Raw genomic sequence first — 104,756 nt, 5'->3', positions numbered from 1 at the left:
TATGTATCTGCACCTGTATGTGCTGTTCTGTAGTGAACCTTAAGAATGGTTTTTCATATCAGAAGGTGGGTATGTGTACATGCACACACATGCTTATCTATACAGGTAAGCCCCTACCTGCCTTTTCTTTTTTGAATGATTGTGTGCACAAATAAGCCTTGTAAGGGGCTGGGAATTTTGCACAGGATTTTAGTGAGGCCACCAGGAAGATTGATGTTAAGCTGTCTTTGTGTGAGCTAATGCCTATCTATCCATTTAAAGCTGTTTGGCTGTGAAGCTAGTGCATAGATTTCTTCCAGACTATCCTCAGTGTCTGGGAAGGCAGTAAGTCAGCTTGGCATAATCAAAAACATTGCTACTATTTTAGGGGAACAGTATCATGTCCATGCTACCGGTTATTGAAACTCTGAAATGTCACATTTGTAAAAAATAGTGCTTATTTCGTGATCAGGTGAAAATAATAGTGACATTAATTGAACTAGTTTGCCATTTCTTTCTCCAGATTTAGAATCATTATAAACTCCATTCTTGTCATAGGAACACACTTCAGCTCTCAGTGTGATAGATTCTTTCTGTATGGTTTGTGTTTTTGAGGACTTAGTGAATACCTTTCAGTTTGATGATTACTGAGCACAGGCATGTGGTAGGCTCAGAAAGTACAGCACTGAGGATTTTTAGCTTGCTTTTTAGCTTTTTGAAGGCTGGAGAGAACTGGAAAGCAAGCCAAATCTGTTAGCAAGCGCTGGCTGGGTTTCTGATCTACGTCATTTTTAAATACTAGTATTTTAAATGCAAACGTCAAACACAAGCACTTGTATCTCAGCTGCTCAGTAACTGAGCCTTTTTTTTTTTAACATGCTATTCTTTTTTTGTGGTACCTACTCCCTGTATTGTTGGATCAAGAGATAAACCAACATGTTTTGCAAAAATACAAGATTTTGAAGTCTCTAAATACTTAAAAGCAAAGTGAGCTCAAAGCAAGCTGCTCTGTACTGTGATAACTGAGCAGAGCCAGCCATGGCTGTGCTTGTGCTTTGAGTCAAAGCCCAGGTTTTGCACAAGTGTTTTTAGTGGTGTATTTAAACCCAATTTAGAGATTTTTCTAATTTCCACTTACTGTGCAGATTTGCAATGGAATGTGACAGAGATGCTTTGGGTGTTTTGTTGTTACTGGGCTTTCTTTATTTAATATAGACATAATTGTCATTATTTTCTCCAAACTCCAAGTTAGGTGGTGATTGCAGTAGCACTTAGACCAGTCTTCCCTTGTCTGTATTTAGTCTTTATCTGCATTTTTTTCAGGCTGTAGGCTACTGTAGATAAGGAATACCTTTCATTACTCCCAGAGCTTTAGCCAGCATGGAAGAAAATGCTCAGCATACTGCCATGTGCATTTAGCCTTGTCTTACGTTTGTTGGCCACTAGAGAGGTTAAGTGGAATAAGATCTTCCAAACTTCCATACTGTTGGGTTTCATCCTTATGCCACTCACATCTTTATTCATATACTGACTGTTTTAAAAAAGGAAAAGCTCGAGTTTTTTCTTAGTGGTGTTCCCTGGTGCAGTTGCTCAGGCTGCCTTAAGTCTCTAGAATATGTGATCACAGCAAGATGTCGGTAGTTAGCAATGATCTTCATTAAACTTTGTAACAAAAGCTGCTTATGTTGATTCTAATGTATTTCCACTCTAGAGCTGTAGTATCCTACACTTAGGTGTAGTGTACTTAGTTCCCATGCTCACTGAAATAATATTTTCTCCCTCAGAAATTTTGTCTCCAGCTTATCCATGACTATACATTATTCAAAGATATATTCTAAAACTCGTAAGTCAGCTGCTTGCAATCATTTGGCAGAGGAATGTGCAGTTACCAGGTATCACAATTCCTAGGTGTGACTTTTCTTCCAAAATACAGCGTGGTTTCCTTGACAATGCTGGGCAGCAGAGGTGTTCCCTAGCAGGCACAATTAGCTTTCTGAAAGCAATCAGATTGGAAATGAGAGAAGAGAGTGGAATGGGGTTAGACTGCAAACCATACAGGTAAATTGTTTTAAGTGTAACTTGCATATACTTTATGTGGGGAAGAGAGGGAACAGAATGCAAAATATTGCACTTGCTGGAACTTAAGGAGTGAGTCAGTTTTAACCAGTGTAAGAGCTGGTAATGCAAGAACATGCACTAAAACACAGGAGGAGTGGAGACAAAGCTGTTGAGAGTTGATTGCAGCCCCTTTTGGCCTGTCATTCTCAGAGAACTTAGCAGTTGCTCAAGCAGAGGAGAGATTTCACAAGCACGCTTGGTATTATCAAAATGCATCAAGATACAACTACTGCTGTTTAAATTCCCCTTCCATTCCATGTATCACTTCTCCCAAGAAAGAGATGGAAAACTTCCAAAATGAGAAAAATATGCTGTTCATGCATTCTAGACATCTTATACAGAGGAAATATGCACTTTACTCACTTTGCTGTGGGATCATGAGAGTTCAGAAAAATGCGATGATAATCATGAGAAAGGCTGGCCAGAGAAATAGCTGCAACCTCCTTGGGGCTGCATATATTGCACTTAGCAAGTGAGAAGTAGTCAGAAGTGTTGGTTACCTCTTCATCAGTTTGTCATTTTTCTCAGGGCTAAGATAAACACTATTAGGTCTGACTAAGTAACAAAGTAAGCAAATCTCCTCAAAAAGTTCTTCCTGAAATTCCAAGGGAATTATCTTCCTTCTCTCTTGCAATTGCAGCTTCAGAGCTGGAAGTGGGAGCCCTAGGTAGTAGCAAGGTAGCCATAACTTTGGCTGTTAGGGTTTTTATGTGATCTTAAAACTAAATAATGCTGCCAGCAGCTGTGCCCTGGTATTACCAAAGGTTGAGATTAAATTAAAGCAATTGAGCAAGAACACTCCAGAGACACTCCTGACTCCAGATGTGTTTTTATTCATCTAAAATAGGTCCTGACCCACAAGTGGGCTGAAAATCTTTCTGGTTGCTTCCATCTGAGAACTTGTGTTGTACACAAGCTCTCCCCTAGCACAAAGTCAGCAACACTGGTTTTTTCATTGCTACTGTAATCAATCCTAAATTGAAGGTAGGGGACTTGGGAGCACAAGAAGCACTTGTGTGAAATGATTGTGTTTAGGTAGAACCTGTCATGTCAGCGTGTGGGCTGAGCCAGGGGAGCATTCACAGAGCATAAGCAAGTGTTGGGAGGTTTGAACACCTCCGTTCATCTAATGTTGGGACAGTAATTAGGTCCAGACTGGATGGACAGACAGCTTGTAGGAAACAGAGTGCAAAGACATGATACAGGAAAATTTGAGAAGCACAGTTCCAGGTACCTTGTGTTAATTACTGAATTGGACTAGACTGATGTAAAACTCATTATGTTTATAATGTCTGGGAACTCTGTACCAGGTAATCAGGCCTTTGACGAGTCTCCCTTGAATGCATCACTAAAAATGACAATGTGGTTTATTGTCACAGAAGTTACATCGTGAATAAGCAGGGAACCTGAACTATTCGAGGCAGCCTACTTGAGTCAGGATGAAAGCATTTCAGCTGAACTGTTAGAAGACAGTTCCTAGGATTGCTGACCATGCTGAACATACCTTAAGGAACCAGTGATGTCATTCCCTAGGACTGCTTGCTGTCTACTTGCCTTTGTGTGTTAAATTCACATTTTAAAAAAGGAAATGCACACGCACACACAGACAACACTTGAACAGGGAAAATGTTTAATTTTCAAGTCTGCTTTCAGTTCTGAAGTATTAGTGTTAGCATACGATTTATCTCTATTCAGTGCAGTTTTCTTGGGCTTATGTAGTCACAAGGCTTTGTGTAGCTAGATAGAGTTTTGGAAAGATTATTTTGCTTTCAAAAGCATTATCTGGCTTGAGATGATTAGCAAAATATATTGAAATCCAGTAGGCAGATCTCAAGAAGTAGCTGATCTTCATTTTAATATGGATTCAGAGTGTTTTGGGTTGGCAGGTTTTTTATTTTCTGTGCTGCCTTTGAACAAACACAGCTTACTGCATCTGTAGTCCGACATTGTTGACTGATTATAACGCATCGGGGGCTTTTTTTTGTAACAGCTTATGTCAGGGGATTCATTACCACGCACACAGCGTAAAGGAAGTTTCTCTGTTTAGTGCTCGTGGAGAGACTATGCCTCTGTTTGTCACTCATCTTATAAAAGTTATTTTCATTTATAAAAGGTATTTTCAATCTCATTAATGAAATAGTGTGAAATAATGTTTTCTTTTTCAATGCAGAATTACGTATAGAGCAAGTACATGGAGGATGTATTCCTTACTGTCCTGCCTCTTCTTCACTTAGCCAGATTAGGAGATGAACTTGAATTTTATCACTTGCACTGAGATGAGGGAGACTGGATCTGAAACCCCTCCATTACCCTCTCCTACAGAGGCAGTTTTCATGCCTCCTCATAGCTCCCTTTCTGTGCTCTTATAAAAACACATGGCTGAATACTTGTCTTTGTCATAGAGGTGCCTTCACCAGCATTTTTTTTCATTTTTTGCTTGTGTGGGGTTTTTTTCTTATTGCTGGTTGCCTTACATATAGTTGTTTTACAGATGGGAGTATTTTTGCGAGCTGGAGGATGTCACCTATAACTCACCTTCTGATCAGGTAGACACTTTGAAATAACCCTTGAAGATATTTCCAACACTGGGATCACTGTTGTTCATTGCTGTTTATGAAGATAATTTATTAAATCCTACATTTCAGCACTGATGAACTTAAGTAATCCACTTACTTATATTTCTCTTACTTGTGAATTACATCAAGAAAACCATCACTAGTAATTTCAGACAGCCCATAAAAGTAGGATTCTAGCACAAGAAGGATGCTTGTATGTAAGAAATCATAGAATCATTTAGGTTGGAAAAGACCTCTAAGATCATTGAGTCCAACTGTTGACCCAGCAATGCCATATTCACCACTAAACCATGTCCCCAGGTGTCATATCCACATGTGTTTTGAACACTTCCAGGGATGGTGATTCTACCACTTCCCTGGGCAGCCTGTTCCAATGCCGGACCATTCTTTCAGTGAAAAAAATTTTCCTGATATCTAAACCTTCCTTGGAGCAGCTGAGATTTCATCCAAATAATACTTGGTTTAAATAAAACCTTGCTAACGTCGATATTTTTCCTTGTACTGCCTGCTGGAACAATGAATCATGAAAATATGACCTCCCTGATTAGTCCTTCACTGAAATAGCAATCATAGCATCACTTAAAAAGAAAGCACAGCAATTTGGTGCATGACCTTCATTTGCATACACTGATACAGCTTGTTTCCTGGGCCTCTGATTGAATCCTTGTGAGGAAGGCAAGTGAGTAATTATTTGATTGGCATATTCAGAGAATCACACTGCTTTTGTAAGATCATGTATTTGATATATTTAGTCACCACTTTTTTTCCTAATAATTCCCTGAATCTATGAGATATTCTTTCAATTATATAGATATGTCTGTCTCTGTGTGTGTATGTATATTTATATATATATATATATATATATATAAAATTTAAATTTCTGATGTACCGAGGAGATGAAAGTTATCATACTACCCGTCCTCATCTCTCTTCATAGTCTTTCAATTTATTGATCAATTCCAGGTGAACATGACAAAGTGAAAGATTACCAGAAGATACCAAATTTTTGTAAATGCCAAGAAAATGTGCTGACTGAGGATACCATCTTAGTAGAAAAATCTACATAGAGTAAATTGCTCTTACAGATACCCCCGCTGCAGGCAGCACATTCAATGGAGTGTGAACTTTCTTGAACATGAAGATGAACCAACCTCAAAGTTCATAGGAAACAAAGCTTTTTCATTGTGGGGCATGTGGGGACATCTGTATAATTACAAATCTCATGTCATAATTGTGTCATAGTTAGCATTAAGCCAGACATTTGCAAATATATGATGCACTTCATTCACCTCAGTAATTAGAGCCACATCCATCACAGAGCATCCTCTACTTACTCCAAATCTAATACTGCAAACCACAGGGCTGTGCCAATTCACATAATTTAAATACCTAGGTAATGAGGTTGCCCTCAGCGGAAAGACTGTATTTTAGCTGCACTACGAGCTGTTAATAAAATCCTTCTTGGTATGTTTTTCTCAGCATTCAAAGAGCTTAGATAGCCTAACTCCTATCGGCTCTTCTCCCGGTCTCCTAAAATCCCCCAATGAAAACCTTCCTTTCTTCTGAAATTCTCTTTTCCCTCACTGATCTAGGAAAAAAGCATTATCCATGCTCAGTAGCTAGTTAGCAGGATGATAAATGACTTGACAGGATAAGCTTTCTCAAGACATGGCATAAATGGAATAAGCCTTTGTTCTGAGGAAATCCCAATCCCTCCAAAAGGCAGCCCATCATCCACCCCCTGACTGTTCTATAGTCTCATACCGTGCACCACTCTCACGTAGCCCAAAGCCTGCAAATTTCATAGCAGACTAAGTGAACTGAGAAATTTAACGAAATTTGGCTTTCTGATTCATTTTAAAATCCCAGCAGGTTTTGCTACACCAGACAGCACACTCTGTTCCCCATAGATACATGCAACCCTAACAAAAACATCATTCTTTCTCTCCTGTTTCTCTTGCAGTAGATATTTTTGGGAACCTAGAACTGCCTTGCATCATTGCAGCTATCTTTTCATGCACTGACACAAGAGCTACCAGGTGTCAGCAGCTTTGCATAATGGTTCTTTGCATATCTGCAACACTAAAGCTGTGAAAGCATCCAATGATTTATAGTCATGATTAGTATTCTGTATATTCTAAAACATTGGTGCCTGCACTTCTGTGTCCTGCTTTGAGTTGAACTTGACTGTGTTTTGTGCTAGAGAGATTTGTTTCTTTGTTTTTTTGTTTCAGATCTAACACTGCTCTACGAATACAAACATTGGGGTAATTTTGTTCTTTGTTTCACGGAAGACTTCTGGCACTTGTCTGCTTGCAAAGAAAAGCTGCTGATTTGAAAATACCAATTCCAGACCATTACATGGTATACTGTGGTCCTGTGTTAACGTTTTCCTTTCCTTCTGTTGGTGGATAGGTGTCCTTATTCCATACTAACAGAATGGCTGTGGCCAGCCAGTATGAAGAGCAGTAGAACATCTGCCTGCATTTCTCTGCCTTCTCCTTCCACTTCTGAGTGCCCAATGAAGTCAGTGCCCTGCCAGGCTTCCAGTTCTCCTGCAATTTAGCCCCCTATGGCAGAGCACATGCACTGTGACACCTCATCTCAGTCAGCTGCCACCTTTCTCAGCAGATCCTGCAGTCAGCTCACTGGCTTTTTTGCTATCTTTGAATGAGGGTTTTTCCACCCTTAAACCTTGCAGCCCAACTGCATAAAATTGATTCTCCCCGTACAGCACTTTCATTACCCAACCATTGGCCAGGCATAGTGAGATTCATGAGATCCTTTGTTCTGCTGCCTCTTCAGGACAAGGAGGTGATGTGGTGGGCATTGGTACTGCATGTATACTGTACAGCTGGGTGACTGGAGTGTTAACAAGATTGTCACTTTATGGAATTGATTGGTATTCATTTCTGTGGTTTCTGAAATCACTCAGGTCATGAGATCACTTGGTCTGTTCAGCCTGGAGAAGAGGAGGCTGAGGGGAGACCTCATTGCAGTCTGCAGCTTCCTCGTGAGGGGAAGTGGAGGAGCAGACAGTGATTTTTTCTCTGAGGTGACCAGTGAAAGGACCTAAGGGAATGGTCTAAAGTTGTGTCAGGGAGGTTTAGGTTGGATATTAGAAAAAGGTTCTTCACCCAGAGGGTGGTTGGGCACTGGAATAGGCTCCTCAGGGGAGTGGTCACAGTACCAAGCCTGACAGAGTTCAAGAAGCATTTGTATGATACTCTCAGGCACATGGTGTAACTCTTGGGGATGGTCCTGTGCAGGGCCAGGAATTGGACTCAATGATCCTTATGGGTCCTTTCCAACTCAGTATATTCTGTGATTCTGTAAAATAAAGACCACAAAATTTGTCAATGTAAGTTTGGTAAAGAGTATATTTTAAGTAAACCTACAGCTTTGAATTATAGATTTAAAATGATGGAGAGTCTAATGTTTTACTTAATAAATCATTCAAATAGCTAATTATGCTGTATTAAAAAAAAAAAAAGGTTAAAAAAAAACCAAACAAAAATGATGGTTTGTTTTCAGTCTGAATTTGTCCAACTTCAGCTTCCAGCCATAGTATCTGGTTAGATTTTTGCCTGCCAGGCACTGGATGTCTTCTCTCTGTGTATATATGCACACAGCAAGCTCAAGTCACCTGCTCATAATGTAGCATAATATAAGGTGCACTTTTTAAGTTGTACCAAGCACAGCAGAGCAAGATAGCTCTCTATTATTTTATTTAAGCCTGCAAGCAAGCTGATGTGGCTGTAAACTCTCTCCTTCAACATGGATGGGGCTGTGTTAAAACCATGGTGGAATTGTACAGTCTTTCATTAACTATTTAAAAACAAATATGGCACTGGCAATTGTTGAAGGTGATATTTTCCTCCAGCTGTTTTTCACTGGGCTTGGGTGCTGTATAAACATTACCTGCTGTGCTTTACATAAACACTTAGGCAAGCACCACCCTTAATGAGTAGAAAACATACATGTCTTCAGTGGAAATGTTTATATTCTCAAGTATGTAATCACTAGTCTGTGTTTGTACCATAGGAGTATTTAAATGTCCATGGTGGACTGCTGACCCTAATAAAAGTATTTATGAGTGTGCCTCAGGGACAGCCTGCCTGGACATGCTCAGAGCAGAATAAGTTCCTTCCTCACGTAACATGATACTGGACACTCTTGAGTATCCAGGTGGCTCCTGATGTGCAGGTGTGAGAAGGCATGGCCACCAGCTGTGCTTGGAGCTGTGCTTCCAGGCTCACTGGAGAGCAGGACAGCCGAGGGCAGCTGAGAAGCAGCCACTGAAATACAATGTGGGCAGGCTCTGCAGGTGCATTACAGACCTGGGGTCCCTGGCCCCAAAATATGAAAATCATAATTCCCATTCTGAGAAGATTTGTACATAGACTTCACACTTCTCACTACAAACTCTTTTTAATTTGAGTAGATGTGGTCTCTACCCTGAAGTAAAGCATATGTGTTCAGCATGCAGGGACAATGTTCTAAGTTCAAATCTACTCTGGAAAAAGCAAACAATTTTTCCTCAGCACGGTATCTAAGACATAGTTGAGTTTCAGGGCTGGGAGGGATCTTTAGATTCCCAGAGCAGATAAAACAGCTGGTGAAAGGCTAATGCACAGAAAATACATGGCTTACGTACTCTGGGATTTCTTTTCTTAGCACAGTTCTATCACCAAACAATTTACTTAGTGTCATGATAATGAGTTTCATAACTGAAAAAAAAAATAAATTCTTAAAGTCAGTATATTACTGTTTGCAGTATGGAGTTAATTATCTGTATGGCAGCATATGTTCTAAGACAGCTTTTTGGCAGGTAAAGTTACTGTGTGTCTACACTCATGACTTTGTCCATATAATTCGAGTAAACTTCATGTAAAGAAAGAAATATTTGAGAGAAAAGGAGTACAGAACATAAACAGCTAAATCCCGCATTTTCCAGCATTAGGGTAGTGACATGCATCTGATGACCAAATCCCATACACTGTCATTACTTGGACTGTAGTTTCAATTGGGATTGATTTTATGTTCACTAATTTTGAGGTACCCAAGCTGCAAAACCAAACCAACCTTGTGTTCAGTAATCCCATGTACAGACACAGATCCTCTACAGATTTGCTAAATAATAGCCATTGTGAAAATACGGGCATCTCATCTATTCCCTCTGTGTGGCAGCAACATTAGAAGATCCAAGTATCTCAATCATGAAAACCACTTTTACTTTGCAAAATACCAGTTCATACACAGAGACATTTGCCTTGATTGATCATTAGGCATACCTATGGCACATGTCACTACCAAAGTACAAATCAAGTATTTCTGGTTTGGGTTAGTATAACTCAGCTTTTCCATACACCCCTAAGGTGCCAAAGAGTAATATATGTTATTAATTATTTACTTAAATACATCTGTAGCTCAAAGCCTACACTCTTCTAAAAGACATTAGGAAATATTCCAAACATTTCTTGATTTAATGCTAACTAAAAATATCTTATCCTCAGATTACACAGTAGGATGTCAAAGGTGAGAATATTTGTCCTGGACATCCGACATGACTCCCTGTTCCATACATATGACCTGGGTTCCACGGAAAGTACAATTCCTTTCTTGCCCTCTTCAGAATAAAATCCCTTATCTTTCATAGATCACTTCTAGGTGGCCTAAATGCAGTAAGTTTTTGGTTTTGACTGAAATCTGCTGATAACCAGTGAAAAACCTCAATCATCTTTTATATGTTAACGTGTTTTACTTATCTAAAAAACAGTCTGAATAACTTTGACATTTGAAAATTCTAGGATTTGGGAGGGGGGAAGGGAAGTTGTATTTCAAAACCAGAAAAACTGTTCAGGAAATTCCAGTCAGCTCCACTCCTTGGGCCTGTGGGTCTACTTTAATTAGCACTTCCAGCTGGCCAGATTGTTGCTAAGAAGGTAGTTCTAGAGAACTCAATGAGTAATGTCAAAAATGTTGATACCTCAGGATTTGAGAACAAAACCAGCTTAAATGGAAGAATATGTTAATTAGATATCAAGACGTTAAAGAATAATCTCTTTACTAAGAAATCTGATAATACTTGTATCAGCTAATTTTGCTTTTACTAAAATATTTACATTGAAAGGCTTCACCAAATTACATGTTTTTTACTGACCACAATTTACTTCATTATAGCAGTTGACAAACAAGAGCTTACAATCTTGACTGGTGTTTAAAAGCCTCACCAATCCTTCCTTTGAAAGGTTAACTTAAAATTCAGAAAATGGGCCACTTTATTCTCTCTTGGTAGTTCTATAATAAAAGGTTGATTGTTCAAGCAGCAGCATTCAATTATTTTGTTTCTGATAGTATCTACATGTAAAAAAATCTAGCTAGGCTCAGCTGGTCCCTGTAGGCTTTCCAGTTCTAGCCTTCAGTAAAAGGATGCAAAATAAAAAAATCAGAGCCTCACAATTAACATTCAAAATGTCAAGTATTATGTTGTCAAGTTAAAGAATGAAATTTGCTTCCAGGAATATCAGATACAGAAAAGCTTCTGGAGTGTTTACCCATTTTTTAGTGAAACTCATTCTTCACATATGAGAAAAATATGCTGGAGAAAAAATATGCTAACTAGGGAAGTCAGAGCGGCAACCACCATTCAGAGAAGTTGCCCACAAATGTAGCCCTCTGGTTCTTGTTGAATTAGTCATGATACTAGATCTCTATAACAGACATTGAAAACTTATGCCATATTAACATAGCTGAAGCAGAAAACAAATGGTTCCCTATCTGTGTTTTTGTTTCACTTTTTTTTTCCCCCAGAGGACCTGGGATGCTTAAACAATAGATGTGCAGACCAAAAGCAATGAAAGTTATTGCTCTGATTGTGATGGTTGAAAGAAAAACAACACTGGCCTTCAAAAGTTTAGGGAGCAAAATAAATACAGAGTTTTAGAATTAAGCATCAAAATGACGCCACTGAATAACATCCTGAAAACATGGTGAGAATATACATCCAGTGTAAAATAAATCAGCTCTCAAAGGGAAAGTGATGGGAATGAATCAAACCATTTTGAAATTAGTGTTAATTTTGGTAGTTAGCCTGAATTTTAGCCCCACATTTACTCACTTTGCTTACTGATCTTATAGGTGGGAAACTGAAAGGACAGGAGTGTTTCAGAAGAGAAAAATCAATGCTGTTACAATGGATCCTCACTAACAGCAATAGGAGCATGACAAAGAGGCTCTGGCATTGGAAAGAAGCTTGGCAGTGCTGAACAATCAGATAAAGCACTTTTTACTTGCAAGCCAGTTGAAGCAGGCCCCTAAACAGACCAGTGCACAGATGTGTTCTGTTCCTTGAAAATCTCAGCTCCTATTTAAGAGAAAGGGATAAAACAGGAACACAACCAACACAGAAATACTGGTAATTTTTGTAAAAAATTATGGGTTTACCAGAAAGTGTAAAATTCTTTGTCCATCATTGAGTAGTTTGTTAAATGGTTTGTGTGTGTGGTTTCCTAATGGTCTTTTTTTTTTTCTCACAAAAAAATTATACAATCTATATATCCTATCATGCTGAGTGTCTGTCATCTTGTCCTGATGACCTGCACTTCATATTTGCAAAACTCTGCCACATTTCTTCTGCCAAGACACATGTTCCAAGAAGCCCATGGAGCCTGTGCTGTGACACACTTACACTGGGAGCGGAGGCACAATCATGCCCAAGAAACAGTTCCTTTGGGTAATTCATGTTTCCTGTAATTCTGGGAGAAGCTCTGCCATCTTCCTTCTCCCTCCCCAGCTGATTCAATCCCTTGCCGAAAGGTAATACCGCAAAATCCATCCTTTGTTATCCAGTAGGAGAGCAGCAGTAAACAATTCAAGGACAATAGCCACTAGACATATGGAAAACATTTCATTTTTACTGAGCTGCCACATGCAGATCCTTTGCTAATGAGAATTCCTGAAGGTTGAGAACTACTCTAATCTGCTTGCCTGTTGTTGAAACCCCATACTTTTTGTGGAACAGAAGATCCCTCTAGAACGTCTTAGATGACCCAGAAAAGTTTGGTTTTGCTTTTTTAAAGATGACACTTTAGACTGGAGAAGTACTAAAAAATAACAGGTTAAGGGACAACTCAGCAGTGTCACATAGGAGGCCAATAGTGACCTCATACTTCACATTTCCAGTGACTTTCATGGCTTTTAAAAAGTCTTTTGTATTGTACAGTCTCTTGGTTATTTGACAGAGCCCAGCAAAATCCCCATTTCCAGATCTGAGAGGGCTGTGTTATCTCCTGGACTCTTGTTCCCCGCCCGCGGCACTTGGCGCGGGTTCCTCTCCCAAGGATGAGCGATAGCAGCCAGTGGGGACAACAACCCTTAGCACCGGCACGTCTCCACTACACGTTTGCTGCCTGTGGAGCCAAAGGTGATAGTTTGAAGGGACGATGACGGCAGGCACATGGGGCTGGACCCCCTAAACAGCGCTCACTCAAGAGTCTGTGGCACAGAGAGCGGCTGGCTCAGCTTGCTTCCTCGGCTGCGCTGGAAGCAGACGGGATCCAAGTCTGTAAAAGTCCTGGAGGTCAGGAGACGGTTTTTAGAGGTGACTCTCGCTGAACCTCCTTCCCTAGCGCTGGGGATCCTCCGCACCACCAGCACCCGGCCGCGTCCCCCCCACCGGGGCCAGCGGCGGGAGGGCTGGGCGGGCTCCTGGGCGGGCGGCACCGCACCGGACCCGCCTCTCCGCCCGCCGAGCACCCTCCTTCTCCCCCGCGCCGAGGCGAGGGGCTGCCCGCGGCTCCGGGGCCACACAAAGCGGCGAGTGGCGGTGCCCTCCCCGCCGCCCGTCCGGCGGCAGCCGCTCCCGGGGCCGGCCGGAGGCGCGGGGCAGCCCCGCGGCGCCCACCATGGAGCCGCCGGTGCCTCCGCAGGAGCAGCCGCCGCGCCCTCGCTCGCACACGGTCACCACCACCAGCAGCTCCTTCACCGCCAACCTGTCGGCCAGCTCCAGCACCCTCGCCTACGACAGGGAGTTCCTGCGGACCGTGCCCGGGCTCCTCATGGTGACCGAGATCGTGAGTGACCCCGGGCAGGCGGCGGGAGTCGGGCCGGGGTAGGGGGCGCGGAGGGGCGGGGGAGCCTCGGCCTGGCATTGCTGTGGCGTGGAATTGGGGTGTTTCCCCCTCAGTGCATCACCCAGTGCGGGTGCGGTGTGTCCGTGCCCGCAGGTGAAGTGGTGGGAAAGAACGAGCCCATGGAAGGAAGAGCGGCTCTGCGGCGGGGGGCACAAACCTCCCGCCTGGAAACTATCGACAAATGGAAAAGTAACACAGAGCACACGCGGTCTGTTCAGCCTCCCACAGCGTCTGCGGTATCATCCCCTCCCGTAGCGGAAAGATGAGTTTTGACTGATTTTTGGAGACTTTTCTCTAACCACATTGGTTGTGTACGCTTCGCACTTTATAGCGCTCGGATAGTCATGATGTGGAGTTAATGAGGCAACTTCTTCGTCTTCTAGTCAGTAAAAAGAATTTCCTTGTGCTCTTAGTGGTTAAATACACTTAAGCAGAGCAGGAGATGAACTAACAGCTTTTGCGTTTGGTAGTGATTTTATTTTTTGCAGGTACTCCCACATAAGGTGTAAACGAATGTCCAGAGGGCCAGGCAGCGCGGGGTTGTCAATTTAGTGGTAGGTGGTGAACAGCACAATGCTGGGATCCCTCTGCAGGCCTGCGTGACCTCATTGTGTTAAGCAACACATACTCAGCATCTCCTCCTAAAAATAATGTGTTTAATTCTACTCATCTATGCTATTCCTAATTAAGGAACTTATAGAGCTGGTTGGTTGCCCCAAATAACTTTTTGAGTTTCCTGTGTGGTGTTTCTGGTGTGTTGATGTTGGAAGGATTAACTTATCTGACCACATTTTCAAGGCTTGAAAACATTGTGCTTCACCAGAGCAGTGGAATGGCTGTTGGTTTTGCTGACTTCAGAGTTAAAATAACCAAGTAAAGCTTCATGCTGATGTGTGGTGTAAGACCTCTGGCAGGAACAATGCCATTGGAGAGAGGATGCACATTGAGATGCCAGCTTGCTGTGTGGGCAAGTATTGGTAAGGCTGTGAAGTCAGAGCCTGCTACCAGCCGGTACCTTGTATGCTGGTGTTGTTGGGAATTTTATCAGTTTTCAGCAGATAGGTAATTGTAGGCTTGTTTTGGTTGTTAAATACAGGAGATGCTTCACTGCCAAAGTTGTGGTAGATCTGTGAATAACGAAGTCTTAGTTTTTGAAAGAACAGCTGCTTTCTTTTCCACTCCTTTTCAGTTAGTAATTACAACAGTTATGAACCTTTCTTGTACTTTATCTGAAGAGCGATCCCACTGTAGATTGTTAGAGAGGTGCCCAAGGCTTTTCCCAAGCCCTGATGGAATGTCATGTATTTATCCTGGCTTCGCATACTGAATCGACTGCACTGACATTGAGCTGCATGGCCATAGGGCATGGACAGGTTCTTGCTTACTCTTTGCTGGAAGTATGCTTTCTAGTTTGTGCTGACAGGTGTTGTTGTGCAGCTTACCTTTCTAAACAGTGAAGATGTTTTTTAGGGGGATTTTGTTTCCTGTCAGCCATTCCTAATTCCTGGAACAATTATAAAATTATTCTTTCAGCGACCATTTTGAGATGCTTGAGTCCATTGACATTTAGAGTTAGCTTTAAGCTTCATAAGTACTTGAGAACACATTTACCAACTTCAAAAGAATCAACGCTAACTGATTTGTAGGCTAGTGTAGAGTTTTATCTGCCCTACAGGTTCCCATGCATGTATTTTTATTGATCAGCAGTGTGAAGGTCAGCAGTTCCTGGCCTCAAAGAGGGTAACAGTAGTCTCTAGATGTGGATTAACTTTTACTGGTTTGTGATGATGTGTTTGAAATAATGGAGGACAGTTCTAATATGAAGTTGAAAACAGTAAGGCAGGTCCTACAGAAGTAAAGTATTGATAGATAGTGCCTTTGAGATAATATTTCTGGTTCTTAACTCTTAACTACTTATTTTAAAGCAGCTGGAGTAGCTGTTCTTCTGTGAAATTAAAGGAAAAGAAAAGCGTTAGTGAATTCTCTGATATAGAACGAACTGAAAACCCGCCACAGTTATTAAAATCAAACAGTGAGTTTATGTGTGTGTGCATATATATATATACATATATATATATATTTGGCATTGGTTTATGGTCAAATGTTTTCCACCAGTTCTGTATGTTCTTTTTTTTTCCTAATAGAAAATATGTTTTAAAAGAGCATTACACAAGTTCTCTATTTCAAAATTGGCTGTGCATATTCAGCAGTAATGGAGTTTTGTACCCCAAGTCTACCTGTTCCGATTGTTGTGGCCTGCCTACAGAGATTGTCCCTTCAGGATGTTTCTGACCCTCAGTGCTGATCCCTCAGCTCACAGCATGATCCTTCTGCTAAGGATTTACAAACCTGCAAATGAGACCAACTCACATGTTGGAAAGCAGACTGGTTTTAGTAATATCTGTTATCACTCCAGCTACTCATCTGCGAGACCCCATGTTCTTTGATACCATGTTAAAGCTGAGCTCAGAGTGTTAAACAACAGTGCTGACTGTTCTGAGTATGTGCTGTGGGGCTGTGTAAATATTTGATTATTGCCACTGTCAGTCAGCTATGTGCATGCAGCAAGAGGAGTGCAGTCTTTTAGTCTCCTGGCTCTGAGACTGGAACTTTTCTTCTCTGTGTAGGCAAACAGCAAATCTGTGTTATTCTTTGACCAAAGAAAATGGAAAAGCAGGAAGTTACCATATAAATTAAATCTTTCAGTCCCTTAAATGAAGGATTTTGATCAGGTTTTGTTTCTACATCCCTAATTTGGGTGCTGTGAAGGTGAATTAACTGCTGCCTGGATTTCCACATGTGCTGGTAACCAGCCTACATCTGCACTGAGATTGTGGTTTAATGGCACAGTAAATTCAGCTTAACAGCTCCTACTCAGAGATTCTTTGTAGTGCTGCTAAGCACTGGTCTGCTATTAACTCAGTCTGCTGTTTCCAATTTGTTCAAAACGAGTTAGCTTTATAAAGACAGGTTTTGTGATGGATCAGGTGTCATCTGTCCTTTATGTAGCTGCTTTAGAGCCAGCATAAATCTGGGATGAGGTTGACTGTGCATATTGAGCAGTAATAGAGTCATGTACCCAAACCTGGTTCAGCTTAATTCTGTAATGCCGTTTGGTCTAGCACTGCACACATCCAGTATGAATGAACACAGAAGTGCAGCCTGAAGTGTAGGCTAAATTACCTGGTGCTGACAGATTTCCATTGCCTTCTACATCTGCCTCCATGCCCAGGGAGGGTGCAAGGTTTCCTGCCACTCACTGGGAAAGAACCGGGGTTAGTTTATTTCAGTGTAAAGAGCAAAATAGAAAATGCCACGGATTTCTGAGAGAGGCCTTTGGAAACTGGCATAAAATGCAACCTGGTGCATGAAATCTTACCAAAGTACTTATATACAGGAGTAGTGAAGCTTGCTGGACAAGGCAGGGGCTTCTGACTCTAGAGAATTGGATTCACTGGCCTTAGCTGGCCAGTGACTACTGAAAATTTATCTGGATCTCTAACTTCTCTGAATGCCTTATCCATTCATGGAATATGGATACAAGTCTTTGTAAGGCACACTTTGATCTGTTGGTGAAAAGTAATAAATAAGACATAAGCGGTGTTACAGGAAGTCTTTAAATGAGATGTCAATCATCTGGGTTGACACTGCAGTAAAAACATATCATATAGAAGAATGGATACTTATTCCTACAGTGTAGCACCACCATCACCTCTGGAGGATTTATCCTTTCAAGAGAAGCAAGTGTAGCAACTTCCTGAGATCTCTTTTGAATGTTTCTTTTCTGTACAATGATGGCCCAGAAAAACTGTGTTTGTCTTCCTGAGGCTTTTATGGCCAAGATAAATGATAGCTAATGATACCTTCTCAGAGCTTTAAATCAGCTTCTCAGGTCAAGCATTATGGATCACTTTGGGGAGGTGGACAGTTCTGTGGTTGTTATGGATGTAGTTATAAAAATATTTACTTTCTAGCACGATGACACTGATTCCTTCAGATTGTTGCTTCACAGCAGTGTGTTGCTAGATGCAATCTCTTGTAAAACTTCCAGTACTAATTTAAAGGCTTGTGATGACTATTTGACCTTGACAATAAAAAATGCTTTCTTCGCCTTGAAAAGTTTGGAAGGCTGGGTGAGTGAGATCTTGTGACGGTGTCAATTTTAGTAAATTGTAAGTACACTTGCATTTCTTTATGCTGTTCTATGCAGATTATTCTTTGAGCAAAATGCTCAGAATAAGATAGGTACTTGAAATAGAAGCCTGATAGGATATTTACTTTATTAGCACCACATAAAATTCTGGTTCAAATTTGTTTCTGGACAATAAAAATAATTTTGATCACTGTTTAATTATTCTTCAAATGCAAGACCTTTGAATGTTTAATTCATAAAGGAAGTCTTCTTGAATTTATTTATTCTAATAGAGTGGTGAGCCTCAGAATATTAAATAGATATTGAAAGTTATGTCAGATTTAAGATATTGAGGTTACCAAAACCAGAACAACTGAACATGTCCCAGTGTTGGTTCAGCAGACTTTTCCTCACTTTTTTTTTCCTCTGAGAGATGCATCAGAATCACCTACAGATAATCAAGTTTTGAATTAAGTTAGCAACACAATTATATAAATGTTAAGAAAAAGAAAAACAGAAGTAGACCAGAACTAATACAGTGGGACCATCTACTGTAATAAACCTAAAAGACAAAAATTGTGCTTAAAGCTCTCCTTGCATTTAATCTATTGCCCTCTCTGACTGCAGTTCAAAGTTTTGTGTATAGATCCCATCCTCCACCCTCACCCCCAGTTCTTGGAATAGCCCTCAGAATCACAGAGGTAGTTCCATAAAGCCCCTTTCCTCATCTGAGTAGCAGTAAGGTTTTCTCTTCTTTCAGAAACAGTAGAGATTTGTTTTTCTTTTTTCTTCTTATAATGCAATTTTTATTCCAGTAAGAGTGTGTCTGCTTGCAGGTTGTTGACAATACCAAGGCACCTTCTAACATGTTGAACAAATGCATTGCCTAGAGGAGACACACACAAGCACTATCTTAAAATGATTCACTTTGAATTACTGAGTGGAAAAAACCCTAATCTTGTACTAGTCAGTCATTTCATCCAGTAGCTTCATCTTCCTGTGCATGAATAAGAAAATACACAGTATAAAGTCTCAGCTTTTTCCTTTGCTCTTAATCAGACAAAACTCTCGCTAAAGTCCGGTTTCAGTTCTGCGTTTTTTAGGTGCTGTTGTTCCACTGCTAATCCATAGTGCAACTGTCCTTAATATAGTGAATACACGCCTATATGATTTCCGTCTTCCTCTAGAATCGTAGAGTTATTTAAAGTTCTGTTACCTTAAAGGTCTTTGGTTTCCTGGACAAGATCGGGGTGTTTCCTCAGGAAGAGAGAACTATCTAGGGGACACAAAAAACCAGAACCTTTAGAATGTGCTCCAAGTGATAATAGAAACAGTGTTAGGTCTGACATGGTAGGAGGGTGAAAATGCCTCTTAAACTGAACGCAGAGATTTTACAAAAGGTCAAAAATGCAAAATATTCTCAATACGTCAAAGTTAAGGACAATATGTACGAAATGTCATTATCTCTTCATGAGAAGAATGCTTTAAAGTCATACTTGCACATCAACTTTGTTCTTGGCTGGATAATGAATATAATATAAATCCTTCTCTCTCACCCCTCCCAAACTCTAGAATAAACATTTTTTTTTTGGTACCTACAAAAATCCTTATGCACACAAAGCTAATTTTAAATAATTTTTCTGGTCCTCTGTATCCTGTATCTGTATGATGGCAAAATGTGCAGTCCTCCTATTATCCCTGATGGAATAGGTAGAGTTTCCTAGGTGGTTGGCTTTAGCATAATGCTGTGGCTGGGTGTGTGAGTCATGAGGGTAAATGCTGAGGCTAAAAACATCATGTTCTGAGAACAAAGTTCAATGACAGAGTTGCAAAGAAAGTGGGACTGCATCCCTGGAAACTGCCTTTTTCCAGATATGCCCCATGACTCCCACACATCCCTGGGTAAATGTACTATGGGAACTGAATTGCTTGTGAAGGCAGCGATATTGCCAGATACGCAAATGATGGAGATACCTGATGCTATGTTTTGTCGTAAAATGAATTCAAATCCTGGACTTGTCTGTGTCCCTTTTCTTTGTGGTTGTGGGTTTGTTGATGGTTTGGGGTTTTTTTTTCTCCTATTGTGTTATATTCTTTTTTTTCTCTTTCTACACTGAGATTCCTGCTTTCTGTTTGGAGTGATTTATTACACACTGTTAAGACCTTGAATTAGAAGAACCTAAAGTAGTGTATGTCTATCTGAAAAACCCCTGATTTCCATGCAATGAATGATGAAGAGGTATCTTTGCTGGCAATGTAAGAATGTGAGCAGAGAAAGGATGCAGACAAAAATAGACTATGGTCACACAGGATTCTTGCAAATGGCCGCCCGGGTTCCTGAGTCCATTAACAATATGCTGCTCCTACAGCAGAAGCAGAGGCTTTTCACTTGCTGCCCTAGGATGCTGGGAACACTCCTGTGTGCCTGGGGAGCCTGCTGATATGTCTGCTCTGTTCTGTGTTCTGAACCATCTGTGTAGCAGCAAGAGGCAGGGTTAGAGCAGTGGTGGCTCAAGGGTTCTTCTCAAAAATTGAATTCTCAAAACCACAGAAAAATTCTCTTGAGGACCGTCCTAAACCCTTCAGAACGGAAAGTGTAGAGTGTGTTGTTCTTGTTTGTTGAATGGCTTCTCATTCAGCCTGCTGTTCCTTCCTGTTCTCCCCTGGGAGTAGTAGTGCCATATATTTAGCTTGCAATGGTCATGCGTGCATATATATATATATATATACACATATATATATATACATAGATTTATATATATATTTATGTTTTTTTAGCTTCATTTTTATTTTGGATAAAGTACATATTGTAACAAGGTGATAGTTCTGCACTTGTTCCTCTTTCAATTCCAGGAAAAGAATACAAAGTGTATCTTTGCAGAGAAGACCTAACCCTGTTTTCTAGGGTCAAATAGCAAATGGATTTTAGCATCCATCAGACCTTTGGCAAGGTAGTTCTCTCCTTGTGGCCTGAGCCAGTTCCCATGGAAGCTGCTGGCACTGATTCACCTACCTCTGAAAGGACCGGATCAGGTATAAGACTGGTAAGACTTCAGTGAGGGAGGGACTGAGTAAGGAAAGAATCAAGTCACTGCTTCCAGTGGGAGCTGAGTTTGGTCCAAGGAAAGCTTATGTTAATTAACTTAAAGAAACCGAGCTCTTGGTTCTACATGCATTAATACTACATCCAGGCTTTGCCAGATCACTTCACTACACAGGTTTGGATCAGTCCTGGCTGTGATTGCACTTTTGCCAGGTTAAAGCACAATATTGAGTGTTTACACTGACCCTTTTTGCAAGGTATGGGTGTGCAGATGACGCTGATGCAACAACAGGTTTGCTGAGACAAAACTCTTCAAAGCAAACTGAAAACAGTTTCAACAAATTGGTATCATTAGAGGCATGCTGCACTAAAATCAGATTTTTACAGAACCAAGTCTAAGTAAGTAAGCATGGTAATCATCAGTAAGATGTCAGTCTTTGGATAGATCATAATTCAGGATAAATATATTGAAAAAATCCTAGAAAGAGGGCATGTGGGGAAAGCAACACCTCTGATGATACTCTGGTAGTTGCTTCTTGTGTTTAGCTGGTAGCCTAATGTGCACAAATTGAAAGGAAATCTGTCAGGTACCTCTGCTTCATACCCAAACCCAAGACTGGTTTGTATCATCATTTTTAAATGTGACTGCTATGTCCAGGCCTAGATTTTTAAATATATTCAAGGTGACACTGTTTTGCACTAATCCATTTATTTAGCCTGGAAGTTATAAAGCCACTGACAAGCTTCCTTTTGTTCTCTGTATGTGTGTATAGCGATTACATGAAAGAGTTCTTTAATATATATTTTGGAATATGTTCTCTACATTCAACAGTAATGCTATTCCCAAGGCTCCCAAGCTCCTATGGCAGGCAATGCTGAATGTGGCACTGCAGTTTTGATAGAACTATGAGGAACTGTAGGTGAAATTTAAAAATGGAAACAGTGTTGCAGGCAGGAATTAAGCACTGGGGGACAGGGGAACAGGCAGAAAAAGTATACCACAAAAAGAAAACCTCTATAATGTGTCTTTAAAATGATACTTCACCTGTTAGTGTCAGATTTGGTTGTGTCCACCTGGAGATGGCCATTGTAGGGCAGATTGACAAGGGTCAGGTGAGGAGAGGGTAAATCCATGGTGGATGTCTGTTAGTACTGCTGCAGATTGGAAAGCATAAACAAATGTATAATTGTCCTTTACAGGCTCAGGGCACAACTGTGATACATGCTGGGGAGAGTGGTATTATTATTCAGCCTTAGTGGGGTTAGAAAAAACACCAAAAAATGGCAGCATTTGCATTGATTTGGTTGTAGTTTAATTTTTAAACCATGATGTACCTTGCTACAGTAACCTCATGTGATGTTTCAAAGAGCTTGCGTGTGTATAGGCACATAAAAAACCATTAAAAAACATTATTATGGCTGAAGGTCTTGGAAATTCAAAAGCACCAGAATTATGTTCACCCTGTCAGCGTTGGTTTGGTATTGAATTGTGTGCAGACAATTGAATGCAGTCAAAACCTGCGTAATTGTGTTATTTTTATCAAGAAATTTCTGTCATGGTCGTTGCACAGAAGAGTTCTTCTGGGAGTGACTGGGATATTGTGCATACAGCATTGGAGGAAGTCATGTTGTAAGGAAAGGGATTATTCAAAGAGAAAGGATGGTCTCCTCGCTAATTGCTTCCTTGGAAAATTTGATTTTTATCTTCTGCTTGCACCACAGTATTCCTGTGGGATCCTAAACAAGGCAAGTAAGCCCTACATTTGACTGTGTTTGCTTTTACTCCTTGTTTTCTGAATCCCCAATTTCAGGTCTAAGATGCAAAAGAAATTATTATTTTCGGTTGTGGCTGAAAGTCAGTAGGAGCTATGTTCAGAAGAGGCAAAATGAAGTACCATATGAAGTGCTGTGGAAAGAGAGCATTCCCCAATGTAATTTGGGAAGAATTGACTTTTGACCTTAAGTTTAGTACACCGTCTGTAAAATTGAGACACCATACTACTTTATCTCACAGAGATGTGTTCGGTAGTTTATTAATTGACCTGTGAGATAATTCAGATAACACAGTGCTTTTAAAGTGGCCAAGCAGATACAAAGCTCTGAGTTGCATGTCAGCAGGCTGCATGAATAAACAAGGAGAAAGCAAATCAGGGGAAGGCATTAGTTCTGAACAGAAGTTTCCTTTTGTTGCTCCATTCAGGTGGTGGTGTGGACAAGGAGAAAGTGTGTGATAAAGTATGTGGTCATGTAATTACAAACTATACCATAGTGTATACTTAACTAACTATAGAACTAAGATGTGTGAAGAACTCATTTCCAACAGCGTTGCATACTTAACTGCAAGTATTTCAACATATGTTTGTGTCTGTCTCTCTCTTGTCCACTCTTCTGCCTCTTTATCCCAAGTCCTAATTTTCCAGCTCTTTTCTGTGGTTTTTTTTCCTGTCATTCCCCACCCATCCCCTCACCCTCGTTCCTTCAAGCCTTCTTGCTCAGCATCTCAGGGCAACTTGCTGAAGGCCGGCTTCGCTTGACTTTAATCAAGTCTGCTCTTCTTCAGACTTGACAGAGAAAATCCACAGTAGAAGATGCAGCTCCTGCGATATGATTTTGGCAAAACACAGTCTTAAGAGAGGAGGTGTGAGGCAACTGTAAGAACAGGCTCTGCTCAGTATGAAACATCCATCTTTAATGATTTCATAAAGCTGTAGGTGGACAAAACTATAAATTTTTTTAGAAAAATATTAGAAATAGTGATACGGTGATTTAGGAGGTTGTTGGTGAATATTGTGACATGTTTGGTTCCTACATTCCTTAAAACAAACGACTGAGCCATAGACATAAAGCGGGTTGGGCAGAGCTGGATATTGTGAGAGCTGCAACAATCTTGTGATGACCTCAGTGAAAGATTTTTAGAAAAAAGCTGAAAAGCTCTTCAATATAAGAGATGCAGGATGCATGGAAAAGCAGGATCTCTGATGGGGTTTCTGACATGCTTTGAAGCCTCACTATGTGCACAAGCCATGTTCATTGGACTGTGTAATACAGTTACAACAGTTCTTGTGGATTGCCAGTTGACCCCCAAAATTAAAATATTTCTCCTTCCCTGTGCTGTTACTAAGATATAGCACAGTACAAATGAATACATTATTAGTGTTCTTTTTATTGCTCCTAATGCATGGGAATGAGCTTGGATGCCAAATAAAATTCATACTGGACAGAAAGACAGTTACCATTGGGAAAACTACTGCATTTAGTTTTGGAAAACCACAATCCTTATTTTACTCTTTGGAGTACATTCTTACATTACTGGAACTTAACTTTAAAAGGTCTTAGGAAAGTAATGACCTGCTTGAAGAGATAGCTTGTCTTGTGCTATGTTTTCTGTTTGAAATATGAACATCCATCTGAAGATGCATAATACCAATCTTGAACATATGACACAGGCCTATGGAACTATAATAGAATGATGAAACTTGCCATGATACGATAAACAGCTTTTTGTGTTATGAGGTGCAATTTCATTGTTTCATTTGGTATATTTAAAGAATTTTCCCTGTTTAACTTCTAAGCAAAAATGGTAGGAATCTTAGCCAGTAGGATAAGGTTTCCAATCATTTTGTTCAAACTGAGGATTTCTTTCTAGACTTTGACAATCATGAAACGTGACCAGACACTTGTGCAAAGAACTTGACATTCTCTTTACGTAGTAACAGAGAACCATCTAGCAAATGTTTGCCTGAAGTAACCAAGTCAAGATAATGTTTTAAAGGTGAGATGGGGTCTCCTGTAAAGTGTTTTACCAGCTCAAGTTAAAATTAAACTGAGTACACAGAAATAAATGAGAAGGAATTCTCTAAGCTTGGTTACATCTAATTTTCACTTTCTTATTAAGCTGAACAATGGAATGCTAGTTTCAGGGGGAAAAAAAAAAAACCAACAACAAAAAAAACCCAAAAACCAACCAACCAAAAATCCATCAAAAAAACCCACCCAGACCAATCCACCCTAAACTATGCCTGAAGTAATTTTCACTCTAAAAACTGAGCTTCATTTCAAAATGCTTCTTAAATTTAGGTCTCTCTTTTTAAAAAAAAAATAAATTATAGAGAAGTGCATTTAAAAAGAACACTTAATTTTGACTTGTGTTGGTTGCTGTTTCTGTAAGATTACATAGACAATGTACACATACAAGAAGACGACCCTGAGAACTGGTGCAAATAGAGTCCGGATGAGTTGATGGGAACAAAATCAGATTAAGATCTAATGTACACAAACAATATTGTTATGAAGAGAAGGTTATAATGAATCAGTTCTTGATGCTATTAAAACCTGTCGCGAATTTCCCATTGACTTCAGTCATCCCGACGTATCCGCACATGAAATGAGAAGAACATGAAAGCCTACCTACCGTGAAGGCCAAGTGCACTAATCAGTGCTGATATTGTTTGTCAGACTCCTAAAGATCAGCAGCTCCTTTCCGATAGTCGTTTCCTATCCACTTGTTAGCATTTGGTAAAGGGCGGCTCTGTTGTTCCTTCCGCTCAGCGCTGAAGAACAGTGTATGCCCAGAAACTTTCCCCACTTGTTTCTTTTGCCAGCACCATGGATTAGTCTCCTAAAAGAGATCACCTTCCTTAAGACCTTTCCTCTCCAATGCCCCTGTGTGGAGTCCTTCTGTCAAATTAGATTCAGATTAGGAGGAGCCTATTTAACACTTTTTACCTTTATTTTTTTTTGTTGACCTGTAGTGCTAAAATTGACTTTGGGAAAATAAAAGGCACAGTTAACCTGCTTGGTAACAAGATTCCCCCAAAAATTCCTAAGAGTGCTGTCATGCTATCAGGTTGTTTACCTGTTTCGTTTGCATAGTTTCTTTGTCTTGAACAGAGTAGCTGATAGATGATGAAAGGAGAAGCTGTTTGGATCCATTCATGGGATGTGCCTTATTATCACTCATATGTCTAATTTACATATTTCTTTAAAACTCCCTATAGTCTTGTCTCTCACAGTACAGGTGTCAAAACGGCTCAACATCAGAAATGTCAGTCTAAATGACTGTGTCCCATAGCTGTCCTGCCTCATCACTGGATTATCAAACAATATATACCTTCTCCTGTATTGAAGACAAATCCCTATGTGTGCTGTGTTCTTCCTTTTCTCTTTGTGTGAACTAGCAAAGCTCCCAGCTTTTGATGTCTTTCAGTGCCCTAATTCCTTTCTGGTTTCTTGGTTTGTTGTGCTAAGACCTATAATACTGTTGGCAGTAGGAGATTACATTATGTGCCTCTGTATTTGTGCACAGCTCATCATAGTGGGCTGAGCTTTCAATGTGTGTGGATGAGGGCATTTTGATATAGCAATATCTTACAGCTCGAAGAAAGGGGTACCTGCAAAGTACTACTTTTTTAGTCAAATTATATTTGGGAGGAGTAGTTATTTAAAGAATTTTCCCTTTTTGACTTGAAACTAGTAATAGTTTTCCCTGCGAAGTGTGATAAGTATCTCTGACTGTACACAGACTTTTTGAACAAAAAGCTGCCATGTCATTATCCAGGATTTCCCTTCCCCCCTCAGTGGGAAAACAGGAACTTCTGAGGGGGCAGTAAATAGCTGAAACACTCAACAAAGAGTATTTGAACAAAAGGCTGGTAACACCTCTTCATTGTAACTGCACTTTTGTCATTTCAGGGAAGAAAATATTGGGCAGAAGAAAGCTGCAATACAAATCTGAGGAAATAGAAAGGGGAAAAGGTGTGGAAGTTAGCTAAGTAAATATAATTTAGTTGGTTGTATATATTGGGATGGTATAATATAAACAGAATTGCAGGAAGAGGCTTGGGTTTTTCAGAAGAACCACTGGTGGGAAGGGAAAGCTGTAAGCTTGCACAGTGATATGAAGACTTGTTATTCAAAAAGTCTGTGTGCAGTCAGACATATTTAGTATGTTTTCCCCCAAAGCAAGTGCAGAGCATACCCTCACTCAGCAGCTTGGCTATTGTTACCTTACACCAAAGTTATAAGGAGGAGAGCGTTAGGTATGTGCTGCATCACTTGCTGCTAATAAATCGCAGGTCAGCTGCAGACAGCCTTCGACAAAGGCAGTTGCTGCATTTTTGGTAATTGGTACTGCCAGCCGCCTGCCGGGTCAGGTCGTGGCCACCAGCACTGAACCTGCAGGTGCCCCTGTCACAGTTCTGTCACCTTAACCTGTGGTGAGCTGTGACCTGAGTGATGCAGAGGCTGTTGACGAGTAAACAGTTGCAAATCTGGTGATGAAGTCTGACAAGGTGACTGCCCTCTATTTATCTGCCTTTCTCATCTGCCAGTGGCCGATGGTGTAGCAGCCTTGTCCTCCTTTCTCACAGCTTAGTTTATGCCTAAGCATGAGGCCATGCCCTGAGACAGGGCTGGTGTCCTGCTCTGCTGACTCAGCCTCTGTAACACAGGGATGGGCAGAGGTTGGATGGGATGGAGAACAAGCAGTGCTATTTTAGTCCAGTGTTTTTATCTTGTGCTGAAGAGATTTGCCTGAATTTTAGGACAAAATTCTAGCCTATGCTGGGACTGTGGATATACTTCGCTAGATACGTTGTACCAGCTTTCAGTCTAACAACATGCATGTCTCCCACAGGAAAGTGCTACGCAGGCAGAGGAGCTAGAAGGAGAATGTATGGGAAATACCTTTCCACTAAGAGATGTAGTTGCTCTAAACACTTTCAGGCATGTAAGATTCACTAATCCATAGTAATCCCTGTAGTTTGTAGCCGTTCTGACATCTGTGAACTGTTTTGGAAAATCAGATTTAGAGAGAGAAATGGAACCGAGTGTGTTTGAAAACCCAAAATACATTAGCTGTATTGTGGGGAGAGGGAAGCATGAGTGCATGCAGTGAGAGCAGCAGCTCTTAGGAATTCTGTGTTTATGTATTACAGGAGGCAAATACAGAAGTTCAGATTTCAGGCTGATAGCCCATAAATGCAGACAGCTGAAGCAGTCTCCATGCCTGGCTGTTCACTGCAATTCACAGTTTAGCCTATGGTGATACCCCAAACCAGTGATTTGTTTACCTCAAATACACTGGGCATCAGAGTGCAGTAACTGAGGAGCAGCTTTGTCTGCAGTCACCCTTGCAGGACAGCAACCTCTGGCAGAAAAGCAGAGCGAACATCTGAGGCACATTAAGTCGTTTCTGCTCACTTATTTAAATCTGGATAAGCCAGTGAGGTTTGGTTTGTTTTTTTTCCCTTGATTGGAGACTTCTCTTTCTTGCATTAGAAAGCTGACATTTGTAGCCAGTTGTTCTGTTCTTTGTTTACACAAGGCCTATTGAAGCTGTTGGAGAACATTATACCCTACCTCACACACAGGCATATATACTTAATTTATGACTTTGGTAGTTTGAATTTCAAGTGTCAGGTATCCCACAGAGCTTTTTACTTTGTTCTTTTATGCTGCATGCACTGCTTGAGTATTTATTATGGAGAGGGGACAGGCTGTGGGAAGTTCTTCAGGCTTGTGGACTTTTTTCTTCAGAACCTTAAAAATAAAGTTATGGAGAACAAGAACAAGGAGTTCTCTAAAAGCATGACTGATCTGTAGAGTCATTTGACATGTTTGGCCAATTAATTTTTTAATCTGACATTAATATTTTCACTTTCATATAATTCTTCATCTTAAAGTTGCTTTAGTAACCTAAACACCTCTGCAAATCATTAAACGTGGAACAGTGATAACAAGTGTTAAATAGGCCTCTATCAAAAACTTAATTCTAGATTTGCCCTATTTTTGACTCCTTCAAAGTAAACTCTTTCTACTACTACCATAAAAAGAAAAAAGAGGGAGATAAAACAAGTTAAAAACCCCAAAGTCAGAAGCAATGTTAGTATTTGTGCTTATCTGTTGTTCAGTTGTGCCTTGTCAATGATTTTGAATATGGCTCTTAGTTCAAAGTTATCTTTGATATATTGGTGACAGATGGAGATTTTGGAAAAGGACATGACTCAAAACCAATTTCAGAAAAATTCAGATGAGAAGTGAGGCTGAGGTTTTTCAGCAATGAGAGGAGTAGGCAGCTTATTTAGAGACAATATGAGTCATATCATTGCAAGGTCTATGCCAAGATGTCATCTCTTTCCAAAAAGCATGTTGTAGGTTGAAATCCTTATACCATTGGCCACATGGCCAAAATGGTCCTTTCTAATTGTGAAATTTGTGAACACAAATGCCTTCAGAACAGCATATGCAAGTGTTAAATATTTATAGACATGCTGTTCTTCTGTATTGTTAATGCAAAATGTATTCAGAAAAGAAAACAAATTTGCCAGAAAAGGAGGAAGATTTTTCCTTGAGGTACTTGTGGATCAGTCTTCGTAAAATCCTTAATCTTTACCTAAAAACGGATAATGGTTTCTGGGGTTGGACTTTTTTACCTTGAACTTAATATAGAAAAAGGTACAATTAGCTTCTAAATAGACAGACAACAACAAATCTGAATGCAGACTTATTTTCTTATGTCTTCTGTTGGTCAGACAAGGGGACCTGTTCCAATTTTTGGTGACTAGAGGATTCTGTCTCACAGCAAGAGAAAATTCTATACTGTTCAAAATCAGTTTGTGGTTTTCAACTGGAAATTAAAAGATACTTTCATTCTAAATTTTTTTGAATGAGTAGTTAACATTATCCTTCACTGTAAATGAAGGTGGAATGCAACAATATGTTTTCATAGCAGATACTCTCTTTGAATTTTCCATTGCATTGTATTTGGCTTTACGACTGTGCATTTTCACTTTAGGGGAAAATAAAAGTTATTCCCGAAGAAGTAGTAGGCTTTCTATTTTAATGTAGCAGCTAAGACATGCAAAACAATGCTGTGTGTCCGCTAATTATAGGCATCTCTAGTTACATGGCCTAACAGGAAAATGGAGATGTAAAAATAGCAACAAAGAGCCAGTGACATTATTAATAAAGCAGCTGTATACAGCATTGTTCTCTTGAAGAACGCAGACACCATTTAAACAAAGTGGACTACACAAATAATCAGTCATAATTCATAAGTAACCATTGTTAGGAATTCTCTTTGAAAAATAGTTCACCTTATTAATGTACAAACAATGGCAAGATTACTTTCTTTGCGGGTGTGTGTATTTCACGGGTGGATTCATACATGCACCAAACGTTAAAAGTAACTTACACAAATCACTGCCATTTATTGAGAAGCTGATATTTTTTTACCATCAGGAACTGTATCTCTTCAGGGAAGATGAGAGGAAAGAAGATAGAGTACTACAAAACTTCTTTCAAAGGAAAAGTTTGTATGTAAATAGTAGAGGCAATATCAAGGTTGAAGAAGACTTTTCATGCATATGAGTTTATTAAAACAAACGAACAAATCCTTCCTGCCATCATGCTCCATTAAGAAACAATGGTAGTTGTAATAATAATAATAATAATAATAATAATAATAATAATAATAAATAGCCACACTGGGAAAGACACATTCGGATGGACACAAATGGCCCAGTATCTTCTGAACTTGGAATCTACTTTTGACCTTTTCCAGTTTAAATAATAAAAGAAAGAGTAAAATGAGATTAGTGACAGGTAGAAGTCACTATATTTTTTCTAATTTTTCTGCATAAGGACAATCATTTCCTCACTATGCACCTCCCAGAAGTATGAAAACAAGCATGTATTCGATGTACTCAGCAGGTTAAGCCTGTACATTCAATTGGTATGTATGCTTCATGAAGGAGAAATCATATTCAGGGCTCAAGGGCTGTACCATGGTCACCACCTCCAGAAATATGTCTCTACTACTTGACTTGAAAGCCTGTGGTCCTTCTCAGAAAAACTGCCATGTGTTTAAGAACCAGCTGCTACATTTGCATAAATGAAAGGTAGTATGTTAAGGTTGTCATCTGTGCCATCCAAGAAATGTCCCCCTCAAACCTCTAAACTGGAAGGGGGCAGACCCTATCCCCCAGTTAAACTGCAGCTCACTCCTGAAGTTCTTTCTGTCTTCAGAAGAGATATGAAATTCATCATCAACTGATATTCTTGTTGAATGTGAGGAAAATTCTTCCTTTGTCCAAGTCTCAGCTTCAGGTCTCAAAACAAGAATATCAAAAAGTCTGCCAATGTAGTTTTCCTTTTTTATTTCCATTTAAATTGCCACAAAGAAGCTCTTTTAAGTCCTTCCACCAAGTAGTTGATGTTCCCTACTAATGTGAGCTCTCAAATCTGTACATGATTTTATAGTATGAAGATCTTCTAAAATTGAAGATGTGGCACCTATTAAATCATATGGCATTGTATGAATTTGATGAGAGAACTCCTTGAAAATCAACTCAGTAAATTGCTCCTGCATTTCATGTGCTTCTCTACTGCCTATACAGTGACAGAACTGTTTAGAGGACAAGCTTGTGAATGTTAGTTCCCAAAGAAATCAGTTACAGTTTTTAGTCAGAGCTCCAAAATGCATTTATATTTGAATGTTAAATACAAAGCCATTTGTCCTTGTAGTTTCACCGATCTTGATTTATAGGCAGGCTTTTGAAAATAAAAAATTATTGAAGTATGGAATTTATTTGCTAACTTTAAATCTGAAGGTATTTTTACTGATTCTTCAAGTTTTTCCCCACAAAAGCCATGGCCTCTAGAGGCTGCACAAAAGCAACCACTATGAAACAAAGAAATATGTATCCTGTGCCATATATGTCTCTTTGTGACTGTTTTGCTTTGTAATTATCTACTTTCAAAATTCATGCTTGAAAGCAGTGTTAAGTGAAAATATCCTCAGAAAGTAACTGAAAAGGCAGATTATTTTGTGTTTGGTTGTAATACACTATTATGTTTTTCTTTCTCTGCTGCTGAAGGGCAGAGTGTAGCAGGAATTCATGAGTAATTCCTAGCTCCATGATACTGTGGTGTTTGCTACTGCTTCACAGTTTCTTGACAGGGTTGGGAGGAGGCAGGGAATTTGAAATCAACAGCATTGGTGCACAATGTCAAGGTGTTTTCTTTTCTGGGAAATGCTAGGTGGTGGGAGTAACCTCTGCCGCAGCCAGGCCTTGCTGAAGTGGAAGGAAAAGGGAGCAGCAGCATTCCTTTTATTCCCATCCCTCATGATTGTTAGATAAGAGGCCAGGCTGTCTCCTCTCCTTGAGGTTTAGATCCTCTCACTGACGTTTAGAGATTAAGCACTGTGGAGGTCATTGCCTTCCAACTGTGTCATCCGGTGCCCTTCTGGAGAGGTGAGCGAGTACTTTTTAGGACAGGCTGTTTGTCTTCAGTAGCATTTTGTACCACACCTCTTTATTTTTACATTACACTGTGGCCCTGATGGAGCTGCTGATAGTGTGTTACCAGTCAGCTGCAGCAGCTCTGAGGTTACAGGTCTTTCTCCTGACTGCCCATTGCATTGAATTCTGGGTGAAGGTACTCTTGTCAGATTATAGAACATTATGGGCAAAGATGAAGCTGTGTCTTCTGCTGCCTCTGTGTAGATGAAAAGATGAGCAGCACTGTATTAGCAAGGGTGCATAAGTTAATATATGCATAGTGTACAGTAACTTATATAAATGACTCTATGTATGCAGATCCCCAGGCAAAACACAAGCATTGAGTTAGAATTTACAGGCATGGGTAAACAGTGCAGCCCTCAAACTTTAAAGCATTTAATGTGGAAAGTGCCCTGGGACAAGGACCAATCTTTATGCTTTGTACACATTTTAATGACCTGTTAATGATCAACCACCACTCTGCTGAGAAGATAGATTTTATGATGATATAATTCAAGCCAGTTTCTTCACCATTGCTTGAGATTATTCCTTGTAATTCTACTTTAGAAACAAATGATACATTGACATGGCATTTAATCATCTCATCCTAATCTATAAAGTGGCAGCTTCCAGTCCTTGGTTGCCATGGTCTTCTGTGGAAAAGTAAGGCAAATTAAAACCAGAAGTTAGTAATGGTGGTTGTAATGGATCTGTTCAGTGGTCTGTTTAGTCTAGTATTCAGTCTCCAACAATGGCTGATACTGAAAACATAGGGAGGAGTCTAAGAAGGAGAACATACTGCAAGGTTCTTCTCTGCTATAGTTTTCTAGCTTCTAGCAAACTGCACATTTGGGAATTTGCAGTGCTTGAAGTTTGCATCTTGATTACTGTGTATGTATGTAATATATACAGACAGGGCTGACCTGGAGTGTGTATGATATTTCCTACGGCATTGTGTGATTTGGTTATGTATTGGGGTTTTTTCTTCTTCTTGATTTTTTTTGTTTTGTTTTAAAAGACCATTTCATTCTGTTTGTTTTTCAATTTTTTGTGTGATAATTTAGCAGGATATTTCTCGTACTGGAAGTCCTAATCGAGTCCTTGTTCCCTTCTTTATGCCACCTGCCATTCTGCAGACTTCTGTCATATCCTCTTTCAGTCTTCAACAGAAAATGGGACTCATCTTTTTTTCTAGATTTAACTTTCTTTTCTTGTAGGAGCCATTCTCTGTGCCTTGCATAATCCAACTGAATCATTTTGGAAATGGGAGAGAGGAATGGACAAAACATACTTGATGTGAGGATACACCATTGAATTATAAAGCACTGTTATATGTTCTGTTTGGTAGAGGTTTCTATTACTTTATTCCTTTCCTAAGAGTTTCTAATTTTCCATTGTGTCATTTTTCATCACATGGAACAAAATTTACAACCCAAGCACAGTTGTTTGGGTTATTCTTTGTTTACCTTCTAAATATCTACTATCCTACCTCTAATTATTAATAGAACTTCCTGAGAAGCTCTAAGAAACTGTAAGTGATTTCACATATTTGCTGTGAGATGTCTGTGTTACTGGTGTTAACTCTGGTCTCACACATTCCATGCATATTTCTCAGGTGAAGCAGCCTGGGAGTGCTGTAATACATTGCTGGGATGGACAGTATGATTTCCTTACTGACTCCCACTCCTGAGTTATTTTTCTCAGCTTCCAGCTGCACCATACCTCAGAATATTCCTCATGCATGGGCTGCAGTGCATTCAGTGGAGTCAACAGTGGAGGCTAGAGAAGGAGTACCTTTGTGATTTATTCATTTTAATAGGAGGTAAACTTATTAAGGCAACATGAAATTGGACGTGCTACTGCATTTTTCTCAGGTGCTATTGTCTCCATGCCTAGACAGTGCTGCAGTGTTGCAGTACCAATTCTGATCAGAAAAAGAAGTTTCCTGATTGCGTGCCAACCACTAACTGCCTCCATCTCTCTGCTCTTCCCAGTGAGAATTTATAGTTTCTTGGGCACTCCTGCAGGCTGGCTCTGCCCCGGTGTGAATCCTTTTGTAAGTGCAAGGTGATGCCGTGGCCGGTTCAGTACATCCTCACTGCGTGGCTGACCTGGATAATGAGCGTCACGATCTGAACATCAGGACTGGCCCTTCTTTACTGGCTCACATGTCAGGTCTGGTCCTCAGTTCTTTAGGGAAAAGTGCTCTGGGACTCTTTCCTGTGGATTTGGGGTAGGTGTGGGAGACTTCCCTGCTTTGTGGAACTGTGGGAAAGGCACTAGAGGTCTGTCAGCTCTTAAAATTCACGTTCCGGAATAGGTGTGTTCCCTATTGAATGAAATGTCTGCCAACGGGCTTTGACCCATTTCAGGCCTGGGTCAGGAGGTTTTCTGGCATGTCATAGGATTTGGACTACACTCTTGAGTAAGAGAGTTCAGTCTTCAGTGAAGACATACTTCTGGAGCATATTTTGGCACATGCTGCTTCCAGTAGTTTTCTTTCTTAGGAAATCTATCCTAAAAAACAACTCGGGGGGGGGGAGTCCTCTGAAGTTATGGTCAGTATTGCCAGTATTTTGAGCCCATTTAACCTGTAGTGAGGGATATGTGCTGGTGCTGTCACAGAGCCAAGAACATGACAGACATTTTGAAGACTTCTGGGAAGATTCAACACTGAAACTGGTTGCTTGAAACTAATTTAAAATGTATTCAGACAATTTTTAGAAATTCTGGGAAAGTGGAAGAAGCTGAATTTTGCAGTTTTATTAGAAATAGAAGTGTTTTAAAAAGTATGAGAGACGTGAGACCTGTAGCTGCCACTTAAGTTTGATGCTAAGAGTTGTACCGTATAAATGATAAAATTGGTATGTTCATTATGACCACTGGCATGTTTCTGCGAGCACGGTGGATTTTTTTAAATTTTTCCTAGGAAGGCAAAGCCCTGAAAAGTCTCAGCAAAAGCACAAGCCTTTTCCTTTATTTGGTGTACAACCTGCAAAATTGTGTAAAGGATTTTTTCCTGCAAGTATGTAAAGCCCGAGTTCTCTTCTGTGGAACTGTCTCACTAGAAGACATTCTGGGTGAATCACAAAGCTTTCCTCTGCTGTGGAGCTCTTGGCAAAATGAATGCTTCCAACTGCTGATGCCACAGAGTGCTTATGGAGGAAAAGTGGTGTGCAGTGTGGTTGGTAGCGAGGAGATTTGGCTGATGTCAACTCGTTGTAAGGTTTTATGTTTAAAAAAATGTTTGAGACTGGCAGTAGGCTGAGGCAATGTATTGATTAGATTATTATGGAGTACATGAACATGGTCCTTGAAATTTCAAAGACACTTAAGCAAGGTTCCTCTATCTCAGAAAAATGTAGCTGAGAAACGTTTTTGAATTTCCTCATCTTTGCATCGTTACTCAGTGTTAATAGAAATACTTTAAGTTTCAATCTTTCTAGCTTTAAAATATGTTTATCACCTTTTCCCTGCAGCACAAATCAGATTTTTTATTTTACTCTGGATTGATATTTGCTTTATCCAATTCTTGTAGGCTTTCATGTTATTTTTTTCTTATAGAATTTTCTCTTTTTTAAAGCAAAATACATTAATTATTCTTATTTTGGCTTATTTGTGGATAAACCTCTATTTGATGTTGCTGTTGTATCTGATATGGAAGCGAACCTGTTAAAGTTGCTTTGTGCAGACACTTGAACTTAGAATTACCCTTGTGAAAGATTTCTATGTATATATTGCTTATTTTGAGTGTTTCCTTTTAATTTGCAGGGGATCAGCATTGTATGGGAATTGCCCTGATGTTAGTGCTGGGCATCTGAAGCCTGTGCAAGTGCCCCCTTCTAAAGTGTTTTTAATTTAAAAAAAAAAAAGAAAAAAGAAAAAAGAAAAAAAAGCAATGATTGTGCTCACTCTAGTGGCAGAAGGCGGAATTGTCGTGTGACTCTTCCTAGATGGTGTATGAGAGCACAAAAATTCTGATTTAAAGACATATTTAAGTGCAGTACAAACAATTACTCCATTTAGCCATAGCTGGGAATAAATAAATTTGAAGAAGTAATCCTGTATTTGTAAAATAAAATACAATACAATTAAATCTGCCTGTTCTTATGACTGACTGACTATCCTGGACATGTCTTACAGGAACAATAGATGGAGAATGCTCTTTTTCTCCCTCTTGTTTTCTCCTTAAAAACCACACCACCACCACCCTGATATGTAGCCAAGGGGAGAAAAGGATGGAGGTTTAGACATTCGTAGGCTGCTTGTGCTGCTACTGCGGTAGTTCCTAACTTGTGATTTAGTAGTGAAATAATGATGTGCAATAATTTAGAGTGGTGTCTCTTTTTTCTACTCTTAGATCTCCTTTCTTGGGAAGGAAAGGCAATATGCCTTGCTTTCTACTTGCTGGATTCTGTCCATGGTTAGGTGGCTTTGCGTACAGGAGACAATTTGTGCTGCAAATGCACAACTCTTCTGGTATCCTTCTGCCGTCATTTCCATCTGTACAAGTAGCAACTCTGTATAAATCCTACAATGCTTATGGTTGCAGGAAGCATCTCTTGGATAAAGGATAGGAAAAGCTTCAGGCAAATATGCCAATTTTTTTTTTATTTTTATTTCATGAGCCTGTTTTCATAGATGAGCCCTGGGTTATTCTTCCTGTCAATTCTGCTACAATCAAACTTCTTTTTCCTCTGAAAGGGATGTATACACATTTTTAACCATATTGCGGAGTTAACCACCCAAGATAAATGCTGGAGAATTCCTAACACTGGCATCACTGTAGAGGAGTTGCTACATTGTAGCCTTATAAAATGCAGTTTGCAAGTACAAATTCCGTTCTGCAGTTTTTAAGCTACTTCAAAAAGCCAGACTGGATATACAGATTAAAGCTCACATCTGCTCTCATACCTGTTGACTTGTACCAGTGACATGAGACAAGATATGTCTCATGTACCAGGCAACAAAGCCTTTTTCTTTTTTTGAAGTGACTATATAATCTGATACTTTTGAAGTTCTCGACACTGAAGAAGAATTATGGTGCTTATTTAAGGGTTTGAATATGCAATTAAGCATCTAATTTTAAACCTGCAGACTCAATAATATTGGACTTTGCTACAAAGTTACTTCCTTTTAATGGTGTCTGCCAACTGCTGAAGTATGCATTAGTGCATTTGACATATTAATGCACTTTAGTAATGGAGGTACCTGATCAAACAGCAGCCAAATGACCACAAAATAGATGTCTGAGTTGAAATCAGAGACTGCCATAAACAAGAGAAAACTGCTTCCCTTTATCATGTACTGAAATCCCCGTCTCTCATCTGACTTGAAAAATTCGACATGGTGGAGCCCTTACGGTCTTAGGACCCAGCAATCCCTCTCATCGATTACCACATGCATTATTTTCTTGGGTCATCTTCCTCCCCTTTCTCAGGCTCATTTTTTACAGGTTTGTAGCATATTCCTGTAATTCTAATTAAGCATATTCTAACTTGCTCATAAATTAAAATCAAATACTTAGCTATTACTCATGCACTCTAGCCTACCTGGTTATGATGAGATACAGGCCTTTCCTGGCTACAGAGTGGAGCTTTCTCCCTTGTTTTTCAGCTGATCTGAAGCAGTGAAGGTAGCTGTGTACTGCCTGTGCACACTGAATTACTGTGGGCACTCCCCAGGTAGTGCAGTTGCTGATCTTTGCTTTACGGCATTGCGTGCCTATCACTCACTTGCCAGATATTGTACACTGGATGCTTATTGAGATGACATTTGAATATAGTCCAGTTTTTCCCAGTGGGGAGGCTTGATATCAAATCAGTAGGAAAAGCAACATTCTCAGCTCCAGCAGATAAACAAGTGTCATCTAGTTTGTACTGATCTGTTGAACAGCAAATGTGTAATGTAAGGGACAGTCAGAACATTATGAGACAGGCTTTTAACACAGCAGAAGCAATCTCGGTATTTAACATGCTGAGAAGACAAGCTAATCACGAAGGGCTTGTCTACATGTCTGTATTCCTTTGACTCCTTAGGTATTTTGCAGATGCTGACAGCCAGTGTGAACTTTAAATCAATTTATTGCATATGTTTACATATGCAGCGAAACCATTTGCCATAGCATTTAACTACACGCAGTGAATTGTTGACCATGAGCTGATCTGACCTTTTCAGGTCTAATCAAGAAATCTGAAATATTATTTTAGCCTGTCAGCTCCAGTAATATGCTGTAAGAGTATCTGGATCTAACCGAAAATGTCAAATGCACTCTAATATGCAACCCATCAAAGTTACGATGCAAGAACTGTTTAAGAATATAAATCTGTAACATCTGTGGTGCATCTGAATTGCCTGGGTGAATTGTTCTGCCATTGATACAAGCTAGCTAAAAGCATGCATTAAAAGTAATTCTTTGTTAAACATGTGAGATGTACAGCCACTTAAAAATATTTAAATGATATTGAAAGAGAGCTGATAACACCAGGTTAGAATATTACTGGAAAAAACAGTGACCAATGTGAATATCAGTGCTCTAGTGAATGTCTTGCTTGCTTTGTTGTGTGGTAATGTAAGATTAGCGGTCTCATGTAACCTCAGAATTTTCCTTTTTAATTTTAATAATTTGCTGCTTGTGAAGATTTCACTCTTTTGAGAAATAATTCGTTATATAAGCTGAGGTGTCCTTATCAATCTTATTTGTGTTGAATTTAGTATTAAAGATTTTTCATAGTCTTGTGCATTTTATGAAAAAATCTACTTCTATTTTTAAAAGTGTTCTAAAATCCAGCACTGTTGTCAGCAGAGTGTTTAATGATGTTTAATTTCTTTGTTTGTCTCATCTTCCAAGTTTCTGTTCTTGAGGTATTTTACTAGATACTCAGATTTAGGATAAATGTGCCTTTAATGATTATTTATCAAGCACAGGACCAATTATTTATTAGTATAATTTCTGGATGATGAATTTAAATCTACATTAAAGTGGATGGGCATTATGAGAAACAACTTTGTATCCCAATAAAATGGTATTTTGTTAGCTAAACAGTCTATCAAAGTGTTTGCTCTTAAAACTGTTGTTACATTAAAATTGAGTTGGTTTTTATCTGGTTGTGGGTAGTTCATGCAATTTGAGGTCCTATTAACTGAATTGCTACTGTTAGTAAAATGTTGAAAGTACAATTAAAATGAACTATTGGGAGCATTGCTGAACCGATTACTTCACATTGAAAATAGTGTGTATTTTAAAGAACCCAATTAACGCTGTTTGAGCTGTTCTTATGAGGCAATGCTGCCCTCCCCTGGTACGCTGCGAAAAGTAGGAATTTTTATTGCAGTCTGAGCAAGTTCTAGAGCTTCCTATTAAAGAGAAATTGCTGAATTGGTGAAAATGGTGGCAATAAAATAAGCTTTTAAACAGACCATTATATGCCTTCTCTATTAAAAGACAAAAAAGCCTCAAACAAACCATGAAACAGACATTTGTGCAGTGCTTTTATGTATGCATGGTGCAGATGTGGATTAATACAAAAAATATACATGCATCTACAGTGAGCACACAAGAAAACAAATTGAGGGCTGAGTTAAGTTTGGGTGGCAGTTTGGAGGATGAATTGAAGACAAAATAAACAGATGAAAGGTGGTAGCCGGAACAATTACAATAAATTTTTTTAACAGTATAGTTTTTCTTGTAAGCATTAATGATAAATCTCTAAACATTATATACATGTTCAATTCTGCAATAGAAAAGTAAATGGGACCAGGTCCAGCAGCTTGCATGGAAATAGGGTTAGTTCTTGTGCAAATGAAGCTGCAGCAAAACCATCCTCTTCTACCAGGGGCTATTGATTACAAAGATATCACCATAGGATCAGGAAGTTCCTTCACTGCACATTCCTGAGAGCTGAGGAAGGTAGTCCTAAGAAAATATGACTATTGCATGGTCTATTCTTTCCTATATATTTCTTCAGATATCTGTTACTAACCACTGCTAGAGATAGGATATTGGGGTAGAAGGTTCTTTAGATTGTCCAGCTAAGGCTGTTGTCTGTTCATTGTATTGCTATTTGCTTTAATTTTGTAATACTTCTATTTCTCATTGCTAGGCAATTTTGCCATAATCCAGATAGCAGAAAGATGTAAGCCTTGTTTCAAAAACAGACATTCTAGTTTCCTTGTCTGACTCCATTAAAATGTGTGGGGTAGGATTCGTTTTTTGTGTTTGCCTGTTTTTAAGGTATAAAATATTCCTTTCTTTTGATATTTTTCTAATTGCCGGACAACTTGCAAAACACACAACTTTCTTTTTTCCTGTGGCATATGACTTAACTTTTGTTTTGTTTAGTCCTCATTTCTCTTAATGCACTGGAGATCACCTAACGATAGAGAAAACTGGACAGAGTATGTTAAAACCCCTTGGTTCATGCATTTCTTCATGTCTTAGATGTGAACAGATTGCCAGATCAGGGATCAGGAGCAAGGTTTTTTTCCCCAGGTTGGTTTGCTTGAGGACTTTGCTTGAATGTGAGTTCTTGTCTACTACTTAGGGTCAGGTCGCCTGGGAGATGTTTTAAGAACTGTGGAATACAATGACATTCCTGACCTGATTTGCTCTGCTGGAGTTACATGTTACAGAGGTGTTGATATTTTACTTCTACCTTTTATAGTAACGTCCTAGGAGTTGGTTTGTGTCTGTGGTGCCTGCCACTCAACAGAGCGGATGTGGACCCTTTTGGAACTGGAGTTCAACTAAGGAGTTACCCATGTTTGTGCCAGATAGAACGTGAAGATCCCAGTGGACTTTACAGGGATTCTTTTGTTTCTATCGAGACTTTGCTGACAGTGAAATAGTAGTGTTTACCTTCATGCACATCAGCTAGTAGGCTATAATAAGCAATTCTTTTGAGAGCTAGCTGTAAAACCACTGCAGATATGGTTCCATAATAGTTAGGGGTGAGATTAGCTCAGTGGGTTAGAGCATGGTGCTAATAACACCAAGGTGGTGAGTTTGATCCCCATATGGGCTGTTCACTCAAGAGTTGGACACAATGATCCTTGTCGGTGCCTTCCAACTCAGAATATTCTGTGGGTTTTATTCTGTAGATAAATAGATTAGATACCTTTTCCTTTGTGACACCCTGCCACAATAAAAGAAGTTTTATGTGTTCTTCTTTTTTAGATTAGTATTCTGTCAGTGTAGCATCCCAACTCAGCTCATCAAATGGTTATGTGAATTGCAGTGGTGTCACTCCTTGACCTAGAACAAATGTATGAGGTCTAAGATGCCTAACAGTTTTCTTTCTTGTCCATAACTTTTGCAGGTATTGGGGCTGCTGGTGTGGACCCTGATTGCTGGAACAGAATACTTTCTATATCCAGCCTTCGGCTGGGTGATGTTTGTAGCTGTGTTTTACTGGGTTCTCACTGTCTTCTTTCTGATCATCTACATGACAATGACCTACACCAGGATCCCCCAGGTGCCATGGACCATGGTGGTAAATATACCCATTCTTTGTTGTTTCGGGTTTGCTGGGTTATGAATAGAATAAAATATTGGTGCATTCTATGGGTATAGTTAACCAACTGTACTTGTGCTCTTTGCAGATTTTTCCCTAATTACTGGGTGGCTGTGTACCTGCGGTGTTTAACCTTCATCATACCCAGACACTTTTAAAACACTTTTCCTATGATATCTCACCATTTTGTTCAGTGGTTGATGTAGTGACTTGATTTTTAATAATGTGCATGTGACTGATACTCATGCACAGTGACCTCTTTTTCTCTTTGTAGTGGTTACATCCCAGGAAAAATGAGCCTATTGCTGCATCTGAGCTAACAGACCCAGCCATATGGCTTAAAAAGCAGAAATCCCTACTGGAATCAACACTTTGAATTAGAACTGGGACCTGAGCTCTCAAAACATGAGTCTTCCTCTGCTAAAGTAAAAGTAAAGGTGGTTCAGAGGTAGCAAGAGTCTGACAATCCATATGTAGTCTACTGTGAAAAGGGTCCTGAAAGTTAGAGTTATATACATGTAAAATATGTAGCACATAATCCTTTGCTTTTAGCTCAAGACTTAAAGCAGATCAGATAAACAGCTAATGTAATTACAGAAAAATTTCACAGGCACTTAAAATTCAGATCCAGTTTTTATGGTTTGAACAAACCTGGCTAGCTCTAACTCTCAACAGTATATTTTTACATCATTTGCATAACAGGCTGATCTTCAGGATAATAGATCCTAAAAGTCATTGTCATCTCAGCCAGCTGGCCATTTGTGACCCATCCAAGAATTGCTATAAATCTGAGCTTTACATTTGTCAGATATAATGAGAGACTGTTCTGTTCTTATTTATTTATTTATTTGGTTGGTTTTTACTAGCTAGAGATTATTGACTACAATTCTGTTATTTTTATGATGAAATGTATTTGACTTCTGTGTTGCTAACAGCTTGTTATCAGCTATATTGTGTACATGACTAAAATTGAATACTAGAATACTCTCTTAGTATTCCCATTTGCTGCTGTAATAAATAGCCAGCTATAGCAATTACTAATAAGAACAACCAGGATTATGTTCAGATAGCTTTTCTGTTTTCAAGTTTCATGACCAGCAATTACCATTAAGGCTGTAACACTGCTATAGAAATGTTGGATTATTTCAATTACAGCAGTAATGTGTCTGGGTACATTTAAAGGTGTGTGTGGGGGGGTTCCCATTGCATTAGATGTAAGTAAAGTACATTCAAAGGGAAAACATCTTTGTATCCATTTGAATAAAGCTTTGGTCATTATCCCTCTTTCATCAGTTGAACCCTATTATTAGACAACTGCACATAAATGAGTTGACCCTGATCCATGTGGAAGACAAGCTGGAGTATCTGATTTGTTTCTGCTTCATATTGAGTGTATTTCTTGCTCTGAGTTCCAAACATATTGTAGATAAGATCACATAATATGTGATACACACATAAAATGTAGGTCCAAAAGGTAGACTCCTTTTAAAAGAGCATGACACACACCTTTTTGAGTGAGTTTACACCCACATTCGCCCTATTCTCTGAAATATCCTGAATTTCAGTATCTGCTAGTTATTGCTGTGCCTCCTTAGGCGACCGTTAGCTCAAACTGTTCCTATTGTATGCAGTATCCAAAATTACATCTGGATTTCTCTGTCATAAATTCACTTTTTGCAGGTTAAGCACATTACCAAATTGCTTAAGATGCAGTTACTTTTACTGCAAATTAACCCAAAGGATGTACTTCAAAACTGACTCTCCTTAATAGTGCAAGTTCTTTGCTAAAACAATCAATGGAAGCTTTTAAAATCTGGTAAATTTGAATTTAAGAAGCAGATGGTAATTTTGCATGAACCATTTGGTTTGAGTAATATATTGGCAGTAAAGGCCCAATCAGCTTGTATTGCATTCCATCTTCCCCAACAGTGTTATTTCCCAGAGCAGCACTTCTCAGAAATTATGTTCTTTTTTCTTTTCTACATGACAAGATATTGCAGGGATTTGTAGCTTTCCAGGGTAATTGAGTCATTTTGGAATGGGAAATCTGAAAATAACAACAAATACTCTAGGTAGTCAAATTTAGAGTTTCCAAATCAGTGCTTTGCAGAAGTTCACCTGAATCTGCCAATTGCTGGCATCTTCTCCTAAAATTGACAGTTTGATATTTTATTGCTGTAATGCCCAGATAACACGAGAGGTGAGATCTGTGGACAGAGCTAATACCTTTTATTAGACCATCTGATATAGGTGAGATAAACCCCACCCATTTTTAAGTGTGTGAATCAAACCTCAAGTGCCAGGCCTTGGACTCCATCTGCGTGCTGAGGCACTGCCCACAGTTTCCTGCAGAAGGGTGTTTAAGGGGCTCTTTACCTCTGTTCCTTCTCATCTTGAGCTGCAGTTCTTTTTTAGATTCTGCCAGAGTTGGTGACTAGTGAATTAAATAGTGAATTAAAATAGTCCACTGGGTCACACCATGGCATTAGTAAGTTGAAGATACATCAGTATGGCAACATTTAGACAACTGGAGCAACAAGATTTAAGGGTTATATTTGTGTGACACTCTGGCGTGCAAACATGGGACCAGAAGCTGAAGGGAGCTGATTATGTACAAAATTAGGACTGGGTCTATATTGAGCTTCCAGTTCTTGCAGTTGTAACTAGATGCAAAACCTATCACCGATATTTCACTTACACATGGCAACAGTGAAGTAAAAGTATATTTTATGGTCAAATTCATATGCCTTAGACAAAGTAGTAGGGTAGGGTTTGGGGGGATTTTTTTTTTTAAGAATGAGCTTCCTACAACCATGACCAAGTAGGGAGTAAGTAAAGGACAAAGTATTAAAATTATGTACTTTAAAAAAAACCCTCATACATTTTTCTCTTTCATCTTCTTAGACTTCTGTTCTCTCTTCCTTTCCTGTTCTTTCTCACATATAAAAAGCAAACAAACTTTTTGTTTGTTCTCTGAAGTGTTATGCAAGATCAATGTTATGTGCTTTATTTCTTTCTTAGTAATGAACATAAGTACCCTGAGACATTAACTTTGCTCCTTGGAAGAGAAAACCCAACATCTACCATGGAGGGGTCTTGATGTTCAGATTGTTCTCCTTGGTTTTACCTGTTTGTTTCTCGTCTCAAAAACAGGTAGAAGGGAAAGGTACTGAAAGGTGGAAGAATACAACTAAGAAAAAAAAATTTCACCTTCTTTATCTCCTTCAGAAGTGGAGAAAACAAAGCTTTGGTAGCTTTATAAATAGTCTTCATATGCCATCCCTTATTGACTCCTACAATGTATCTTTGTGTAGATTAAAAATGTAAATAAAGTGCAGTTTTATTTTGGTTCAGGGTTTTTGTTTGGTTGGCTTTTGTTTTTTTTCGTGTAATGTCATATTCTTACTACCTAACCCTTAGTTTGTGATAGCCAAACTGTGTTCTTACTTTCATTTTCGGAAAATCACAGCACACCAGCTTTAAGACTTTTCTGGATTTAGTGCGATGGAGATAACAGTTTGTCCAAAATGTGGTTTAATGTTTATGGATCTTCAAAGCAGCTAAATTTTAATCTTACAGATAGAAACTTGGAAGAAGGTAAAAATAGCTAAGAATCACTTTTCTAGTGTACATTGCATATGTTCAGTGTATTTCAGAGGAGAGATTTGTAATGTTGGAAAAAATGCATGTGCATATTAATGACTTACGTTTGGTTTTTCAACAGGGTCTGTGTTTTAATGGAAGTGCCTTTGTTTTGTACCTCATTGCTGCCATTGTAGATGCATCTTCAGTTACCAAAGATCTGGACAGTCACAATTTCAACAGCTGGGCAGCTTCTTCTGTGAGTTTGGTTTTTGTTTAAAGCAATTCTGTGTCCAATAAAGTTATATCAAATAAAGGCTCACTGGAAGTGTGGGTTGAAGTTGCATGTGTTCTGGATTTTGAAAAGCTGCAGAGTGATGTAGAAGGTCACACACAAAACCACAGTATGTAGCTGTAATTTAGTTCATGGTTTTTGAAGGTGACTGGAATTTCCATCAGGAGATGATAGTCACATCAGAAAAGGTAGCAATGTTTTTAAGATCACACTGATTTTCCCCTCCCCACCCCCATTTATTACTAACTCTCTGGCAGAGGTTAGAGCCTGCACGTCAGAGTAGACAAAGTTTGTGTGAGCACCAACTCACCTCAATGCATTTGGACAACTTCAGAAGCAGTTTAAACTAACTCAGTTAACTTTGCATGCATGTGGGTAGATAAGATGCATTCAGCTTTCTGTGGGCTGAGCCATATACACAGCACCTTAGGGAAGGCCCTGAAGTGCTGTTGCTGTTTCTGGAGTGATATTTCTATTACAGCTTTTGATTAGTCTTTTGAGTTGCGTGGGCAATGCCTGAAAAGTCTGGTAATTTACCAGTGTTTTAAAGTGGATGCAAATCATTAATTAGTCTGACATTACTATATTACTACTGAGATTTAGAAATCCAAAACAGACAGTCAAAATGGATGAAAAATAACTTTAAAAAGCAACAACAGCAAAAAAAAGAACAAAAAAGAGCCTTGTCACTTCTGAGTAGGTGAATGCATTCACTTGCTAAGTTAAGGGAGTTGTAAAAGAACTTTCTGCATGTTGTGGTAACAGTAGTCAAATTCAATTGTATACAGTAATTCTAAATTATGGCTACTTTGCTGACTGTTCATGCTTCTGTAGTTGTCCTCCAGACTATTCACAAATCCTGTCTGAAGATTATTGTATATGGTCATGAACACAGGAACTTGAACACCTGCTCTGTTTTTGTCTTGGGAATTGGATGACTATGCCCCTGTCATTTCTGTGGTATTCAGGGTTTTCTCCCCATGGCAGTTTGTAACTATTGATCTGTTACTCAGCCACTGTAGTTGACAGGAGCTTGCTTGCTGCTAGATAGGCTTCCATGCTGATTCAGGTTTTATGCAAAGTGCATGAATGCTCAGTGTCTCATGGGATGTTTGGATTCTCTTCTAATACCTTCTAATAATGTTTATCTAATGCAGTGTCTAAATAAACTATTAAATGTAGATTCTTCCTTTCCAAACCCATTAAGGGTTTAATGGATAAAGAATTTAGCAAATCATCTATCCCCAACAGTCATTCTTTTAGGAAGATTTTAGATGGAGCTTTTACTTAATAAGAAACAAAATAATTGGAAAAGAAGAATGCTACAGTTTTCTATTGTAATAGGATTTTACATCATCATTATCGTTTTTCGTGCCACAGAGTAAATTTCCTTTAGACAAGACTCACCAAGAGCCCTGTGTTGAAAGGTTTAGATTTACTGCCTGGATGCATGCTTAGTAGTGCCCCTCTCTTAGAGCTGCAGTTTCTACCCAGGCCAATGATGGCATATAAGCAAGGAAAAACTGTAGAATCATAAAATATTTTTAGTCTAGAAGGGACTTCTAGACGTCATCTGCTCCAACTCTTTCCCCTCCTAAAGAAGGGCTAGCTCATATCAGGCTACCAGGGCCTTGTCCACTTGAGCTTTGAGTATTCCCAAGGATGGCTATTCCACAATGCCTCTGGGCCTCAGTTGCCATGCTTGATTATTCACACTGGGACTTTTATTTTTTTTTCCTAATTTCTAATTTAACTTTCCCATCTTGTAACTTGCATTTGTTCCTTCTTGTCCTGTCATTGCTCACATCGTAGAATAGTGGTGTTAATCCTATTTGCAGTGACAGCTTTATTTGGTTCAGTTACCAGCACAAAACATTCTGGTATTATCATTAAGACCATACTGAACATTATCTATTTTGAACAACATGCAGTGATTAACAGGAACTTAAGCACTGGCGCTGAGTTGGACTTTATCAGTACAACTGAAATAGTTCACAGCTGCTCTTTGGTTCCTGTGTGTCTGTGCTGGAAAGGCTGCAGAAGCAACACCACTGATACTGTGTAGTTTTAATCTAGAAACATAAAATAAATCTAGCTGCTACAGAAGGCTTATTCTGTTACCAGTTTCTGACAAAGTAGTAATAGGACAATGTGGTTGCTGTCACTGTTATTTGCACTGAGGAATGCCTTTATTCATCAGTGGAGGACTTCTGGAATTGGCAACCTAATCAGTAGTGCTCTTTGAGAACACGTCAGGACCTGAACTTGAATCCAAGTTTTCTCTGTAAACAAACCTAGTTTGATGCACAATGTGCCATACTGAGGCACAGGTGGGCTGTAAGGAATTCCTGGAACATAGCAGCAGGACAGGAGTGTCAGCTTGAGCTTGCACTGTCCCATGAACTATCCCTCAGGTTTTAAAAGCAGCAAATACAGGAGTGGTGGCAGTCCAGTCTATAAGATCCTTACTGAGGCAGTGTAATGTAGAGTTTATAAAAAAAGTTGAAATATGCCATGTTTTGTCTGCTTATAGGCCCATATTTCTATGCATAATATAAGCTTATTTACACAGTGTTGAGTGTGATGGCCACACAAGTACAAGGAGGTGAGCATGTGCCATTTTAGTCAGCCTACCATTTTCCTTGTTCCAAATCCCATAACTAATTTTTTTCCTTAGAAATGACAGTGCTCTCAAATTTATTTTTTTCCTGATATATTTTTCCTCCTTTCTCTACAGTTCTTTGCCTTCGTGGTTACCTCCTGCTATGCTGGAAATACGTATTTTAGCCTTATATCCTGGCGATCACGGACTTTGCAGTAAATATTTTGTTAAAATGAATTCTGTAATATAAAATATCTTGAGGATTATTCACTTTTGATAAAAGCTTGCAAGAGGGGTGAGGCATTTTTGAACATTTCTGTTAGAAACTACAAACTGAGATCAAATGATTATTTATAATAATGCCATCTTTAGAGACATCTAACACTGACTTTTTACTGTATAATAAAATTTCATACTGCTTCTTTTAAAATTAACATGGTATTTTTCTAGACATTGTATAGTTGTCACTACTAAACCTTTAATAAATCTTATTCAATGTGCCACGTTTGTAAATGTAACTTTTTAAATGTTACAGGTATTCTTTTGATACTGAGTGATACAAATCAAAACTTAAGATTGATAGTGTCTCATTATTATGTATAAAAAGTGTCATTGTGTAGAAAAAAAAAGCATTTGAAACTTTAAAAATAAATAAACAAATGACCCAACTGTGCATGTTTTGTAAACTGGGAGTAGAAGGTTGCTTTTTTAATTTCTTTTTCAGAGTATAATACATACTACTAAGAAATTCAGATGATCCTGTCAGTTTGCATATTCTAACAGCTTCTCACATTATGAGTTTGCTTTTGGAACCTGCTACTGTAGATCTGAAGCTCTTTGAATGTATATTGTGCCTGAAACACATTATCCTAACAGGTTTCTCAGATCCAACAGTCCCTTAGTGCTTAGTCCTTAAACAATTGAGAGTATCACAAATCGCTGGCTAAAGGTAGTACATTTTGGTTTTTCTCCTCAGATTAGGCCATTAATCTGTTGTAATTCAAATCTGGGCTTCTAAATCATATTAAATGATATAAAGGTTAAACACATAGAAGAATTGTGAAGACACCAGTGCTAGAAACAAAGAAATTCCTCCCTCCTTTCCTGTCTTCTGGCATCATCTGCAACTTGTTAGTTTAACAAATGAAGTTGAGACTCACATTTAAATATCTTTGTATCAAGCAGGAGTATGACAGGAGATTATGGCTTTCCAAACAGATACCTTTGAAAATTACTTTCAAATACAAATTACCTAAGGATTTTTTCCCAGGAATTATGAGTTTTCCTCATTTGAAACTACTAGCAAATCTTTTATTCCTGGATTAAGAAGATTTGGCCTGTCTTCTAGTTTTCAAAAACTTACTTGGATGATTATATATGGTAGTAGAGAAACCTTACTGCCTAAAAAAACCCCTATTTCCCTTGTAACTAAATGGGGTGTGGTTACTTACATATGTGCCTTGCAGAGGAAGGTTTATCAGCAGCCAGCTAATGCTGTTCTCGATCACATGGTTTTGTTGATGATTGTCTGTTGGAGTCATAGGATTTCAGTGTAAGGGAAGCCAAAATATTATTTAAAAATCTATATTTGTCTGCAAATTGCATTTGGCCTGTGCAACACAGGTCAGGCTGTTTGCTGCTTGCTAAAATTATCCAGTTGTGAGAAGGAAGAATGGCTACCGACTATGCATTTTATCTACACAGATAAAATGTGTAGTTAAAATCCCATATTTTTTTTTTCCATTGCTGGAAAAAAAAATGAGAGGCATTGAAATGATCTAAAAATCAACTGATAAAATGTGACTAGAAATATAGCCAGAATTAAAATCTCATCAGTGATTTCTCCTCAGCAAAAATGCTTTAGTAGTAATAGAAATACTTTCTTAAATGATATTTGATGTACTTGTTTTAAGTCCAAAGGATGTGACTATGTTTGCACAAGCATTTCATGATTTTGTGGTATCTGTAATATTCTGGTGTAAAGTTAGAACCCAGACATCATTTGTGGACAGAAGTAGCAAGAGGGTGTAGAGCTAAGAGGAAGTTCTATGTTTCATCCAGTTTATCTAAAACTGTCATGGAAACTGTGTTACATGTCAGAATAAACCCATTAGTGAAGGACAAAACCAGATAAGGAATGATTCTGGCAAAATACCTACCTGCTCTCTGAGTCTTCAGCAGTGAACCTCAAGGGGAGATGTGCAGAATGACTTCCAAAGACAAATCTGCGAGTTGAATCCTTAATTCTGAATTTAAAAAATACATACTAGACAAAAATTTGCTTTGTGCTTGGCCTTGCTTTTCCCCCCCCCAAACCATAACTTACCTGCCTTGCTCTTTCCTTTTAGAAAGATAAGTGTCTTACTTCCCATGCTCTTTCTCGTCTGTCTCATTTCTCATCTGTTACTCAGATATCAACCAGTTTTTCAAGTGTTCTGAATATCCAGTTAAAATTGAAGGAATCTCTACAAACTGAGCATTCCTCCTGAAGTTTCCTCCTCCTATTTCAGGCCTGAAGAAAGGCCCAAAAGGTTATCTTCCAGTGCATTAGTCTTAAATATTGATTTGCAAACTATGACAATGCATTTGTATACTCTAATATTGATAAAGAAGACAAGCTAGCTGTGGTTTATCATATAACAATTAAAACAACACTTGTATCTACGAGCATAGCTTAGTACCATAAGATTGAAAGAAACCTTAAAAGAACAATGGGTAAGTGATTAAGTCATTAGTGAAATTCTTAATACAGATATTTAGAATAATAAATAAAATGCTAATCAACTTGCAAAATGAAGGTATTTAACATTAATAACATCTTTCAGACAGTCTCTCTGAAAACTCTGTCACCTACATACACAAGGATGCTCGATGTCAACTTTTGGCCATTAATTTTCATTTATTAAGGAGTTGTCAGTACCTTTTTTAATTATCATACATAACGCACTTAACAGTACAAGGTAAATAGCATGAGAACTATAATAAAAACTTCAAATGTAATAGTGTTGTAGATTGACTTTGTCCCAGTGGTTCACAGAAGATGCCTATATTCTACTCAATATATTCTACTGAGTAAAAAATATGACTGTCATTCTGCTTGTATTAATTTAAAGGTATTTCTGTTTCCCTGGGCTGAACTCGAATTACCTGGGCCCCAGTCACATACACGGTTTCAAAAGAAATAAAGAACTAAAGAAGCTGAATGAGTGGTTAAAAAAAAAATGTATTTCTTAATAGGAAGTGCAGAAGTTACGAGAACCTTCCTCCACAGGGCTTATAGAAACCTATAACCATGCACACTTCTGAATAGGAACTCTAAGGAGAAGAGGGGGGGGTGGGGAAAGCAGCTGTTTAAAAACAGAACAAAATCTTTTTTCTTGGCAGGTAGCATTTTACTCTTATGGAGGTAGCCAGTGTTGTAGATTTGATATCTCATGACGTGAGAGAAATGAAGTGGGACAAGTAATATCTTTTATTGCAACTACTAGCTGGCTTCATAGAAGTCCAAAATTATGCACTACTTAGTCTACTACAGACTATTGGCCTGGCAAACCCATCCTGGTCATGTAAATTGCTTACACTAGCCCCTTATTTGTGGTGGGGATCGTCTGGACTTGCCTGTCTTTCCTCCTAGAACAATTTTAGTTGCTGAAGGAGCTATTAAATACTAAATACGAACAGAATGCACATCCTAACTCTAAAACAGAGCAGCAGAAGATGGGGTTACTACTCCAATGTGTATGAAAGTGGCATATACCCAGCTCAGAGGCCCACTATTACCTCACTTGTCAGAAAGCAGAACAAGTTATTTTTAAACTTGAGGAAATATTTAGCTTCCTTTTCTGCGTTTTGTTAGTACCTCTGCATTATTTAATTCAAACAATGGGGCTGAGACACTTGGGCAACAACAGACAAAACTGTAATGACCGTCCATTTAATGCAAATGGACATCTTGTATCTTCTACAAGATCGGGAATCAGAAGGTTTGGGTTGTTTGTTTGAAAGAATAAATGTTGTTTGCAGCTGCACCTCTACGGCGAACCATCGGAGTAGCTTCCCTCCAGGAGCATCGCTGACAAACTTCGACATGCCGAGGGGGTCTTTTAGGATCCCAGGAAAGCTGCTCGCCGCTGCGGTGGCCGGTTCTCTGCGGAGCTCCCCTCCGGGACCCCGCGCTGTACCGCGAGGCGTGTCGTCCCCCCCTCCGCCTGGAAGCCTTCCCTTCTGTTTCCATGTAACCCCCTGCACTGGGGGGGCCGCCGGGCGTCCCGCCGTGGCTGCCGCTCCGGAGCGGCGCGGGGGGAGCGTCCCTTCGTCTGCTCCCAATAGCTGGGCTTCGTCCCGGACCCCGCTTCCCCCAAAGGGGTGCGGCAGCGTCTCCCCCGCGGGAAAGAAACCGCCGCGGGCAGAAAACCCCCGTGACTCTCGCCCTCCCCGCCCCACGGCCGCCCCGGGCGGGGAGCGCGGGCGGCCGGGAACGCGCCGCCTCCGCCCGGCCCCTGGTAGGAGCCCCGGGGGCGCCGCCGTCCCGTCCCGCCCCGTCCCGCCCCGCCCCATCCCATCCCATCCCGTCCCGTTCCCCTGTCCCGGGACGGGCAGCGGCGAGAGCGGGTTGGGACGGAGCCATGTCTCACGGGGCACGGGTGATCCGCACCGGGGTGAGCAGCGGGGGCCCCGCGCCCCCGCCGGCCCTCACCGTCGCCTCCTCCTCGGCGGGCTCGGACGCGGAGCTCATGGACGGCGCCTATATCCGCTCCTGCGCCGGCATGCTGAAGGTGGCCCAGATGGTAAGGGGCGAGCGGGGAGGGGGCAGCCCCTGGGGGCTGTCGGGGCTCCTGTCGGGGCCCTCGGAGCCCTCCGCGGGTACCGCGCTCATCCCTGCGGGACGATTCTTGTGGCGACGAGTCTGGAGAGCGTCGTCAGGGGGTGTTGGGGCCGCAGCTCCTTGCGGGTTTCGTCGCTGCCCCTCAGCTCTCGCAGTTGGCAACATTACGGAAAGTTCATGTTCCTCGGTCTGTCCGAAGTTGCCTTTGCGTCTTCCTAAAGCAGCGACGAGCACTTCTGTTCGTTCAGACGAACATGCAGGAGCCCAGAGTAGCCAGTGTTAACTTTTTGCCATTAATAACGATGACATCGTGATGCGACAGCACATCGTGCTGCAGTGCAACACCTCATTCCTTAGCAGTTTTTGGAAGAAAGCTGGGCCGAGTGCCTGTGCCGACAGGGATCTGGTAAGGGTGAGCACCACAGCTGGGACTGCCGGTCCAGCTGGCTCCGTGCCCTGTCTGTCAGAGATCTCCAGGCGGTGACCTAGTGACACGGGGAGGGATGTGGGAGATGTATGGCTGAAATTCAAAAGAAATCAATAGCGGAGTGCTGCCAGAATTTGAGCTGATGCCTTAACTTGACTTAGTGCAGGAAATTTAGCTCCATGCAGATGTGGAGAGGATTAACAGATGGATAGGCTCTTTCTTATTTCTATGGCTCACAATTATCTGTGGAGAAATCTGTCTCCTTAATTACAGTAGTAGCAGTCAATAATGCCTAGGAAAGAGCATGGAAGACATGGTGTAGCGATACCTCCACACATACATTTTCATCCTGCAAAAACTTGTACCTTGACAACATTTTGTGCTGGAGTTGTTGCCTTCATCTTTTATGAGCCCCCAACGCCTTTTTTCCCCCTACCTTTATTTGTCCAGTCATTTTTTCTAAAGTTGTGTGGGTTACTAGCATCCAGGTTCCTAAATCGACATTAGAAGGTAGGAATCATTTTGTTCTAGATTACCGTGGAGTAATATCAAATCCTTAAGTTTCTCTTTAAAAGCTGCCCAGTTTCTTCCAGTTCATTATTAGCCATCAGCTGCCCTTAGAGATGAGCCTTCATAGCAAGAGGCAAAACTGGATGTGACTGGTCATGGCTACCTGCACCTGCTGAGCGTTTGTCCTGCACTTGTGAGACCTCAGACTTGTCCCTCACTATGAATTCTGTTTGGTAGGAACACAAACAGTTGTCTGCTGCCTTCTTGTTACTTGGGTTGTTGTTCCCAAACCATTGAGTGCATCTGGAGAATCTCTTCAGAAGACAAGTGTCATCCTTTTGAGCGTGTATCTGCATTGCAACTGAACCTGTAGCCCTAAAACAATAAACTTGTGCTTTGCTTTTTGCTTTTACCACTGTGGAGAGAACAGTTCCTTTTATGGACTAGAAATAACTAGTCATCTCTGCTCTGTGTCGTGCTGTGGTGTCACTGCAGCTATGACAAGTGACTCTTAAAGCTAGCATGGCATGCTGATTTGTGCTGTAATGTCAGTTTTTGGTGCACATATTAAGTGTGCGCATACTTTACATGCTTTACATATTTTCATGTACTAGATGTAAATCTCTGTAATTTTATGTAATACCTCACATACGTTACATAAAGTCATATTTTATCAATGCAGTTCAGTATAAAATTTATCAGAATTTAAGCAAGTGGCTTTCTGCGGTGACTTTAATAAAGGTTAAAATAATGTAAATTGTTTTCCCTTTGCACTCTTTCAGCTTCACATTCTTATATTTTTTCTGTTTTCTAGTTTGCTTGTAAATAGGAGTTGCCTCAGGTATTCAAGGAACTTTTGGCACATGAACTTCTTTTAATATCACATATCAAAATAGTGTCTTCTTCTCAAATAGATGACAACAATATGCTATAGAAATTATACGAAAGAAATAAAAGATAATTTTACAGCTGTTCTTCTGTAAAACAGAAGGACTAAAACTCAGGAATATTGAAGAGATTGTGCAATGTAAATTGCTGCTAATTTCTGAATGTTACCAGTGCTTTCTCTTGAAATTCTGGGTGCTGTGGAGTCTAGCACAGAATGAAATTAGGAAGAAAAAAAAGTATTTCTTGTTTGTAAGCCTACACAAATTCCTTTAGTTTTTTTGCTAGAGAATTTCTTTAACGTTGCAGAATTATTATAGCTTTGAAAAGACATTGTATTTTATGCATTGACTTCAGAGCTTAGGGAATGGTCTGTAAATATTTTGAAAATAAGATGGAAGAGATAACATAGTTATGTGACTTGTGTTTTTTGTGTGGTAGTAAGACAGTTTGAAACCTGCTTTTCCATGTGTGACTGTGATGTAAGTTGGGGCACCGTTTCAAAATCCAGGCTGAATTGAAGCTCTCATGTTAAGAGGAAGTTACAAAGCATCTTCAACATCTAACTTACTTCAGCTAGTTTAACTTGATGTTGTTAATATAGCTTTCACTTTTTCTTTCCTTTTTTTCTTCTCTTTTTTCCTCCCCTTTTTTCCTCTCTGTTTTTGGTGTTCTTTGGGTTTTTTGGGGGTTTTTTGTTGGTTTGGTTTGGTTTCATTTGGGTTTTTTTGGTGTTTACAGTTTTGCCAAGATCTCTTAGATTCACAGAGATACATGCAGGATCTGGGATCCCAGTGTGGCCACCTCGGTTCTATACTAGCAGTGTACTAAGTAAGTGTGTGAGTGAATGTGTATCAGTGTGCACAGTACACTTAAACCAGAGAAACTAAATGACTTGAATTTTAGCCAGCCTGACAAAATTGACACACGTGGCAATCTTCAGCATGTTGCGCTGTCTGTGCTGATTTCTTTGAAGCACGTTTGCTCTGTGTCCGTGCTACTGCTGGCCTGTTTTATTGTGAGACTTTCTAGGAACTTGTGTTGTTTAGCTTGGCAAGTTCTCAGTAGATGGGTTCTTGGAAACTTCTTGAGGCATCCTGTGCCCTTAGAGACAGCAGTATGAGTGTGCATCCGTATTGTCACCAGAGTGGCTCAAATGCCAGTGTTGATAGATCCAAACAAGTCTGATTCAGCTGAATTTCTTGTAGAGCTCTCATGTGCTTTTTATATTTTTACTGCTGAACTCTGGAGGATGCCACTGATGCTGTATTGGACTAGGTCCTGCTTTCAGCACAGCCCATGTTTGGTACTGGAGCCTGTGTATCTCACCATCTTAGGCACTTGGCTGGTAGGAACAGCTGTGGTTGTATCACCTGTCCAAAGTGTCTGATGCAGAGATTTGCAGGAGCGTGACCACTCTAGATTGAAGAGAGAAAAGGAGTGCTGAGAGCTCACATGTAGAAGAGCCAGCACAGCACAGCACGTGCTTGTGTAGTTCTTTCAGGCTTCTCAAGCTGTTCTTGGACCACTCCTTTTTTCTGGACTGAGAGATGTGGGTAACCCATGGCCTTCTTTGCCTCTCTTTCACCTCCTTCAGGTTGGGCCAAGCTAACTTTGGTCACAGTTCAGACTGAAGACGATTGTTCCCACAATAACACTGTTGTTACTGTTAAAATAGTTCTGTCACAGTAAGCAGAGACTCAAAATACAGCGTGTTTTAAGCTAAAAACAGTGCTGATTCTTTAATATGAGTCAGGAAAGAGCAGTTTTACCAGACAGAAGAAAATCAAAATTGCCTTCTCAAGGCTGAAGAAAAGATTTACAAGCAATTGCAATGTAAAAAAAGGATAAACTCAATAAAAGTTGACTTAACAACATCATTTTAACTTGTTAAAAATGGTAAGGCAATTGTTAAAACTTTTCTGCTAAGCATCTATTTCATTTCCAAAGCATGTCTTGACAAAAGCAATGACATACTTGTCAAGTGAATGAGCAACAAGACAGTCTGTAATTCTGAGTAACTTTGAAGTGTGCTGAAACCTCTCTGGGCTATTTGTATACTAACACACAGTTGAATAATAGTATTCCAGAGAGTATTCATTCATCTAACACTGAAAGCTGGAAAATGCTGGTAGTTAGGTTGCTAGAGCCAAGTTCTGTCTCTGAATGTGCTGTATCATATCAGACAAATTTACTGGGGAGCTATATTTAGAAAAAGTTGAAATATAAAAAGAAATCAAAATCTGCTTTGAAATTCCCAATCAAAACCATTGATACAAGAAAAGGAAATTCACAAACGCAAATGATGCTTGGAATGATGTAAGAGCTACTCAATCTTCTGACTTGATCTTGAGACTGAAATGTCTTTCTGTCCATGGAGGTGATTGAAGTAAAACATCTTAATTCTTTTCAGCAGTGCGTCAGTAACGTCATTTTGCCCCTATGGTAATAAAGCTGCTCAGTCAGAAGAGAGGAATTGTGGTGATATGCAGAGATGCTGAAACTGTAAGCCTGTCTGTGAGTCCCATGGCAACTGTGCTTCCTGGTGGATTGAGGAAAACCACCCAGAAATGTGGAAGTGTCTTCAGTCTGCAACTATGTGATAAACTACTGGCTAAGAAATAAGATGTGTTTTTAGAAGCAAAGTTATTTTGAGGCCAAGGTCAGAGTTATGTGTTGGAGTTGCTAATTATTTTTGATGTTCTGCTATAAGCTGCAGTAAAGTTGACCTTGCTGGGCATATGGAGCAAAGAGAGAGAGAAAAAATTATTCTAAGTCTTAGACAGCTCCAAAGAAACAGGAGCAGTAAGGAATGTCTAAGCCTACTAATTAAACCCCATAGGACTGGGGAGTCCTGTTATTTCCACTTTGAGAACACCAAAACAGGCTGGCTTGGCCAGTTGTACTTTTTCCGTGCCTCTGCTCTGGGTGGCCATTTTATAATTTCTGTCCAGGTATTTGCGTAAGAGCTGGGAACAAACAGTGTGTTCTCTGCATGTTAACCAAGGCTTGGTGGCAGGCTGACAGAGGTGAGGCAAAACTTCACAAGCAACACCACTTTAAGGAATTTTCCCTTTCTATTTTGTCTCCGTGCAGCTGTTCTCAGCTGCAATGATGCAGATGTTCTCCAGTTTACACAGTACCAGGGAACTAACGGAGCTTTACTTGTGCTCTCTGGATTTCTTTTTTCCATGTGAGTTTTTAGGGAACAGTGCAGCCATAGAGGCTACTGTCAGCAAGAGCAAGTGTCTGGCACAGAAGGGCAGGAAATACATAAGCTTGAAGTGGTTCCATGTGTTTCAAACCACAAGCTGAGAATATAGTCCCTTTTCTTTTTCTCTTGGGCAGGAGAAGGTTTTGTACCATCTGTTTTAATGTCTATCTATTTCAGCAAAAAAGAAACTAGTAATTTTTCTGATGTTGAAACCTCTCTAGAAGGCTAAAAAAGTCAACTCCAGTACATTTTGTAAAAAGACAATTCTAGTCGTTATTAAACACTAGTGTATCTCTGTTCTGAATGTCAGTGAATGTTTTATTTGTATCCTAAAAGAGGCTTCCTAAAAGCACAAAGTTGGAGCTGTTTTTCACTGCCCATCTGACTCATCCGTTAGGATTTGTTGTAATACATTCATTAGCAACCTGTGTGCATGTAGTGCTCTTTCTGTAGAGGTAATTTAACAGGGCTTAACAAACATTTTCTGAAACAACAAAAAAAAGGAAATGAAGCCCAGAAATTTACCACATCACCTGAGACATGTTTAGTATGCCTGAAAGAGCAGAGGGAAGTATTGGCAATGGTTTCCTGGCACATTTGTTTTATGGGAAGTTAAATTTGCAAATGTCATTTAAAAATCTTAATCAGATGCACATTATGTCCTTGGATAATTAAGATGTGGTGAAAAGCGTGAGTTCTTATATCTTTTAAGATGTGCAAGAGCAGTGTATTCCCTGTCTTCACTCTGTTTGGAGATGATGTCTCTTTGAACATCCTCCTCTCCAGCCACACAGTGACACAAAACAGTGGATCACTTGTTTACAAGTTCAGTCTCCACGTGCTCAGAGCCTATAAATGATAAAGAGCATCTTGCCAAGTGTCCTTCACTGGATTCCAGGGCTGTATATGTTCATTTTGATCCAGCAGAAGCCGTGGCTGTACCTCGGTGAGAGATGCATACCTGACCCTGAGGCTCTGGTGCCTGCTGTGCATTACTGGGGTGTTGTCCCCCAAAGCCAGACAGTGTTTGCTTCTATGAGTAAGTGTTTCCTCTGCTCCCCTCCCTGGGGAGTCCTTGTGAGGTATTCACTTGGTCCTGTGGCTCAGTTGTCTCCTTTGTCACGTCATGCGTGCTGCTGTGGCCTTGTCCTCCTATTATGTGGTGATATGTAAAGTATACAGCAGCCAGAAATTGCTACTTTCTGTACTCAGAGATCCAACTCTGAAACTGCTGTGATTTCCTTTCATCCACCTGTGAGCTTCCTCTTCTTTGTTTAACTCAGATTCTTAAGGGTCATTTGGTGAATGTAATGGCTGGGACAGATGCGCCTGGCTGGTCAAGGCTAGGTGTCTGCAGCTTTCAAAGCCAAAACAAACTTGGCTGCTGTTTTTGCAACAATAGCAGCAGCTGTGCTGCTTAGGGCTTCCTCTTCTGCTCACAGCTTCCCATAAGGAAAATGGAAGTGTGATGATGACAAGATTGAGAAACTGCCTTCAGGGGGAATTTTCTTTTAATGTTTTTGGTGGTTTGTTGTTTTGGGTTTTTTTCTTTAAAAGTACCACTAGTGAGTTCAAGAAACAAGTGCTGACTGATGGGAAGGAAGTATGCTGTTAACATGAGATGACCAGCAGCAGCTGCAGAAGAGCAGAATTACTTGGCCTATTTTCCTTAAGTCTGTAATCATGCTCTGCAAGAGCTCTTTTCTCTGTTTGGGAAAAGCACAGTACCCAGTTGCTGCTTCTCACCTGCTGGCTAGTTGAGCCTTTTGGCAATTGCTTGAGTATACAAGTTCCTAGTAGACATAGGAGTGCTGTCCCAGTGTGTTTGAGAGGCCTGCCAGTCTCCAGGTAGTCACTGAAAGCTGTCAGCTGCGACAATGCCACAGGGGAATCTCATCTATTCTCATTTTTCACCCCTCATTCACCGCCCTTCACTTCCCTGGCACCTTGCCAAGCATCAAGTGTCTGCACATAGAGAAGGTCATTCTTTTATGTGCCAAGGCCCGGGCTAATCCAGCAGCCAGGTTGTGAAGATGCCAGTTGATCTGGAAATTATCATGATGTTTTCAGGAATTCACACCTGTTTTTTCCTGATAAAAAATATGTTATGCCAGCACAGCTAACAACATGGACTTTGGTGATGTAAACAAGTCCTCCTCTTATTCAAGGAGACCTTGCTCAAGGCCCCATTGACATAGCTAGCAAAGCCTTTGCTGGAGATGATAGATGTGAGCTTTTGAACTGCTGTCTGTGTGACTGCCAGATGTCCGTGCCGTGTTCTCTGAGGCAGGGAGAGCTACAGCAGGTGTCAACTGACGATTTGAGTCAGTCAAGCACTAAATGCCTCAGACAGTGAGAACAGGTTGTGCTGTGAGCAGCATCTGTAAGGGTGAGTGATGAATAGATCACTTGCTGAGGGCTTCTGGGTGGAGGCACTGAGACTTCACTGTGTGGTTCGCAAGTTATCTTTGATCTCAATAACAACTTCCAGGAAGATGAGATTGCCGTTTTCTTTTTTTTTTTTGTGCATCTAGTTGGATAGGTTAACTAGAATGATTGTTGCCGTGAGGTACAGGTTTTATGTTATATATTCCTATCTGAGTTTTAAGTAGCTGTTTGTTGCTAGATATGTATTGGATATCCAGGTCAAGGCGGAAACTTCACAGCTTGTTGTGCAGAGTTTGTGGGTGTTTGTTAATAATAAATAAATACTCTCTACCCTGGGCATCAAGCAGCCAGCCAGTCTGAGCCAGGCTTGGCTGGTCAGCCAACGTGGGCTCCTTCTCTGTAGATGGTATTGCCAAGCATGGTTGGTGAAACCATTTTTAGACAGCCATGAAATTTTTCTACAAGAGCTCTGTGGCTCACAAGTAAGGAATAAGCTCTTTCTGTATTGTATCACTGGCAATATGGGACTACATTAACTTTTTAAAGGGGAAACAATATACCTGAGAATGGTTCAGAGCCATGGATTCAGAAGTGCCTCGCTTCTACAAGGAGCTCATCTTTCCAGCTGACTAAAAAGAAGTATGGCAGGTGAGTCTCCTGCCCACAAGGGAGGGCTTCCTCTCCAGACCCAGCGCTGGTGAGCTCTGTGCTGCTTTTGCAGCAACAGCCTCAAAGTACAAAGTTCTCCAGCAATGTCTACGTACCCTAGGTGTGTTTGAACCGCCACGAGCATGTATATTCTGTGCATCATTGCTGGATTCCATTCTGCCATTGAGAGCCACTCTTCTGCCATACCTTAAGACAGCTCAAACCTCTTAAGTTTTAAGTTCTGCCAAACCCACTTGTGCTGGCCTATACAGTTCTCCTCCCAGTCCTTTTCTTTCTGTTGCCTCAGAAGCACCTTCTGTGCTTGAGGCGTTCTTTCTCTGTCCGCAGTGTGGACTGTCTTCTCCTGTCAGTCTGTCTGAATCTTGTGTTTACCAGATCAAGAGAACAGTTAACGTGGCTCTCCAGGAAGATCTAGATGTTGGAAGTGCTTGCCTTGCAGAAGAGAGAAGTAACAGTCACAACTTGCTGTGCAATTTTTTAATCTGGAGAGATTTGGTAATATTAATCCCTTCATTTTCGGTTGCTATCAGCAGATACTCCACCTTTTACTAGAGGACTCTGGAGATTGCAATGTTTTTTACTTCCTATAATCTTTTGAGTTATGATATAGGGATTCTGCCTACCATGCAAGGTAGATGGTCTTTTACAGTGGAGCGAGCTACAGCAGGAGCCATGTGCATGCGTGCTTTTTGCAGCAGTCAGGTTGTCTTTTCTAAATGGGCTTGTTTGGGTAGGACACAGATTCCCAGCAAGCACCACAATGTAAGGAGGGCATAGAGCACAGGCTGTGCCAGGGATTGTATTTTTGCATCTGCAGAAAAAAAAAAACAGTTATATAGAGGATGTGTCTTTGCTCTTACCTGAAACAGCGGGTTTGTCTATGATTTGGGGATTATGACTTGATGAGAGAGACCACTGGAGCGGGTGGCAGGCTGGCTGTTTGATGGGGGCTGTTTCTTGCATAGAGAATTAATTCCTTATTCATAGAGGAACAAGCTGTCTGCTCCCAAAGTATAGGGTTCTTCTGGCTTTATCCAGAGTAGTCCTTGCAGTCATAGCAGGTGGCACCTCTTTGAAAATCAGAGGGAAAGCAGCTGTGATTCCCAGAGTTAGAACCCTTCTGGGGCATTGTCAGTATTTAAAATTCTGTTCCTATCCTTTGAAGACATGCTAACTGTCAGTTGTGCTATTAATACTGTTTTGCAATGAGTTTTATGTGTTTTGGGAATTGTTTGTAACTTGCATATGGCCCTTGTGCAATGTTACTTAGTTGCTGCAGTATTTTGAGTGTCCTGTGTGCATATTTTGTATAGATTGAAAAAACTTACTGATAATACTTTTACAGTTGAAATATTTTAAATTTAGGTTGATTTTTGAAACAAATCTGTTTCAAATTGAAATCTGTTAAAATTGAATTGGCAAGAAGAAGAAATAAAATTATGAGGTTGTTGTTGATAACCTTTTTTTTTTAAATTAATTCACTACCTGATGAGAATATAGCCTATTATTTGCCTTATAACTATGAAATCCTCAGCTTTCAGTTAATAATGTGCAGGATTATGTGGTGCCTTTCGGCGTGGTGCAGTGGTGGTGCAGGCAGCTGTGGAGACTGAGGCAGGGAACTAGTTCAGCTGGCAGGGGCGGGATTGAAGTCTTGTGATCAGTGGTAGGCAGGACTTAATTGCAGCTAGTCATTACAAAGAATTGCCTTTTTAATGATCATGGCTAACACCCTGCAACAAGGGCTCTTTAATATTAATGTCCTTCATTTGCTGGTTCTGGGATTACCCCACATGCTTTTCTACCACTGAGGCCTGTGCCTGAGTAGATAGATAACTTCTTATTAATAGATAAAGAAATCTGCTTCCTTGTGCTTAGGATTGTCCTCTTATCAGAGTTGTAGAGGGTCTGAATAAGATTATTTTGTCTTTTCTCACCCTCCCACCATTTTTATCTTCAATAAATAGCCTGTGGATGGTGGTGCACAAGAGAAGTCACTTATCAGAGGCCAGGCAGCCTCCTCATTTTAGCAAAGCAGCCAGACAAGAAGGAAATCTGCCCAGACGCAGGGGCTGAAAGATTATTGTGCAACCAAAGACTGACTGCTTCACAGAACCATGCACTTGAAGGCAGCTGATTTCATCTGTCATTAATGAAGTTTCAAATGGACCGTGCCCTTTATCTTCTTTTTCTAGAAGGGGTTTGTCTGTTACAGCTCACATTTCCAACACTGCCCTGGAAGAAGGAAATCTCGATTACAGCAGCAGTCAACATTGCTGCTTAAATTGGCGGAATCAGTCTTGCATGATCTACAGTTGTAACCTTGGCCTGCACTTTGCTCATCTTTCTGTTTTGGGAAGCTGTTAAAAAAATTACTCCACCAGAAGTATGTACTTAATAATATGTGGGTGTTGCTTCACTGTGTTGAGGTGTAACATTTGGAAATGTACAGCTGCAGTCAGTGACATTTCTCTGGGGCATGGTTATCCTGATTGGCTCGCGTAGGGATGGAAAATTCCATTTACCATCTTGGCTGGTGTCATAAGCTGGAAACTTTGACTTTTTTTTCATTCAAATACAAAAAGAATTTAGCTCTTGTTATATTGTTCTTTTTTAAAATGGCTGTGATGGAACAGGATGAGAGTCAGTGCTGTCCCTTGCCCCAAATGTGTAGACACAGTTTCTGTACAATTGCTTGCACTAGAACTTGGCTAAGTTTTAAGAGAGTGGAAATCAAACAGGTTTTATCAATTTCATGGGTAGTTCTCAAGGTCCTTCTTTTTTCAGATTGAGGAGGAGCAACATTTAAAGCAGTACAAAGGTTCATCAGTCCTTCAGCAAGTACAATACATGGGAAAAAAAAGCACTTTCAGGTATTTCCGACTACCAGCTGAAGACTGGTAAAGCAGAGCTGCTGCCTACAGTCTTTGTGCAGGTGTAGCACTCTGCTGAATCCTGTCCCCTGACATTTTTCCCCTGAATGGTGCTAATTTTTAGTTAGCTAATTGCAATACATGTCCTGATGCAAGAGACTGGGGAAGATAGCTAGGAAACATTAAAAGAAGGAATTGTGATGCATTGGGATGTATAGAGGGAAATTTGAGTGGGAGAGAATGAGAGAGATAAAGGAGAAGAAATACAGAGTGTACTGTAGGAAAGAATAGGAAAGGGGAATAAGCAGAAAAAAAGGAAAGGAAACACTGGAGACAAAAAGTTATAGTATGACTTCTCACGGGATAGTATAGTAGAGGGGAGTACAGTCAAGAAAAAAAAAGGAAAATATTCTGAAAAATACAAGGATGTTGCCTGGCAAAGTAATTAAATGAAGAGATAACACAGTGCTGGGTGGATTATACATGATGCTGTGTGTGTCACGGTATTATGATAAAACTTTGAGATAAGTGTTATAGTGTTTTTCTAGAACTGGGCACCTTGAGGCAATTTTGCTTCTTATTAACATTATCCTTCCTCCCTGCAATTTAGTTGGCATTTCACATCTTATTTCTATATAGAAAAAGAAAATTATTATCCATAGTTTAAAATTACATGGTAAGACAGCAGTTTCAGTCTTTCAGTTCAGTGCATGATCTTGGGATTTGCAAAAACCATATTGAGTGTCTTTCTGCAATGAAGATTTTTAATACCATTCTTTGTCCTACTGCAGCAGCTAGAAATCCAGACAAGGGGTAGGCCACATACAACGGGTTAACCCCAGCCAGCAGCCAAACACCAACCTCTCACTCACTCTCCTCCCCTGTAGGATGGGGAAAAAATAGAAGGAAGGCAAAAAGACCCCTGGATGAAGATAATGACAGTTTTATAAGGAAAGCAAAAGCTGCACACACAAGCAAAGCAATAAATTAATTCACTACTCCCCATCGACAAAAGTGTCCAAGGCCAGGCTAGATGGGGCTCTGAGCAACCTGGTCTACTGGAAGGCGTCCCTGCCTGTGGTTGGTGAGTGGTAAATAGATGGTCTTTAAGGTCTTTTCCAACCTAAACCATTCTGTGAGTCTGTGATTCTGTGTGCAATGATTGCCTTATTTTACGTGTCTAAAGTGTTTTGAGGGCAAAAACCTTTAGCAAATGCATGTAAAGTCTTTATTAGTCCTCACTTGGAAAATGGGGGAGCTGCAGCAGTGAAATATGTGATTTACTGAAGTTCAGACTGGTTACAAAACAGGTCAGGATTCAAGAGCCAGTGACTTTTAATTCCTCCCTTGTTGTGTCAGTGTTTGCCTGTGGAAATGGGCCTCTCATGCTCAGAACATTAGGCTTTCCTTTAGAGTAGGTTCCTGTCAGTATTGGAGATCATGCTGGATTTATGTTTGTGCAGGTAGCTGCATCTGAGGAAAATTTAGTTCTCTCCAAACATTACAAAAGAATTAAGTATTGGTAGTAAAGTCAGAGCTTTATTTATGACATCCATTAGAGCAGGACAGTAGAAAAAGATCATACAAAGCACTTGCACAGATTGATTCCTGGGTTATAAAACTGTTCTGTGCTCAGATAAACTACAGTCTTCTACCACATGAGCAGAAAATGCTTAGTGGTGCCAGCTGGACGGTAGGTAACATGGAGAGCAGAACAAATCCTTTCCTTTGTTACCTGCAGGGCACTAGCAAAGAAAATTGTACCTGTAATCTCTTGACTGGTGAGCATGCACCTCTGCCCCTTCTTTACAGCAGGTGATTCTCTATTAGGCTTCTTTGAACTTGCAAGTTTGGCCCACCCAAGCTTTTCCATCTTTGCTGTGCATTCCAGCAGGATCCAGTGTTAGTGAAGGGAAGCAAAGCCCGTTAGTCTGGAGATGAAGGCAGCTCTTGGGCAGTTTCACTGTGACCTGTGTGGCTGATGACAGGAATGGAAACTGCAGGAAGATCTAGCCACCAGAGAGGCTGAGGGTTGTGTTTCTGGCTTGCTCTGAGTCCCACCATCATGGCCAGCCCACTCCTGGGAAGCTAGGATGTTTGGAGCTGAGCTTTCTCTGTAACCTAATTGTGTCTGCGGGACTATAGCCAGCAAAGAGTGAGCACAGGGAGTTAGATGGAACTCAAACCATCTGAAATCAGAAGTACAACAGTATCTGGGCCTAATACTATGGGCCTTTTCTCCAGTATGCATTTGCCTTAGGAGTCACTGGAAGTTGGATCTTCTTGACATATATAATCTCTTCTTAATACAAAGGTGTGATTCTTGTCCTTTCCTTAAGAAGGTGTTGAATTTTCCTGAAGTGGAAGATTTGCTTCCTTGAAGTCTTGATACACATTTTCCTTGGTTTTTGCTGAGTGTGATAGTGATAAATGGACTTCAGATGCTCATTCTTTGTCAGGGACAAGAAGAAATAAGGAGAAAACCAGCTGATTTTTAAAAAAGAAACAGCATTTCCAGGGAACACTTCAAGTAGCATTTTATAGCACAGGGAAAGAGAATTTATCACTCTTGTCCAGTCCTTCCCTCTCCTCTTTAGCCTGAGAAGTACGGAAGGAAAGTGTACCATTCTGAACAGACTGATGTAATGTCTATGAAAAGGAAGGAGATTCAGGGAATTACAAATTGGTCATCTTCACCTCAGCCCCTGGGAGATGATGAAGAAAATCCTCCTGGAAAGGATTTCCTAACACATGAAGAAGGTGATCAGGAGCAGTCAGCACGGATTTACAAAGGGGAAATCATGCTTGACCAGCCTTACTGCCTTTTGTAGTGAGGTGACTAGCCTGGTAGACAAGGGAGGAGTGATGGGTGTTGTTTACCTCGATCTTAGTAAGGCTATGGTCTCCCATAACATCCTCACAGACAAGATAACAGGGTATGGATTAGAGAAGGGGGCAGTGAGATAGATTAAAAAATGTCTGAATGGCAGAGTGTTGCAGAAGGTCACGGTACAAAGTCCTCTGAGGCCAGTCACTAATGGTGCACCCCAGGGGTCAATGCTGCGGCTGGTACTGTTTCACATCTTCATTAATGACCTGGATGATGGGGCAGAGTGCACTCCTGGAAAATTTGTAGGTGATTAAAAAAACTGTGAGGAGTGGCTGATGAGCCAGAGGGTTGTGCTGTCATGGAGAAGGACCCTGACAGTCTGGACAGGTAGGAATCTCATCAAGTTCAGCACAGAGAAATGCCAAGTCCTGTATCCGGGGATATCTGAGGGTAAGCCCCTCTGCACCAGGACAGAGTGCAGGCCATCTGACTGGAAAGCAGTTCTGCAGGGAAGACCTTGGAATCTTGGGAGACTAGAAGCTGACCATGAGCCAACAATGTGCTTTAGTGGAGAAGGTGGCCAGCAGCATCTTGGGCAGCTTTAGGAAGAAGACCATATCAGGAAAGAACAAATTATGTTTCATTCTTTGGTAGAGCTGAGTTAACTTCAAATCAGAATGGAATTTAGGCTTGGGAACATTCAGTGTCATTCAAGAGCCAAAATTTTCTATAGGAATGTTGCAGAGGATGTGGTTACCTCATCTCCAGCTCAAAATAGAGAAGAGAATGCAGATTTACTCTGTAAGAGTCTTGCAGATTTTATGTCTTTTCTGTCTGGTAAGGCATTGAGTGCCTCCTGGCAATTACCTGACTGCCTTTAGCTGTGAGATAGTTCCTGATATATACCAGTGTCTCTAAACACGCTTCATGACTTACTTCAAAAATCTGGTCCAAAGTAAAGTCAAGAAGTGGATTAATTTAAGCCAGTCAACTTCTGTGAAACAGAGTAAATACAGAACTTTATTTAAATCCAAAAATCCATCCTTGGAGTTGATTGATGTGTATGTTCTTTGGTTTGCTTCTCAGAAACCAAAAAGCACTGAAATAGTGTTGTCCTGCAATGTGTCCCTCACCCCTTTTGTAATGCAGGTCTGGAGCCTGGCTATATATTGTGGAGCACATTGAAATCTTCTAATGAGACTGACCATCATTTGACCTGTACTTCTGGTCATACTGCCTTGCTGGCTGTTTGTTACATGTGTGTTGCTCTCACAATCTGTGAAATGCTATATTGAAAGGGAAATAGCAGTGCCCTGGCTTTTTTTGTGCCCCCAGTTTTTATTTTCGAGGTGTATTAACCTCGTCCCCTGAGCACAGATGCATAAAGAGCAGTCGTAATATTTGATCACTTTAGTGCTTTGCCATTCGTTTCTCTCTCTCTCTGTGTCACAAACTGACTTCTAAGATCTATGTTGAACTGTATCCCAGTTATATATTAATCATTTTATCACTCTAACCTCTGGAAACAGGAATCCCAGAGGGGGAAAAAATACAGTCATCACCCAGTATATATCATGATAAACCAATATCTGGTGAAGGAAGTTCAGTGTTTGTCACTTTTAAAGGACAAATGATATTACGTGACTCTACATTTGTTAGCATTCTTTTTTGACATGTGAGTTTTAAACTCTGACTGTACCTGCCAGCCATGCAGGCTGGCAATAATAGTGTGGCAGACAACTTTTATAAAGTTGTTTATAGGGTCCCCTTTGCACCTGTCCTGTGAAACAGAATTATGTGCCTCTGATCAGATGACTCTCTTTAGAAATTGCAGGTAAATCTCATGTTGCAAAATTTATGCTAAGAAACTAAACATTGAAAGAAATACCTCTTGCCATGGTTTCTTCCTACCTGTGTGCTGAGGCACATCTAAAATCAAAGAAGGAAGAATCTTTGCTAATTGGTTTTGGAGTTGTTTTAATTGTGAAGTAATCTTGAAATCCACGGTTCTACTCCGTCTTTAGGAGCTGAGCAGATTCTTCACTGAATGGTTGGTACCTTGTATTTTCCTATTTCTGAGGAATATAACACCTCAGATGAATTTTCTGTTCTTGGACGGCTCACATTCTTCTTTATGCTTCTCAGCTTTTTACACCTTTTAACTGAAAAGAAAAATGCTTTTATGCTTCCATGAAATAGAAAGAACTGGATCTAGTTTAAACTGAGTTTTTTTCCAGTGGTTTTAATTATTTGGATGGTGGTTGTACTTCAAGGATCCTGCCCACCTTATCCTTTGTACACCGTAAAAAAAGTTGCTAAAGTTAATTGTTCATGCATGAAATGAGCCACTAGGCAGATTTAATATTTCTGTGAATTAATACTTCTTTCTTGATTTGTACGGTGTAATTGAAACTGGGAACTGAAGACACCTGAATAAGGGAGACCCTTTCTAGCCTTTGGTGATTAGGGAAGTACTGTCCTCATCCCACCTTTATCCAAGAGCAAGACTCAGTGCTTGCTGTGACTTCTTGTTGAGTCTTCCTATAGAATGAAATTTCATTAAATTCAGTTTTAAATTATGAAAATAATAGCTGTGTCTTGCATCACTTCAAGTGTTCTCCTACATTATAGGGCAAATGATCTTCTTCTGATTGTTCAAGTTATTCAATGGCTAAGTCAGACAACTCTTCTCAACTAACAGTAAGATTCAAGGGACTGAGATGGATGGTCTGTGGCAGCCTGAGCCAGCATGGTACTCCCTACTGCCATCCTGCCTGCTCAGACCTTCCTGTCTTTTCTGTGGAAGTCCTAACTTCTCCCTCACACTTCCTTGCTCACCTGACCCTGCCTTGTGTGATGGCTGAGTCAGAGTAAAGCCATTTTTCAGTAGTTCACTTTTCTGCTAGCTTTGTACACTAAGATGGCTCAGCACGGATGAATGGAGGAGCCAGTACATTAACAGGGAAAGAAATCAGGGTGGGAAGGAGAAGATGACAGATGCCCTGGTCCCTCATGAAACCACTGCTTAATGTAGACATGCTGTATGTAGACACAGGTTGGGCAAAACTGCATCCAGATTACTTCAGAATTGAAGAACTGGGCCAGAGTTCTTTAAATGCTGAATTGTGGAGAGCATTGCTTTGTTGTCTTCTAAGAAATGTAGCATATCAGAAAGCTCTGCCATGCACAAGGTGCAAGACTTTGTGCATTTAGGATTCCCCAGTGGTGAGGCAGTGAGACCCAGAGGTGAGGTGTGGTACAGATAGGAGCACTGAACGTGCAGGATGCTGCTCTGATGTTACACTCCCAAACCAGAGGGCAGGAACACATCTGGGGAGACAGGGACTGAGCATTATCATGCATATTCAAAGACACCTGTGACCTTCATCCTTGAGAAGCACAAAGTATGATCTAACCCTGCATCTCCAAGTCCTGTGTCACTTCCAAAGGTGAGAGGAGATGTAGGCTCACTGTAGTGAAGAATCCCATGACTGTCTCAGACTGAGCATCACTTACAATGTTAATATCAACTACTTGGACAAACACAGTAAAAATAATGGAGCTTGACCAGGTCTGGCAATAGCTTAGCCACTTGTGTGGGAAAGAATCTGGAGCATTGACTTTTCTCTTTGAAGCCAGCTTTTCAAGGTGGTTCACTGTCAAGACATTGATGTGGCTGTTTGGATGGAGTTTGGTCAAGGTGACAAGTTCTTGTGAAGTTCTTTTGTGTTTATATAGCTTTTGGTTGCCCTCATGTATGCATATATTTAGCCTGTCCACTTAGAACTGAGCAGGTGAAACTTGGTTAACACTACAGTAGGGATAATCTAACCTATACTGTTTGGGTGTTGGTTTGTTGGTTTTGGTTTTTTTTTTTTGTCTCTTTTAATCTTAAGGAAATTATTCTGATAATGAATGCAGTTGGTTAGGAGTTTGGAAGATGAGTGTGCAGGAAAGGATGATGTAATCTTAAGGTTCTGGCTTCCTCAGATAGCTTTTGAATGTCTAGGAGAAACACTTAAAATGTGAATCATTACTTCTGATTGACTTTAGATGAGCTAAAAATTACAGTGGCTGAAAGCATGCATTGACAAAGTCTGTAATAAGAAAATATTTTAGTATATTTGGTTTTAGTAGATTAATTTTGATCACCCAGGTTAGCCAGGCTGGTGGAAGCAGCAAGATTAGTAAACTAAACAAGTAGTTTCATATTTTAAAAAAAATGAAATAGCTTTTGTCCTTTGCAAGCATACAGCTGACGGAAGTTGTACAGAAGCTTTATACTTTTATGTGGCAGTGTTAACATATTAAAGCTTTGGGGGTGGGGTGAATTAATCAATTCCCCAAAATGTTTATATTATTTGCTGTGATGCTGCTTTATAATCCTCTAATACTCCTGCTCTGTAGGTGGTAGAAAAGGAAGAGTAGAACTGTTTAGCTCAGTTACAGCCAGGTCATCTACTTTTGCATGTGAGAAGTGTCACTAAATGAAAGTAAAGGTGCATCTGCTCATGGACAGCTCAATTTTTACAGCTTTCAATTATTTCCTTCTGAAAGTCCGTGGGGTTTAGATGCTTCAGTCGCTGGTGCATCTCCAGGCATTCAGTTCTTTTTCTCTATTTGAGACCTCTTCTGTTGTACATAGAGACTTCTTCAGATTGGGTTCTTCAGGCTGAAACTGCTGCATTCCTTCTGGCAGTTGGCCCTTTCCCCACTCTTGATGGTTGCTTCACCTCATTTGTCAGCAAATTATAAAACATCATTATCATGCTCATTACTTTGTCCTCCATTTTGTTGGGACCATCCAATTTACATTAGATATTTGTCTTATGTTTCTAAGTGCCATTTTGTTCTGCTTAAAATCATCTCCACAACCCTCTGAGCACCACTGTAAAAATCTTTAATGTACATTTTGTCTTCCAGATCTCACTGCTGATTGGATTCATCAGTGTAAATCATTCTCCATGGACAGATTACAGTGCATACAGCTTCTTTCAGATTGTCACCATGTGTGATTTGGTTATGATTTTGTTCTTCTACATTACCCACATCTTCAGGATCTACAGGAAGCTCAATTGTGTGAGCTGGCCACTTGCGGTAAGCCTGTTACATCACCTGGGTTCCTTGCCTCTCTTGGGGGTTCACATTTTAATTTCTTAGTCCTTTTTCTTGTGCTATTTCACAATGATAGGCTGTCTTTCACTTGATTCTTTGTTACCTGGTATGCAGATCCTTCTGTTATTAGTATTCAGTTCAGCAGATGCTCTAATTGTAAGGTTTTTTAGCTGATTTGGATCTGATCCTGCCCTACTTCAGACACATATAAATCCAGATTTACTCCAGGGAAGTCAATAGTGTTATTCTGAGACAACTGCAAAAAGGTACTGATTATCAAGCCTTCAGCAGATGAGTCCTAGCTCAGGTCATTTAAAGCAGCTAAGGGATTGCTAATGTACCAAATCGTAGCATTAGAATTCGTGTACTACATCGTGTCCCAAAATAAAGTCTGTGAGTGCTATTTAAGTCAAATGTGTCTCTTTTTGGTACAGTTTTAGGTAACTTAAACAATAGCAAGAAATAGGAGCCTCAGCCTGATTACCATAGCCTGGCCTTTTCTGGGATATCCTGCAGGATGTTCTGCTTCATTCCCACATTTCCTGTACACATCCATCTCTCATATCCTAGTGGAGAACTAACAAGCAACATAGAAAATGTGAGACCTGAACTTTTTCAGTAGCTCTGGGTCAGGTCACCTAATAAAGAATTCTGCATCCTAATATGGAATGATGGATTTTAATAACCTCTTAGAACATGCCTCCCTTACACATAGTGACATGTTAGTTCCACAGAGGAAGGAAAAAAGGAATGGGGAAAGCAAACTGGAGAGATGTAGAGGGATTTTGAAATCCAGGACTGGCTGGATGGCATTTAATGGAAATTATGTAAGTATTGTATGGATCTAAGATAACAGTCTGTCCATCCATCCACTTCTAACCAGAGAGGAAAATACAACTTTCTTTCTTTTTCTTTTTAGCTGAAGAACATGGTTAGGCTTTTTTCTTTTTAAATGTATGCCATCACTATCTGTCTCTAAAGGTACTTATTTATCTAGAAATAATACAGATGTAGGTATTAAAATAAAGGACTGAAGTAAGCTAATAAATGACAGTTTTGTAAAGCAGCATTTAATGTGTGCATTGCTGTAAAAGGTCTATGCCATTTTGGCCTCTGCATAGGCTGCTTGGTTTTTTTCGTTTTGTGCTTAATCGTTCCTCTATGTTCCAGAGCCACTAGTGAGTTTAAGGCACTGAAGTTTGTGGCTGCTCAGCTTCAGATAGCTTTATGGGATGTGATGCTTGAACACTGCTGCTCTTTTACAAAGCAAACAACTTCCTTATCAGTCACACATTTAAGTATCTTTAGAACAGAATAGGAAGACATATAAGAGACTTCGGGAAACTACAAGGTAGCACTGAGATGAGTTTCCTGGCAGGATTTCTACATTGCAGTCATGGGTGTGATTTGTAGTCAGTAAAGTTGCAGTGGTTCAAGAGGTGGTTCAGCGCTGACACCTTTTAAAGCTTGGAAGTATTTCTCCAGAGGGGCACTCTCTCAGCCCTGCCAGGTGTTGGTTCTCCACCTAATTTAGCCTTTGATGATTCCATTGAACCTCTGCCCATCCCTTGAATTCCTCTAAAGTAGTGGCCTGTGTATACTGCTTTATTTGCCTGCCTCTAAGGAGGCAATGGTGTGTCTAATTTGCCTGCTGCTTCATGGGCTAGTCAGAGAAAGGGTCCTTATGGAAATAATTTATTCTAGAAAATGCAAGGGTTGGGATCTTGATTAACTGAAACAAGGTTATGAATGAGGAAGGCAAGTTGCGGTCTCTCTACTTTATGGCAAAAATCCTTCTCAGCTCTTTATAAAACACCTGAGCAGAGGGACACTGGTATGATAGACTGTTTATCGTCTGGGCTTTCCTTGAACAATTTTGGGACTATATTCTATCTTGTGGTTTGAGATAGAATCTCTCCTCTCCCTTACACATGGCATTCCCTTGGTTCATGCGGATACAGTAAGCAGATATGCCCTTGCCCACCCCAGCCATGCACAAGAAACAACCCATGTTCATGTGCAAACACACATATTGGTTGCCATAAGCTTTGTGAGGATTCAGAATCAATCCACAGATAACCCCTGCTTGTAACAAGGTAAAATTGACTCCCAGACTGATACTCATCAGACCGGAGAAGAATTTAAATGTGGTGCCTTGGTGCTCTCCCAGAAAAGCCCGTGCCATCATGTTTTACTGCAGTTGTGCTTTTCGTGGCTTCCCTCCTGTTTCGAGTCTTGGTTGACCTAAGTCATTAGTAAAGCCAGCAGTAGATTCACTGCTTACTTTTTAAGATTATCAGAAGTAGGAGCATTTGGTTTTCCACTTATGGCATCTCATATAGGCTAGAGAAATATGCCTTTAAGGCTTCTTCCTTCCTCCAGAACCATCCCTTTAGTGCAGTGCAATACTTGATGCAATAGAGACATGTTTCATCCTCAGTAATGAACTATGTTGAATTGAAAGGATTGCATCCATACCCAGTAAGTAAACCTTATTCCAGTGACATTAGTAGATCTGAAGATTGTCCCTCTCCCCCTTTTTGAACAGAAACTGAGGTTTGGCACAAAATCCACTCACAAGGTGGGTTGTTAGGGGGTTTTTTAATATCGTTTTGCCTTTTTTTTCTTTGGCCTTTTTTTACTAGTGTTTTGTCCTCTGGGTTTGAGTCACTTCTGCCAACTTAATTTCTTTCTGAGGCATATCAAAATGCTTTCCTGCTAAGTTTCCCTTCTGATGCAGGCTGTGTTTGTCTTTACAGGAGTTCCTTCATTACTTTATTGGTACAATTCTGCTTCTCATTGGATCGATTATAGCAGCAGCCAAGAGTTACAATGTGACTGGACTTGTGGCTGGAGCGGTAAGACTGTGTTTATTAGTCTTGACATTTTTAAAATTGCAATATAGATATATATAGTAGAGCATTGGAAATCTGTTACTTGTACTTTTATTTTCTTACAGACTTGCCTTGCTTGTGTCTTGATTGGGTGAACTACCTTCTTACTCATTTCAGTGAATGTTCTGTAACACGGTGCCAATAAAAATATTTTGTTGTGAGACTCCAGACTCACCACTAAAAGTGGGTATTTGTCCTGTCAGTGTTGAAACCAAAGGCTTCTGCTTTAACTCACAGGAACTAATGTGTCTAGGGGAAGAATTAAGACAAATAGGTTTTGACAAAAGGCTGTTGTAGCACCTGGAACTTACCTACAGAATGTAATCTCAGTCTTTGGGTTTTGATTGCCTCCTGTTCCTGAACAGAGACCTCTTCAAGATAATTTCTCCTGAGCCGAAACCCACTGAGGCTCTGCACTGACTTACTGGAAGATGCTTTCTGCCTCTGTTGGCTGGAGGGCTTTGTAGTGTGGGTGACAGTATTTTCACAGCAGCAGGACCAGAAATACAACTCCTCCAGAATTGCTTTCAGAAACTTAGTCTGGATGATGCAAACAGACTAGAATACTTAACCTGACTTGTTATTTGGCAGGCAGCAGGGAAAGACTTGTTTGAATGGGGCAGTAAAAGAACAGTACTCAAAGGTGCTCGAAACAATCTTTTCTTTGTTGCAGAATCCTAGTGAGAAGTTTAGAAGGTGAGACTCCATGCTGCTGTCCAACTTTTTCTCCCTCCTTTCTCCCTCCCTCTTAGTCTGTCTGTCAGTTGTTGTTTTCACAAGACATAACTTGCTATTATACTACAGGAAATTTTATTTTTTTAGTATTTTGGCAGAATGGAGTAAAAAAATCACTTTTTTGGGGTCTGTTAATCTCATAAAATATGTAGCTGAATATAAAAAAGTGTTCATACATGCATGGAATATGTGTCATCTAATGCTCTGTAAATATTTGTGGTTTATTTGTTTTCCCATCCAGACTTTCGGGTTCCTAGCTACAATACTTTGTATTTTAAGCATGTGGTCGTCCTACAAGGTTTCGTGCATCACACAGTCAACAAGTAAGTATCGTGCTTAGTAACTGCCAGAATGCTTCCCAAAATGAATATTTATGTTTTCTGCCACAGGGCTATGTCTACCTGAAAGGATTTATTAATGTCTTGGTTGTTGTTACTCAAAATTACTCATGAAGCAGTAACTCCATATTTTTTGTCAACACAGACGTATCCCAGCTACTGACAGCTGTAAACAAATAACTACAAGAGCAAAATAACTTGCTTCTTGCAAATACTGAATCTATCAACACTTTCTTTTCTCCCTCCCAGTTTCCAGTGTGTTCCTTAATAAACTAGATTAATTTGTTTGTTCTTTTTCAAAGATGCATCTGTGTGACTCCATCATCTGTGCAAGATGTCTGCCTGACAAAATAGGATACCAAAGAGGAGCGTCCACTACCGAGGAGGGGGCATGGGTGTTATGTTACTAGCCTGGACAGCTGGTAGCTTTGGAAGATCTATTTGAATGCCTATGCAAAACAATGTTGTGAACCAAAGTATTTTTGCTCCCCTCCCTTCTCCCCACCCAAAGAAGTTTATAATGGAGAACCTGCTTGTTTTGGAGAAAGACAACTTTTGTCTCACAAGCTGGGCTGTGGTCATGTCCAGCTATTTGCAATAAGTGCATTTAAAACTCATTTGGACAGTCGTTTGGTTCTCCTTTCAGAGGGATAGAAAAATTGCTTCTGATTTTCTCCATCTGTTTACACAAGGGAAGTCCTGCAAATTCCTACCTGATCCTTAACTTCCAAGGATGATTTGTTAAAGGAACTGTCATAAATTAATTTGTGCCTGGATACACGGACCCAAGTCTTTGTTACCTCTTCCTATCAGAACTATGGACTTTTTCTAATATCAGCTCAGCCAGCATAAAAAATTATGAACTGCAACCTGAATACATCACTGCAAACACTCCCTCCTAGCCCCAACAGTACATGATAAAATGGAGGATTTCCTCCATGAATTTTTACAGGATATTAGCAATCAAAGATTATTCTTAAAAACTTTCCCTTGCCAAATACAGGAAAATATGTACCCAAGAATATATGTTTAATGTTTTGTGGGATCTTTTTTTTTCTTTTCACAGTAAGACCTGTTCTGTAGAAAATTTCTGTGCATTTCCCTTAAATTATTCTCTTTGGAACCTAACAGTGTTTATGGAAAGCCCATTGTGCTGCTTTCTCTTACATGTGGTGTGTCCTTTCCTCTGCCTCAGCTGGAATCCATGCTCCTGGAGACTCTGCTCAGAGCCTGGACAGAGAGAACAGTTCAGTTTTGTCCAACTTGGTATGATCATGAAGTTCTATGTAACTTCAATGCTGAGACAATTCCTTCTTGGTACCTTTCTCTTTCCTTTTTGTAGCCCATCTTGGGAGACCTGGAAATTCTTTGCAGGAAAAAAGGAAGCGCAGGCCCCTCCTCCTCCTTGGTGCTTCTCCTTTCATGTCTAACTGTGAAGTAGAGCTTGTACTTATAAATTGGTTTCTTCTGTCAAGACAACTGCATGGTGGTGAAGCAGAAGTAGGATTTATACAGTTTACCAGGGACAATCTGGAGGAAAAAGCATTTTCTGGCCTGCTATGTACTTTTGAAATTCCGCATCAATACTGCTAAGTAATTAAATGGCCCTCTTGGAAAATTCTTTTTGTGCCTTGTAGCAGGTCAACACACATTGCTGTTTGTTGCCACCTGATTTTTTTTCTCCCATCCTAATACATGTATCTTTACTTAGAATTTTTTTTTAGCTCTTAGACAAGAGAAATTGGCCAACTGCTTAAGTGTCAACAATTTTGAGTAAGTAAATGAAAATAACTGAGCAGATCCCCCTTCTAAAGGTGCACAGCTTCTGTGATTCTTCTTGCTATTCCTTTTCATAAGTGCCCTATTTACAGCAACACGGAGCAGCAAACAATTTGAAACTGCTTTAACATTAATATAGAGGATTATTCAAATAAAACTAAACAGGCAGTTATAATGTTGACTAATATTGACTAATTTTTATTTCTTTACAATGTCCAACTCTGGCCTGCTTTTCTGCCCCATACCTTCAGATGATATGTTTTGTGTTTGGTCAGAAATAGGCTGGTTTTTTTTTATTTTTAACAACCTGAATTGAGCATGCCTCAAAGACTCTCTTGCTTAAGAGAATAAACATTCTTCTGAGCTAGAAATCCCTGTTAGCAGCGTCAGTGATAGTGTAGCTTCCTTGCCCTGCCAGCACAGGACCAATCAAATGGCCATATGGGACAAGGGACTTCATTCTAGGGCATCGGAGTGAACATATCTGCAGAAGAAGGTACACACACACATATAAATGTATGTGTAATTTTTTGCAACAGGGGTGCTTGGATCACCAGTCCTTCTGCCAAGACTGACTTAACTACAGTTTTTGGAAACCAGCACTCTGACTGTAATTTGGGCTGATATGATAGATATTTAAGGATACTCCCGTCTTCTGTTCCCCTGGAGGAACGATATGTGCACTGTTTTTCCTTCACCTCCTGAGATATCACCTCAGATAGAAAGTAGAAACATTCCTAAAAGCTTTAACCTCACTTGGCAATCTGCTGCAGATGGTGTGAATGCAGCTGAGGTCTCAGTGCTGCAGTGGTAGTAGGGAGAAGCACCTGCTACGGATCGGGACTGGTGCCTGAGCTTGCTCTGAAGAAAAGGGTGTTGCCACTTTCTTCTGGATTGATGCCCTTTCTCCTGGCACTACACTAGCATTTTTTTTCAGCCTCTCACATCACTCTGTCACTTGTCAGCATATGGAATAAAAAAGAAAAAAAAAAAAAATCATAGAATTTCATGCAGTCTAACAACCAAAGAATTTCTGAACTATGCTCTGTGATCATCCAAAGAATATGTTTTGCTGCAAGTGCACTTGTTTATACTGGATCAAGAGAAATAAGCTACAGGTGCCATTTTAGTTTTTGTGCCTATCAACAGGACTAAGGTATGCCTGCAGCGTTTGCTGTTATGACAGTGCTGGGTCTATAGACCCACCATATGCTCTTAATGCGGGATGCTTTCAGGCTGGAAAACTGACATCTCTGCTGCCAGAGTTTCCTTGCTTTCCCCAAATCCTCCTTGTAAAGCATGTCTACCAAGACAAGCACAGATTTTCTGGTATCACCAGCTCTACCAGGCATCTTTGAATGACAGCTCCGTCTGGCAGGGAATTCGGCACCGCTCTACTGTAGCTCTGCCAGCAAAAGGGTTTCAAGTTTCCCTCAGTGTCAACCTGGTTCTGAAAGCTCCATCTGTCTGCAACTTTGTCAAATATGGGATTCCAGATGTTTTAGAAATAAACTCTAACTCTGTTAGCTATGTGGGTGATGTAGAAAATCAGATTGTTGTCCTGTTCATTTTTTTCCGTCCTCTACTGCAGCAGTGACTTTCTTTCTGGGGAGTGTCAGAATACGGCCTGTAACTGGAGGACAATAGGCAGAAGCCACAAAAAACCTCATCCCCTGCTGTTTTGTTTGGATGTGCTGGTTTCCAATTCTCCCACACAAAAGTTATCCATCCCTTCAGCTCCAAGATGAGTGGAGTGTATCCTTTGAGCTAACACTGATAGATTTTGGGGTTCGGTTTTTACTGAAAAATTAAAATGTAAATGTTGGGATAAAAAAATTGGTACAAACAAAAAATCATACAAACTGTTTCATACTCAGAAAATAAAAACCCTCGTGTTTGAATACTGGGAGATTTCTAACTGAGATAAGTTAGAAAGCGAATAGTGGTTTTGTCAGGGAGAAACTGGGAAAATGAGAAGGGGAAATGAAACTTTTTTAAGAAGAGGAAGGGTGGCTTTGAAAAGCTTAGGACCACGGTGCTGGATGAAGACACTGCAGGTTATGTGACAGCCTGCACACTTTTTCTGTTGTTGAGAAATGGTTGTGTTTTGCACTGTTTGGAAACAAATCACTGTGAGGGGGTTGGAGGGACAGGAGGATAGTAACTTTTAATTGGTTGTGTGTATGTGTGTGTGGCAGGGCATGTTAAGTGATGCTCAGGGAAGACAACTAGGAACTTAGGAAAAAAAAGAGCAGGCAAGAAGGAAGATCAGGTGCTAACATCAGTTGAGAGCCCATGAGGGGAGGAACTAATGTGAGTCCATTTTGCACTAATAGAAATGGTGTCAGATATCAATAGTTTCTGGCTGTTTCAGTAATTAAAGGACAAACCTGCCTGGAGTCTCTTTACTGCTTGTCTGCACTTCATAGCCTGTGTCTGGCATTTTCATGTTCTGCTAAAGCTGCAGGAGGATGCACGAGATCTGACATAGAGGCTGTGGAACATGGCATCAAGTTGCCACATGCTCTGCCTTGTTTAACTTAAAATTGCTCGGGGCCCCACTGTTCTTAGGGACAGCATGAAGCAAAATGCTGCTGCTGAGGCTGTGTGCTGGCCAGTGGCCTTAGCCATCCCTCCAGCCTGGGGCCAAGGACAGACCTGCTTTTAGACTGAGTGCAATCTGAAAGCCAGGGAGAGCTGCAGTTACGTATTGCTGGGCCCTGCTGATGCACTTGACTCTGGGGTGGCATCCTGAACGTGCTGCTGGTTGTGTGAGATGGGGGGAGGTGTGTACCAGAGAAAGGATCTGTGTGAGGCCCACATCCTGTTCTTTCTGCCTGCAGGGATTCACACCCATGTGGCAAGAAAGAGCTCTCACCACAAACCTCTGTGGTACTCTTATGCAACCCCTCTGTTGGGGCTGTTTCAGGTTTCAGACTGGAGTGCAAGTGCAAGTGCCGTGCCCTTGGCTTACCTTTTGCTCCTCTGCAGATGCACAGGGCTGCACACTTGTGAGGTCATCCTGTTGGGAACAGGCAGCCCTTGCTTTCAGTCCCTGGTCCCAGGGCTTGTTTAACCCTGCAACATGGAAGCAGGTCAGAAAGTCACTCTGGTGTGTGTCATTTTCCTCTCCTGGAGAAGGATAATTACTTTTATCCAGCACAACAGCAGCTGGAAAACAGGAAGAGCAGTAAGTGCTGTTAGCTGCTCCTGTCTGTCCCTTCTGGAGGTCACTGATTACCCACAACTGGCTACTCCAGAGTTTATTTCTTTTCTGCCTGTTCCCGAGCCCAGAGTCCCTCAGCCCCAGCTAGTCCCCTGGGTCAGCACTCTGGTTTCTCATGGCCAGTATGGCAAGTACACACTGGAGTTTATTACTAGGGACTGACCAGTATACTCTGGGTTCCCACCATCCAGGGGCTTGCATAAAAGTTTAAAAAAAGGCCATATTTCCAAATAACTGATGATTTATCCTCTTATTATCTCATATCTGCACTGTTTTACTGTGTAAATGACTTGCTAATTTATTAAGCATCAAACAAGCTCTCATTGCCTGTTTGAACCAGTCCCTCTGCCTTGGGGCAGTTGGCAAAAAAAAAAAAAAATCTGTCTGCTTTTTTAACCTCTACGTCTGTCTGAGCTGCTCTGACAGTAAAAGTGAAATTGTCTGGCCATGCCCCAGGAGCAGCACTTGACACAGGTAGGAAGACTGAAAGTTAGGAAAAATAAAGAAGAAAACAATTTTTAAAAAAGGTTGCAGCATCACAGGAGTTTCCTACCTCAAGGGTGAAGTAACTGCCAACACGAGAACCCTGCCTTTTGGGGTGGTGAGGAATGAGGAAAGAGCTAGGAAAGAAAGTGCAGATGAAGAAGCCAGAAATCAAGGGAGCACTGCAGAGTAGCAGCACTACCAAACCTTTCCTGAGGAAGCAGCTCAGAATAGTGCTGTTCCTTGGGTTAATGTTTTTGTATCAATTCCTGAACATAACATCACCTCCAGCAGCACCTGGGCTTTGCATGTTGCTGAACTACAGCTTTACAGAAAGGCACACAAGATAAATATTTTCAAAAGCAGTTTTGTCACTGTGTAAATGCCAACTGACTCTCAGGTGTGTTTGAGCAGAGTATGTCCTTCAGAGCATTAGCCAGCCATGAAGGCCAGAGCTTTTGAAGCAAAAGAAAGGATTAGGATATAGATAAATTTACTTCAATTAAAACGCATTTTTGTTAATCCTGGATTGGACTGAGTTGAACTCAAGAGTGCCCAAGATCATGTAATATAATTTATTGCTCTTTAGATGTTTACAGACCTAGAACAACAGCAATACACTAAGCAATCATTTGAAAGGAATAAAATGCAACCTCTAAAGCATTAGCAAAAGAGCAGCAGTCCTGCCCTCTTAACTGTGACAAGAAATTCTGCCAGCAGTGTCAAGTGACACAGGAATGCACAGGTGCCAACACTCGGTGCTACAAAGCCCCCAGGTTACTCTGACTGGCCCTGAAGTGATTTCAGGCCTGCCAGGTGCTCAGAGGCACTGCCATGTACATCACCTTCAGAGCCATTCTCATGGGTGACTCCAGAGAGGTGTGCCCACAGGCTGGGACCATGCAAAGGCAGACAGGCAAATGTGCAGCAAGCCAAGCACCTGGGGAAAACGGGGAACAGCACAGACAAAAAGGAACAGGCTGAGTGCTCTGTGCTTTGCGTGTGTGGGTATGTGCAGAAAAAAGAAATCTGTGGTGGTGAAGGAAACACCTGCATGTTTTTGTGGCTGATGAAGGGGCTACCGAAAGGCCAAGAAGACTACATCAGCTTTTGAAGTGGAGTTGGCAACTGTGTCAATGATGTGGTAGGCCAGGCAGGGTGGTGGGGCATTCCTCCCCGCAGGGGTGGATATCCTCAAGCCACTAATGTAGAGTCATTGCTAAATTAAGTATGTCTGAACCACTCATTCTTTTCTTACATGTTTGCACTTGTGCAGAAAGAGCAACAGAAGACAGGCCCTCTTGGCATAGGAGAAATTGCAGCAAGACTCTAGACACTAAGGGAAGAAAACTCCACAGGTGTAGACTCAGAGGCACCTAACCCTTCAGCAATACAAGGTTAGACTAGGAAGTTGAAGACAGCACTCATTCTGCACCTATTTTTACAGGGCAAACCGAGTAAATACCATTCTCCCAGGAAAAAGCACAGTGTGTCTTGGGCCTATTTGCACAGGACTAGCCTTAATACCCAGCCACTCTCCCCTGCAAATTCAATGAAGAAAGAGAAGGGCAAGAGTGAATCAAAGCAGCAGTGATTCAGAGTGCAGGAGTTACCCTTCCCTCTGATTCATTCTCTCGATGTGCCTCTTCCTCCATCATCTACCAGGGGTGCTTGGCCACTCAGCTGGAACATGCAAGGGTATAGCTGAGGAGAGACCCCCTTTCACTTTTCCCTGCGGAGCTGCGGCAACACCCACCTTTTAATTCCAGCACTTGTATCTCACTGTTGCTGGGTGGATGGGAAGGGACAAGGCTAGGAGTTTGTTGTCACCTCACAGCCTGTAGCTACCCAAAAGCATCCATTTGCAGCTTCCTTCTATTACATCTGCAGGCCAGCTGTGATGGTAGGGTATGATTCCCCCTCCTCCCCCAGTACAGCCCTGCCAGCACACACAATACACTAATACAACTGTCTTTTATTAAGATTATTGGGGGTTATATGAGGTGGACTAGTGCTGGTGGCTTTGTCCCACCATGAGTATGAATCACAGTTCTGCTGGTATAATAGCTCCTTTTAAATCAGAAGTGCTTTGTCCATCTAGCACAGTCTACTGTTATTTCTACATCTGTAAATCACTTTTAACATAAAACTTAATGATCTGCATCCCCCTTTTTCATGAACCCCTGCCAAACAAGAGCACAATGCTGCAGCTGTAGCTATTAAGCTATGGTGGCAGCAAAGCACTCCATTAATACCTCATGCTCAGCAGTTTGTGATGCATGAGAGCTGAATAATTATGCCCTTGTTACCCTCCAATGAGAGGCACAATTGCCAGAAACAAGTGTTTACAATTAGAAAAAAAACTGTATCAAGTCAAGGACAACATTGGTTCATTCATAAAATGAGCCTTTCTGAGCAAAAGGACTGTGAGGCACAAAACAGGCTTACGTTAACGAGACACTTGTTTCTAGAGCTGTATTGTACCCCCTCAGATAGACCTCCATAGCCACTTTATCCCAGCTGTTTGGAGAAACTAGCAGGCAGAGCTTTAGCCAAAGCTCTTGTTGCTATGAATTGCACTGATAGGGAGGTTTAGTTCAGATTTCAGGTAGAGGAATGGGAAGCATCAAAGAGGATGTGAGCATCAAAACCCAGTGATCTGAAGCACCTGAAACAGAGCAGACAGGCAAAAGAGACTGAAAACAGGTGTTAACAATGACAATAGGAATGGTGAGTCTGTTCTTGCTGAGGATGCCTTGCTGCTCATACCAGGATACCAGCTCCACACCTTTGGTTAGTAGAGTGCAGAGACCACAGAACAATTAAGTAACTGTCCCTTCCTTACCTACAGCTCAATGTGAACGGGGATTTCAGAATTGTATCGCACTGATATTTCTGGAAGAGCGACAGCTGGTGCAAAGGAAGTAGTTAAAAGGAGGGCTGCAGTGCAGACTTGCATTATGTTGAGCAACACTGCACCATTCTCTAAGCAAGAGTAGAGCATATGGTAACAAAGAACTTGTCATGCTTTTTGTCTTACAACATTATGCTTTCAGTAAGTCCAAATGAGCACTAAAAAAAGAGAGCTCTGAAGTACACCCCAAGCTTAGCACTGCAGAATAGTACATGCTTTCATGCAGCACATCTAGCAACACACACCTGACTGGGTATTTGCTGTCCTCCTCTGGCTGCATGACATGAGTCATGCTACTGAAGCATGTGCTTATGCTGTCACCTCCTGTGAAGCCCTGATTCTCACCTCAGGACTTGCCAACTTCAAAACAGCCAAGTCTGGTTTGTTTTCCCACCAATAATTTAGCCAAGAGATAATAGGTCATAAGAAACAAACTGAGTAAGTGATCAGGGCACGTGGGCTGGTCAAAGCAAGTTTCACTGGGATGCCTGAAGAGGACTAGAATTGCAAGAAGTCCTGTCTGGCACGCTTTACAGCTATGTTTGCCAACATTTCTGGTTGTGGGCCCTGATTTTTTTCCCGCGTGCATAATTTACATTTTTGGATAATAAGCTTCTCTCATTTAACTTTCCAAGAGTCCAGGAAATGCTCAGGTACTCCCCGCTCCTTTCTTCTCCCACAAATGATCCACAGACTCTTCATTGAAAAACACAGCGCAGTATGGACCACAAAAATCTCCAGTGCCACAGTGCAGTGCTGTAGGTGGCAGGCATCATCATGCAGCTGAAGCTCAACTTGAATTTTTAAAAACATCTATTGACAGCTTACAAACCAAAAGGAATACAGGTAAAACCCTTTCAAACTGCTCAGGTAAAGTATCTGTTTGAGACAATATTGACCTGATTATATTCCCAAAAACCTTCAAGCTACATTTTGAGAAATAAGCATATGACTGGAAACAGTATCCCTATAATGAATGGTTAATTTATAGCCACACTGACAAGAGAGGGCACGAGGCGGTTCAATTCCACTGAAAATGTAGGTGGGAAGAGGGTGAAGCCCTCCAGATCAAATAATTTCAGTCAAGGATCATCTTTGCCCTCTTGTGGGCAAACTTCCCTCCTGCAGCTTCTCAGCAGGTTCCTGTGCAGATGGCATGAACCATTCAAAATACACTGCAGGCTTTCCCTGTGCTTCCTTCGGCAGGCAAAGAGTAGCTATTCCGAATCCGAAGAGCAGTCACACCCAAAGACCAGCCAAGCAGTGAACCTTGCTTGGTTCCTGCACTATGGCAGCTCTGTGATAGAGCAGGTGGCCAGTTGTGCTCCTCACTGTAAGGAGAAACCCATCCCAAAGCAAGGAAACAAATACATGCCTTGAACAAAGGATGGACAGACGGCAGCGACCAGGTGGTGCCTGTGCACTCACAAAGAAAAGCCACAGACTACCAGCCCACATTCTGCCTTGCTGCACTATTCTGATAATTTACAGTAACCTAGTTTGGATTACACTCCTGAAAAAGGAGTTGCCATGACTTAAAGTGCGTGGTCATGACTGGAATTATTAAATCTAGGACTTCTGAGTTACTTTCTCATGGTGTGTAAATCCACCACTGACGTACCCTTTTAATACAACATTTTGCCTCAATTGTTTTCTTGCATTTAGTTTTCAAATGTAATTAAAAAGCATTAGGGACCTTTTTCCCTTATGAATCCTTACAGTTACACCCATCTCTGGCAACTTCATCAGAGACAATGTCACCTTTAACATTTACAAGGAAAATATACTGTGGCATTCCAATTTCAGTGCTGACAATGAAGGAAATGGCATTCTCCTCCTGTGTACCAGATGACCACAAGGTAATAAGCAAATAGGATTATGAGACAAAAAAAGCACTACCCTGCCAGAAAGCATGCAGGTTTATTTCCTTTTCTTCACCTCCTATCATTGATAATCAGCCAAACAATATTTAAAGTACCCAGTGGCTCTCCCTCAACCAAGTCACTTGGTCACCTGCATTTTTCTACACCAGAATAAATTGTTTGCACTCAACACCTTTTGCTAGGTCATGCTCCTCCCTTTAGCAAGTCTGCCACTTCGCTTTTTTCAGATCCATGTAATCAATAGGAAAGAGCAGCACTTGGATTATGCTTGTCACAGTAACCTAAAGAGCAGGGTATGTAAAGGCTACTGCAAACTAGTTTGGCTGGCCCCTAACGTCAGAGGCAATACTGACCTTATCAGACCTTTTCTCCTGGGAGCTTTCCGTGAGAACATCCAGCTTTGCAAGTTAGACCCTCTTCCCCAGTTAACCAGCAAACACAATGCAAACTCTTTCCTCCAAATCAGGAACAAAGAATGATGTTATTTCCTATGGTTGGCTCTAGGAGAACTACATAGCAACACCAAATCATAGAAGCCAAAACAAGAAACACTTAAGTTATTTACTAATATTTTATTTTAAAAATTATTACAAAATATTTTATAAAGTTCTTTAGAATAAGAAAGCATAATACATTTAAAAAGATCACAGGTTTAAAAGGGAAAAGAATTTAAGCATTTCAAAATTATTTAGATGGAAATTCAAGGTAACACTGGGAACAAAACTGTATAAAAATTTTATTATATATAAAATCATTGTATTATCATAATGATTTCATAAACATTAAAAATCACTTAAGTTCTGACCAGCATAACATTTAATATCAAGAGAACTGCTTATGTTTACAGCAATAGACTAAAACAGAGATGAATTTCCATCTTAAAGGCACCACCAGCATCCTGATTCATTAAAATTTTACAGAACCTTTCAAAAATTTCATAAAATATTTCCCTTCAGTGTAGAAAGCTTGGTATTTTTAGTGCACAAATTTGAATGAGGATTACCGTGACAGCCATTATGCAAAAACATCTTGTGCCGAGCTCTGAGATTTGCGTGAGATCACTCACTGCTCTTCCAGGTTGGAAGGTGCAAAGGTAGAACTCGGCTGTAACAGACCACAACCCTTCCCTTCTATTGTGAAGCACAGAGTGCAGGCAGTAAGGCACAATTCCTTCCCATACTCAGAACCACACAGCACTGGTAGCACTGTGATTTTAATGTGGGCTAAATGCCAAACAAAAATTAACAATCTATATAATGCCCAATGCAGATTTTTGGAGAAGAAGCTCACAGTCCAGCCACTGAACAAGTCCTCACATGTCCTGGAGAATCCTCTCCACTGATTCTCAAGGCACTGTAAACAAAGCCTGAAAGTGGGTGTAGAACCTTTAAATATTTTTGGACGTGCTCAGCTGGAAAACACTAAAGCTTTTATGTGTCTGAGCAGGCTTGCAACACCACTGCCAAGCACTGTGGTGAAGAATGGAGAAGACAATCCCCAGACAGATGCACTGGGACAGTTGCTTCTTTCCACAGGTTTTACTACCAGTTATGGTGTACAGAGATGGTTGCTTTGCAAAAAGAAGAAGAAATTTGAGACACTTGCCTCCAACAGCACTTTTACCAGAGTTCCCACCACTTTCCTTAAGAATTCCTAAACCACTTAAGCAAAATCAGCCACCTTAATGGAGACAATTTAAATAGGAGGTTTAAATAAGGTAGGCTGATTTCATCAGAAGCAGGGTGGGAAACAAGCAAACCACTTTGCTGACAGAGCATGGGAGGGGTAAGAGACATCCAGCCACACACACAGAGCTCCTGCAGAACCAGACATTTAATGCGGCTCCAGTGGCATTCTCTAGGATCAGTCTAATTAAAAGGCAGACATATAAAGCCAGCACCTGACACCAGAAGCATCAATGGGGGCATGTTCAGACTGCAGCAGACCAATCTGCTCAGCCACTGCAGCAAGAAAGCCTCTCTCCTTCCTAGCCTGGAAGGGCAGAGGAGCAAGGAGTGATAAGGAAAGCTAAGAAGCTATAGGAAGCTGATAAAGCATTTAAGAAAATGACCTAACAGAAGCAGAGAACAGCATACACACTACCAAACCTGCTTCTCAACTACTTAAAAAAAAGAACAAAAAGAGCACTTTTTGAATTGTTAGGATTAAGAAAAGAAGACCTGATGAGGAGCCTAGGATTAACAGTACCACCATGCATGTTAGCCAACAACTGTTTTAAAAGCAACAATTTAGCAACTGCCTTAAATCTATAACCAATATGTGACTTGCTTGTAGTATTTAACTACTATGTGACAGATTATTGCCAAGTAAACTGCCAAGGCAGAGAGATGACTTTACTGATCCCTTTTGGTACTAGTATCTCCAGTTCAGGAACAGACACCAGCAACATAGCACTTTAGGTGGGGGAAAGTCTATAGAAAAAGCAAGCAAAACCCAGACCCCTAGTAACATATTTTCAAGCTAAGAAAAATTACAGAAAAAATTACCTCAAGATAAAAGTCATGCCACGGTGCCGCATTGCTCAATAAATATCAGCAGCACAGTGTTGCTCTTACACTATATTTACAGCTATTCATTACAGATGAAGATTTAGAGACTACAAACATTTTGATGTGAAAGCAAATTCAGTAGAATCCTAGGCAATAAGAAAAAAAATGGGACACCCCCCCCCCCCTTTGAATGTTAATCAGGTAGGCACGATCCCCAAAGTAAGACATTGCAGATCATAGCAGAGATATTTCTCACTATGGATATTTTGTATCATCAGTAACACCACTTGTAAACAAACCAGCTCTAGGCTACACAGTTATCAGAGACAGCTACAGCTCTGTACACCTACACTAAGATCAGGTTTTAGTGCAAATGAAGACTAATACATACAAGGGGAAAAAAGCCAGTCTGAAGAGCATTTCTTCTTTACAGTACAGGAAATTCTATGAAGGAAATGTCTCTTTCATCCATAGGTCTGAAACCAAGCTACAGCTTTAACTTGGTGCTTCACACCATCTGTCAAAATTTTACATCCTCCAAGCAAAGCGTAGTGTTAGGCTTAAGTCTCAGGCCATAGAGGGAGAACATCACAAACTCACATTCATCAGAAAGTGGTAGCAGTGGAAAAACAAAATCATTGATCTGCTATTACAGTCCTTTGTCTTACAACAGGTTCTTCTTCCTTTCCCAAACACAGCTTGCTCAGCCAATTTCTGGGGGGCTTAGTCTCAATGCTGCCACAACAGGTTACAGGACTATGAACATGTCAGACTAGGGTAGTGATGAAATGGACTTAAGACATGGTAAATGTCATGAGCACTCAAACAAGAATTGTTTTTGCATAATCAGCTTTTTCTCATTTGCTTTGGTATTTTGAAATGTCTCCTGGCTTACAGCAATTTGCTCTGCTTTTGAAGGCTTTCCTCTTAGGAGAGGTGTAGCATCTTGCTTCTACCTCAGACAACTGAAAAATGCTTTTTTTACAGCCATCAACATCTGGTCTGACACATCCGTCACTTGTCTGATACCTGTCATATCAGTAGTGTTTCTTGCAGACCTACAGACTGTCACTTTCAAAACAAATCGAGGATAAAAATGCTTATTTACCTGTTTACCAACTGAGCTAGTCAGTAGCAAGAACTCTCAAGGTACTGCCACATATTTATAAACACAGGAAATAGTAAGGTTCATAACCATTCTGGCAGAACTTAGCATTATCTGTGCATAGACAAGCTGCACATGTATTAACTTTGCAAGCAACATTCACCAGGATAGTACCAATGGGCTGTTAGGTTTTTCCCATTGATGCTCTGATTTCTACTTTTGAGGTTACTTCATGAAAATATCTATTCTTTATCATGTTCCTCCCCCAGGTGGCTTTTCAAGTTTCTTCCTGCAACTTTTATAGCTTTTCAAACCACCTGAAAGAAGATTCTGGTATATAAGTCCAAACTTTGACAATCATGGGGTGCAAAACTGTCTCCTTAATATACTATTTACATTACCCTCCCCATAAAGCCCCTACAGTCACTATTCCATTAAACTGATCTCCACAGACAGAACAGAGACACAGGAATAGTAAAAAAACCCAAACCCCCTTATGTAAGGATAAGCATTTCTGTAAGGTTCCAACTAGGTATCCCTTTCACATTCAGTTTGATTAAGTACAAAAGTGAATTTTGCTGTTCTAATTTATAACTCAGAAGCATCTGGTCCATTTATACAGGAAATATCTTTAGGCTGTATCTCAGAATTTATGCCTCAGACATTAACCTTTTTTAGTTACCTCTGCCAAAATCAAATCAGCACATTGATTGTGTGTTGTCCTTAAGTTATTTTAGTTAGACTCAAGGTTTTTTAGTGCATGTCACCTGGGTAGGTGACAAGACCAGTCATTAAGCAGGACCAGTTACCTTAGAACATTGTGCTCAAGATGCCATTACTTGACCTAGGGATCTATCAAAATTTTGATGAGCAATGTGTACAAAACTGATTAGAATTAAGAGACAGAAGTTGTTACCTACAGTGCACTGAAAGTTCATTTAAGTTTGCTCCATTTAAAAAAAAAAAACACCACCATTTCATGAAGTTAGGTTTGTTTATTCAATGGCTGATTTTCTGTGGCTCTCGGAGTGTTACGAGGATTTTCAGATTGTCCAGCGACGTTTTGTTTTCGCCTGTGAATGCACTGTATAACAAATTCAACTACAAATGCAATACTTGCAAGAAATCCAAATGTCTGTGAAAGGGAAAGAAATACGTGATTTTAAAATGCATAAAAACAGTAACAGTATCCTAACATCGTCTGGAGAGATTTGCTGGACCATTTGCATACATTAATAACACTTACTTATTAAGATTACAGTCCTCCTTATATTGATAGTTCCATTTAAATTAGAAACAGATCAGAATTCATAATTCTAGCACATTTAATGCAGAAGTTTTTACAGTTTTCATTCTTTTAATCACATGTGAACTCTATACTGTGTTCTAAACAGCCCTTAATAATAAAAATATATTAATTTTATTGCCAAAAATCAGTTACTAAAGCAGTATGGCATTGGTGATATAGCAGAGTATTTATCCAAGAGATGATTGCTGATTGAAGAGAGTAAATGAAGAAGAGCAACACATGGAAGGTGAAGGGAGATGAGATCTGTAGACCCTATGCAAGTCCTTACTGGGTCAGCAAGAGAGAACAAAAAGACATTTTGTGAATGACATTTTGTTACTAGTCTTGGCAAGATAGTGGTAAGGAGAAAGCTGTTATTAGCTGCTTCTTTCAAACTAGGAAAGAAACATGCACTATTCTAACTCTACCTAAATTTTACACAACTGGTTTGGTCTAAAGAAGTTTGACACTAGTAAGTATTAAATCACAGTAGTTTTTATTTTTCCTGCACCAGAAAAAAAACCCCAAACCTGAAAGACTTTATACTGAAACTATTAGGTCTAAATATATGAACATCACAGAAGATAACTATACAAAAGTGTGCAGCTCTAGTAGCTCATCCTGCCTGTGGAACAGAATTATCTTGCTTTCTTTTGTAACTCATTTTTTCTTGTTCAAGAACGAAATCAAAATTTGGTGTTTTAAACTAACATATTCACGATTCCAAGGTTATTCAAAAGAAGTGCCAAATGACTAAGGAATTATGACATCCACAGCATCCCAAAGCCTCTTCAGTGCCTTGCATGCCCTGACTATTTCTGTCACTGAGGAAAACGCTGCTCTTATTGCAGCCTTTGCAAGTCAGCATTGTCCACATATGCTTTGTAACACCTGGCAAAAGACACTGTTTCTTGCTGACTTTGTAAGTGGGTGGCATTATGACAGGACAATTGAGGGGAAAAAAGGAATTTCAGAAGCAGGGTATCAGAAAACTGGGGAAGCTGCAAAAGATAACAACATTGAAACAACAACAGACGACAGAAAATAAAACAAATCCAAGAGAGCTTCCCAGCAGGAAAATGCTGGGGAGCTGCAAGTACACACAGAACTTTCCAGCAATCCTCAGGAATGCCTGCTGTTTGGATTTCCTAGGTTAAGTTTCTGGAAGTTCTGAAATAGTTAATTCCCCCTGAAACATCACAATACACTGAGTTCTATTCCCTATCCAGTTTCTTCCCTGCAAATTGAGTGAAGTTAAGAGGGCAGAGGAATTAACATACCAGATAAATACAAAGTAAATCCTGCCATTTTAAGACTTACACATGCAGCACTTTCAACAGCAGAGCCAGAGCTGGTCAGAGCAAACACTATCGATGCTAACACAAACCAGGCAGCTATGACTGGCATGGCCCAAAAATTCTGCAAATATAAAGAAAAAACATTATGGAATTGTAGATGGGTTACCTGAAGAGAACATCATAACAGCAGCTGAGTTAACCTGCCTGTGAATTTATGTTTTGAAACTTCATGCTAATGGAATCTTCAGAAAATATATTTTACAACTACATTCCAAATGACATTCAATATTATCAGCTATTTAAACAACATTATCAGATATTTAAGTCTCCCTCATTTTTGTCTGTTTTAAGTATTTAATTAATTTCACCTAACTTTTTTCACACTCAAATTCAACCTCAGAACAACCATGCTAGCATTATTCCCTATTTGGGAATTTAGAAACCTGTAAGTAAATGTGCTCATTCAAATCTTTTACTACACTCCCTTAACTTTACCTTCACATAAAACCCCAACTGTTTTCTCTGAAGGCAAGTAGGAAGGGACACTTGTAAGACAGTATAATGTTCTTACTGACTTTACAGAGCAACCTTCTCCCACTGCTGGATCTTCTGAAACATAAAACCATAAACTGTAACAAGTATGATCATTACCAAAAAGGAGGTAGGCTACATCCAGTAGGAAAACAGACAGGGTAAACTGATAAATTACAAGCATCATGCTGGCAGTGAACTTTATTCTGTCTATACACATATATGTGATGGCTATACAGCAGTATTAGTCTGTGTGAAAGACTTTTTCACACAAATCCTAAAATCCTGCAGGTAGCCAATGTGACAGTTTTGGAAAAGTTGTCAATATAAAAGGGAGTCTCAAAGTTTGATCATTTTTTAACTATAAACTACTTTAACCTACCCTTTAAATGGAGAAGAAAAGGAGATTCATTCTGCATAGCCTTTTTACTCCACAGCAGTCTTTATGCACTTTGTTTTTTCAAAAAATAAATTTCCTTACCAGTTTCTCTACTTTATCTTCCCCCAGTGTTTCATATACATCAGTGCAATACACAGACAGAATCAGGAGGCTCAAAAGAAAGGCACTGCAGCTAGTGAATTCAAAGAAGTAAAGTCCACCACAACTGCTGCAATCCTCCACAATTTCTTCACAAGTAACAGCCACAAAGGAGAAAATCTGCAAACAAATAACATGCTTGAGTTGAGGCAAGCCTCTAATATGTTCAGCAAAGAGACATCTCTGATATGAACATCAATAAAGATAGCTACGAGGAAAATCCTCAATCTACAAAAAGTCTGGTAAAATGCTGCACTATTTTCTTAGAGGCATAAATAGTTATATAACAACATGGTTTACACTTGCTGCTAAAGGTGGTTGATAAACTACACTCAGGTAAGCTGAGCACACCGCCAAACACAAGCTTCTGGATGAACAGTCAAGATTCCTGTTTTGGGATTTTGTGCAACTGCCAGTTGGAAGCAGACGAGGAAGGCAGCATGGGGAGAACACATCCTGCTCAGAACAAGCGAAAATGCCTATCCCTTACTACTTACAGCTGCACTCAGTTTTAAATGCATTTGGGTTCAGGGAAGTGGGGGAAACTGGGCAGCACTGACACACTCAGCTACCTCCCTAATAGTTTACAGCTGATGTCACCTTGCTCGATAAAACTCCAGAGAAAGTACAGGGAGCCAACAGCTCACGTGCTTATGACCCGCTAACGACAGAAGCTCAAATATTTCTGCAGGAACCAAAACTTCAAACTGTGTTTAAGCTACGTTGGACAATATTTAATCTATGCAGAAGCTCATCTTCACCTTTCTGCCACAGTATGTTTTGAGGAAAGAATATGAGTTAATTAATAACTGCTGGATTTTCTACTATTTTATTGTACAAGAAAGAATATTGCTCTATTTAACTGTTCTCTTATTTTGGCCACTTCTTGCTAGTTTCCTTCATCCCATAAAGCTGACACGGCTTTATAGATCCTTTTAGTATGGAGTTCACCAAATTATAACAAAACCATTAACAGGAATCAGACTTGGTCATAAAATTGAGAATGATATAAGGATGATGATCATACTTTTATTAATAAGAGTATATGAGCAATAATGAGGTTGACAGTTCTTAAAAAAAAATCAAATTCTAAAATTCAGAATTCTCGGAAAATAACCACTGGTCTTCAGTTTCAGTTTTTTAACAGTAAAAACAAGAACAACAATTTAGCAGCAGGAACTGTAAATTCTCCCTGCTAAGCCAGACCTCAGAAGGGCACTTCAAAGAATGATGTTTTGAAAATGCTACAATCATATAAAGTAAACAGGAGCTCCGAAAGGGAAATAAGCTGAGCTGGGAAACTGCAATATTACTACCAGGCCTCCACATTCTTCCCTTTTCTCCTGCAGTGGCTGGCAACACGAACTTCTCAGCAGCCCTCAGACCTAAAACCGTGACTACAATGGCTGTCCAATGAATGTTTTGAATTCTGAATTTCCAATTTTTATGGGGTTTTTTTGCATTTAAAAAGATCTGCTTACAGCTGCGTCCAATGACTTTCAATTTCACATTTTTCACAAGGTCAGTTGTGAGATATGTTTTCATGTGTAGCGCTATCTCTTTTTATAAGCACTGAAAACTGAATGCCATTGCTTTCATCTGGGCTGAAACAGAACAGATAGGAAATAAACCCATCCTTAAATAGAAGTATAAGTCCAGATAACCATAATATAACCTAAATAACTGAAAAAAGCCTCACCACTGAGTGTACAAACAAGCTGAAAAAAATCCCACTCAAAGAACAGTTTTAAGCGGTTCTGTGTTAAATACATGAGATTTATCAAGTGGAATCCTGTGTGGGGCTTGTCCAATGCAATGTTCAATTTTTTATTAATAAGCTGAATAATAAAATAGAGCATATCAATAAAAAAACTTTGGCTGGAAAAACTTTAAGTTCTTTGATTAAGTTGGTGTACCAATAGCACATTTATAAGACGCCAGATAATTCTGCTTGGGTTTCTTAGTTTGCTTCTTGATACCATTATCAGAAACAAAAGGAATTATTCTGTTGTCCTACTGCAAAAAAAAATAGTTTTAAATACCAAAAGCATTGTTAGAGAAGGAGTTGGTTTGGGTTCTTTTTAATTTTATTATTAGTCCTATCTGTCTGTAGGTACACCAGAAATTAAACAGCTTTATCTGTCCCTTACCATCAAGTTATTCATTGATATTGGCATTAATGTTGGAATTTTCTACACAAGTGTCAGGTTTGTAAAGGAGATTTAATAAGTAAAAGCTACAAAAGAATGCTACAAACATAGAGCAGATAATGAACGTGCTAACAGGCCTGTGAAGATGCTTGGCAGGGGTATTCCCAGCACAAAATCTTCTAGTTCAGATGGGTGGACTTGCTAATACCCTATACTATATATAATACTATAGAAAGTGAACAGCTCAGAAAAAGAGCAGATATTTAGGGCTGAATTACAATTTTCCTTTCCAGTTAGGGCATTTTGGTTAAAGACAAACAATAGTTGATGACTGAGTTGATTTCTCTTTTAGATAAGAATTTGTTTCTACCTCAATCTTGGCACAATATACACTGTGCCATTTACCTTTGCACAGAATTTGAACCAGTCATGGACTAACAAAAACATTCCACCTATTTAAAAACAAAACAACAATGTAGAAACCCATGCAATAACATGCCTCTCAGCATCCTTTTGGCAGTCACATTTTCCTTCTTTCATCTGCCCAAAAGAACAGGCTAAGGTTACTACGTATGCCATTATTAATCTGAAGAAAAGTATTTCTTAGGTCTAGAAACCACTTTTCTGCAGGTGATTTCACAGTATTTTATCAAACAGTTGATCACTATAACGAGGAGAGTTCACTTTCTGATTGCAATACCCTGTTTAGCAGAGTGATTATCCCACTAAAAACCACTATTGCAACACAAAGGTTATAGATGTTAAAGACCATCACTGGCATTTCCAAAAACTGGAACCTTTTCTTACCACAGAGACTGAGACTTCCTTCCACTTTCTGGAATTTCGGGGGCTTGTTTAAAGTGTTTTAACCAATAACTCCAAGATCTGTGCATGTTGATAAAGGGTTACAAAAACGGAGCAAAAAATGTTGGCAATTAGGAGGGTGAACAACTATAACTCCATCTTCTTTTTCCTCTCACTGACAGATGGGTGCAGGCCATAAACTGCTAATTATTTAGGAGCATATTGAGCACCTATTCATCCTGATTAGAATGATAATTTTTCTTCTTCCTACCTAGAAAGTTTTATAAATAATTAAACATTTTAAGACTTTGGTACACCAGTAAATTTGTATATGTAATCGCTTATTTTACTGTAGTCAATGAACCCACCTAAATAAATGATCTCTTTATCAGGGAGCAACAGCCAGCACATCTTACTTTATTAATCCCCAACAGATGAAGCTAATGTCCTGTTATATTTATTGAAAGCATTCTTGGGTGTGATTTTTTAAAATACTCTTAGAAAACTTTATTTTTGGCAGCGTTACCATTACCTTTACCAGCATTGAAGCGTATTATGTTTTTCGTTGAGGGTTTCGACTATGTATGAGATGAAGTTTAAAAACTAAATGTCCTCTGGCGAAGTAATGAGAAAGGGTTGGAAATCACCTACAATTCTGTGAGCGTGACACATCTGACTAAAAAGCCACTGTGTTGGCTGCAAAATGTATGGTGACACACATTTACAGTCAGCTGCCCTTTTCCACTGCTGGTTTCACTACCTCCCTGCCAGTACTTGAGAATGATGCTCCTCACATCCTTAGCAGCAGCCAAACTGGTACATTCCGGAAGAGCCCATGAGCAGGCACAGAACAAACAGGAGTTTGAACTGCGAGCCCAACTGCTTAATGTGTTCAAGAACAACATTACATGTACCAAAAAAGCAAGCAGAACATAAGCCTTTTATTTCCTGTTGGGCCCAGGACTGCCTGAGATGAAGTGATGTCTCGTGCAGTGGGCCACCATCAACAGTACACTTTTCTGGTGGAATTTTCTACCACAAATTATGGGAGAAGTGAGCACTCTGGTTTTAGCACAGACAGTGTAGAGTGACAGGCTTACAAAAGGGCTGCAGGAGCAGCAGGAGAGGGAGGTCTGGATATCATGACCCAGTAAACCCTTCCCTGTTATACTGCCCTATTGTGAGGTTCAACCAAAGGCTTCTACGTCCTGTTTTCATCCAATGATCCTCAGAAAAAAATACTAAGTTTCCTGTGAGGTTTCCCTTAGATTTTAAGCCAGAGCAGGTGGTTTTAAAGACCAACAGGCAGCTGAACCACGCCGGCTGCAGCACCGCGCTTCGGCCGCACGACGCCGACGGCCATCAGATGTCAGCACCTACAGCACATGTCAGCTACAGCACCTCCTGTAGCTCGGACATGGGAAAGGAACACTCCTGCCACTTCCCCACCACGAAAAACTCTCGAGCCTGCATTACAAGGCACCACGTCGGCTTTTCACCTGAGTTACAAGTCTGCACAGCTTCAGTGACCCCAGGCCACGTCTCAAGTCAGGACATCTTCCCGGCGGAGCCAGCCCTTTTCTAACCGACAGGAGCCCTTCCCACGAAGCCTGTGCACGGCCATCTCCCCAGGCTGCGCTCGGCCAGCGAGTTTAATTTTTAAGCGGCGGGACACTACCCGAAGGTCATCACAACATGCTCGTTTCCATCCCAGCGCAGGGCACCACGACGGCCCCCGCCCGCTGCTCGCCCCCGCCCCGCCGCCCGCCGGGCTCAGCCCGCGGCCCCGGGCAGCCATTCTGTCAATGGGATGCTGCCTCCGCGCCAGGCCCGGCACGCCCCGCGAGGCGAGGAGGGCACTCACCGCCTGGACCGCCTTCGCCGGCAGCCGCCACCCCGGCAGGTGCCGCAGGGTGCAGCCGAAGGGGCGGCGGCGGGGCCGCTTCGCCTCCGGTTCGGTGGTCTCGTTGTAGACGGCACCGTTCTCCATGGCCGGGCCGGGCCGCCGGCTGTCAGCTGGAAAAAAGCGAAAGCAAAAGGGCGGCGGAGGCGGCGGGAGGGGCGGGGAGGGAGAAGGGGAAGGCGGCGGGAGGGGCCCCGGGCAAGGCGGCGGTTGGACCCGGCGGTTGGTCCCGGCGGGACAAAGGGGCTTCCTGCAGCGCGCGCCATCGCTCCCCCTGGCGGCGGCGGGCGGGGCCGGTGTGTGAGGGGTGGACGGCGGGGAGGGCCAGGACCGCGGAGGCTGCCTGAGACCCCGGTCTGTGCTCAATTCTGTAAACGGGGCTTGTTGAGTAAAGTTTACAAGATTATCCGCTCTTCAGTTGTCACACGAAATTACGATATCAGAAGGGTTTTTTAAGCCAAAGCTTTCCCATGTCAACTAGACCATGGCACTAATTGCCACATCCGGTCTTCCCTCAAACATCTCCAGGGATGTGACTCCACCACCTCCCTGGGCAGCCCATTCCAGTGTCTAATCACTCTTTCTGTAAAGACATTCCTGCTAATGTCCAGCCTAAACCTCCTGTGGTGCAGTTTAAGACTACAGCCTCTTGTCCTGTTGCTAGTTGCCTGGGAGAAAAGGCCAACCACCACTTGGCTACAGCCTCCTTTCAGGTAGTTGCAGGGAGCAATAAGGTCCTCCCCGAGCCCCCTCTTCTCCAGGCTAAACAACCCCAGCTCCCTCAGCTGCTCCTCATAGGCCTTGTGCTCTGGACCCTTCACCAGCTCTGTTGCCCTTCTCTGGACTCGCTCCAGCTCCTCAGTGTCCTTCCTGAATTGAAAGGCCCGGAACTGGTCTCAGTAATCAAGGTGTGGCCTCACCAGTGCTGAGTATAGGGGAAGAATCATTCTCATTGAAGACATTCTTTGTTGTCAATGAGAAAAAACATACATATCTCCAAATCTGTCCTAATATACTACCTTTGCCCAAATCAACTTTTAAAAGAAGCTAAAGATTTTGATGCATACCAAGAGTAGATTAAGCCTGTTGTTTGTAAGCAAAAGTGTGTTACATTCACTTCTATATTATAATCCACATAATCTATTATGGTCCTTCATAATCAAGTTCAGTTATACTTCACTTACTTAAATTCAGTCAAATTTAATAGGCTAATTAGATCTACTGGTAGAAATCTGCGAGAAATCTACTCACAGAAAATATGATTTACTTTCTTAACGTTAGCTGTGTAGGAACAGATTCCCTGCTAGGGAGATCAGGCTGATCAGACAGTTCTTTTGGAACCACATGGTGCAGTGGGAGTGTGTGTGCTGCAGGAGGCAGGGGTCTCTGTAACTCTGTCAAAGCCCCCATTAACTGGACAGATGCAGTAGTGTGGGCCAGGTATAAGCAGCTGGGCTATGCTCCATGCTGAGTGCATACCAGCAGTCTGTTTGCCTGACTTCTCACAGTAAGACAACACAAGCCAGGGGAACATATGGTGTCCCCAGGCAGATGGTACAGATTTGTCTGTGCCATAAACAATGTTTGGCTGCAGGAACTGGCTTGAGAGGCAAATGAGTAGGGCAAGTCCTGTAATTCCCAAGGCATGGGAGTTTCTGCTAAAGTGAGGTATCACTTTGGGTGTGCCCTAGCTTCTGCCTGGAGTTGGAATGAATCTAACATAGCTCTGTTGGCAGCATCCCAGGCTACAGGACTGAGCAAGTAGGTGTAGTCAGGCAAATTTACTGTTACTGCTTATAAGTCCTCAGTGCCTTCATTACCTTTTTTTACACTAGTACTTTATAAGTAAGATTATGTGATAGAGGCTGACATCTCTCTTCTGAAGGAAATTCCCTTTTAGTTTTGTTTTATTCCTTGATAATATTTCAAAACTGGTTGAATAACTCCAAAGCCACAAAGCACATGTCTAGGCTATGCTGTGGTCTGAGTGGGACAGGACTTAACCAAGACAGAAGCAATTGTCAGCTCTTTTAAGATGTTTGGTAGCATTAAAGGCTATTTTGTAATTGTTCCGTTTTGAGCCTTTATGAATGCCTTCATGCAGCATTGCTAGGTTATGGACAGAGATGTTAGTACTGAAGACAACTGCCTTGAGGACAGCCTGCTTTCCAAGGAGCCACAGAAACACGAGAGCAGCCTAAGAAATATAATATAGATGGCAACCTCTTTCTAGTTACTTCTGCCTTTAAAAAGAGTTGGTTTCCTGTTCAGGCCTTCTGCAGGAAATATATCTCAGTGATGCATGAATGATAAAGGTTAGCGTGCCATTTAAAGCCTAACTTACTGAGGGCACTTTATGTATTTATTTATAAGGAGACACAGCAAAACAACAGCAAAACCATGGGAACTGTAAGTTCTTGGGACAGAGAAGAAATGAAAACTGGACAACAGCATAGGATCTGATAGCTTAAAAATACTTAAAGCATGATGTTAAATCATATCAATGCTGCTCTTCACAGAGGTGCAGCAGGTGTTCCTCACCCTTTTCATCAGCAATGTAGTTTTCAAGTGTAGTTTCTTTCCCTTAAATAGGGAATCAAAATAACAGTTACAATAAATAATAATTATGTGTAATGCAAATAATAGTAACTGTCAGGCTGTGATGGGATGGAAATCCCATTCCAGATATGCATCCATTAGTTTCCTTTCATTTATGTGCTACATCTGACAGTTTTCCACATAGAGAAGTCTTTCTTACCCCACTGCAGCCTCTGCTGGAATGGCAGAACCAGAGCTAAAGGCAGGACATGGTGGCAGAGAAGCAGCCCTGCAGTTAGATGCTGAGCTGTGGTAACATCTCCAGTCAGCCAGGCAAAGTGGGAGATCGGTGGAAGCAGATTAGTGATGAGTGACCTAGTTTTCTCCCTCATTAGATCTTCTCCAAGATACCCTCCATAGTGACCAAAAAGCAATGGCAATTAAGTTGAGAAAGCCACCTCACTAGGAGAGATTGCAGTGTATACAGTATAGCTGTATGACAGTCGCTACTTCTTGCCCCCAATGTTGAAATAATTTACAAAAAAGTGTGACAGGAGCTCCTTGAAACAGTTGAGTAAATGCCAGCCACAACAATAAGGTGGATTCAGGCCATGCTGCATCACCGTTTTCATCAAGTGAACCCTGGTGGCTCTTTGGCACTATCTGTGTGCTGTGTTACAGCGTGATGCTAAAGCCCGAGTCCCTCACACTCAGAATTGGCAGCAGGGCTCCACTGACCTCATGAATGAATGTTCTCCTTTTCCCATGTTCATAAATGCATTTGTGGGACTTTTCGTTTTTCTTCTCAGAAGGCGAGGGAGAAGGAAGTAGAGGAATGGGAAGGCAGCTTAAAAGCCCAAACCACCAAAGGACACAGACTTGGTTTCATTGTAAGAGCAGTGAGGTTTATTGCTACTGCACACTTTGGGGAACTTCACTAAAAACAGCCTGTCAGAGGCATGTCTCTCTCCTTCATTTTGATGTTCTCACATAGGCCTCTCAACAGGTTTTGTTCATGACTGTCACTGTGTATTACATGAAGTAAATTCAGGATGACTAGCAAGCAAGCAGAATATTCCAAGTACTGCAACAAATTGCTCAGAAAAGACTGAGTTAAATGTGTTCCATCTACTGAAGCTTCTTTAGCTCTTGAGACTCTATTTTTGGGCTCAGTATTGCAACTGAACTTCACAAACCCCAATCACCATACTAACATGCTAGAATGTGTGATTTTTTAAACAGCTGAAGAATTAACCTTTTAAACAGCTATTTCTAAGTATCCCTTATGGCACAAGAGATGAAAACCCCCAAAATTCCCACATTTCCCAAATGCAGGACCAGGCCAACTCTTGTCAGTGTTTTTCTTTGTGCTTCTGCATGGCACAGTGAAGAATTAAGCCATGAGGTATTCAATAGGCAACAGTTCTGCAGCTGCAGGTGTCCCACTACGAACTCTTTGCTCCCCAAGAGGAGATGGCAACCCAACAGCCTGCTTCTTGCATTTCAGATGTATCACTAAAAATTTAAGTTTAATATAGTAGCTACTCCATATAACCTAAAGTCACGTACACATTTCAGAGACTGCCATTTTCAGCCGAAAAATATGACCTGTCTGGAAATAAAGTGGCCATTTACTCAAAAATTTCAAGCTTAAAATCTGCAGAACAGCTATATTATAAATAGTATACTCAAAAGAACTGATGTAGGAACAGGGTAGAGAGAAGCAGGAAGAGGAAATTTATAAAATTCCCCTGAAACAATTTAGTTTGAAGCTAATCAGCTCCTTGTCTACACAGAACTAGCCCTGAAAGTCTAAAGGAATTTACTTATTGTAGCATTTTTTTCAGTGTTCATACTGCAAAGCATTTAAAAAGTATTGTTATTAAAATTGTCCCCTGTAGCTCTTGTATTACCTCTGCTTTTTGCATCTGATGTGCTAGTCTGAAACTTTGTATTTTTCACTAAAGTATTAAAGGTACACAAGAGTGATTAGAAGCAAAATCAATGTTATTCATGCTGTTACTCTTTTTAAAATTGGGGTAATCACAAACTTACCCCCTCTCAAACTAGAGCAAGAAAGCACAATGACAGATCATGCAGAAGTATCCTTGCCAAATTAGCTTCATTGTTTTACCCAGTTTATTTAGTTTGGTGCCTGACTTGATGGGGAAGGAGGGATAAAAGGGAGAAGGATTTATTGGCACCACATTTCCCAAAAAGAGCCTTTTGTCACAGAGACTCATTTTGCATGATAGTTTGGTAAATCCCACCTTAATTGCCTACTCTCATCAAAGTAGTAGTTGGGGGAATTGCAGCTCGAGAGGACAAACCAGCACAAAAATCTTGGTCTCATCAGCGGGAAACAAGAAGCCGAAGCCACAGCCATCGGGTTACACAGAAACATTCTCAGATGTTTTCCTTTTGCAGTAAAGATACCTTAAAATATTTTTTTCCTGCAAACAGCACAAGCAGACTGTAAGAAGATAGTGATGGTGGTATTAAAAGAATTTGAACTTTAAGGAGGGAAACAGGGTGCTTTAGTCTTATGGAACTGAAAAGGCATGGTAGGGAGACAGCCTTTTTCAAAAAATAGTAATAAAAAATTAATCAAAAAACCCCACAGCTACTGGTGCTTGGGGAAGAAATAAATTTAGAAGATTTAAATGCACAGAAGTGACATTTGTTCTAAGAAGTGAAATTAAAATGAGTCATTAGTAAGGTTTTCCCCTGTTCCAGCCTCCCCCAAAAAAGGGCAACTGGTACAACAGATTTTAATGCACTATAAGGCTAATTTTCCAGCTTCAGAAAAGGTGTTTTGCTTTGTCAGATGCTCAAATGAACTAAATTAAAGATTGCAGGAGCTAAAGCTGTCTTTCGAAAACCTGGACAGTACCAACTAGTTTAAGACGTTGCCCTAAAATCCAAAGTTTCACCCCACCAACACACAACACTACAGTTGTGCAAGGAAGGGTGCTGTGATGATACAAGCAGGACCCCTTCTCCCAAGTACATCTCAAATTCTGTTTCAAGAAGTTTAAGTAAGGAATCTAGAGAACTGTTCTGATACTGATGCATGCTGTGCATCTATGATTGGAAGTCTAATTTTTTTTTAAGACATAATTTATTCTACAAAGCTGTTCATCAGTAGGTCATGCATTCCCCCATATACACCACCTTTACTGATTCACTGCCACAAGCAAAAATTTTAAGTTACAGTTACGAATCTCTACTGAAACTTGTCAGTCCACAATTCAATCTCCTGAGTCAATTTTAACAAATGTGCTTAACTCTAGGGAGTTCGATGTACAAAGAATGTATGTTGTTCTTAAATAAGTTTAGGTATTTTGAAAATATGGATGTAATTTAGGTAGAGGGAGGTAATCCTGCCCTTCTATTTTGCCCTAGTAAGGCCACACATGGAGTACTGTGTCCAGTTCTGGGCTCCTAAGTACAAGAGATACATGGATATCCTGGAGCAGGTCCAGCAGCAGGGAACAGTGATTAAGGGACTGGAGCATCTCTCTCAGAAGGAAAGGCTGAGGGAGCTGGGCCTGTTAAGTCTTGAGAAGAGATGACTTAGAGGGGTCCTCATCAATGTCTCCAAGTATCTGAAGGGAGAGGATGGATCCAGGCTCTTCTCAGTGGTGTCAAGCAATAGGACAAGAGACAATGGGCAGAAACTGATGCACAGGAAGTTCCACCTGCACATGAGGAAGAACTTCTTTACTGTGCATGTGACCATGCAATGGAACAAATTGCCCAGAGAGGTTGTGGAGTTTCCTTCACTGTTTTTGAATATCCAGATATTCAAAAACCATCTGGACACAATCCTGTGCAATGTGCTCTAG

General features: G+C 40.6%; 3 protein-coding genes and 1 long non-coding RNA gene across 5 annotated transcripts; 2 read left to right on the top strand and 2 right to left on the bottom strand.

The window, feature by feature from the left end:
* Nucleotides 1-13,502: 13,502 nt before the first annotated feature.
* CMTM8 (CKLF like MARVEL transmembrane domain containing 8) lies at nucleotides 13,503-48,927 on the top strand. The gene is made up of 4 exons (XM_032695541.1): nucleotides 13,503-13,747; nucleotides 41,582-41,755; nucleotides 45,501-45,617; nucleotides 48,391-48,927. Exons 1-4 carry the CDS (start codon nucleotides 13,580-13,582, stop codon nucleotides 48,472-48,474), a joined length of 543 nt encoding a protein of 180 aa, XP_032551432.1. The 5' UTR covers nucleotides 13,503-13,579; the 3' UTR covers nucleotides 48,475-48,927.
* Nucleotides 48,928-52,816: 3,889 nt separating this feature from the next.
* On the top strand, nucleotides 52,817-79,288 carry CMTM7 (CKLF like MARVEL transmembrane domain containing 7). Of its 2 annotated transcripts, XM_032695554.1 has the most exons (5): nucleotides 52,817-53,042; nucleotides 71,800-71,973; nucleotides 74,751-74,849; nucleotides 75,862-75,943; nucleotides 76,261-79,288. In XM_032695554.1, exons 1-5 carry the CDS (start codon nucleotides 52,881-52,883, stop codon nucleotides 76,272-76,274), a joined length of 531 nt encoding a protein of 176 aa, XP_032551445.1. In that variant the 5' UTR covers nucleotides 52,817-52,880; the 3' UTR covers nucleotides 76,275-79,288. The 2 variants fall into 2 exon arrangements, with proteins under 2 accessions (XP_032551445.1, XP_032551455.1); XM_032695564.1 differs by lacking the exons at nucleotides 75,862-75,943; nucleotides 76,261-79,288 and adding an exon at nucleotides 75,477-75,797.
* On the bottom strand, nucleotides 68,995-80,902 carry LOC116790531. The gene is made up of 3 exons (XR_004358390.1): nucleotides 80,712-80,902; nucleotides 69,366-69,417; nucleotides 68,995-69,038 (listed from the first exon to the last, which is right to left on the bottom strand). It is a non-coding gene; the product is annotated as an uncharacterized LOC116790531 (long non-coding RNA).
* A 9,931-nt stretch (nucleotides 80,903-90,833) lies between these two features.
* On the bottom strand, nucleotides 90,834-98,590 carry CMTM6 (CKLF like MARVEL transmembrane domain containing 6). Its single transcript, XM_032695529.1, has 4 exons — nucleotides 98,332-98,590; nucleotides 93,457-93,633; nucleotides 92,467-92,565; nucleotides 90,834-90,993 (listed from the first exon to the last, which is right to left on the bottom strand). The coding sequence occupies exons 1-4, from the start codon at nucleotides 98,455-98,457 to the stop codon at nucleotides 90,844-90,846; spliced, it is 552 nt and encodes a 183-aa protein (XP_032551420.1). The 5' UTR covers nucleotides 98,458-98,590; the 3' UTR covers nucleotides 90,834-90,843.
* Nucleotides 98,591-104,756: the final 6,166 nt, after the last annotated feature.

The sequence above is a fragment of the Chiroxiphia lanceolata genome, chromosome 1 (genome assembly GCF_009829145.1).
Source record: "Chiroxiphia lanceolata isolate bChiLan1 chromosome 1, bChiLan1.pri, whole genome shotgun sequence".
Classification (NCBI taxonomy): domain Eukaryota; kingdom Metazoa; phylum Chordata; class Aves; order Passeriformes; family Pipridae; genus Chiroxiphia; species Chiroxiphia lanceolata.
Note: the sequence above shows the minus strand (reverse complement) of the source record. Positions and strands in the feature narration are given on the sequence as shown.

Coding starts and splice junctions, on each gene's coding strand:
- CMTM7 (XM_032695554.1), top strand. CDS start 52,881: ATGTCTCACGGGGCACGGGTGATCCGCACCGGGGTGAGCAGCGGGGGC. Junction 53,043..71,799: donor TGCTGAAGGTGGCCCAGATG/GTAAGGGGCGAG, acceptor TTTGTCTTCCAG/ATCTCACTGCTGATTGGATT. Junction 74,850..75,861: donor CTGGACTTGTGGCTGGAGCG/GTAAGACTGTGT, acceptor TTTCCCATCCAG/ACTTTCGGGTTCCTAGCTAC.
- CMTM8 (XM_032695541.1), top strand. CDS start 13,580: ATGGAGCCGCCGGTGCCTCCGCAGGAGCAGCCGCCGCGCCCTCGCTCG. Junction 41,756..45,500: donor AGGTGCCATGGACCATGGTG/GTAAATATACCC, acceptor GTTTTTCAACAG/GGTCTGTGTTTTAATGGAAG. Junction 45,618..48,390: donor ACAGCTGGGCAGCTTCTTCT/GTGAGTTTGGTT, acceptor CTTTCTCTACAG/TTCTTTGCCTTCGTGGTTAC.
- CMTM6 (XM_032695529.1), bottom strand. CDS start 98,457: ATGGAGAACGGTGCCGTCTACAACGAGACCACCGAACCGGAGGCGAAG. Junction 93,634..98,331: donor CGGCGAAGGCGGTCCAGGCG/GTGAGTGCCCTC, acceptor ATTTGTTTGCAG/ATTTTCTCCTTTGTGGCTGT. Junction 92,566..93,456: donor AAGATAAAGTAGAGAAACTG/GTAAGGAAATTT, acceptor TTATATTTGCAG/AATTTTTGGGCCATGCCAGT.